At 40.1% G+C, this 144179-nt stretch overlaps 2 protein-coding genes across 2 annotated transcripts; one reads left to right on the top strand and one right to left on the bottom strand.

Moving 5' to 3' along the window:
• The first annotated feature begins 1664 nt into the window (after nt 1-1664).
• On the top strand, nt 1665-4802 carry CCN2 (cellular communication network factor 2). The gene is made up of 5 exons (XM_066373213.1): nt 1665-1870; nt 2007-2226; nt 2473-2724; nt 2857-3068; nt 3456-4802. Exons 1-5 carry the CDS (start codon nt 1805-1807, stop codon nt 3750-3752), a joined length of 1047 nt encoding a protein of 348 aa, XP_066229310.1. The 5' UTR covers nt 1665-1804; the 3' UTR covers nt 3753-4802.
• A 36537-nt stretch (nt 4803-41339) lies between these two features.
• On the bottom strand, nt 41340-109055 carry ENPP1 (ectonucleotide pyrophosphatase/phosphodiesterase 1). The gene is made up of 25 exons (XM_066373214.1): nt 108812-109055; nt 84315-84387; nt 79861-79977; nt 79007-79132; nt 77131-77191; nt 74581-74678; nt 71741-71820; nt 70711-70830; nt 69145-69254; nt 67641-67706; nt 67283-67355; nt 64565-64673; nt 62114-62245; nt 60392-60423; nt 59510-59637; nt 57916-57985; nt 56963-57050; nt 55630-55799; nt 54404-54455; nt 52916-53070; nt 51491-51620; nt 50327-50407; nt 48515-48647; nt 46508-46670; nt 41340-45332 (listed from the first exon to the last, which is right to left on the bottom strand). Exons 1-25 carry the CDS (start codon nt 109046-109048, stop codon nt 45162-45164), a joined length of 2775 nt encoding a protein of 924 aa, XP_066229311.1. The 5' UTR covers nt 109049-109055; the 3' UTR covers nt 41340-45161.
• Between the last annotated feature and the right edge of the window lie 35124 nt (nt 109056-144179).

Here is a 144179-nt window from a genome sequence, read left to right on the forward strand (position 1 = left end):
TGTTTTCAACTTAGAAACCTACAGTGTTGTTTCTGAAAGCTTGTCTTCACATCAGAAACAGATATGGCTACCTTTAATCAATAAAATGAAGCATCAACAACTCATTGGTAACATCACTGTCAAATGATGTGGCATTTACAATAGAAAAAAACAACTGGCATGGCCCTAGAATCACTCTCCTTATATAAAATGGTAACTGGAGCTATTAACAAAAAAGCAAGAAAACTATAGATTCTAAATGAAAGCACAGTTCATTAACTGAGTTCTTAGTGAAGCAAACTAGTCATGTTACGAAATGGAGCTAGGCTTTGACTTTAACGGCCATATTTTACATCTGTACACAAGCAGAGGGAATAAAACCTGTTCTTTCCTTGACCTGATCTCATCCCGTGAGGCTGTATACTCCTTGGGTAATAAGAAGTCACAATCACTATTCATAGATGTGTGGAGTCACTAAAATATATTATTCACTGACACTCTTAATTCATAACCAGATATAATGGAGTGCACTGTTCTTGCTATATAAAGAGATTTTTTACTGCAAGACAAACCAAGTACAATCCACATTTGAAGATTATAGGTTTGAGTGTAAGAAAAATCACTCATCTCTCAAAGACCCACCAATGGTTTTCAACACCCCAGGTAAACCCCAACCTTCTCCTTGGCCCCTTGCTGCCTAATTCCCCTCCCTTCCCACTCCTGTGTTCTCACCCCAACATCCAGAACCTCTACCTACCTAACACACAATCATCTGTTCTGACGTAACAAGACTGTTTTTCTGGAAATATTGATGCCCACACCTCTCTTCTCCCTCCCTATACCCCAACAATAAAACTGCTACTTTTTTTTTTTTTAGAGAAAACAGCACAAAAATGCTGGAAATCTCCCCCAGAAAACTGCACACATATTCAGACCTCTGGCTTTGTTCTCTGTCTTGTTTGGCACTAGGCATCCAAACCGTTACCCCAAGATACTCAAGGTCGAATTCCTACCCCTCCAGTATGGAATTCAGGGGTTTGCAGGTAGGCTCCAGTGGGGATTTCAGCCTAAAAGCAACGAACTCCTCTTCTGCTCTCTGGTGAGTTTCAAAAGCAGACAGCCTCTAAAATTAACATCATGACAAAAATATAATAAATAAGACACACTTTCAAATTTTTAAGGAATCCATGCTGTTAGCCTCTTTAGTTACCTACATCCTAAGAAGGATTTGTTAGTGGGTAGAACAAGCACAGTTATTAGAAACGTAAGTGAGTGGTATAAATAATAATTGCCGATATGTTTTTAAATGATATAAATCAGGAGCGGTGCGAAGAGACAAGGGAGAAAAATATCCTATTTGGTGCTGGAACTACTGAGCCTTTTTTTTTTTTTTTTTTTTTTTGTGAGCTGGAGTGTGCCAGCTTTTTCAGACGGGAGGAATGCTGAGTGTCAAGGGGTCAGGATCAATCCGGTGTGAGTTGATGAGGCAGGAAGGTGGGGAGGAATGCGAGGAATGTCCCTGTTTGTGTGGGACTCCATTCAGCTCATTGGCGAGCCGGAGCCGCCCGGAGCGTATAAAAGGCTCGGCCGCCCGCCCCAGCTTCACACAACAACTCTTCCCCGCCGAGAGGAGGCAGCCAGCGCAACTGCAACCACAGGCGACCGACCGCCTCCAGCCCGACGGCAGCCGCCCCGGCCGACAGCTCCCGACCCGACAGCCCCCGGCGCGTCCAGGTCCCCACCTCCGGCCGAGCCCGCCGAGCGCGCCGCGCCCACCCTGTTGCACACTCCGACCCTCCGATCCTCCGAACGCCGCGCTCCGACCATGCCCGCCGCCGGCCTGGGTCCCGTCCGTTTTGCCTTCGTGCTCCTGCTCGCCCTCTGCAGCCGGGTAAGCGCGTGGAGACCCCCGCGGCGGTCGGGGCCGCTGGGGAGGGACGCGGCGGAGAGGGGAGGGCCCGGCGGGCGGAGGGAGGGCCCGCGGCGCGAGGGGCGTGCGCCGGCTGACCGCCCTCTCCTCCCCGCAGCCCGCCTCCGGCCAGGACTGCGGCGGCCAGTGCCAGTGCGCGGCCCCGGCGCCGCGCTGCCCCGCCGGCGTCAGCCTGGTGCTGGACGGCTGCGGCTGCTGCCGCGTGTGCGCCAAGCAACTGGGCGAGCTGTGCACTGAGCGCGACCCCTGCGACCCGCACAAGGGCCTCTTCTGCGACTTTGGCTCCCCGGCCAACCGCAAGATCGGCGTGTGCACCGGTAAGACCTGCAGCCCCCGCCTGGGCCCCCTTGCCCTCGCTACCGCCACCGCCGGTCGAGGTGCCAGGGACACTTAGTGACCCGCCACCTCCTCCCTCACGCCCACCTTCCCGCCAGAAAAATAAGTCAATAAGCCTCTCGAGGTTTGCGTCCCTTCCCCTGGCTGTTTCCAGCCCGCCCCCTGCAGCCCTGCTCCAGAGCCGCTACTGACCCCGCATCCCCTCTTTTCTCCTTTCTCTCCTTCAGCCAAAGATGGTGCCCCTTGCGTTTTCGGAGGGACGGTGTACCGGAGTGGCGAGTCTTTCCAGAGCAGCTGCAAATACCAGTGCACTTGCTTGGACGGGGCGGTGGGCTGCGTGCCCCTGTGCAGCATGGACGTTCGCCTGCCCAGTCCTGACTGCCCCTTCCCGCGGAGGGTCAAGCTGCCCGGGAAATGCTGCGAGGAGTGGGTGTGCGATGAGCCCAAGGACCACACCATGGTTGGCCCTGCCCTTGCTGGTGAGTTGAATCTTTCTCTAAATCTGTTGCAATTCTCCTCCAGGGACTGAGTCCTAACTTTGCCAAGGGAAGGGGGAAATGTCTTATCCTGGCATCTTTATTACCTTGTGTTTGTGTGCTCTTCTCCCCCAGCTTACCGACTGGAAGACACGTTTGGCCCAGACCCAACTATGATTCGAGCCAACTGCCTGGTCCAGACCACAGAGTGGAGTGCCTGTTCCAAGACTTGTGGGATGGGCATCTCCACCCGGGTTACCAACGACAACGCCTTCTGCAGGCTGGAGAAGCAGAGTCGCCTCTGCTTGGTCAGGCCTTGTGAAGCTGACCTAGAAGAGAACATTAAGGTACATGCTCTGCTCCTAATAACTAATTTTCATGAAATGATAGTGGATAGGACCAAAGTTAGGTCTCCTACTCCCTCCCCCTTGTTTTTAGAGGTTTATTATCTCCAAAAATATCTGTCTAACCATCGTGCTGTTCTGCTGGAATGAGATGTTGTGTAATAGAAACCACCAGTTTCCACTACAAAATCCTCCACAGTGTTAGTTCATTCAAGACATCCCAAAAGAGGCTATGCCTATTTTTGGAAAACTGGCAATTGAGACGCAAACTTCCTCTCCTTAAAATATAAACACAAGTCAGACAACATAAGCCTAGAACACACAGAGGTTGGAGAAGGCCACTCCCCTTGTAGAGTCATTGACTTTTCTCTTTTCCTTTCTCTTCCTTAGAAGGGCAAAAAGTGCATCCGTACCCCCAAAATCTCCAAGCCTGTCAAGTTTGAGCTTTCCGGCTGCACCAGCGTGAAGTCATACCGGGCTAAGTTCTGCGGAGTCTGCACAGACGGCCGATGCTGCACCCCGCACAGAACCACCACTCTTCCCGTGGAGTTCAAGTGCCCTGACGGTGAGGTTATGAAAAGGAGCATGATGTTCATCAAGACCTGTGCCTGCCATTACAACTGTCCCGGAGACAATGACATCTTTGAGTCACTCTACTACAGGAAGATGTACGGAGACATGGCATAAAGCCAGAGGGAGTGAGAGACATTAACTCATTTGACTGTAACTTGAACTGATTCACATCTCATTTTTGTGTAAACATGATTTTAGTAGCACAAGTTATTTAAATCAGTTTTTCTAACTGAGGAGAAGAAAAATCCCCTCCACATTCAAAATATTGTGCCATGTGACATTCAAACGAATAATCTTATCAACCCCAGACACTGGTTTGAAGAAAGTAACACTTGACAGTGGTACTACATTAGCACCAGAATGTATAGCTAAGGTGTGGCTTTAGGAGCGGTGGGAGGGCTTGAAATCTTAAAAGTAGTATTTTGCCTGCTATTTGGGGTGTTGTTGAGAAGGGAAACTCTAGCATGCTCACTGACCTGCCTGTAGCTCCAGCCTGTAGCTGACAGCTCAGATGTGTGTTCTGCCATCATGAGGCTGAGTGAAGTTCTTTAAGTCAGAACAGCAGATTCAGCTCTGACATTCTGATTCGAATGACAATATTCAGGAATCGGAATCCTGTCTATTAGACTGGACAGCTTGTGGCAAGCTAAATTGCCTGTTAACAAGCCAGATTTTTTTATTGATATTGTAAATATTGTGTATATATAATATATATATATTTGTACAGTTATCTAAGTTAATTTAAAGTTGTCTGTGCCTTTTGGTTTATGTTTTTAATGCTTTGATATTTCACATGTTAGCCTCAGTTCTGAACACCATAGGTGAGACGTAAAGCTTGTCTGATAATTCAAAGCATGAAATGGATACTCAAATGGAAATTCTGCTCAGTTAGAGTGACAGTCCATCAAAACAGACTGTTTGCAGAAGGTGAGCCAGAGGTGACCTTGGCTAATTTGGAGGTTGAAAATGGGATAGCCTCACTTTTAATGAACAAATGGCTTTTATGAAAATATGAGTGGCTCTGTATAGTTGATCAGTTTTTCCACCTGGAAGCATTTGTTTCTACTTTGACTATGACTGTTTTTTGGACAGTTTATTTGTTGAGAGTGTGACCAAAAGTTACATGTTTGCACCTTTCTAGTTGAAAATAAAGTATATATATTTTTTATAAATAGCTTCGTTATTGAATTATTCTCTATGCATTTCTCAGTTTTCTTGCATATAAATGGGAAGTTTATCTTAAAACAATTCACCTATAATTTTCTAAATATATATAATACATTGCTTAATCACTTCAACAGAATTTTTACATAAATGTATTTCACAGTGAGTCAAATATAAACTTGGAGGAATATACACTATATTGAGCAAACAGGCATTTTTTAATCTTTACAGTACTTTATAGAGACAAATTCAATTCTCCTAGGTTACTTGTCTCCATAAACCCCATTTACCCTTTGTACTGTTTACATTTAGTGCCTCTTGGCCATTGTAGGTCTTTAATTTCCAACCTTTCACATCACAAACTGCCTTGCACATAGAAAATGTACAACTATTTTTTGAATGCATACTCTACTGTAGATCTATTTCTGACTTTCATATCTTACTGTTAAATCTGAAAAGTATAATATTAAATCTGCATTAAGATGAAGCAATTTAATCTTATTTTGTATAATTCTGTTTGCAGTTGTCATGAAAACAAATCACAAATGAATAATGGCATAATTAGAAAAGGGAAGATAAGCAAAGCTTTGATTCTTTAACATTGTAGAAATTTGTCTCAAAAGCAAATCTTTCATTTGCCTAAGTTTTTAAGGAAACTTAGAACATTGTAGAAATTTTTCTTAAAAGCAAATCTTTCATTTCCCTAAGTTTTTGGCTTTTTCAGATCTCAACATCAATAGCTTACCAAGTGGTTTGTAGATAACAAAATGAAATTGTTTAGGAGGCCTGGTATAAAAATGATGGTGGGGCCTGACCTGTGGTGGCGCAGTGGATAAAACGTCAACCTGGAAATGCTGAGGCTGCTGGTTCGAAACCCTGGGCTTGCCTGGTCAAGGCACATATGGGAGTTGATGCTTCCAGCTCCTCCCCCCTTCTCTCTCTCTGTTTCTCTCTCTTCCTCTCTCTCTCCTCTCTAAAAATGAATAAATAAAATTTAAAAAAAAAAGCAATATGTAAAAAAAAAAAAAAAAATGATGGTGGACCCATCCAGGCCTCTACTGAAAAATAAAGTAAAGTAAGTGGCAAACAGAAATACTCCAAGCATAACTGGAAGCCCAATTCTTTCCAGATCAAAATAGCTGTAGATGCTAGTGACAAAAAAATAGTTACAGACAGACTAACCCATCACAGGGAAATTGGCAATGTTGTAGTGCCAGTGTCATTTCAAGAGACAAATATACATCTAAAAAGAAAGACTAGTCCTACAAAAAATGCTCAGGACACACATACCAAAGGGAAAACGTGTGTTTAAAATGTGAAAATTATTCTTGGTCAAAACATTGAACTTTTAGGATATACCCACATATACATATAGCAGTGCTGTAAGCGGCTACTTCCCATCCCCCAGATAAATCCTCATGCACATGTGCATGTACACACACACACACACACACACACACACACACACACACAGTACATTGTGTTTAGTTCACTTTTCCTTGCCGTCAATTGACGCCTAGTGGCAAAGGCAAAGGACCATGAGAAATGAGCTGATTGTTTTCCAAGGAATTTAAGAATTCTAGGAAGATAGAAGTAGAAATAAAAGCATAGAATTTAGATTTTTCCAAATCTCCACATTAAAAAAACAACAACAACAACAGAGGAATTAGATAGCAAAATGATAACCCCATAAACAATATTTATTTAAAAATTAGGTGGCAAGGCATCTTTTAAACCCTAAAACCCGAGTGGGGTAAAATCATCAACCCCTGCAAGTCCTGCACTATGTCAGCCTACGTGTAGGGGAAAAGGAAAAGGATGCCCGAGGGTCTCTGATACTTCTGAGAACAGGAACTCCCCAAAATAGCCAACAGTGAAACGAAGGAGACCAATCTGAGAGCAGCTACTGACACTGGTATGGTTTTGACCACTCCAGCAGATATACAGACCAAGGTTCTTCCCCCAGAAAGAACTACACACGCTTGAGAGCAGAATCGAAATTTAACAGGTCAGAGACAACAAAGATATTGAGAAAAAAAAAAAGGTCCAGATAAAAATTTGAAAAGAAGTCAAGTTTCAAAAACTCAGCAGTAAAGCTGTCCTATTTTTAATATTGCATAAACACAATAAAAGAGGGAAATCTGCGAAGTTAGGAAAGTTATCTAAACCAAGCCACCTTCCTGAACAATGTTCAAGAGAACTAATTTCACATAAAAAATAGGAAGACAAAATTATCAAAGCCAAATCCCATATGAGGTTATTATATGAAGAAAAACAAAAACAAAGACAACTAAAGGGCAGAATAATATCCCTACAGATAATAAAAGCATGTCAGAAATATAGGCCCATAAAATATGTCAAAACTATTACTTAATAAAATAATACTAAGAAAATGATATTAGGCCCTAGCTGTTTGGCTCAGTGGTAGAGCGCCGACCTCATGTGTGGATGTCCTGGGTTTGATTCCCCATCAGGGCACGTAAGAGAGGTCCTCATCTGCTTCTCCACCCTTCCCCCTCTCACTTCTCTCTCTCTCTTTCTCTCTTTCTCTCTTCCCTTGCTGCAGCCATGGCTTGAATGAAGCAAGTTGACCCCGGGCACTTAGGATGGCTCAGGTTACTGAGGATGGCTCTATGGCCTCTGCCTCAGGTGCTAAGAAGAGCACATTTGCTGAGCAACAGAGTAATGCCCCAAATGGGCAAATCATTGTCCCCTCATGGGCTTGCCAGGTGGATCCCAGTCAGAGTGCATGTCTCAGGTCTGTCTCTCTGCCTCTCCTCCTCTCACTGAGTGAAAAAGAAAGAAAGAAAATAAAATGACAGCCTGACCAGGCAGTGGCACAGTGGATAGAGCCTCAGACTGAGATGTGGAGAACCCAGGTTCGAGACCTCAAGGTCTCCAGCTTGAGCACAGGCTCTTCTGGTTTGAGCAAGGCTCACCAGCTTGAGCCCAAGGCCGCTGGCTCGAACAAGGGGTCACTCACTCTGCCATAGCTCCCCAGTCAAGGCACATATGAGAAAGCAATCAATGAACAACTAAGGTCTGCAACAAAGAATTGATGCTTCTCATCTCTCTCCCTTCCTATCTGTCTGTCCCTATCTGTCCCTCTCTCTGACTCTCTCTGTCTCTGTCACACAAAAAAAGAAAATGGCATGAGACATAAATAATAAAAAGGAAACAACTAATAATATAAAATAGCAACATACATCAGATAATAAAACTTAGATATAGAGTAAGAAAACTCAAGAAGAAATTGGAAAGAAAAAAATATACCAAACTAGAAGAAACACAAGAGTGAATAAATACAACAGATAATTCCTTAAGAAGGATAGATGGTGAGGAGAAAATTTATAAATAAGAAAAAATAAAAATGTTTCCAGAATAAGTACTAAGTATTGTAAATAGGCAAAAAAGATACAACCTATAGATAGAAGGAGTTACTGAGAACCAAAAACAAAAACAAAAAAAAACTAAAAACTATGAATCGAGAAAATTTTATTGAAATAAAAAATGATTGGAAAGCACATATTGATAAAGCATGCCTTGTACCTAATAAAAACAGTCAACACCAAGATACATTCTAGTAAAATTACTGAAATATAAAGAAAAAGAAAATCCATCAGAACATCTAGGCAAAAAGAACATGAGCTTTATAAAGTAAAAGAAAATTAACTCATCATCAGTGTTTTGACAGCAACACTTTATATCAGGAAACTTTGAATAACATATTTGAGAAACTCAAGGACAGAAAATGTGAGCCAAATAATTTTGATCCTCCAAAAACGACATTCAAGAAAACAAATTATAAAAAAAATACAAAAAACAAACAAACAAATAAACAAAAAACCATGCAAGAGTTCAGGGCATGCTTCTCCTTTATGCAGTTCCTGAGGAACCTACTAGAGAAGAAGCTCAGGCAGCTAAATGTTTGAGATATATCAACCCAGGGATTGGTGGTAAGCATTTAATATAGTTTATTTATAGAACTGCAACTAAATAAAGGTCTGACAGTGTCCACTGCAAACATTAAAGGTGGGGGAGAGAAGAAAGATAACAATGAGTCCCCTTCTAAACATTTAACTGTTTTTCTTGGTGGTGATGGTATGATTAATACTGATGTTCTGAGACTGTCAGGTGTGTAATGTGTAATAAAGCAAATGAGTTATTATGGATATTCTCATTCTATCTCTAGCGTTGGTAAGTACTGAGATTCTTAGTGAGGAAGTCAGAAAAATACAGATGTAATATAAAAGTGGTTACGCAAAATTCTGTAGTCTGCATTTGAATTAAATACTAGCATAAACTAGGATAAACTAGATAAAATTGGCATTTTATCTTTAAAACATACACACACATTTTTTTCCTACTTCTATTCACTGAAAATGATTAGATGCAATGTCAACTCAAGAGCAATGAGTAACTCTAGGCCCAGATAGTGTTCTTGATGTATAACTTTCCATGAAAAGAAACTAGAGCTACTTGGAGAATGGCTGGTTTCAGATCTAGCAAATGTGTAAAATAAATACATTTATGCTTGGAATATCTTTTCATATTGTATAATAATGAAGTTAACAAGGACTTTTAAGACTGTATCAAAAAGATTCAGGAGGCAAATTAAAGAGACCCTTGTTGAAGATGGGACAATTTAATAAGGATAAACTTTAATAATAATAAAAATAAAAATTATGCACATTAAGTATATCAGTGATCCTTAAATTCATTAGTTCATAATGAAAGTTAAAGAAAAAAACCTAATTAGTCACCTAAAAATGGTAAAAAGCCTATTCATTATACTCAAAATGTAATCTTTCTATGATGACCTCAGTATTATATCTTTGGTAGATCTCAAAGTGAGGCGTATCTCACAGTGCCCCTGCACTAACTCCAGAAATAAACCAGAGATGACTTTTAAAGAAATAAATCTCTTAGTTAATAGTGTTCATCTTGTGATGGTTTGTTGAAAGTAATTTCATTTTCTTTTTTTTTATATAATTTTTTGTATTTTTCCAAATATTCCATGTACTATATTATAAACAGAAAAAGATATTTAAAATAATTTCTTTTTATCTCCTCATTTAAAAAAAGCCATGAATATGCAGAAAAATGTTAGTGTTTTTTATGATTTCAATTTGGATAAATAGTTCACAATACATAAATCAATGTGGCTTAGCTATTTAAGCCCCATTCCTTAATTAGCCATGTGCTTAGAAGCATGTGCAGCACACATATAACTTCTAGAGCATTTCCATATTAATGTATGTTCAGTATATTCTCTTACCTAATTTTCCCATGCCATAAATAAAATCCTGGAAGATTTTCCTACATGAGTTAATAATAGCTATTCTTTACCTCATGAATCATACTGATTATATATAGACTGTTGCTAAGACTATGAATAAACAACATGAAATATATCCTTAAAATACTAAGTCAGATTCCAGTTCTAAATATAGGATCTAAAGCAATAAACATGGAGACTATCTCATAACTTAGATGTTAAAAAGATAGTCAAAGATGAATAAGTAAGAAATGTAGAGTATCATCAATTAATTACAATTTACATCTCAAGGATACAAAACATATTAAGACTTGCTTAGATCAACAAATACTACACAGTTTTTGTCAGCACACTTAACATGTATAATTTAAAGAAATATAATTTTAGAAAATTTGATGACAGTATCTACTAAAACTAAACCTATATCTACTTGTGTCACAGCAAAGGTATAGATCCAAGAAAAATGAACAAAATATATATACACAACTCTCAAAGTAGTTTTACCCACTCCAACACTGAAAACAACCCAAATGTATATCAATAAATGAATAGATGTAGAATAATCATGCAATGGAATAATATACATTAATGAAAAGAACTGGCCCTGGCTGGTGACTCAGTGAAAAAAGCTTCATCCTGGACCTCCAAGGTCATGAATTTGACCCCTGGTCAGGGCACAAATGAGAAGCACTCAATCAATACACAACTAAAAATAGAACAACTAAGTGGAGCAATGAGTTGATGCTTCTCTCTCTCTTCTCCCACACCCCCAACCCTCAAATAAAAAAAAAAAGAGCTACTGCCATTAGGCTGAATAAAAGAGGCCCAGGTTGTTACCTGTATTTCTGATAGACTAGCTATAAATCAGGTTCCCACAACCACGGGTTTTGGAGCTCTATCCTAGAAACAGGAACAAAGACTAAATATACATTTCTTATTATAAATCTTAAAACCACAAAATAGAAGCTCAAAGCTAGAAGTACCTATAAAAAGAAAGTCTCGCAAAATGCACCCGTATCTTAGAGAGGCATTGGCCTTCCCTTTTCAACGTCAAGTGGACTCGTGCCAATTTTTATTTAAATCTCAGAAGACAGGTTGACCTTTTCCAACATTCATGTTTTATTAGCTTATCAGCAGGCACAGTCATTAAGACATACTTCCAAAATGAAAGCAATGAATAGAAACTATAAACTATATATTTGATGTATATTTCATGGGACTCAATAAACATCATGTAATTATAGAGCACAACAAGATTCGACGGTGTCTGGAGTCCCGTGTGGAAAATAACGGCTTACTATGTAAAGTTCCACTTCAGCAATGAGAGTTATCAACACATTACATTATGTTTGTGTGCATTTCAACAGGATATGGGCAGGCAAATAGTAAAAGAAACAAAAAAAAAAAAACCCAACAAACCCCCCCCCCCTGCTTTTACGAAAAACAAAAAACTGTTCTGAGCTATATTGCTCTTACCTAATTAAAACAAACAAAACCAGCCCTGGCCGGTTGGCTCAGCAGTAGAGCATCGGCCTGGCGTGCAGGAGTCCTGAGTTCGATTCCCGGCCAGGGCACACAGGAGAGGCACCCATTTGCTTCTCCACCCCTCCCTTTCTCCTTCCTCTCTGTCTCTCTCTTCTCCTCCCGCAGCCAAGGCTCCACTGGAGCAAAGATGGCACGGGGGCTGGGGATGGCTCTGTGGCCTCTGCCTCAGGCGCTAGAATGGCTCTGGACGCAACAGAGCCTAGCCCCAGAGGGGCAAAGCATTGCCCCCCTGGTGGGAATGCCGGGTGGATCCTGGTTGGGCGCATGCGGGAGTCTATCTGACTGCCTCCCCGTTTCCAGCTTCAGAAAAATATGAAAAAAAAAACCCAAAAAACTAGAGACCCCAGTTAATGAAGCAACCTGGGATAAGGTAGAAGGAAGGAAAGAAGGGAAGAGAAGGTGATGGTTTCAATCAATTTTACTTATATGTGAATAAATAAAAATTTCAAACCAATCCAAGCTGTCTGTTTTAAAAAATAATAATAATAATTACTCTGCATATACTCACTTTCATACAAGAAACCATGATTCATGAATGAATGTCACTTAAAACATTTGGGTCCTTTCCCTAAAAAGTGTGGTCTATAAACACTATAGTGATTATATTTTTTGTCCAAGATGTAATAAAGACAAAGGGAATAATAATAAGTTCTATGAATCTAATTGGATGAGGAACATCTTGTTCTCATTATCCTGAATTTTCAAATGACCTTCAGTCTATTATCATTTTTATAAAAATAATATAGAAAACACATAAAACACCCAAATTTAACTGCTGATGTGATGCATGCTATAAAAAGAATCTAGAACTTAGGAAATACAGATTTATCACAAACTGTGTGTAATTCAATATTCAATATAGTAATTTGAATTGGAAAATTGTGATAAAAGTTTTGAATTCATACATCATCATTCACTGCTAACTATGTTGACTGTTTATTCATTTTTCAACCCAGTTCATATGGAATTCTTCTATGTTTGGGACTAAAGTCTTTAAAAATCGAAACCCTTACCATTGGAAAAAAGATACACTATTATTTTTTTAATTGTTTTTCAAATATTCTCTTATGTCATTCCAGAGGAATTCTTAAAAAATGAGAGTAGATCTAACTCCTTATTTATCTCTCCAGACTGAATTCCTCTCTAGCTAAATGTTTTCTGATCTGTGTTCAGTATTTGTAATACTTTCTCTAGTGCGCTATTATGAAGTATTGAAAATGGCATTAAATCTAAGGGCTTAAGAAATATTTTCTACATGACTGCCTTTTTTTTCAATGCTACTTAGTTATTTGTTTTAAAATTTTGCCCATAATTTGAGCAGATGAATTCCAGTGTAAAGATGATTTCCTGCCTCTCATAATTTTAAACTCAAGGTTATTAGGTTAAGTTTGCATATTTTTGTTAAGAAACTCTGAGAAGTCTAGAGCAATTCCCAGAACTCCATTGGCATAGATGCCTTGATATAGAGATATGATGAGAGAAAGGACGCATATAGGGTGTGAATAAAGCACTATACTTCCTTAGATTTGGGGAGAAGGATATTGACCTCATAGTATTACCTTTGAGAGATAACTTCTAGGGAATACAGGAGCTCTACCAAAGTTGGGAAAGCCAGTTTATGTATTCTACCTTGGTAAACATCATATGATAGATGATAGATAGATAGATAGATAGATAAAAATAGAAAAAGCAACAGGAGGCCCTGGCCGGTTGGCTCAGCGGTAGAGCGTCAGCCTGGTGTGCGGGGGACCCAGGTTCGATTCCCGGCCAGGGCACATAGGAGAAGCGCCCATTTGCTTCTCCACCCCCCCCCCCTTTCCTCTCTATCTCTCTCTTCCCCTCCTGCAGCCGAGGCTCCATTGGAGCAAGGATGGCCCGGGTGCTGGGGATGGCTCCTTGGCCTCTGCCCGGGGCGCTGGAGTGGCTCTGGTCGCGGCAGAGCGATGCCCCGGAGGGGCAGAGCATCACCCCTTGGTGGGCAGAGCGTTGCCCCTGGTGGGCGTGCCGGGTGGATCCCGGTCGGGCGCATGCGGGAGTCTGTCTGACTGTCTATCCCCGTTTCCAGCTTCAGAAATCAAAAAAAAAAAAAGAAAGAAAGAAAGAAAGAAAAAGCAACAGGAGCAACAGGAATGAAGTCCTGAGTAATATCATATCTATTCTTAGTTCAGTCATACAATATTTAGTGGCTTTAAATCTTTTAGGTCTAAGTCTTTGTAAATTTCCTGCTTAATTATGGTAGTCTTTCTGTCACACAGTTTCAAACATGGGTGTTTAGTGGTCTCCCCTACACACAGATTGCTCAGCTAATTGGAGTACATAGAGGACCCCTCAATGAAGAAAAAACATTCATCAGTCTTTTCAGCCAGAAGCTCAGCGTCTCTGTTTACACAGGACTCTCCTCCAGAGGTATATAGAGTAGTCAGTGCAGATATGAAGGACTTTGAAAACCAGTGAGGCATTGTAACTGCCCCCAAAGGGCTTAATAAGGAGCCTGTTGAGGGCTGGCGTAGAGCAGCGGTGCTGGAAGTCTAATGCTCTGAGGAGAATCAGATGCTTTTCTGAGAAGATTTGGAGACTGAGGTCCTTTAAAATTGAACCTTTTAGAATTTCAAGGGAGTCCACAGAAATAAAAGTCAGGAGCTGCTGGCAGTCACTTGGAGCAGTGTTTGGCGGCAGGAGGGTCTGCTGGGGAGTGCTGTTGCTGGTTAGGATCAATGACAATGTGAGTGGCCACTGGAAGCTGCCGCTATGGAAACTCACGCTAACACTCTTGGGAGTAGTGACCAATAGAAGCCGTTACTGCCAAGAGCGACAGCCAAGAGACTCTACTGGGAGATGTTAACTGGAAACGCCATTGGGTGTATCGGATAGAGAGCCAGGTCTGGACCATCTAATTGAAGTTTTTGGGGGGAATCAGCTTGTTTAAACATGTTTCAGTGAAGTATCCTCTATATTGGAAAAAAAAAAAGAGACATACTATTGGGTTTATTATGGTCCACACTAAAACAATGTCTTAATATCCCTCAAAACCAGCTTCTCCTTATGATCTTGTATTTCTAGTAATAACACTATCAATCTACGTGTCACCCAGGCAGAAACACTCCACTTCTCTTCACCCACATTCAAATATTTTAACTTCAATTTAGAAATTTATTTATGAGAAAGTAGTCCTTGACCCCATTATGAGGAGAAGGGGCACATATATTTATGAGTTTTACCTCCAGGAGCTCTGTGAATATTGGAGGAAAATTCCCTTTTGCTGTGTGCAGAGGGAAAGGCAAAGTGACTATTTTATTTGTGTATTCTTTCTCCCTTTGCAGTTCTTTTGTTTGTTTGTTTACTACTACAATATTTTCATTTTCATTTTTCAATTACAGTTGACACTCAATATTATATTAGTTTTGGATATACAGCATAGTGGTTAGACATTTATATAACTTACAAAAGGAGCCCCCTGATAATTTTGGTACCCACCTGAAAAGTAACCATTTTTAAATATACCAGAGCACTTTGTTCTTCTTAATAAGGCCAATCTTCAGGGAAAATTATTTTACCAGACCCTAACTTATTGGGGTTTTGTCAGAGTTTAACCTCTATAGAAGAAAAGAAATACCTAACTCGGCTTCCTTTACCTATGTGCTCACACTTAAGAGGGGGAAAACCCCACGATGTGCTGGTGAAGGGAGACGGGTTCAGCCCTGGACCAATCACTCACCGTGATTGACAGTCTGAGGAATGAATAGGCTGGTTGAGCCCAGGAGAACCATGGAATCTGTGAGTAGAGTCAGTTTTACCCAAAGCACATGGACTGACAGCTGAGGGATGATGGTGACACCAGTGAACTGGCAAACTTGTCCTGTAAAAGGCTGGACAGTAAATATTTTAGCCTTTGAGGGCCACACAGTCTCTACTTATTTACCTCTGCTGTTGTCACTCAAAATCAGCCATGGACATTTTATCGGGGAATGGGCATGGTTTTATACAAACAACACTTTGTTTGCAAAATCAGGAGACAGGCCAAATTTTGCCCATAGGCCATAGTTTGCCAACCCCTGAACTAAGGAGAAATTGAGTACAATTATCAAGATGCCAGCCAGACAACCAGAACAAAAACAAACAGACGTGCACTCTATGCATAATACGATACAGATCCACCTGCTCCATTGGGTCTTTAGCCCCTTTCCCTTTTTATAATGAGAATCGTAACAGATTACTTTTAGGAGACTGTTTTTCTTCCAAGTTCACCTGACTTCCAATTAAAATGGCCTACCTGAGTGTCCAGGTGGCTCTTGTGAACCCTTGAAACCCAGAAAGAAATATGGCAGCCTTCAGGATAACAAGTTTATGGGCAGTAGTTCCAGCAACAGATAATTTGCCCATACATACAACACTTTCTTTCATGTGCTAAAGTATATAATCATTCCCTGAACCTTGTCCCCCCAAATAATCTGCTTCTTCCCCAGTCTTTCTCATGCCTGGCAATGCCACTGCTTTTATTTAATCATTCATGCCAAAAGCTGAGGTTTTGTTGGTTTTTTTCTCACACCCCACAGACAACTAGTCAGCAAATTCTGCATTTAAAATACATACTGAACCTAGCCACTTCTTCCTACCACCATTGCCACAAACTCCAGTCATTGTCACACTGTCCCTTCTCCAATAGCCTTCCCATAGGTCTCCTGTCTTCTGCTCGCTCTTCTCCTGTCCTTTCTCTACTCCGCAGCCACAGTGACCTTTCTCAAAGATGAATCTTTCCATGGATTCCCATTATGGTTAGAATAAAATTTCAACTCCTTAGTGTGGTTCACAAGAGTCCCATGATCTAGGTGTTCCCAATCATCCCAGCCTCATCTCTTGACACTCTCTTACTTTCTAGCTTCATTCATCAGGACTGCCTTTTGGCCATTCCTTCTGTGCTTTCATTTCTACCCTGCCTTGTGGTGTTAGGACTTTCTATCCTTCTATCTAGGCAGATCTTTTTCTAAGAACTTTTAAATCCAAAAGAACAGGGTGTTGTTTCTCTTCTCCTCTGCTATAGCTGTAGGGTATAGAACAGTACATGACATGTAGTCAATAAATATACTGCTCACAAAAATTAAGGGATATTTCAAAATAAATATGAAGCGATAAAAAAAAGAAACATTTGATTTTTTTATTAAACAAGAACATCAGAAAAGCAAACAAGTCAAAGAAAGTTGTTTGATTATGCAAATGAGATGCAAAACCAACTTTTATTTCCTTGGTGAAAATGCACTATACAAAAGGCTGAAAGTATTGGAGTATCTGCACATTCCCTGATCCCCTAATTTTTGTGAGCAATGTATTTGCTAAATGAATGAGTGAGGCAAGTGTGAAAAGACAAACAAGGACAGGTTTGCGGGCAATGGGAGAATGCAAAAACGTTCTGATTACTGCAATAGTTCCAAGGTTCCAAGAAAGAGACATTCTTTCTGTTAAATTTTCACTACCAGACCAGATGCTGCACCAAGAAAATTTTAAAGTAGCATTCACTCAGTTAATGAAAATAAAACAGAAACAACAAGAACAATAAAATCTTAGTAGTTGTTATTTTGCTATCATTGATGAAAGGTCATGTTCATCTGAGTCAAGAACTTTATTTTTCTAGAGCTCAGCGGGAAAAAAAAAATGGAGTCACACTGTGGAGAAATAAGTAGTGTGCTAAATTAAGCCATTGGGAAATGAGTTGATTTAATTAATGCTGATGTTCTATGAAATGTAGAAAGAACCTTGCAACGAATTCCTAACACTCCAAAATTGGCAACAAAGAATATTTCACACTTGTAACTGAAAAATGCAAAATGCCAACACCATTAAATCCCAAAAGATGTCATTAGAGGACAAATAAGTAACTTTACTAGCTGTTCAAATATCTCCATGACTTCACTGCCAGCATTCTGACATGGAGCCTTGTGGCTGTGTGAAATGTGTGGGACAGGGATTGCCTTTAATATCAATTTTCTAATTCTGTTAAAGTGCTAATTACCATAAAGCATGCACAACATGATTCTGGGGAGAGAGTAACATGCTGATTAATGCAAAAAAAATTATCTTTTTCAAATTAGATCAATAAAAGAACAATGAGAAATCTCACTTGGGGGAGGTTTTCTCCTGAATACGTGTATTAATCAACCTTCCTGTCATAATAAATCAGTCCCAAATCTCAGTAAAACAACAAGCATTTAATTTTTGCACAGTTCCATGTTAGCAGCTGTACCTCACTTCTGTGGCTTAGCTCCATGTCCCTTCTCATTCCAGGAACCAGACGGATAAAGCAGCTTTATTTGGGACATAACACCATTTCTGAGGTGGAGGGGAAAAGACAAGAGGCAAAGCCAAATCACACAACTGTCCTTAAATCTGTGGCTTAGATGTGGCATGAGCACTTCCATTGGCTGAAGCAAGTCACGTGGCCAAGTTGACATGGTTGCAGTAAGTATATTTTGCCCATAGGGTGGCTCTGCAAGTCATAATTATGGAGAATACATCATTATTCAACAAGGAAAGGAATGAGTCAGTGGGAACAATAATGCAATTCACCACAAGACCCAATTAGCAAAATCATCTAAAGTGTATTGTCCATGAATATATTACATTGAAAATTTTTTTGTGTGTGTGACAGCGACAGAGAGAGAGAAAGAGAGAGGGACAGATAGGAACAGACAGACAGGAAGGGAGAGAGATGAGAAGCATCAATTTTTTATTGCAGCACCTTAGTTTCTCATTTGATTGCTTTCTCATATGTGCCTGGGCTGGGGAGCTACAGCAGACCGAGTGACCCCTTGCTCAAACCAGCGACCTTGGGCTCAAGCTGGCAAGCCTTGCTCAAACCAGATGAGGCCACACTTAGGCTGCCAATCTCAGGGATTCAAACCTGGGTCCTCCACGCCCCAGTCCGATGCCCTATCCACTGTGTCACTGCCTGGTTAGGCTTACATTGAATGTTTTAAGATTTGAAATTCTGAGGGCTCCTGCAGTTTTTCACTTCTTAGTTTAGTCCTTGATCTTAAGCTCAAGTCTGTTCCTCTGTTCAAGTCTGTTCGCCCATGGAGGACAAAGATTTAACCCACCTTCCCTCTAATCTACACCATACCATTATCCTACTAGGTATCACATCCTTTTGCCGACTTAGGTAATTCTCCCAGGAATCTCTACGTACTCGAATGAAAGTTCTGAGAGGCTAATCAAGTTGCCAAACTTCTCACTGCTAGAAATTATTACATCCAGCAAAAAAGAGAGAGAGAGAGAGAGAGAGAGAAACTCACAGACATGGACAGCAGTATGGTGACTGCCAGAGGGGGAAGGGAGAGGTGGAGGAGGCTATAGAGAGATAAAGAGTGAGGGACAGAGACTTGACCTGGAGGAGCTGAACACACAACACGGTGTACAGAAGACCTATTGTAGAATTGTACACCTGAAACCTGTGTAATTTTACTAGCCAGTGGCACAGCGATAAATTCAATTTTTAAAAAAAGAAATGAATACTTCCAGGTTGTGAATTCCATTGATTTCTGACCAGCCTCGCTACCTACTACGTGGACTTGCCTTATCCAGGAATGGGAACGGCCAGGGATGTGCTGGGCAGAGGGTGGTTTTCAGGGTCATTTTAAGACCTTGCTAGGCCCTAAGTTCTTTTTTTCACAATGGAGGTTACAGTCTGCATCATCTAAAAGATATCAAAACAAACCCATACTATCTATAAAATTCCGCTGTAAATTTTTTGAAAAGATGCTTATAATTTCACTTTTGAAGTTATTTGGTTCTAGGTAAAATTTGATTTATGGCTGGCTATCATTTATCAGCTATTACCATATGTACTTATTATGATGTGTTTCAAAGTAAGAAATTCTAATTTTTAAAATTATATTCAAGTGCAATGAAAGGTACATAAATACTAAATTTGACAATGAAAAAGACTGACATAGGGTTGTATTTGTAGATTTTAATTAAATATCTATTACTTCTAATGTTTAAGGGTTTTCTTAATATTATTTCAAGCCCATACATACTTTCTTTTCAGGACTCAAACATTTTTGTGGGCCTCTGTAAAGCTCATGAACTGCAGGATTTGTGCCTATGCTGCTCAGTGAATTAAATAACCCCAAAGATGCCCAAAACTGTCTGTTCCAGGCAAGGAAAAACCCATCCTCAAAACATAGGGCCCAGAGACAGAGCCTTGAGAAGAGATAGGTATTGTCCTAAGGTCAAAGAGTAGAATCTATATGTGATATCCCAGGACAAGTGAGACATTTGAGATTAAGCCTGAAAATAAGAGTTAATGAAAAGAAGGGTGGGAAGGACTGCTTAAGCAGCAAGATCACTGCAGTCATTGGTGTCTCTGTGGCCCCCGTGGAGGTCAGAGCTGCTGAAAAGATGACCTTTAAGTATAGCACATTTCTTTATGGTTGGTCTTGGGGGGGAAAAAGTGCGTTTCACTTTCTGGCTCCAAATGACTACTCCTAGAGACTCTAGAACGCCAGACTGACATCATTCTTGCCCTCTCGTTTTCTGAGCGACCCCTGTAGCTACCTACCCTTCCAGACTCCTTGCAGGAGGCATTCTTTCCCTGAGTGGCCCCAGGGTTCTTCCTTTGGACATTTGGCTGTCCTGAACTTTCAATGAAATGTTGCTGACTTTGATCCCAGGAAAGCCTATATCCTTTCTGATGTGATTCTATCTCGATTTGACTTGTCTGATGGAAACTGGTCAGTTGTTGAGGCGTATCCTGCTACAGGTGAACTGCACTTCTGCTCTCAAGATCCAAGGTGATTTTCATGTCCTGCTTTCACTGCCTTATCTTACTCTAACGCTGTTACTTTTAGAGTCACGTGGCCTCAATGATTAAAGGATTGGTTTGACTGTGATGAAGCCTCACATCCCTCTGCCTTTTTCCATTTCTCATTGAATTCAGGTTTCCAGTCTGAAGAGGACCACTAGATTTCTGTTTGATTTTGAGCAGAGATGGTTGCTATACCATCAGGAAAACTGTTTCCATAGCTTTTCTTTAATAATAAAATCAGGTGTCTCTTCACTTAATCTCAGCAAAAGACCTTCTAGACTCTAATTACTGTTTCATATTTTTAATAGAAATATTTTTCAAATTTAGTCACGATGCCCTGATCAAGACCAGGATGATGAGTCGGACCCCAGGCTTAATCTCATCTCTTATTCATCATGAGATGGGAGGACAGGACATTTTCTCAAGTGGTGTCTTATCATGGAGCTATTATTGAGATGTCTGTTCATGGTAAACGGCTCTTCTGGAAAGAAGTAATATCAAAAGAGGCACAACTGCCTCTCCCAATCCCAGGCAGATTTGGAAGGAGGTTAATGAGATGCAGGAGAGCACATCCTGATCAAGGCTGATGGTGGGAGGAGCTGGGGCTAAGGGTGTTCTGGATGTCTTGACCCTTCAGGCCAGGCTTTGGGTCAGGCAGCCATCTGAAGACCTCTGGTGGTCATCTGAGTGATGTCCCCTGGAATCAGACAGTTTGTCATCACTGTAATTGTACACTGTAAGCCTAACACAGGGGACTGAGCCTATAGAAAAGAAATGGTGTTAAGAGCAGGACAAGCTAGCAGAGAAAGGACAGAGCCTCAGCTCTCTTGGATTTCAGAACAGCAACAGCCATCCTCTGAGGTCTAGAAGTGATCACTCAGTTTGAGAATTCATGGAAATAACTTTACTGCTATACTGTCCAGAATATAACCACTAGCCACATGTCATTTTTGAGCACTAGAATGTGTCTAGCATCACTGAGAAACTAATTTTAAAACTTTATCTAATTTTAATTAATTTAACTTTAAAATTGATGCTCAATTCATTTAATGGAAAATTTTCACATGCAATCAGACTAACGGGTATATAAATATATTTTTCAACTATAAATTTTATGAAATCTAAGCACATCAAATATTTCTCACAAAAATTAGTTTCCAGATTGAAATGGGCCTTTAAGTGTAAAATACACACTTAAGTATGAAAAAATGTAAAATATGTCAATAATTTTATATTGATTTCATGTTGGTATAATAAATTTGTATTAGGTTAAATAAAATATATCAATATATTTTATTATGGATTAATATAGTGTTTATATCTATCTATCTATCTATCTATCTATATTTTTAAGTGAAAGGAGGGGAGATAGTAAGACAAAAAACTTCCTCATGCACCCCAACTATGATCCACCTGGCAACCTTGTCTGGGGCCAATGCTCAAATCAACCAAGCTATCTTCAGCGCTTTGGGCCGATGTTCAAATCAACTGAGCCACTGCCTGCAGGAGGGGAAGAGGGAGAGAAGGGAGGAGAGGGAGAGGAGAGAAGCAGATGGTTGCTTCTGTTGAGTGTTTCGACCTGGAATCAAAGCCGGGATGCCCATACACTGGGCCAAAACACTCTATCCACTGAGCCACAAGCCAGAGCCTGTGTTAATATATTAATAAATTGATTTAACATATACTTAATTATAAATATGTTAAATATTTATATATTTTATGTAAAATATATAATTATATAAATTTAAAATAAATATATTTTAGAATATATTAATATATCATAATTAATTTTACATGTTTCTTTTTATTTTTAAAATATGACACAGAAAATTTTAAATTACATATTTAAAATTTAATGACCTATATTTTCATTAAATAGTGTTACTTTATGATATATTCATGTAAATCCTCTAGATTGTTTAATAATGTAACTTTTAATGGTCAAATGCTGTACAAATGATTTAATAACCTGTTTCTACTTCTCAACATGTCAAGAACATTATATGAATAAATATTCATACAGTTTCATAAGGATTAAAATAAATGAGAGATCTTGTTTGCTGTGATGAGCTTCTTATTGAGCCAGTTATATAAGTTGATCTTCATTTCTTCATTAAACTCATTCCTAATATACTGAGGGCAGAAAACTAGCAGGTGAGGAAGCGCTGGACCATTTCATGTATTTCCAGGTAGCTGAGTAGAGACTTGGGTGAAAGGAATGTTTATGAGCTGAACCTTTCATATTACATTTGCCCTTGTTGCAGCCACAATAACAGACTATTAACTGTCAATGGTATCTATGGGCTCTTCACTCATACAGGTTTATGATCAAACAATAACACTGTTTTTAGGAGGTGACTCTGTATTGTTGACAAATCAGGCAGTGGCTACTCACTGCCTCTAAGCAACCAGTACAAAACAGATGGAAGGAACTTGCTGCATTTAAAGTCTTATAAGAGGCAATGGGGTAATGATGACTCAAAATAGATTTTTTTTATAAGACACTTTTCTTTTAAATATCAACTTTTGAAGTTCAATTCAAATATAACACATCTGGATTTCTCATACATAAAGGATAATTAGTTTGTACGTATGCCTACATATACTGGCATAGAAATGTTAAGTTACTTCACCGATTCCCAGGCCCCAAAGCAATAGTTAATGGCATCAATATTTCTTGCACAGTAAAATTTGTCCAGAGACAATATTCACTATTAATATTACTTCTCAGAGCAGTATTATGGTACTGTGGAAAAATCATGAGTGGCTAGTGCTTCAAAGACTGGCATTAAAACCTGGATTTACACTTACTGATTATGTGACCATCGAATGTAATTTAATCGTCCTAAACCTCAGTTTTCCTATCTGTAAAAGAAAGCAATAGTGTATGCCTTGTACGTCAACATGAGTATCAAATTTAGTATTGCATTCAATGGATCCTTTTAAGCACTTATTATGTGTTAGTACATAATAGCTGATATATGATAAGCCATCAGTAAATAGTCTTTTTCTTTCCTTTGTACCTTAAGTTACATAAACATCTAACCTGGATTCATTAGAAAAAAGGTAAATAAGTAGAAAATAGACCTGACTTTTGGGAGCGCAGTGGATAGAGCATTGACCTGGAACTGTTGAAACCGTGGTTTGCCTAAGGTTCCAGCTTGAGCCATGGTCACCTGCTCAGCTTAAGCCCAAGGTCGCCAGTCCAATTCCCAGTCAAGTCATATACGAGAAGCAATCAATACATAACTAAGTAGAACAATAAGTTGATGCTTCTCTCTCTCTCTCTCTCTCTCTCTCTCTCTTTCTCTGCCAAAAAAGAAAAGGAGAGAGAGGAAGGAAGGAAGGAAGGAAGGAAGGAAGGAAGGAAGGAAGGAAGGGAGGGAGGGAGGGAGGGAGGGAGGGAGGGAGGGAGGGAGGGAGGGAGGGAGGGGAAAGAGAGAAAGAGAAAGAAAGAAAGAAAGAAAGAAAGAAAGAAAGAAAGAAAGAAAGAAAGAAAGAAAGAAAGAAAGAAAGAAAGAAAGAAAGAAAGAAAGAAAAGAAAGAACACTATGCTACCACAACAGGCTAATAAAACTATATAGCGTTTTGTTTTTTATTCTTATTTCACTTGCTTGCTTGTAATAATTTATTTTTAAGAGACACTTAGAGGGAGTTTACTGCAATATATTATTTAACTGTTCCTTTAATTACACTGACATTCATGGTCATTTGAACATACTGGAAATAAATGATTATTATTCCCACATTTTTAACCTTCATCAGCAGAATTGCTATATGAAGAGCATCCACATTCAAGAATTAAATAAAAAAATAAGATCAAAGTATATACTTTGGAAACTTTATTACACATATCAAACGTTAAAATGCACCCACATTCCCAATTAAACACGTAAGAACTGAGATTAGCTGACTAGATGACATCGTTTTGTGTTGTATAGTTACTGAACTATTAATTTTGATTTACAGTTGGTACTTCCTTTTTGTGGCTTAGAAATAAAACATTGGGTTTTTTTTGTTCTTTTTTTTTAATTTTTAAATTTATTTAGAAAATCAACTTTAACAGGGTGACATTGATCAATAAGAATAGTAGGTTTTAAGGAAACATTTCTATAGCATTTGAACTGTGGATTAAAAATATTGTTCTTCAAATTACAAACTTTTTTTTTAAGGCTTTCAAAATCTTATGTCCCTGGGTAAGCTCTCTATCTCTCTATCTAGATTAGTTAACCAATTAAAGGCTGTATGTGTTGTAAGGTAGAGCTTCTCAAACTTCAGGGATCATCAGAATTCCTGCAAGGTTTGTTATAATAAAAACTGCTGGTCCCAGCCTTAGCATCTTTCACTCAGTAGGTTAGGGTGGGACCCGAGAACTTGCATTTATAACACGCTCTCTGGTGATTCTGATACTTAAGGTCCGGGGACCATACTTTGGGAACCGCAAATGTGTTTGCAACTACTAGAATCCAGAGGATCAAAAACACACCATTAATGAGGGGAGCTCCACTTAAATAAGTCCGGGTTCATGTAAATAGAAGATATTTGGCTTTTACCTCACACTGCTGTCTGTGTGGCAAGAGTTAATGTCTGAAAGATGCGGTGTGGGTGCAGAGAACAGCAGTGTCCCAGTTTTCCATGAACGTGTGGAATTCCCTTGGGAAAGTCCCCTCCCCTCTCTGGGCTTCCGTGCCGCCGGCATGGAATAGGTTTGGCTATCAATGAATTATGAAATGGTAAGGCACTATATCACTGAAAGTTACTATTTTTACTAAGTGAGAAGTGAAATAAACAGGGAGCTTAAGACCCTTGGAAGAAATACATGCAGTCTAAACACTAATGGAAAAGAAGAGGGGCAGGGGAATCTGGGTGAGAAAGAGCTGGTTTGGCACAGTAGTTGACTGAGGCTAAAAGCCCCTCAGTACCATCTACTCTGTCACAGTTTTAGAAAACAGTTGCTGAGAATCTGGGAGTGAACTAGAAAGAGCTGCAACCTAGCTATCTAAATCAGGGTTTCAGCCAATTGTAGCAATAAACAACCACCCCTGGACTCTGCAGGACCCATGCTCAACAGCGACCCCAGGTGACAATGTCTGATCATAGCGGTCTGGGGCTTGAAAGAGGCCTGATCCCCTTTGTGTCAATATGCCTAAAGGTTAATGAATGATTCGCTGGAGAGGGCGAGGCTTCAATAGAGAGGTTCTAGACATTTCAATAAAGGCAGTTAGACTTAAAGTGATGTCACAGAGAAATAAAGAAAACTACCTTTATTTGTACACTGAAATTGGTGATTTGTGTCATGCCTGATATAGTGTTTCTGCCATGGGAGGAATTAGCTGGGTCTCAGTCTTTCATACTTAGACCTGTAGAGATACAGATAATCCAATAAGCAGGAGCTGTCACAGGTCTCACCCTGTTGTGTGTGTCTATGGATGCTAAGGACCGCCTGAGGGATGTTAGGTATGGGAGATTTGCTCGATGGATTTCTGTTTCTGGGCAGTAGATAACATTCTCCCAGTAAAAATTTAGAAATTTTGGGTAAATATAGCCAACATTCTTTAAAATCCAGTGTTGAACTCTCAAGAGAAAGAAAGGCTGTTCCACAGGACCTTCAAATCAAAAGAAATGTAAAACTATAGCTATAAATGCATATACCACTGAAGCTGCTTGGGAGAGAAGAGGGTTTTCAGTCTTAGTAACCAACAGTCTGGGGTCCTAACACCCACATGAACTCAGTATCTGAAGCCCTGATGCCAGAAGATAGAGACACCCCTGCCCCATGAAAGCCAGTACGCTTGCTGTACCAAACTCTCACTGAAAGGGTAAGCCAGAAAAAATCCACTCACTGATGCAGAAGAAACAGTTTGGTCTGTGTGGATAGTAAGAAAATCTCCTCCAGCGTATATAGCCATGGGCTTTCCCATAAGTAATTTGAAGTTTAAAATAGCACTACTTGCCTGAACAGGCGGTGGCGCAGTGGATAGAGCATTGGACTGGGATGCAGAGGACCCAGGTTCGAGACCCCGAGGTCACCAGATTGAGCGCGGGCTCATCTGGTTTCAGCAAAAAGCCCACCAGCTTGAACCCAAGGTTGCTGGCTCCAGAAAGGGGTTACTCAGTCTGCTGAAGGCCCGCGGTCAAGGCACATATGAGAAAGCAATCAATGAACAACTAAGGTGTTGCAACGCGCAATGAAAAACTAATGATTGATGCTTCTCATCTCTCTCCGTTCCTGTCTGTCTGTCCCTGTCTATCCCTCTCTCTCTCTGAAAAAAAAAAATAGCACTACTATGGCATCTGGGGATCCCCAAAGCTGGGACATTAATGTAAAAGTTAGTTCCAAGATGCTCATATCTCCAGGGTGCCTAACTAAAGTGAATTGGACACATTTTTCCAAGGCATATTCCCAAACCAGGCTGTAGAGGATTTCCAGAGATAAAGATGAGCTCACAATTCAAAATTACAAAACAAATGTTAAAATAATCTTTTACAAGGGAACATGGGGGCACAAGAAACAAGAATTTTAGACCCCAGAGAATCAACAGAAAGGAGAAACAGAACACCAATTAGGGACGGAGGTGTGGCTGAGAAATAGTCTCTGCTCTAGGCACAGAGCATGGTTATGATGCATGGTGGCTCCACCAAGCTCTGGGTTGAGAGGATCTGAGGCCATATCTAGGCTTGGGGGAAGCATAATTATTATGTATAGTGTTCCTTTCCCATTGGGAAAGTTTGTTTATCCTTGATCAGGGATTCCAGGAGTTATCAGTTAGTGATGAAAAAGTTTGTGAATAAAGGAAAGACGTAGCTAGAAGGAAGAAGACTGATGTTTCATTCAAGTGTGCATCCCTAGGGCCTATCAAAGCACTCAGCACATAGCATGGGTTTAATAAAAGTGTGTACAACTGAACTAAAGAAGAGTAGGTGAGGGGAGTTTAAAGTCAGAAGATGGTAGCATTTCTAACGTAAGCAAGCACTTTATTCTTTATGTTGTCTTCTCAGACAAATGAAAACCATTCACCTTTATCCAAAGCATGCACACACACACACACACACACACACACACGCACACACCACCTATTCATTTTTGTGTCCCTCCTCCCCCAGCATCTGTCACTGTTTTTGGCACATGGCAGGTGCTCAACAAATTCTTGATAAGTGATTGATAGGTAAGTTTTCCCTGAAACAAAGCTGCTTTAGCTCTTTGCTAAGGGACCTGTCCTCCTGGAATCCTAAATCCCAGGGCCTGAGTAGTGACACCAGCTGGCTAGAAGCACGAAAGGCAGCAGTTGACCCCCAGACGACAGTCCCAGTGGGGCACAAGAAGAGAACTAATGAAAGGGTGAGCAGCACAACTCTCATACGCCGCCTAAAAGAGCCACTATGTTTACGCTTCACAAGACATTTCTCCACTTCAAAATTGTTGCCCTTTTCGTTTTGATCTATCTTTTACTTCTCCGTTAAGTTTCAGGCTTTCTTTCTTCCAGTTTCAGACCAAAATTCCCTCCCTAGAGATATCTCCCCAAACATGGTTTTGGGGAAGGCTAGCCGACTTGGTCTGCAGAGTGCTGCCGGCTGCTTTGATACGGATGCGGCACAAACAGCCCTCTCACCTCCGGAGCTAGCAGCCAGGCAGGCAACCACTTTAAATAGACAGAACTCGAGTCCTCCTCCCCTTCATTACACCCCACATCCGAAATCTCTATCCATCATTCACACTCCTGTTTGGTCTGGACAAGGGAGTGACTTTTGGCAAGGTTCTCAGAATATTCTTCGTGAACTCTGGCATTCCATGCTGCGGTCCAGTCAACCACAGTGGATTATTTCAGTTTCCCCTTTTAATGGAATTTCAGGAGTTAGTGGACACATTTAAAGAGTCACGCTGTTGAGAGATCAGCTTACTTGGAGTATAGCGGAATCGAAAGAATGAGGAGAAAAAAAAAAGTCCCGAGAAAAAATGGCATTTGAGCGAAACCTTGAGGAAAAAGGGGAAAGACACTCCAGAGGGCCAGGATGGGACACACACAGAGTTGGAGAAGAAGATGGGAGGTGCCCATGGGCACCAGAGTCATGGTTTGAGTAAGATGTAATAAATAGAACGGGATGAATGAAGAGGAGACATACAAAGTGATGTTAATAAGTTGGTTGGGGTCAGATGGTGAGTGTCAAAGAACGCCAAGTCCTTCTGTGGCAATAACCAAAACCACAACCATTTGAGCATCCAGTATGTGCCAGGTTCTACCAGAGCTACTGAGGTTACTACATCGTCTCAGACATGGGCCTCAAAGTCCCCTCTAGGAACTCACAGGCTAGTACCTCGGCACTAGACTCTTGAGAAACACACACTATAAAATAAGGGTATTTTACCTTGTGACTCAGGGGAGGAAGTGGCAGGGCAGGCGAGCAAGTTCAGTGTCACTACATGAGGAAGTGAATTTGTTTTGTTTTTACCTTTTGACCTCTTTCAACTACTTCCCCCCACTCTCTGTTTCTATGAATTCAGCTTTCATTAGATTCCACATTAAGAGTGAGAACTTACAGTATTTGTCTTCTTCTGGCTGACTTACTTCACTTAGCATAATACCCTCAAGGACTAATAGTTGCACATGGAAAATTTTCCTTCTTTTTATGGTTAAATAATGGACAGTTAGACAGTTTTCATGTCCTGGCTATTGTAAGTAATGCTGCAGCAAACATGGGAGTGCAGATAACTTTCTGAGAGAGTGATTTCATTTTCTTTGGATATATATCCAGAAGTGGGATTGGTGGATCATATATTGGTTCTTTTTAAAAAAAAATTTGAGAAGCTTCCATACTGTTTCCACAATGGCTGCACCAATTTACATTCGCACCAACAGTGCAGATGTTCCCTTTTCTCCACATCCCACCAATACTTACTTGCTAAGGCTTGTCTTTTTAAAGATAGTTGTGCTGCTAGGTGTAAGGTGTTAACGCTCACTGTGGCTTTGATTGACATTTCCCTGATGACCAGGCATGTTGAGCACCTTTTCAAGTACCTGTTAGCCATTTGGATGTCTTTTTTGGGAAAATGTCTATTCAGGTCCTTTGCCCATTTTTAAATTGGATTATTATTATTATTATTATTATTATTTTGATAGTGAGTCATATGAGTTTCTTGTTTATTTTAGATATTAACCGTTTATCAGATATGAGGTTTACAAATATTTTCTGTCATTCTATAGGTTGCTTTTTCATTTTGTTGATCTTCTCTTGCTGTGCAGAACATTTTCAGTGTGATGTAGTCCCACTTGCTTATTTTTGCTATTGTTTTCTTTTGTTTTGTTTAATGAGAGAGGGGGGAACAGACAGAAACAGACAGGAAGAAAGAGAGATGAGAAGCATCAACTCATAATTGTGGCACCTCATTTGTTCATTGATTGCTTTCTCATATGTGCCTTGACCAGGGGGCTCCAGCCAAGCCAGTGACCCCTTGCTCAAACCAGTGACCTTGGGCTTAAGCCAGTGACCTTGGGTTTCAAGTCAGCAACCATGGGGTCATGTCCATGATCCCATGCTCAAGCTGGCAACCCCGCGCTCAAGCTGGTGAGCCTGCGCTCAAGCCGGGGACCTCAGGGTTTCCAACCTGGGTCCTCAGTATCCCAGGCTGATGCTCTATCCACTGCGCCACCACCTGGTCAGGCCTATTTTTGCTATTGTTGCTTTGTGCTTTAGATGTCATATCCAAAAAATTATTATCAAGACCAATGGTAAGAAGTTTTTTCCTTATGCTTTCTTCTAGGAGTTTTATGACTTCAGATCTTACATTTAAGTCTTTAACCAATTTTGAGTTAATTTTTGTGAGTGATGTAAGATAGGAATCCAGTTTCATTCTTTTGAATGTGAATATTCAATTTCCCCAGCACCATTTATTAAAGAGACTGTCTTTTCTGTATTGAGTATTCTTGGCTCCATTGTCAAATACTGGTTAACCATGGGAGGAGGTGAATTTGAACTGGGCTGTGGAGAGTGAGATAATCTGAGGTTTGGGAATGGGTAGGATGTATAAGCAGAAAAGGGTATTGTTAAAAGCCAAAGCAAGTGTATTTGGATCAGAGGAATATTGGTCAATATTTAACAACCAGCAGGAGTTGATGGAAGGTCCTGGTTTGTAGCAATAGAGGATTTCTATTATAAACACTTCTGTGAAAGCCAAGTTCAAACCACCAATGCAAAGTCAACCAGCTTGCAAAATCTCTGGCAAATTATCAATTGGCTCTTATGAACCCATAAAGGCTGCTGTATCCAGCACACCACTGCTTGGTTGGAACATGTCAAATTTGAGATGACTGTCAGACATCTAGATGACTAGAAATAATTACAGGTGGGCTCTTCCCATGAGAACCTGAGCCAAAGCCAGGTCTTCAAAGTCCCAAAGGTCTGATTTGTTTGGGTAGGGTCACACTGAGAAGTGGGCTCCGGGTCCCTGTTTAACTAAAGCAGCCCTGCTGGCAATCTGCTTTGTGCTTGAACAGTAGGTACCATTTCACCCGTTTGAAGGCATCAAATAAGACAGTATCTCAGATGATACTCAAATTAAAAACTAACTTCAGATTAGTATGATGACCAATGATGCTCTTGGAATTACCCTTTCCAAACAGCCCTAAGGAAACGCTAAGGTTTTACACCGCTGCCCACTAGAGTATTTCCCATAATCATTTACTGCCATCTGGTGGCTGAAGGGTTGCCGCACTCAAGGACCAGCTGATCTCTAAATAGCTCCGTCTTTCCCGATTTTTGTCAAAAGTCTAAAAGTAACGCAACACAGGAAGGATAACCTATTCAATATATGGTGCTGGAGCAACTGAATATTCACAGACAAAAATATGAACCCTGTCTTAACCCTCACATTTTATGCAAAAAATTAATTCAAATTTTTAGACCATAGATTTAAATGGAAAATGTAAATCTATAAAATTTTTAGAAGAAATAACCAAAGAAAATACTCAGTATCTAAGGATTAGTGAACATTTCTTCAACCTGACACCAAAAGCATAATTTATAAAATATTTTTAAAAGAATAAATTAGACTTCATCAAATTAAAACATTTGTTCTTCACAAGACCCTGTTGAGAATGTAACACAAGCTACAGACTAGGAGAAAATACTCGCAAGCCACATATCTGATAAAAAATAAAAACAAACACAAAAAACTCATACCTTGAGTTTGTAAGGAATTCTCAAAATGGAATAATAAACACACACACACACACACACACACACACACACACAAAACCAACTGTCTGATTAGAAAATAAGCAAAAGATATTAAAAGGTATTTCACAAAAGAGGATATGGATGGCAGATAGGCACAAAAATGAACATTATTATCAAACAGGGAAATGCAATAAGATCATTATAAGGTATCACACACTTATCAAAAAAATATGTAATAACAACCTAGAATGCTGGCAAAAAATGAGGAAATACTGGATATTTTATACATTATAGACGGTGATGTAAAATAACACAGCCATACTGAAAAAATTGGCAGTCTCTCAAAAACACTAAACATACACTTACTAGACAACCCTGCAACCATCCTCCCGGGCATTTATCCCAGAGCATTGTAAACTTAGGTCCACACAAAAACTTGCATGAAATCGTTTATAGCAGTTTTATAAGTAAGAGCTAAAAACTGGAAAGAAGCAAAGCGTCCTATAGTAGGTGAATATTTAAACAAACTATGTACATCTATAACAAGAATACTGTTCAGCAATTGAAAATGAACAAACTAGTCATACACAGGAGTGGTCAAAAGTGATACACAGGTATGAGTATGTGAAACACAGAGTTTATATTTGTATTATTATTTATTAATTACTGTATTATAACTGTAAACTTACATATGCAAAAACTTGGAATGATTTCAAGGATGCTGTACTGTGGGGGGAAAAATAAAGCCAATTATCAACAGCTCACATATTGTACAATTCTATATATTTATAACATCCTTGAAATGACGATATACCTAAATATATATAATTTCAGCATTTCATTTACAAGATTTTTATATCTATGTCTCGCTATTATATGTTATCTCTAGGGGCCAATATTCACTTTTAACAGATTAACAGTTGTCAGAGGTTAGGGATGGAGAGGGAGGAGGTGGGTGTGACTAACCAAGGGTAGAACTGGAGGCTTTTGTGGTAACGATATACTTTCTTTTATACCCTTGTCAATGTTCTGTTTTGAAGATGGAATCACTAGGAAAATGGAGTGAAGAATACAAGGACAATCTGTACTATCTCTGCAACTTTCTGTGAATCTGTGATTATTTCAAAATTAAAAGCTCTTTTAAAAAATCCAACTAGAAAAAAAAGAATGCTTTTTGACAATTAATATATTTGTGTGCCCATATATAATCAAATTAACTCTTCTTAATAAATTTTAAAGGCAGGAATACATTACATTTTCTAATTATACTTTTTTAAATTGAATTTATTGGCATGATGATTAATAAAATTATATAGGTTTCAGGTGTACTATTCTATAATACAACATCTGCACATTACCTGTCAGTTTACCATCCCAAGTCTCCCTCCATCACCATTTTTTCTTCCTTCACCCTCTTCTACCTCCCGCATCTCCCTTTTTCTCTGCCAATCACAATACTGTTGTCTGTGCCCATGAGTTTTGTTTTCTTTTGTTTCTTTTGCTTCAGTCCTTCACCTTTTTCACCCAGCTACCTGCCTTATGTGTCAATTATTCTATTCTCTTCCATGAATGACTTCTATCACCCTTACAATTCTTTGTTGCATTTGCTTTAATAACTTACACATCTAAGTCACTCCATGGGATGTGACACACATGTGTTCTTACATATTTCACTTAATAATAGTGTGTCTGACTTACTTCACTTAACATAGATAGGGTCCTCAAGATTTATTCATGTTATAGTATGTGACAGTTCTTTCCTTACTTTTTAAGGTTGAATAATATTTTATTGTGTGTATTTACCACATTTTTTTATACATTCATTAATGTTCAAATACAGATCCACATCAATGATGTTCTAGCAACCTGTCCGGTAGCACAGCGCCTGGCACATCTTAGGGCTTAAACAAAGGTTGGTGAATGAGTGAGCTATATACAAATTAACTGTATGTTTATTTCAAGAAATAGAAGAATGAATGAGTTAATAATTTCAAAAAATAGCTATGAAATTTTTGTGTGTTTAAAGGAAATATTTTAGAGAAGAAAAGAACTTAATCCTACTGAGACAGTCTGTCCTCATTTCCTAAAGTTGAACAATTCCAAGACAAGCCAGCAGGGGGAGAACTACTCCTTAGTTGATAGTTGGAATCTAACGTTCTGTGGTTGCAGGAGTTTCCAATGTTTAATTTCAGTGCTTTACATTTATAGAACTATGTTTCAAAAATGACAATTGTTTTTTTTTAATTATTTTTAATGCTGTTATTTTTATTATTGCTGTGATGCATATTCATAAACTTGCAAATCCCCATCTACCTTCAGGACTTAATATCAATCCTGTCAAAATGACTTCATCCCACCTCCTTATTTTTTAAGTTGTGGTAAAAAAAAAACAACTACAACAACAACAGCAAGAAAACACATAACAAAATTTACCATCTTAACCATTTTTAAGGGTACAGATTAGTGGTGCTGAGTATATTCCCATTGTTATGTAATAGATCTCCAGAACTTTTCATCTTAAAAAGCATACACCCCATACCCATTAAACAACTCTTCACTTTTCTTCTCCTCCAGCCACTACTATCCACCATTCTACTTTCTGTTTTTATTAATTTTGACTCCTTATAGATACCTCATACTAGTGGAATAATATAATATGGTCCTTTTGTGTCTGACTTATTTCCCGTAATATAGGGTCCTCAAGATTTATTCATGTACTGATCTGTGGTGGCGTAGTGGGATAAAGCATAGATTTGGAACACTGAGGTCGCAGGTTCGAGACCTCAGGCTTACCTGGTCAAGGCACATATGGGAGTTGATGCTTCCTGCTCCTCCCCCTTCTCTCTCTCTCTCCCTCTTTCCCTCTCTCTCCTCTCTGAAAATTGAATAAAATCTTTAAAAAAAAACAAAAACAAAGGTGTAAAGATTTATTCATGTTATAGTATGGGACAGTTCTTTCCTTACATTTTAAGATTGAATAATATTTTATTGTGTGTATTTACCACATTTTTTTATACATTCGTCAATCAATGGACATTTGGGTTGCTTTTACCCCTTGACTATTGTGAATATTGCTGCAAAGAACATAGTTATGCATCAACAAGTCCTTTTAAATATGAAATCAATAGGCACATGCAAACAACTTGTTGTCTTAATTTTAAACTCAGCCTTGTCACCATTAGAGTGTTTCACAAGCAACTGAAGACAGATTTCAAAAAATTGTAAGCTTACATAACACAGGTAGTCCTTTATTCTGCCTTCAACAGTCTCCTCACCATTTTCTAGTCTTTTCCCACTGTCTGGACCCATTGTTTTAAGCTATTCTTACGCACTACTGCTTTCAGATACCAATTATATATTGCTGCATAGAAACAACATTCTAAGACATAACAGCTTCAAAGAATGATCTCTCTCAATTCTGTGGCTGTGCTCAGCTGGGTGGTTCTTCTGAGTGTCTCATCTGAGGCCACTCATACAGCTGTAGTCTCATGGTAGGCCCATGAGGGTTGGAGGGCAATATAAGATAGCCCGACCCTCTGATATGGGGCCTTGACTCAAGCTCTGAGTTGAGCCTCTCTTCTTCAAAGTCTCTCATCATTTAATAGTTTAGCCTGGGCTTCCTTATGTGGTGGCAGGAGCGTTTATAGAATTGAAAGTAGAAGCTGCAAGGTGACCTCATCAATAAAGAGATCACTTCTGCTATATTCTGTCTGGTCAAAGTAAGTTACAAGGCTATCCCACATTTCAGGGATGGAGCAGCAAAGTCACAATGCAAAGGGGCACACAGGATGGAAAAAGAAAACAATCTACTACTGTGGTGAAAGGGGAAACACAATGGGAACTACTCTGGTAAAAGAGGAGAAGAGAAAATAAGGTTGACAGAGATGTGAAATCTCCAAGGCATGCACTAAATTGAGGACATGAGCCAAAGCCCAAGACTGTCCAACACAAGAATTGTTTATACCTCAGATGAAATGAACCTTTTGTGAGCCACAATTTCTGAAGAGGGAAAGAGCCCAAATATCTTAGAAACCCTAAGACAAACTCAATTCATCTTTTCTTCCATCCCTATCTACCCTTGGGTTTTTAAAAAGTCAGTAGGACACAAAATGTTCCTCCCTGACACTATAGTTTAAAGGACAAAACAAATGACTCTCAAACAATATTGGAAGATGGTCACCCACTCCATCTCAGAATAAAAATGAATGTCAATCATGAGTAAGATAAAAAGAAATGTCATTAAACTCAGCAAATATACTACAGTATAAAAGAGGAGAAAGGAAGAAAAGAAGGGAGGAAGGGAAGAGGGAGGAAAGAAGGAAGGAATGGTTGGTTCATTCCACCTATTCCACCTAGAAGGAAAACATAAATCAAGAACGAAAAGAAATACTCCCCAAAAATGTTTCGCATTATAAAACAGGTAAATTGGAACATGAATCCAATAAGTAAATATAAACTCAAAGAAGATATGATAAAACAATAGGAGGAGCTTTAAAAAGAAAGGATGGCAGGCCCAAAGAAATAATAATAATACAGACGTACATTACAAATAGCAAAGAAGAAAATAAACATTGCTGGAAAATGGAATCAAAGGCATATAGAAATGCTTGTGATAATCACCGTGATCAAAAATGTGAAAGGAAAAGATGAATGGAATAAGCAAGAAGCTCATAAAGTAAACAGGATGATAACTGTAGAAGATATAAAATGATTATGATTCTCCTTTACAGTATATATTTTAAACTTCCAAAATAAAGATTAAATCTGTCAATTAAGAAATCTTGGTTAGTTTTTAAAAGAGAGGTTATGGGAGGTAGGGAGGTTTGGGGAGGTTGTCAGAAACCAACAGATTGGAGTTTCAAAGAGGGGGAGAGTTTGGTAAGGAAATAAAGCCAGGAAGTGAAAACCAGTCCCTTATTGGTCCTGTCCCAAATGAGAGGAGAAGGCTGTGAGAGCCTGTGTGTGTGTGTGTGTGTGTGTGGGGGGGGGGGGTGCAGCTACAACTGAGTAAATACTGTAGGCCAATGGAAAGATGGGGACATAGGCAAAGCAGAGAGACAGAGCAGTGCAGAGCTAGGAATCTCAGGCGCGTGTGTGTGAGAGAGAAAAGGATTAATAACTAAGAAAACAAAGCCCTGGAGAAAGTGAGGAGTCAGGCCGGAAGAAAAATGAAAGAATCATAATTCCTCTGCGAGGGACCAGAAGGCAGGTGAGCAGGTGCGGAAACAAACAGTTCAAAGTGGAAAGAAAGGTGACAAAAAGAACATTGTGTAGCATGGCAGAATTCAAGTCAGCGTGGGCCTTTTGGAATTGTATTAGCAGCGCCATAGTGAATAGCAAAGCAATGAGGAAATACCTCTTATTCCCTACTTTCTGCTGTTTGGACACTGATTACCACATGTGTAGATATGGTATATGTGGCCATCAGTGCCCAAATTGATGATTCATAAAATTAAAAATATTTTTTTGCCTAAATAAATTTTCTGAATTTATTTTTTCCAGATTATAAAATTAATGCATTATAGAGAAACAGGACAGTAAGGATCACCCCAAATCCCACCGTGCAGGTATAATCATTGTTAATATTTTAGTGAAATAACTTCCGGAGAGAAGAAAGCCTGTGGGGAAACTGAAGAGAGAGGGATAAGAAGAGAAGTAGAAAGAGGAGGAAAGAGGGCTTCTATTTTTCTTTTCACCAAATGGATAAATGATCATACCCTATTTTAGAAGCCATAATTTTTTCTAATTCCTGTATTGTGTAGCTTTTAACTTTAGTAAATTTAGATAAACATCAAAATTTGAAAGAGATTTCTATTATATGCATATACTATATTACTATTTCTCTAATAAGAGTCAACCATTTAGATCAAGCATCTAAGATACTTTGTATCTTCCTACATTGTAAAGTGGCTTCTTCAGAATAAATGTGAAGAAGTGAAATATGAGCCATGGTTTATGAACAATTTTTAGATCTTCAGAGCACAATTATCAAATTGCCTTCAGATACATCGTAGCAGCTTGTGCCACCAACCTCAAGGCATGACTGCCCATTAACTTCTCAATTCTGAAGATCTGTACCTTTTAATCATTTCCCATATGGTAAACTCAAAAATATGTTATTGGCATATCTGTGATTTAATTAATGAGCTAAAACTTTTTTTTTTTTGAAAGATAGAAAAGGAGAGAGATGAGTAGCATCAATTTGTAGTTGTGGCACTTTAGTTGTTCATTGATTGCTTCTCATATGTGCCTGGGTGGTGGGGAGCACAAGACGGGTCAGTGACCCGTTGCTCAGGCTACCCTGGGCTTCAAGTCAGCGACCTTTGGCTCAAACCAGCGACCTTGGGATCTTGTTGATGAGCCCGCGCTCAAGCTGACGACCTTGAGGTTTTGAATCTGGGACCTCAGTGTCCCAGGTTGACACTCTATCCACTGAACCACGGCCAGTCAAGCAGCTAAAACATTTTTATACATTTGTTTGCTTTTTGCATTTCTTTCCTACAACCGCCTTAATCCAGACTTCTGCACATTGTTTCCATTGAGAGCTAACATTTTTTGGTTTTGTTTTTTTGTGTTCTTTTATTGATGATCTTTCAGCTATTAATATACTTATCTCAGGAGCTGCTGTAGAATTCAACTACTGATGCAGCGGAACTTGATGAACTTGAACATTCTGTGAAAATTATTTTTTTCCTTTTTATTGACTTTATTGAGGTGACAACTGGTTAACAAAATTATACAGGTTTCAGGTGCACAATTCCACAGCACATCATCTGTCCACCATCTTGTGCGTTCACCACCCGAAACAATCCGTTTTCATCACCGTTTATGCCCCCTGCACCCTCTTCCTCCGCCCCCGTGACCTCCCTTCCCTCGGCCGTCACCACACTGTCGTCTGTGCGCATGCGTTTTTCTTTTTCTTTTTTTTTTCTTCTCCATATTTTATTCATATGTGGAATCTAATGAATAAAGTGAACTAACAAGCAAAATGGAGAACTTAAACATTTTTAATACGCTTATTAAAAAAGCAATATGATATACTTTTATGAGCTTTGCCACGACCTGGGTTCAAATCCCTACAAAAAATAGCCCACTAACCAGGATTAGGATTAGGATTTTCACATTACAGAATTGTTGTTGAGAAAATATATACGAATCACTTAACACAATGTCTGGAAGAAAAATAAGCAGCCAGGAAAAAGTCGCTATTAGTATAATGATAACATTTGATCTAGTTTCAGAGATTTTTTGTTATCACAATCATAGTACTGATTCAAATTCGAGTTTATTCACTGTCAACCTTCCATCACACACCTGATGCTTCTTTGTTCAGTACATCCCCAATGCTAAATTCCATGGCCCTGAATTTCTGAGAGAGGAAGAAAGGGGTGGGAAAATTTCTCTTCTTTGGTAAAGCAAAGTTGCCTGAAATCTGCTTGTTTCAGATACTCCGATATGGTTGCTATCCCACTTGCTCATTTTCTTCTGGGCTGGTGTGCCTGTCCTCACAGCAGAACATGTTATCTGAGTTGATGAACATGAGAACTGAGCGGTGCTCCTGGATGTCTCCACCATTGCTGGTGAATGTTTACAGCAGCAGCTTGTTGCTGGAGAAACACTATGTGCTTTGTAGAAAGGTTTTCCTTCGAGATGTCAAAACTTTCAATACTTCATTCTTTCCTGTTCGGTGGTGCATCAGGCATCACACTTTCCACAGGATGCAGTCAATGTAACAACTGTGCATGGCCCCTCAATGGCATTGCTTGATATTTATTTATTTATTTATTTATTTATTCTGGCCTTGTGCACTAGGAAGATATCTATAAATGAATGAACTCTTTTTTTAAAAAAAATATCCCATTGAAAATACCATCTGGCACTTAAAAACTAGGAATGCAAAGAATAATTCATTTCTGTGTGGCTGCTCTAGTTGCATTTCCATGACCTGTGATTCCTTTGCTATTTCAAAAGGTGTTTTGGTAGGACTATCTCATTGGTTTTTATTTTATCTAAATATTTTTTTAATTGAGCAATTAGCATATGCCTGGCACTGCACTTTCTGTTATTACTAAAAGATGACTTTGGATAAAAGACAATAAATACATGAAAAGAAATCTATCAATTTAGGAAATATATGCTAAATACCAAATGAGAGTTACAACCACTTGGGGTGAAAAATCCCACAGTACTGAACTTCTGTCTTTGTAAAACAGCACAGTCTTGATATCTCATCCAAGTTACAGTTTGGGGGAATAAAGTCAAAGAATACAGTCTTAACAAATTTAACAAAACACAGGTTGAAAAATGTTTAGATAGTGTAGCTTCTTGGAACTTCTCAATTTCCTAATGAGTTTTGTGGTAACGTGTTCTCCTTAGGATACTTGCCAGGTCCTTGGAAGCCCCAAGCGGAGGCTAACAATCCCTTTATGCCTATAACCGCACCATCTTGAAATTCTTTTCTTTTGTTTTATGGTTTCAGAGGGCCTTTGGCAAGCACTGTTTGGATCTAGCATCAAGGGTCTGAGTACTATTGATATTAGAAATAACCAAACCTGTAGATAATTTTATAAGCATTTGATGACGTATGTCAGGGAGCAAGATCTCCAATGCTGTGGAGAGGAACAGGTCTGCAGCTTTTCTTATACATTTGAAATTCAGGAGAGAGCAGAGGATTACCTGAAGATGGGAGGAAGCAGTGTGGGGGACTGGATTACAGGATAGTTAACAAGATTATGTGCTCTCTTGAGCGTTAGTACTCCCTTTGAGGGATGTTACATCTACAGTTTCAAAGAGGTGTTAATTTGGATACTAAGAACAATGAACAGGGTTGGCTTAAAAACTTTCACTAAAGACGTTAACAAGATTATGTGCTCCCTTGAGGGCAGATCTTCAAATGGTCTGGAGAAGAGGATTGCTTCTGCCCCTTTAAAGGTGTTAATCCATATACACAAGGAAATGGAAGGACTGGCTTAAAAACCTTTTAGTAAAGAAGTTATAGGCCTGGGATGCGACTACCCACCAGGACCTGCCCAGTTAGGAATTTATGGTGAGATCATCCTGTGAGGTTACTTTGGGTCACCAAACTTGGACATACCCCCCTTTTCACCCACAGTGGGCAAATTTGAAGTTAAATTTAAAACAATAGCTTCTGGTGGGATGAAACGAACTTCTTTTACGATATTCTTTTTAGCATCCCATAGATGACCTGTTCCAGAAATCCATTCATTTTTAGTAGGCTAACCCATACATTATGCATCTATGGCTTCTGGTATGGATATGACTTCTAGTAAACATCTTTAGTTGTCCTTCACTCACTGTTTATGTACAATGCAGAGAATAGATGCAAAAATTTCACGTTGAAAAAAATCTATGGAAGTTACAGGTTGGAGACTTTCTCTCTCGTTTTAAACCATTCTAAGTACTGGAAGGATATTTATATATCCCTGTTGCTTGTTTTTACCTGGAAGTATGATTAAATGTAATTAAAATACCCAAAACAAGAATATAGGTCACAGATCAGAAATGGATGTTTACTCTGTGAACCTGAAATGAACTTTGGATCTTTTTTTCTCCTTCCAACAATATAGCTGTGGTTTATTGTCCACAACCTTTGCACTCAGTATCAGTCCCTGGAGAAACACCACCACCCACCTGCTGTCCCCACCCTCCCAGCACACACACACACACACACACACACACACACACACACACACACACACACACACACATAGGAAACCAGCCAAGCTTCTGTATAAACAACTTTTATTTGTACATCTACATTTCTTAGCTTAGAGATCCTTATATTCTGTAGATTTTTTTTCTTCTATTTTACAATACTTAAGCTGGTGAAAACTCCAGGGAGAATGTCTTTGGACTGTAGCCATGATAAAAATTTTACTTGATGTTTCTGAAAGCACCCACACCACATTCCTGTGATGGGCTTCATTCAGCATGAAGTGGAATAACCATTTCTAGTTTCAAAGGTCAAGTGCCATCTCCTGTCATAGATAAGCACATACCCACAGAGCAGGGCAGACAGAGATTGTAGCAAACGACAGAGAAATGTCAAGGAGGGTAAGAGCCCCCCCTGCAGGAGTGGGTGGTTTGGCTCCATCCCCGTCTGTCCTGTCTCCTTAAACAGGACCGGGCCATTACATATCTACTTGCCCTGCTGGAACCTGAACATTTGCCTTCTTTCCCCCTAAAGTTTGACTTCTTTAATATCTGAAAGTACTTTTAAGTTCCACCTGATTGTTTGCCAGCCATATATAGATTAACTAGCTAAGCATTTTTATGTGAAGGTTACTTACCTCATTCAAGAAATGCTGACCAGAGGCATGACAGTAAAATTAGGGATAAAAGTTTTGCTTAGCATTTGAGAAGCAAAACATATTCTTTATTGAAGAAAGTAAGACCGTTTCCATACATGGTCATGTGAATTCACTATTCAAATTGGGGAGGTTGTGACTAGCCTTATGCTGTAAATTGATTAAAGAGTGAAAGAAGGGATCTCTCACAAAACAAGAGAACAGAAAAAGGAATACTGTACAAGAGCAACTGGAAAGAAGCTAAACAGAAACAGATATGAATAACACTTGCTTTAAAAAGTCAGTGCAGAATCTATAGTCTGACACATCCTTTGAGAAAGGAGATTATTATAACACAGCGAGAAAAATAAAATAGCTGTATTTTACAAATGGGTCATTGTGATACTTGTAGAAAATATCGGAAGTAAAAGTAAATGGCAAAATAAAAAATATAACCACCCAGGTGGGTCCTTTCCTCACCCACTCACCTGAAGAGCTCCAGTACACCCTTCAAGTCCCAGCTCTAATGTCACCACTTCCTGAGAAGCCACCATCGATCCTGCCTCCTCTGTGCTCCCTGGCACCTTACCCATGGCTCCATTTATAACATTTACTCTTTTTTAGGGGTCATTTGCATTTCAGCTACCTCTTTTCTCTCTCCGAGACTGTAAGGATTGTAACTTGTTTTTTAGGTTTTTTTGTTTGTTTGTTTTGCTTTTTTACTTTTTGCATTCCTGGTGTCTGACAAAGGTGACGGGTATTCTATCCATTTAATCAAGATCTGCTAAGATGCTTCATGTAGAGGCAACCATGCGTCCACATATGCTTGGAAAAAGATAAAAATCAATGAGGCACTTCATAAAGAAGTAGATATCCTTCTGCTAAGTACAGATGAAAAGCTTGGTTATTATACATAAAACATAGAAAGATTCTGAAAGGTGAAGGGAAGACAGACAAGTGACCCCAAAAAACAATAAGGTGATGAGTTCCCGAGTTTTCTTGTTAGCTCATATATCCCAGACTTGGAAGTGACAAAGTCAGCAACCTGGAAACGTCGAGTACAGACAGAAAAAAAGCCCATAAAAGTCCCACTCTCTCTCTATCTAGCCAAAAGAACAGAATAAAAATAGTCTAGCAAGAGAAAAAACAATAGCCACTCCACTTCAGCCAAACACCACAGTCAAGACCATGACCCCACCCATGTCAGCAAAGACAGAGTGGGGAGCCTAGACTTCTGCCCTCGTCAGGCTGTGATCAGGTACCCCAAGCGTCCTGCCAAGGTGGTGTTAGAGAACGCTGAGTAGGAAACTAGTAATTCCATTCACACTTGATGATGATAAAGCTTCCCCTGTCAGCCCTGTCCACAGTGTCAGTGGACACCCATGGGGGCAATACCAGGCACCCTGTACATTCCAGCCAGAAGAGCATCAATGGAGGTCAATCAGAGAGAATTCCCACCATGTCCAGTAGCAACAAGGGTCCTCTCTCACCCTAAGTGTCTATGGAGGCTGAGTAGGAAACACGTATCAATAATGAGGCAATATCCCTAATTTCTCTGCTAGGGTATTAGAGAAACTCAGCTAAAACAGAAGTTTTAAATAAGATCCAGAGTCAAATAACATAATACCTAAAATATCCAGGTTTCAGTTGAAAATCATTCAACACATTGAAAAGCAGGACAATCTTTTTGAATGAAAAAAGATGACAGATGTCAATATAAAGATGACACAGATGTCAGGATTATCCTACAAGGATTTCATAGCAGCCACCATAAAAATGCTTCAATGAGCAATTATACACATTCTTAAAACAAATAAAAAATATATATAAAGTCTCAGCAAAGAGATATAAATTCTCAGTAAAGCACTAAATGATATAAAGAACAACCAAATGGAAATCTTAGAAATAATAATACAGTAACTGAAATATAAAAAAAGGATGAACTCAACAGCATAATGAAATAGAGAAAAGATCAGTGAACTTGAAGATAAAACAATAGTAATTAGCCAATCTGAACAACTGATAGAAAATAAAACAAAAAAAATAATGTATATTGCTTCAGAGAACTGTGGAATGAAAACAAAAACCAGTGGAACTTTCTATATTATTAAATAATTTTGGATGCAAATTGTATTATGTAAAGGCCTTTGTGACCCCGAGGCTGTTGAAGAATAAGTATAATCAGAAGGACAAATACAAATCTTTGGTGTACTAATAGAACACCTAAATTAGACCCAGGGTAGACTAAAAGTGAATGTAGCCTTTGAAGGTTCACAGGTTGGCACTAAAGAATACAGTCTATGCAGTAGTGAAATCAGGTTTATTTACCATGATCACCAAGTAGATAGGAGGTGATGTTAACATGTTGTCTTCAAATCTATGGAGCTTCAGAATGAGCAGCTCAGCTCAGTACAGCTCTGCTGCTGGTGGGGTCACTTTTGTGCATATTTTCTACCATCTCGACAAAAAATGCCAACTTGTGTGTGTTGACAAGTTTTCTGAAATTTTACCCAGGTAAGACACTTAACAGTCTAAAAGAACCACATTTAGACCTGTTTTCAACCTATGTGAATTACCAGTGAGCAGGATGGGAATATTTTTCTTTTTCGGTACGAAATGTGGAGTAAAAATTTTATAACAGATCAATATACTCAATTCACAGATCTTTGCTCAAGATTTAACTTGTTAAAGCCATTAAATTTGAAGAAACCCAATCATAATAAAAGAACACAGGATTATATATTTTGGCTTTTGAGAACCTCAGAAATATTTTGTTTCCTAACGTTTTAATTAAAATGAAAATAAATGAAATTTCAAAATCACTTTCAAATTCTTGTGATGATACTAACATAACATGAGTTATTCCAATCCTATTCACAAGTCTGGTGTTGCCAGCTCCATAAAGTTTATTGATGATAGTAAGGTTTGAATATCTGGTGTCCAGACAAAGTTCACAGGCTCCTTCTGCCTTTAAGAGAAGTAGAAGAGCAGTTTTAGGTTTGGTCTGTCTTTATTTCCAAATCTGAACAATTCTTACACATTCAAACACGTGCCAGACTCGACAGGAACACTTTCCTCCTGCTATGCTGAGGCCACAAGTTTCCCTGAGAAGGTCGTCTCGCAGAGGATTCCCAGTTCTAATGCTGGTCAACAGTTTCCAAACAATGTAACAGTGTGAATAGAGGACTGTACAAAATAGAAGGTTCTTTCAAAAAGATGTTGGGTATGTTTTTGTAATAAAAAAAATAGATATATATACATCAGTCTTCTTCGTTAAAGATTGGCAAGTGTGTTTTCAACTTTAAAATGTCTGAAATTGGCTCTTTTCTTTCTTGATAGAAGCTAAGTCCAGTGATGTGTTCAACATCTGTGATCCGAGCTCTGTGTAATTTCAACAACTCTTCAACCCATAAGGATTCATGCTTCCCATGCTATGAGGGTGGGAAATAAAAAAGAAAAGTCACTGGGAAACAGTCAGTTCACTTTCCTTACAAGTTCTCCACGTCCCCAATTTTAATCAGCTCTGACACTTGTAGCAGATGCCACAAGATTTGTTAGTTAGGCATAATCCCTGCTCTTGAGCAACTCACCACCTAATATATATTATGCATGTTTGTTTAATTAGATGTATCAAATTTGGGGAAAGAAAAGTATACCTGGATCAGATGCTCATTTATTGCTTTGGTGCAAGAAATTGGTGCGAGAAATTTGAATGATGTGGGGTCAAAAATTGTTGGAAAAGTTAAGCAACATGGGATGGTAGAAGGCATATGGGAAACAGCATAAAGAAACTTGGATTCAAATTCTGATTCTACCATCACCCTACCAGGTAAACTGAGCAAATTATTTAACATCTGAACCTTGATTCTCTTACCCTCACCCTCCTTATAGGGTTGTTTTGAGGATCCAAGGTAATGATGTGTGCAAATGCATGATACAAACACTACATCTTATCAGAATCAGTCATGTACACAGGTGTACTGAAGAAGGGGTTGAGAGAAGTGGTAAAACATAGAGATTTCTGGTGAGGAAGAGAAGTCTTAGCTAATATGAGAGCAGTAAAGAATTAAAGGCATGTGCTCTGGCACATGGAAGAAGAGTCTTGATGTTTAAAGACGACAATTTAGATTTTCAAAATTCTGAACAAATAAGATAACATAAAACAATTATTTCCAAACATTCAAATGACAAAAGAATAAAAATGATAACTACAGACAAACATGATTTTTATAATAAAGCGATATATAAAAAATTAATTTGAAATGTTGTCTAACGACTACTTTAAAACTAATTTTTAACAGTGCTGTCACTTTTGGAATTATAAATCCAGTTTTAAAACAAAAATAATGTCATACTTGAAATAAACCTAGAACTTAGCGTCCAAGCCATACGAAATCACTAAGTTTTTACATTGTGACCTGACTTTTAGTGTTTTTAATAAACAAGGGAGGTCTCTCTGAAGACATATCATCAAATTTAAAATCATCCTTTAATTTCAAAGTATATGTACATTCAATTTATGTTTTCCCCCACAGTAATGTTAGATGTCAGACACACACAAATATATTTATATTTTCTATAAAGTAAATTAACAGAGGTTACTTACCACACAGCTCTCACTGTTATCAGTCCTGTGAGGCAAAATGAAAGCTAAGGTATCTAAATTTTCACACTGTGAGGGAGTCTGGGATGCATTTTTACAACTTGTTAGCACGATGAAGAAGTGGGTTGGAATTAGGATTTCTTGATTGCGGATGAGTCTGCCGTTTCTGTAAAATATGACAATATTCACTATAAGAAAGAAATGACTATTTTCCTTTTTGTATTTCAATAAAGCATTTTTTCATTCAACAAACCTAAAAATAAAATTCAGTCAAATAATTAAGTGAATTATAAGAAGTCAGTAATCATAACACCTCAAACTATTCTGTCAGATTAAGAATGAGAAGATAGTCAATTAACTCAATTCAAATGATTTTTATTTTCCATAGAAATCTATTGAATTTGCTTACTCACTAGAATAGAGCCACAAATATTTTTGAATATCTACAACTACGATACTAAAGCATTCTGATAGTCTTCTAAACTGTGCGGTTGTGGAGAGATGGCGGACAGAGAGAGAACTGGTTGGAGGAGTTTTTTATTCTGGCTCCTTCAGAGAGCCCACCATGCTGTGAATTCTTTAACTGGATTTTCTTCCCTATACCAAGAACTTCATCTGTTTTAATTGCAGCATATTCCCAGGTATCCCAAATAACACTTTTGCCTCATCTTAATTCTATTTCCCTTAGTCTCAAAATTAGGTTTTTCTTTCAGCATCTTTGAAAATGTAAGGTAGTGGAATTCTTATTTTCAAATACAATCTTGTGTAAAACCATAGTATATAAGACAGATAAAAACAGAGAACGCTGTTTGAAGCTGTGAATGGGAAAGATATGCAGCTTTTCTTTACAGATTGTACTGCTGTGACCTATAAGGCAGTTCCGGGGGACCCTTGTGTCTCAAGGGATATTAGTAAAAAATTGTGATTTCATAAACTAATGTGGTTGGTGATATACGTGTGTAAATAGTAACCTGTAAGTAGGCCTGTGAGAGACATTCTCGGAAAGGGGCTCAAGCACAGTGGAGGTTTGGTCTTCTATTCTCATAGCCTTAAGAGTAGAATTGCTCCAACGATCTTCTAATTACTGACTTAATAAAAATCAAGCCTTTTCTAAAACGTTTACTTTTCCTTTATAAAAACAGCACCACTGATGGTTTTCTCAAGATGATCACTCCATCATTCCCCTCCAGCCAGAGTTGAGTCAAAGCTGTGACATTCAACCAAGGCCTATAGCTGTATCACCGGGTTGATTCCTTGACTCAGATGCCTCTATCTACTCCATGTGGTTCTTCATCTTCTAGTTGGAAGTATGTTAATTAAGATAGTATCTTAGCCCCACAGAGAGGTTTTAAACACCGATGGTTACCTTAACAATGGCAGAGTTCAGTATTTTATCTGAGCTCAAGAGTTACTCATCTAAGTGGTGGAGGAACATTACTTCTTCCATATAGAAAATATTTTAGTGAACACTGAGCACAACATTAAAATTAATAGAAATTTAGGCCCTGGCTGGTTGGCTCAGTGGTAGAGCATCGGCCTGGCATGTGGAAGTCTCAGGTTCAATTCCCGGTCAGGGAACATAAGAGAGGTGCCCATCTGCTTCTCTACCCCTCCTCCTCTCCTTTTACTCTATCTCTCTCTTCCCCTCCTGCAGGTCCTTTGAAGCAAAGTTGGCCTGGGCACTGAGGATGGTTCCATGCCTCCACCTCAGGCACTAGAATGGCTCCGGTTGCAATGGAACAATGCCCCAGACAGGCAGAGCATTGCCCCCTAGTGGGCTTGCCAGGTGGATCTCGGTCAAGCGCAGGCAGGAGTCTGTCTCTCTGCCTCCTTGCTTCTTACTTCAGAAAAATACAAAAAAAATTAATAGAAATTTCAAGGGGTTTCCAGCATAATCAGTAATGTTGCATCCATAAATCTGAATAGTATCAGATAGAAAGGTTCTGATGACTCATTTGGACAGTAATCCCCGCTTGAGAGTTGTGAAGAGTAAATGAAATACGATCTTACTGCTTCAGAGTCTCTGAGGAATCGTAGCGTCCATCATAATCAAAGTCAAACACCGGACCACTGACAACATTGACGCCGTTCCTTTCCTCAGCATACCTGGGCAGGCGGGTGCCGTGAAAGTAGCGCCATATAACTGAAACAAGAAGGAAGCCGTGTAGTTCCAACAGAACAAGGAGCATGCCCTCATGTGACATAAATCAGCACCGGGACTCAAAATTAGCGTTTGCAGTAATTAGAGATAAATGTCAAGTTTGGCTTCGGTCTTTGGTGTGAGGCCAAAAATTCATTGTTCAGCTGTGGCGTGTGGAGGGACTAAGACACGGATGTTGAGCTCAGCTCCACCTTAGCCATCCCTGACCCTGGGCATTGTCGTGATCTTTGTGGTCACAGATCATCATTAGGCAATAAAAGGAAATCACAAATGGAAACAAAGCAGGTCATTCAGATTTATTGTTAATATCTGAATGTTCCCTTTGAAATATCCACAAGTATTCTAGATGTAAATTAGAATAAATATCTCCTTATATGCTCTATATTTTAAAATTCCCTATGTAACTTGAAGTATAAACATACATTTATTATTTTAAGAGCCAAATGAGGCAATAATTAATAATGATAAAAATTTATTCATTTTAAGGTTAAAAACAATGATCAAAAACTTCCAAATAGTTATGTAGGGAAACAGCCTGAAAGTTCATGCATGTAGACTGTATTAGCTTGGTAACTTAGAAAGGCCAGAGAAAGACAAGGACCGTATGATTTCACTTAGATGTGGAACATGGCCCTGGTCAGTTGGCTCAGTAGAGACTCAGCCCTGAGTGTGGATGTCCTGGGTTCAATCCCCGGTCAGGGCACACAGGAGAAGTGCCCATCTGCTTCTCCACCTGTCCCCCTCTCACTTTCTCTCACTTTCTCTCTCTCTCTCTCTCTCTCTCTCTCTCTTCTCCCCTCCCGTAGCCATTGCTTGACTGGAACAAGTTGTCTCCCAGGCACTGAGGATGGCTGCATGGCCTCTGCCTCAGGTACTAAAAAAAATGTCTCCCGTTGCAACACAGCAAGGGTCCCAGATGGGCAGAACAACACCTCCTAGTGGGCTTGCCGGGTGGGTCCCGGTTGGGGTACATGCAGGAGTCTGTCTCTGCCTCTTCTCCTCTCAATAAAAAAATTTAAAAAAAGATGTGGAACCTAATGAACAAAATAAACTAACAAAGTGGAGACAGACTTATGCATACAGAGAACACACACTGACAGCTGTCTGAGGGGACGTGGAGGGGGTGGGTGAAAAGGGTGAAGGGAAAAAGAAAAAGACTGATGGACACAGACAACAGCTAGGTAACTGCCAGAAGGAAGGGGGTTGGGGGTGGTGAAAGAGGAGAAAGGGGGATAAACGGTGATGAAAGAAGTCTTTGATTTGGTGTGGTGAACACACAATATAATATACAGATGATGTATTATAGAATTGTATACCTGAAACTTATATAATTTTATTAACCAATGTCACTCCAATAAATTAAATAAAAATCAATTTAAATAATAAATAAAAATAATATCACATATACTTTTACACAAAAAGGGTTTATAAACATTTAAGGAAAGAGCAGAATAATAGATATTGGAATACAGCATAGCATAATACTAAGACTTGTAGAATATTTTGTATACTGAATACTCAGTCAAATACACTAATAGGTATATATTTGATATTTAGTCATTTAATTTAGAGCAGGTCTTATTACATATAATTTATAGCTATTATACATATATACAGAAGCTTACTGAAATGACGAGATTTATAGAGTTAAAAATTTTTACCTTGAAAACTCTGGTACATTGGCACTATATTAGTAGTAAGCAATGCTTCAGTATATATTTTACTTGAACCTTTATTTAGTTCTATAAAGAAAATAAAAAAGACAACTTATTTCATTCTTCACAAAATAACATTAGAAATTATATTTTTTCATGCAATTATATTTTAAAAAATAAGCTGAGTACTATCCTAAACCCATAAAGCTTTCTCAGGTACTGGTTCAAGGGAGAAATGCAAGGTGTTTGGTCAAGTCCCTTAAAAAAATATTTGGATGTTTTCTTCTTCAAGATGAATTTACCAAAAAACAAACACTTTAACGAGAAGAGCCTTAAATGAAACACTTTTGAATTTTACCGTATTTGTTTTTATTTCAGTTAAGCCACACTGTGTTGACAAGTTAAGGCATACTGTGTTGACAATCTTCTGTCCTTAAACTCTTTTCACAGTGAAAAGAAAAAAACAATACCTGGCTTCAGAACAACACCTACTACCCAGAAAAAACATCTCAGGATGTCTGCCTGGAAATGCTGTACAAGGCATCTTTGTATGGGTTTTCGGCCCGAACCTGGTCTATTTTTATAATGCAATAGCCAGGTTCTGACTTCCGACACTTAATCCAGGGATGAGACTTGGTATTGAGGGTATTTGAACATCGGGAGCCTTCTGAGTTTTGCTTTTATAGGGAGAACTCAAAATGTGTTTCATTTCCATACTAATCTGCCATTTAAAAAACAGCACATTTAACTCAAAAAAAAAAAAAAAAAAAAGAGATAGAGAAAAAAGCCATTCCTTAGGGCTGTGTATTGGTGAGAGAAAGCAAGCAAATTTAGGCTCTACTGTTACCTAATGCTTTAAGAAATTACTTCTTTTGTTTTTAAACCACAAAATGATATTTCCTTCTGAAGAACCCGGATGCATTTTCCTGACCTCACATAGTTTTCTTAAATTCTGGTTAAAAGACATGCAGACAAGCAAACACTGTCTTATCTACAGTGTCTGCACTAACTCTCAAGTTTTAGACTTAGTTTTAAAATTTTACCTAATAGCTATACTTCTCATTCACAATTTCCATCAATCAATAAATAAGAGGATATACATTGCCCCATAAGAGAGAAAAGGGAGAAAGATTATAACAGAAAGGGAAGGTCAGAGAGGAAGAAACTTACGTGGTGGGTAGAGGAACCCATAACTTGTTTTAGCATTATTTTTATAAAATGAGCATTTATGGACAGGGCTAAGAGAAATTCGAAGATCCTGGTAAAGGCAGTTGGAAAAGTCTTCTGTAGAGAAACTGTCCTGAAGAACAAAATGAAAAGCACCATCAGGTATCAGGAATATAGAAGAAAAGGAGATTCTTTTGTAAATATTAAAGGTGAACTACATCATAAAATTATGGAGCTTTATCTGTCTGTTCATGTCCTTCATCATTTTTCCATTCTCTACTATTGTAGTCATCTTTTTTTCTACCTGAAGTGCAAAATTCTACAATACTAAGGATTTTACTCATTTGTCATATATGTGCAAATATTTTCCTACTATGTTGTGCTAATTTTGTTTATAATTTTTTTTTACTTAATTTTTAAACTTTCAAAAAGGGAACTGCTGATTTTTAGAAATCTAAACAATCTTCCATACTCAACTATACAACCAAAAGCTTAGGTATAGGCTGGTGTAAAAAGCCACTGAACGGCAGTGTAATGTTAAAACCTCAGAAGTCATGATGACGCTGAATTTTGGCAGCTTTGATAAGAAAACTGAAAACCAATCAGATATATACATACCATTATCATTTTATTTTGCAATCTCGGTGATACTAACAATAGTCCTATTTTTTTTTTTTTAAATCCAACTCATCTAAGTGATCTCAAATCCCCTTTCTATCTTTTAAGGGCATCTACTGCTTGCCAGACACTTTCAGTTTCTGAAAATCTGGTCAGTCTAGTTTTAAATTTCCATTCCCAGTGAGATCTAAATCTCACCTGCTCTCTTTATTCTTTCCAGGCCTATTTCTCATCATGTCTTTCCCCCACAGCACCAGGAGTAAGGGAGGGATGACGGTCTGATTCTGGAACCTTTTCCCTCACTTCTCTGAAAGCCTCAATCCTCTTGTCTGGGGGGTGAACAGGATAGCTAGCCTCTCCTTGGTTGGGTGTGGGGTCTCCCAGGGATGGATGGGGTAGGCAGTGAAGTTACTGAGCCTTCTCCCGCAGTGAGGATCTCCTGAGAGTTGAGCAGTTGAGGGAAATCCTGGTGCTCAGGCGTTTAGAGATAAATAATTACGATTGATCGTAAAAATGATTTTATTAAATTATAAATTAACATCATAAAATAGGTAAATCAAAGGCAAGGGAGAAGCCTGTACTGTACAACCCTCCTTTCACAGGAAAAAAAAAAATGTGCTCTGAGGCTCAAAAGTCACATGCTAGGGAGTGACAGAGCTGGACCCGAATTTTTCTGACTCCCAGTTCAGTGATCTGATTTGGGAGCTGATTGTAGAGCCAAGATCACCAGTGAGAAACAATATTCTCAATGTTTTGCTTAATGATAATTTGCAATAACCACATATAGTTGAAGAGGTGACAAATACTTGCATTTCTGTCCACGATGTAGGATGTCCAAAGGGGCATTTGGATGTCATGACTATACCCACTCACAAACTGGTGCTGGTAGAGAAGACAGGCAGTGCTATTCTTCTGCAGAATTCTGGGTCTCCCGTAAGGTAAAGTGCCACGCCTAATAACCTTCTCTTGGGTCCCAGGAGGAAAATGAAACCACCGTTTAAATGTACTTAGAGTGCATTATATGACAGTATATATGGTACTCTCATCTAACTCTTTCCTCTACTTAACCCTATCGAAAACTTATTTTTAAACTCTTAATAAAACTAATTACAAAGAGCAGAACCATAAACAATTAAGAAAACAAAAGGGATTCATTGCACTTGTTGCCCATGCAAATTCTGAAAAAGCAATGTAATATGAAGATACCACAAGATACATGAAACTGCTAAAAATCTCAGCAATTAGGACTTAAATTATATTACTAAAATTCTTTAACATTATTGCAAATTACTTATTCTTCAGGATGTACTCCAGAAAGAAAATCTTCTGGATGATATGTGCACTTGGGAAGCAAAAGTTTGGAACTGGAATTATGAGACTAAACTGAATGAATCAGTAATGGTCTACGCTGTTTACTGCCCTGCTCCCAAGTGTCAGGTTCTTTATAGGGTTCTTTGCAGACACCATCTAATTTAATTCTCAAACAACCCTATGAATTAAAGTCATACACCCATTTTACAGATAAGAGAATGGCAGGTTATAGGAAGTAAATACTTTTTTCCATGGACATATAGTTCTTAAGCTCATATTCAAACCTATATCTACCCAATTCCCAAAGTGTCAATCTTTACAATACTTGAACACCTTGGAATCATCAAAGATTTCTCTGACGGGAATGTTTACAGAATTTTATACAGACAAGTTCAAGTAAACAATAATGCAGAATTCACCTTTTTATTCCAGCAGAAAAAAACTGTGAGACAAATAATTTAATCTGTCAGACTCTGCCACAGTGTATCAGAGACTATTGAACTGACACTGAACCTCCAAGCTACAACTGACTAATTTTGTCAGGTGTCTGCATAGTCCTAATTTTCATTCAGAAGTTATGAAGAAATAACTTTAGATAAATAAGTCAATTTATAGTCTCTTGCAATTAACTAAGAACCCAGTAAGACAGTCATTTAACAGGTATTTTAAATGGAAATTGGAAGATTTCTTACAAACCTATAAATATAATCTTCAGACTCTCAAAACACCTGAACTATATTCATAAACAATGATTCAGCTTCCACTAAATATACTGCAGTTGTTTCCACTGTAAATATCCCTCTTTTCCTATGACTAACAGTCTAGACTGTCAAGCAAAGAAATCTCTGTTTCATCAGGTGGTCCTCCACTACTCCATTAATTTTACTGGTTATTCTCAAATATGCCCCCAAACCAATTCTCTGTGGTTCACACTGTTGAGAAAGAGTATGTTTCCACGTTTCAAATTCAAGAGTAAACACGCCTTACCTTCTGCCATGGTCAGATTCAACTGTGTCTGAAAATCCACGACTGAAAAAATCTAAAAATTTAATAATATTATTTTTAAGAAATGACAGACATGTTTTAATTTTGTAACAAAAAGCTTCTATGGCTTAATTATTCCATTACAGAACAAAGATAAAATTTAAAACCATCTTGCACACATCAAAATTATTTTTTTGATGAAGAGGGTAAAAGGATAGAGATAACAGTTGCAAAAAAAGACAAAACTGGGCCCTGGCCGGTTGGCTCAGTGGTAGAGCGTCGGCCTGGTGTGCAGAAGTCCCAGGTTCAATTCCCGGCCAGGGCACACAGGAGAAGCGCCCATCTGCTTCTCCACCCCTCCCCCTCTCCTTCCTCTCTGTCTCTCTCTTCCCCTCCCGCAGCCGAGGCTCCAATGGAGCAAAGATGGCCCAGGCGCTGGGGATGGCTCCTTGGCCTCTGCCCCCCCAGGTGCTAGAGTGGCTCTGGTCGCAACAGAGCGACGTCCCCTGGTGGGCCTGCCGGGTGGATCCCGGCCGGGTGCATGCGGGAGTCTGTCTGACTGTCTCTCCCCGTTTCCAGCTTCAGAAAAATACAAAAAAAAAAAAAAAAAGACAAAACTGTTAGCACACTAGTAATTGAAAAGTAAAAATACTGCTGCTCTTAAGAGTCTTATCTCTACTCTTAAAGTCTTTCTAAAAACCTAAAAGAAAACAAAAAGTATAAACTCAACTACTCCCCAAATTTCTATCTTCAGGGATTCTATCAATTTTGTTCATAACTTGTCACATACTTTCATTCTTCTACAACAACTATATATTAACTTTAGAGAAAAATGGAGCAATGCCATATATCCATTTTGGACAAAAAAAAAAAAAAAAGGCATTTTGTCCTTAAATTTAAAATGGGTGAGGATGTACCTTACAGAAGAAACATTGTGACAGGTTTAAAATAAAGACCTCACTGCTGAGATAATGGGATTCAGCTAAAGTTCTCCCATCCTGCAGGTCAGGTCACAAGACCCAGGGATAAAAAACAGGTGAAACTGCAAAAACAAGGTAGAGGAAAACTCAACAGTAGAAGGGCTGCCTGTGTCACTAGAATTAAACATAAATATTAATTTCACTCTCACTCATAAATTTTAATTTGATCATTAAGTGTGTCTACGGCACATGCTGTGCAGAAGCTGCTATGAAAACATACACACTGACAAACTGCTCAGCAATGCTTACCGCGGGATCACACGAACAGCCAAGGCTATCTCGGGGGACCCTTGTGATGGGGCACTGTACAAGGGGGTGGACTTCTTTGGGATGCTTCGGAGTGTAAATGGGATTCTTCAGAAGGTGGTTAAGGCTTCCATGAGTTCCATTATTAGGAGCAGGCCTCAAATTCAGTAAATCTGTATAATTCCAAGAATGGTAAATGATTTACTTAAAAGTTTCAACATCAAATAAATAGTAGACTTGTGCTACGATTTTTTTTAAAACCAAATCTAGATGAGTCCTTAACTCTTTACCTAAAATAAACCTATAAAAGTCTCTTGGGTTTTAGATTATGTTTAACTTTGCTACTCTTAATGGAAATACTGAGATACCTGCTGTACTTCCCTATAAAAATTTCTGAATTTTAATGTGTATAATAACTATAGTTAGCATATGCTGAATGCTTATGATATGCCCATCACTGTGATAATATATTTTTCTTATTTAATCCTCCTAACAATTTAATAAGTTATTGCCCATGTTTGGTAGATGAGTATTCAGAGCACTTTGCTCAAGGTCTTAAAGCTACAAACATAATAGGTCTAGGATTCAAAACTAGCTTTGTCCAAGTCTAAGACTTATGCTCTTATAACAGCAAACACTTATAAAGCAAAACACTTACTACATGTCAGGCACTGTTTTAAGTGCATTAGTATCTATTAACTCATTTATGTATATCAGCTCCCATTAAAAAGAATTATACTTAGCACATATTTAAGGTTGTGTAAATGCTCAATATCATTATTAGAAAAAGGAAGTAATACTTAAAGATGTATTACTCCTCCCACATCATTGTTGGGATAAAAAGATTCAGCTAAACTTCTCTCAATCTGTACTAATTAAGTACAAACTAAGAAGGTGGAGAATAAAGCAAGAATACATCCAATGGGTCCATCATCATCTGTACAACCCTTGACATTGCCATCCATTCAACTATTACTGCTATTGGAGGTTCCGTTGGTTTTGTCTACCTTTCACGCCCCCAAACTCTTTCCTCTAGCTTCCCCTGCTGATCTGATTCAGTGGTCATAAAATTAAGCCTCAGTCTTGTCAAAGTACTAGGCACTGGGGATGTACAGACCTCCCCACTCTGGGTGTTGTACTTGACTGCTGTTCAGCCTTGTGGAGACGGCAAGTTTGGCCTTTTCTCAATGACTGGATCAGAAAGAAAATGTGAAGTGTGAGTGCTGACCTTGCCTCATCATCACTTCCACAAAGGGGCCCATCAAGTGACCTCTTTTTGATCATCCTATTCCAGCTTTGTTTTCAGAAGGGATAAAAGCTACCTGTTCATACCTACCACACATTAAGTTATAGACTTCAATATTTTCAAAGGAATCCACTTCAATGCCATGCTTGAGTCCAGGTCCATAGCCAATAAAGAGGGCCTAGATTGACCAGAAAAGTAGTAGTTTATGAACTGCAGTTCTGTATGTAGCTGGTCAAATGTAAAGTACAGCACAGGGAATCCAGTCACTAATACTGTAATCAACTATGTATGGTGCCAGGCAGGTACCAGACCTATTGGGGAATCACTTCATAAATTATATACATGTCTAAGTGCTCTGCTGTACACCTGAAACTAATAGAATATTGAATGTCAACTGTAATTAAAAAACACAAAAATTTAAAATTCTTAAAAAATTATTTTTACTATCTGCAATGCACATATGTAAACTGGTTATGTTAAAAGGACAAATACTATACCCGATAGACTTCACGGAATTTTTGTAACCCCTGTTGCTCAAATAATCTATAAGGACATCTAGGATATTTCTCTTAGCTTTACTGCAATTCCTGACTTAACATTCAGAGCAGAATTATAATAAAATCTATTTTCATTTATAAAATAGAATATAAATCTCACTCTGCCACCTCACAAAGTGTTGCAGAGATTAAATTAGATAATTGTGAGTATATTTTTAAAAATTTTAAAGTGTGAGTTAAATTTAAGGTATTATCTTTACTTAGAACATAGGTATAATTATCATTTATGTGGAGCATAACATATACAAAATAATTATTGCAATTTAGTAGGAGGTATAGGACACATACATGAAATATAAATATTTTAACAAAATTCTATTAATTTAATAAATGTCCAAGGGAAAACAGCTCTATGAAAGTATATCTTTCATTACTTCTTCTTCAAGACACATAATGTCTGTGTTTCTAAGTCTAAAACTTTACATACCAGTTTTTCTTCAGATACAACTAGTATTATTTTAAAAAAAATACAATGGTTTTACTCACTTGCATATTTGAAAATAGGTTGTCAGAGCCATGGAATCCACCTCCACAATATTTCCTTTCTGAAGGGTTTCTAAATGTTACATAATATGAATTAATAAGTGAATATTTTGTTAGACAAACCGAGGAAAAGTAAATAAAATCACCTGGCTTTATAGAGCATTAAGAAACCATCTTTCCCCTTTATTCTGTAGAAAAATCAACTAAAAGCAATATGTTATAGAGGGAAAAATACCACTATCATTGAGATGGAACTGATTGTGATAGTTAGCTGTGACTTTGGAAATTATCTTCTCTTAGTTTCAATTTTGTCATGTTGGGTTGTTTGTAAAAATTAAATGGTTTCACCTAAGGAAATGATTGAAATATAGTAGATGTTCACTAAATATTAGTTCTACCATGAGGATGAGAACTATTCTCTCTTTAGTATTTCCAAACATTGAAAGCTCAGCTCTTGAATAAAGTGGAGACCGTGCAATTCTGTTGATTTAAGTTCTGGTTCACTGTTTAGGTTTTGCTTGACAGGGCTATTCATCATCCCTGGCTTCCTGGCAACCATATAGAGTTAATGATAAAGTGTTGAGATGTTAACCATATTAATTATCCAAATAATTTGCTGAATGCACCAATTAACTGAGGTTTATTGATGAATTAGTATAACAAGAATGAGAAAACAACTGTGTCTAATGATGAAGGTAACTGGTTATTATAAGGTAAACAGCTTTTGCCAAATATTTACCTGGATTTTGAAGATATCATGAGCATAACTGTAATATGCAGAAGAGATACAATGGTATGTGGTAAAATGAATCTGGAGCATATGAAATATTCACTATGCCTGACCAGGCAATGGTGCAGTGGACAGAGCATTGACCTGGGACACAGAGGACACAGGTTCAAAACCCCAAGGCCGCCGGCTTGAGCACCAGCTCATCCGGCTTCAATGGAGGCTCACTAGCTTGAGCACGGGGTTGCTGACTTGAGCCCAAACATCACATTGGCTTGAAGCCCAAGGTTGCTGGCTTGAGTCCAAGGTCACTGGCTTGAGCAAGGGGTCACTTGTTCTGTTGAAGCCCCCAGGTCATGGCACATATGAGAAAGCAATCAATGAACAACTAAGGTGCCGCAATGAAGAACTGATGCTTCTCATTTCTCTCCCTTCCTGTCTGCCTGTCCCTACCTGTCACTTTCTCTGTCTCTGTCTCTCTCGCTAAAAGAAAAAAAGGAAAAGAAAAGAAAAAAAAATTCACTCTGATGTGAGTGGACAGAGCAGGGGGATTTCTGCCAATTTCTGGTGACTTCTGACAATTTCTGGTGACACTTGTGGTTGTTACAATTATATAAAGAGTACTTTCTGTTTTTTGAGTTGAAGCCAGGAATGCTTTCAAAGATCCCATCATACACAGAACAGCTCCCCACAACAAGAATGAACTGATCCAAAATATCATGAAGCCAAAGTTGAAAAACCCCGGAGTAGAGTATAGAGAATTACATCTGTGCAGTTTTCATACAACAGCAATGTTGGAAAGGGCCCAGCGGTTACCCTGAATTACTAAAAGATCAGGTTAAGTTTATGAGGGAGGCTGTCAAAACTTACAATGCAAGTTGCCACTGGGGGTCCAAATAGAACGTCAAAGGCTCAATCCTGTCACTTTTGGCAAAGTGCAATCGCTTGGGGAAGAACTGTTTCAGGTAAGGTTTGAAGTGCTGGTTTGGCTCTCGACACTGAAATTGTGGAAGGCAAAAGATTATTTGCATATTTTCTTAAGTGTAAACTTCTTTTATAAGTGCTTTCTAACTTCATATGAATTGTTTCCTCACAAACACTTTACCAGCATGCCTAGTAGGTCACACATGGAAAAACAGCCGAGTTCTCACTATCTGTATGATGTACAAGTTGAATACTCCCAGCTACTGAATAGTCTTACTTTTACATAAAGTCATAATCACTGCACAGATGTCCCAGGGTGATAAGAGTGTGTCACAAGATTATATTTGAGTTACTACTGGTGATTCTATTTTTAAACACACTTGTAATTATAATTGTAAGAATTTTCTCCAAAAGTGAACATTTTCTATCAAGTAAAAAATATATATATATTGTATCAATAACTCAGCACCAAAACAAAAATTTATTTAAAAGATAGGCATTAAAAATGACTGACAGAAAATATATGGTAAGGTTAACAGTATTTACATGGTACAGTTACAGATTTTTTTCCATTTTATTGTTTTTAATTATGTATTTCTTACACCGTCACATAAATTTAAAAATGTCAATAAACAAATTCTTAAAAGTTTTCAAACCTGGATTATTGGGACAGGTTGTTAAATATCTTTCAAAACTACAGAGCATTTAAATGTTGGCCCAGATACTCAAAAATCCTAGTCTTATAATCCCAATAATAAATACTGAATCTTTTCTAAATATAATACAAAGTTAACAGTAATTAGATAATAGAAAAATAAAGATACTCACAGAAAGATTTCTGGCAATGCTTTCATAATTAACTGAAGGGGGACAAAGATAAAAAATAATGGGTGATGGTATGCTATAAGTTGAAATATAAATAACACAAAAATATAGATGGGAAGATTCAAACCCTATATTTAAAATACCAAATTTTGTTTCAGAGAGCTCATTCAAATAATTACTTATCAGCCATTGACAGGAATAAGACAGATGTTTAAGAACTCCCACTCCAAGCCTGTGAAATTCTATCATATTGTTAAACGGAAAGGCAAGTTACAGAATATCCACCTACCTATCTATCTGTCCATCCATTTGTCTGTCCATTTACCTATCTGACCATCTATCCAACTGCCTGTCCATCGTCTACCCATTTATTCATCCATCCATCTATCCGTTCGTACATCCAAATATTCATGCATCCATCTATCTAGATTTAATATGGTTTCACTATGTAAAAACGAATGTATTTTATATATGCATAGAAAATATCTGAAAAGACACATTTCAAATTTAACTTCTAAAGAGAGAGACTGAGATGTAAATTAGGGAAATTAGGGTGGGAAACTGTCACTTTTTACTTTATGAACCTTGATATTTACTGATAATTTCAGAATTTTGAAATAAAAGGGACAAAGAAGAACTCAGAAGAGAAGATAAATAAAATAGTTTTGGAAATTCATTTGCATAGCAAGCCCACAGTTACCTACTGTACATACCTTATGCTACAAATCAATAGCAGTTTATTTCTAAGATCCTTTTAGCTAGACTTTACATAAGTTCGAGAAAATTATCCAGATAAAAAAATTTTTACTATATATATTTTATGTATGTAGGTATATAAATAGATATATAGCTTTTGTTTTAATTTGGGAAACTTGGGAGCCCAATTGAATACTGCCATTTCCTATATAGTTATTGAAAGAGGTTTTATAACCATTGTGTATTACTTTTATACATTTAAAAAATACTAAAAATGGACATAGAAACCATGGAAACAAAGCAGTAAGGACTGAAGAACAACATCTGAAATTAAGAATACAAAAGGAGTAAACAGTAGGTTGCATGAAACAGAGAATTGAATCAGCAATTTGGAAGGCAAGGTAGAAGAAAACACCCAATCAGAGCAGCTGAAAACAAAGAATTAAAAAAAAAAGTGAAGATAGTTTAAGGTACCTTTTGAATGACAGAAAGCATAATAACATTTGCATCAAAGGGGTACTATAAGCAGAAGAGAGATGATAAGAAATCAAGAATCTAGTTGAAGAAATAATGACTGAAAATTTCTCTAACTTGGTGAAGGAAAAAGATACAGCTCAAGGAAGCACAGAGTCCCAAACAAGCTGGACCCAAAGAGGTGCCACACCAAGGCACGTCATAATTAAAATACCAAAGGTTAAAGACAAAGAGAGAATTTTAAAAGCCACAGAAGAAAAAACAATTACCTACAAGGGAGCTCCCATAAGGCTGTCAACTGATTTCTCCACAGAAACATTTCAGACCAAAAAGGATTGGCATGAAATACTCAAAGTGATGAAAACCAAGGATCTATAACCAAGACTACTTTACCCAGCAAGGTTCCTTCAGGGGCAGAAGATAAGCCCTGGAGATAATTTAATGATGAAAAGGAAATTAAGTTTAATTGATTTCACTTAGTTTAGACATGCAGTAATTTAGAGAAATCTATTCTAAATATAGTGATATTCAAAGTTAGCACAGAGCTATACTTACATGAATAGTATTTATCTGGGACATCAGAGGGTCTCAATCGAGCTGCAGGTCCATATACAACTTTAATATTTTTAACATCCCCCAGATATTTATTCAGATACACATACTTCTTACAACTGCCTTGTTCCATGCCTAGGTTAAAAAAAAAAATTCTAAAAGATGTTGCAACTTTAAAAAATTTAACATGTGGAACAAAATTTCATTTTCAGAATTTAATAAACATGTGCTCAGCTATATCTACCACTTCACATTTAAAAAAAAACTTTTCCCTTTTTTTATCCAAAATTAGTTTGTTTCCTCTTATTTATATAATATCTTTATAGTTTTACGCAAGTAAGGAAGAATATCACATTTTTTGACTTAGTATATAAAAACCTAGTTATTTTCCCAAAATCACTTAGGATATTAACTGGAAGTATAAAATTTTTTTTTTTTTTTTTTTTCATTTTTCTGAAGCTGGAAACTGGGAGAGACAGTCAGACAGACTCCCGCATGCGCCCGACCGGGATCCACCCGGCACGCCCACCATGGGGCGACGCTCTGCCCACCAGGGGGCAATGCTCTGCCCATCCTGGGCGTCGCCATATTGCGACCAGAGCCACTCTAGCGCCTGGGGCAGAAGCCACAGAGCCATCCCCAGCGCCCGGGCTATCTTTGCTCCAATGGAGCCTTGGCTGCGGGAGGGGAAGAGAGAGACAGAGAGGAAAGTGCGGCAGAGGGGTGGGGAAGCAAATGGGCGCTTCTCCTGTGTGCCCTGGCCGGGAATCGAACCCGGGTCCTCCGCACGCTAGGCCGACGCTCTACCGCTGAGCCAACCGGCCAGGGCCTGGAAGTATAAAATTTTTCTCATTCCAGGACTGGGGTTTCTTTAGGCTATGACTTTTTAGGACTGTGTCTAGAAATTGTTTTCAATAATTATTTCAGAAGCAAACAACAAGAAGTAAAAAAACAATGAAAAGAACTTGTTGGTCCCTGGCTGGTTGGCTCAGTGGTACAGCAACAGTGTATTGATGTCCCAGGTTTAATTCCCAGTCAGGGCACACAGGAGAAGAGCCCATCTGCTTCTCTACCCCTCCCCCTCCCCCTCTCGCTTCTCTCTTACTTCTCTCTCTCTCTCTCCCTGTTTCTCTCTCTTCCCCTCCTTCAGCCATGGCTTGATTGGAGGGAGTTGGCCCTGGGTGCTGAGGATGGCTCCATGGCCTCTGCCTTAGGCCTAAGAAGAGTTTGGTTGCTGAGCAACAGAGCAATGCTCCGGATGGGCAGAGCATTGCCCCCTAGTGGGCTTGCTGGGTGGATCCCAATCAGAGCACACTGTGGGAGTCTGTCTCTGCCTCCTTTCCTCTCACTGAATAAAAAAGAACTTGTTTTCTGTTTTCTCTACTACATATCACTTCTATAGACCCAAGGCCATATAGAAGCATGTGTTATAAAGACCAGTGGTGGCTTGGTGGCTAAAGCATTGACCTGGAATACAGAGGTCACCAGTTCAAAAGCCTGGGCATGTCTGGTTAGGGCACATACAAGAAGCAACTACTAGGAGTTGATGCCTCTTGCTCCCCTTCCCCTTTCTCTCTCTCTCAAATCAATCAATAAAATCTTAAAAAGATACATAGTATAGTAACAGTGAAATTAAAATAGTGCCAACATTAATATATACTGCCTTCAGAGCCATTTTTTTTTTTTTGTATTTTTCTGAAGCCGTAAACGGGGAGGCAGTCAGACAGACTCCCGCATGCGCCCAACCGGGATCCACCCGGCATGCCCACCAGGGGGCGATGCTCTGCCCATCTGGGGTGTCACTCTGTCGTAACCAGAGCCATTCTAGTGCCTGAGGCAGAGGCCATAGAGCCATCCTCAGCACCCGGGCCAACTTTGCTCCAATGGAGCCTTGGCTGTGGGAGGGGAAGAGATAGACAGAGAGGAAGGAGAGGGGGAAGGGTGGAGAAGTAGATAGGGGCTTCTCCTGTGTGCCCTGGCCAGGAATCGAACCTGGGACTCCTGCACGCCAGGCTGATGCTCTACCACTGAGCCAACCGGCCAGGGCCTCAGAGTCATTTTTATCATACTAAAAACAAACAAAAAAAAAAACCAGAAAAGGTGCATCATCATCAGTTCAAAATAAATATAAAGTTGTTAGAATAGATTTACCAAAGTTTAATATTGAAAAAAGATTTTTTTTTTAACTATCCAAATGACTGTTGTAAGCCTTTCCCAAATCAGGAGGTGAGTGTATTTTGATAGACAGGCTCTTAGATTTCTATGAATTTTGTGTTTCATTTGTACTTTATATTTAATAATATATTTTCCTAAAGACTTTCCACAATAAACTATGTTTTTTTAAAAAATTAACTATAACAATCAAAGAAAATAATGAAACAATAATCAACCAAGTAAGTTTGGGTAGGGGGGCACCATTTAACTTGAAGGGTAAACGATGCAAATTCAGATTACCATGATCTGCAATGAGGATGAGGTTCAGGCATCGATGCAAATTCAGCTCTTTCAGACCATCCATCAGCATGCCAATCATGTTGTCAACCCTCTGCAATGCTTTGATGACCTAAGAAAGAGAATCAGCCTTATGTGATGCATTCCACACTAATGGCTATTCCTATATAAAGCTATCTCTGTTAAAAAAAAAATAAAAGAAAATAAAGAAAAAGTTCCGTGGATGCAAACACTATGATAGACTAATTCACATTAGTCTAAGACAAGTCAGGGAACACAGAAAGGGCATCAAATAACTGCTGACCATACACAGCAGAAGGACCTAAATCCTATAGAGGCTCAATCATAAGTCTTGGAAATGGTATTAGCTGAACAGATCACCTTTTCCTCTCTGAGTTCGGAATGCCACTCCCTAGACCAGACCCAATTTAGGCCAAAGCAATACAAATTCATTTGGCCAGAAACAAATGTATTCTTAATTATCACTTCATTTTCTAAAATCAACTTCCCTTTGTTTTTCTCTGATTATTTGTGTAAATGTAATGTTTCCTCGTTTTCAAAAATGTTAAAATTATTCATTAAATGCTTCTATGTACTTATTTTTTTTAAATAAGAACTCCTAGAATTACAACCCATTATTTCCTTATAAACTTTATATTTGGCACATGAATATCACAAGAACACAGAGTGGCGAATGGTTTTGGCAAATTGCTTTTAGCATTTCTCTTTTCCTCTCCCCTTACAAACTCTCATGAGGAAAACTCTTAGTATATTTTGCGTGTGTTTTCTATAATGTATCAAAATCAGTCTAATCTTTATTTAGAGTCAGTGTATTTTACTGTTATGTGAAACAAGCTCCTTCAATATGATCTTTGATTCACTCAAAGATATCAAAGCAACATGAATTGGAATTTTCAAATATTAAGATAAAATGCGTTTTGATGTGTCAGTAATAGTAAAGGTAAAGAGAATTTACAAGTTGGTGAATATAATTCAAAAGCAATGGGTTTACCCTTGAGTAATGATGAATCAAAAAAGCTGGTAATTTGCAAACTTTTTAGTGAATTAGAAAAAGGCAGCACTGATTTTTAAACTCATATGATCTGATAACCATGCAATTACAAAATAATCCTTAGATTTGCCAGCAGCCAAACTGACAGAGACAAGTGTCTCAGGTGTCAGGGACTAGGGAAAGCATGAGAATTATACTAGCATCTGGCCAATTGCTCACACCCAGATAACAGCTACATGAAACTTTTGACTGATGATAATATCGCCACATTGTTGCCTACACATCTTCCTTATCCCATCTCTCAGAAGAAACATTTCTGCTTAATTAAAGAAAAGAATCAAAGCACAGGGCACATGGAATTACTAAATTGGAGCTGCTAGAGACGGATTCTGCTGGAAAGAGTAGAAAGGGTAAACACAGAACCAGATAAGAGTCAACTTTCTTCTCTTCTGAGGAGATGGCACAGAAGAGGACCCTCGTCTCTTAAGTAAGGCAAATCCAGTGGAGCCCCAGGGAAAGATGGCTTAGGCAACTGTTTTACATTCAAGTGAGAAAAATGAGCATGCTTTTTCTCTTCCGTCTGCTGTTGCTGAAGTGAGCATGTAGAGCATGTAGCACACTTAAACACAGGACCCACAACAGCCATGGCAGGCCAGACCTTATGAACTCGATGCTAGAGTCCTGGAGGCATACACATTCTCCAGCCGGGACTGCCTGGGCAGGAGGACTGAGGAGAATTGGAAGTGACACTCTGGTTATTAAGAAAGAGTGTGTTTTCCTAGTCTTTTGCCTTTTGGCAAATCCTATGGGGAAAAAGATAATTAGACAAGAATTCTAAGATTAGGATCCTAACAAGGAAGCTCTCTTTCAGCATGACCAACAATGCTACAGACCTTTACTTATTGCTTCTTTTCATACTGTAGGCCACAGATAAAATATACATCATAAGGAAAGTCAGCTGAGAGGCACAAGGAAAGTTTGCATCATTTTCTGTTCAAATGTTTCCTTTGCTCCATGGTACAAAATGATATGGCCACACAGAAAATGAAAACAATATTTAAGGTTTGAAAGCACTGTACCAATTAAAAACATAGCCAGGAGTGGGCTAAATGCCTAAAAGGGTGTCAGGTCAAATAAGATGTTACATTGAGAGCCTCAGTCCATGAGCCTTTTCCCTCTCTCGCTTCCTGGTAGACACTCAATGAAACAATGATGATTTGCAGTTCTCTATACTTTTGAAAAAATCACTAATCCTTTGATGCCTGAGCTCTGTTGGAAGCATGATCCCAAATGGTCAGATATATTTCCTAAAGTGGAGAGTTCATAAGCAGCCTTTTCTGCTATTTGACATATTATCCTAACTTTTCCTAGAAGTGGAGTCTCATTCATTTACAAAATATTTAAAAATCACCTAGTTTTTAGGCCAATGTAGGGAATATGGAGTGGATAAAAGCTTTGGAATTAAAAATATTGAATATAATTCATCATCAGTTCAAGTTAGCACTGTGAAAATATAAACAGAACAATTCTCCCAGCTCCTATTTTGATTAAAGTGCATTCTTTGGTTTTAGTAAAATTGTGCTTAATATTCACTCTTCCCAGAAATCTGGAGTCTTACAGAATAGTCTAGAAACCTGCTTCAAATCAAGATTCAGTTAGCTGTCACCAAGCCACGTTTAATGAAGTAATCACTGATAAAATGTACTTACTTCACTGCTGACTGGTCCATAGGCATGACCTGAAGAATCTGGTTCTTCTAAATACAGAGTGTAAAAGTGTGGTCTAAATCAAACAGTATCAAAATGTAATATTTTATGAACACATTATGAAACAGAATGGAAAGAATAATTCAACAATCGCTAGTGAACACAAAGTATACAACCCTGGGGTAACGTGTCTAAACTTGCTGAGAAATAACTTACAGGTTTCAAATTCTTCAAAATGTGACTATAATAAATAGCTCACTAAAGAGTTTATTTGGACATACAACCTCATAGCCAATGCCAAGGTTTTCTTTTAGTCTATTGTGTAATTTCTATAAAACAAAGGAGTATTTACAATACATACCTTTCATCTTTAGGAAGCTGTAGCCATTCAAGAACAGCTAAAATTCTTTCTTCAAATGGTACTGAACTAGAATTAAGAAAAATCAAAATGAAACAAATCTGTGACAATTATTTAGGTTTAAAATATAGACATTTTTCTTAACAAAACTGCATTAAAGGAAAGTTTACAACAATCTAATGCATCAATGTGAAGTCATGTAAGAGTTTTATTTGGAAAATTTTATTTGTCTTCCCAACAAAGGAACAAAAGTTAAGTTTTACACATATGGAAGTTGTCATTGGGCTTAAAAATTTGCTTCCTGTCCTCTACTTGAGGGTATTTTTCCTACACCTGAGAAGAACAGTTGCTAGGATATGAAAACCCATGTCAATACACTCTTCAAAGGGTACCTTATGAAGAACTCACTTGTTGACTCAGTAAAAGTGAGAAATAGGCACCTGATGAGAAAGTTCCCCAGACAACATTTCCTCAGTATAATTAATTACACCTTCCTCGGGATACAGGATTTTGTTCACAAAACTTCACCAGAATGCGTGCTTACCCACCCCCAGGCACAATTAGTTGTGTCCTCTATTAGACTTTGAGAAACCAGAGAATATATATCACTAGTATTTGAATCCCCTATGCCTACCGCATGACAATAAAGTCTCAGTTACCATCCATGGAATGAAAATATAGGCAAATAATAAGGTGGGAAGAGGTACTGCCCTATGCTCAAGTGAACCATAAAGAATTACAATAGCATAAGATCACAAAAAAAAAATCACTATGCATTTCTCATCTAGAATTTATGATCTTTTCTGTTCACCCCCCAAATATACTGTTGTATTGCTTTTGCAATAGAAATAGCCTAAATGTAAAATAAGTAAAATTATTGTGGTAGTCTCACTAAAAATTACCTGAATAGAGTCTTCCCAATATATATATATATTTTTTTTTCTTTGTTCTTTTTTTCTCAATACATCATGAATTTTTACTATCAGCTGGAGGCTATTCTAATCAGCTTCTTACATAAGATGGCATATTTATTGAAGTAATTTGGAAATAGAAATCCAGAGATGCTGTCAATATCTTCTTTTAAATAATGTGTTTCCAGACACCAGAGTCATTGCCACCCGTGTCCTGTTTAATACTTCCATCGTCTTCTCCTAGTTCTTTTCTGTCCTACAGTTAAACTGAGCTGTGACTCAGCTCTGAGCCCTCTGCTCTCGCCATGACTCCGCTCCTTATTCCCACCCAAAGATCAGAGTGCACACCCCACACGATCTCAAAGGGTACCTCTGTGAGATCTCAATGCTTTCTGGAAAACCTCTAGAAAACAACTTGTTTTACTCTGCCATTCATCTAAAACTCTTTGAGATAAGAGTCCTTATTCGGAGGGCTCCCATTTTTCAGCCCACTTATACTCAAATGCTAGAGCTTAGGACTTGATCAAAAGAAGATGCTGAGATAAAAATAAGCTGTTTTATGTTACAGATCTCAGACAGAGTACATCTACACATACCCATTATACACTTTATAGAAGTCTGGGAGAATTCCATTAATTTTTACATCTGAGCCTGGCCAAAAATATGTGCCACTCTTCAGGCCTTGATACTTAGCTGTGAGCCAAATCTGGAAAAGATAACAGAGGAAAGTTACGAAATTATGCAAATCTCATCTCTTAGGAAAGTATGTGTTTATGCAACACCAATGCATTCTTCTCAAGTGCTGGGATGTTTTTAAGGTTAATAAGTTCCAATAATTAGATTTTAAAATAATTATGTAATATAACTCTGAACAGCAGAAAAATTAAATTAAATAAAGATTAAATTAACTTTAAAAATATGAACATAAGTCAGTTGGTAACTACTGCAACTTCTAGAGTCATACCCTTGCTTAATAGGTTCCCCTTGAAAAAAGAAAATTTCACAAATATACCCGCCCAATTTATTGGCATTTTAACTTATATAACTAACATTTATTAAGTATTTATTATTGCTTGTTACAGTTCTAAACAGTACTCTTCCTATAAGCAAGCTTAGACTAGTAATTTAAATAATCCTCAAATAACCCAATGAGGTATTTAATAGTGTTACCCACAGCATAGATATCAGAAAACTAAGGCACAGAAAAAAATAATTTGCCCATAGTCACAGAGCTTTAACTATCAGAGCTAAAATTTAAATTTATAACCTGTAAATTAAACATCATGCTTTTTCCTTCTAATAGGATTATTGAAACAATACAATAGACCCTACAGTCTTATTTTAACAATTTTAAAAAATAAAAAGATACATCTAAATCACAACCAGAAAGAATCTTTTAAATTAGCATATACAAAAGAAGTCAAAATTTACCTTCTTCAGAAACAAATAGCTTTGTGTAAATTAAAATATTACTTCCAGCCTTGGCCAGTGAGCTCAGCAATAGAGTGTCGGCCAGGCGTGTGGATGTTCCGAGTTCGATTCCCGACCGGGGCACACAGGAGAAGCGCCCATCTGCTTCTCCACCCTCCCCCCCCCCTCCTTTTTTTCTATCTCTCTCTTCCCCTCCCGCAGCCAGGGCTCCACTGGAGCAAAGTTGGCCCCCAGCACTGAGGACAGCTCCATGGCCTCCACCTCAATCACTAGAGTTGCTCCTGCCACAGTGGAGCAATGCCCCAGATGGGCAGAGCATCACCCCCTGGTGGGCATATGGGTGGATCCCAGTCAGGTACATGCAGGAGTCTGTCTGGCTGCCTCCTTGCTTTTAGTTTTGGAAAAATACAAAAAAAAAAATTTACCTCCATTCACCCACTGCCATATCCTACTATCAATATATATAGTACAAGAAGGTAGGATAAAGCAGAAAGAAAAATGGCTCAGAATAACCCAAGAGTCCAGTTCTGAAATCAACTACTACTCTTGTCATACAATGACACAGACTGCAGTTAGGATTATCAGAATGTATCTCCATTTACAAAAGGAGGCCCACAGACATAGTCAGTGAAGTAGTATTAAGAGTGCCAGGGAATCTGGTATTTTCCTGTAACAGAAACAGATGAGAGCAATAAAAGAAACTGTTTTTGCAGCTAAAACAAACAACTTACTGGTTCTCCTTTGTACCACTCAGGATTAAATTTCTCTTTACTTCTAAGCGCAAAGGAAGCATTCATTTTTGGATCGTACATTTTATTGTCAATTATGCCATGGGATTCTGGATATAGACCCTAAAAAACATAAAATACAGGTTTTATGCAAGTTATGAATGTTTGAATGTTTAAGGCACCGAACAATTTCATCAGAGAGAAACAGGTTACTGAAGGTATAAGAAACAAAACAATGGAAAAACAAAACAAAACAATGGGTATTGTCAAAACACAACCACCCACTCAAAGTTTATATAGCATGTGTTTTACATTATATAATAGGAAATAATAACTTAGCACTGTTATAAAGGTCTATATAAATGGGCAGCCACCCAAATTTTGAAAAAAGGTGCTCTGCTGTCTTTTCGCATTGCTGAATAAAGCATTTGTGCAACACAAACTTGTTTTGGTTTGGTACAAGAATGGCTTTTATCAGTGAATGCAAGCTAAAGTATTAATTTTCTGGCTTCAAGGCCAAAAGAATTCTACTTTTTTTTTTCTTTTTAATGGATTCAAATTAAATCTGGAAACTGACTGAAACAAAAACAGGGCTGTAATCCTATCCAGAGTCACACAGAGTGACTTGCTCAAACTCATACATCAAGATGATTGGAAAAACAGGTTGAGAACACTTGAGTGTGAGATAGTTTGGGGACTCAAATAAAAGACGGTACAAAACTAGTAAGAAAAAACAGGCTATAAGAATCAAGAGATCTTAAAACTAAAAGGAGACCCAGAAATCAGTTATTGAGGTCTTTATTCACCTCTTTTCACAGGTGAGAAAACTGAGACTTAGAAGGTAAAGTGACCTTTCCAAGGCCACACCTAGTGAGTAGCAGAGCCAAGACCAGAATATAGGTTTTCTGGTTTAACTATACATTGGAAGAGAAGTTATTTTTTTTTCTTATCTGACATCTAATTAATCTCTCAAAAAAGGCTACATGTGCATCTCACATCTGTGAATATATAAAAGGTGGAATGCAGAGCTTACTGTGACAATGCTGTAGTGATTGGGGAAAGTTTTTGTCGGATAGACTGGTCTCAGGTTTTTGGCATATGTTCCACAATTTTCTATAAAAAATAAAATTAAAGATTGTTATTAAATACAACTTAAAATCTGTTTACCTCATTTAGCTCTGGTACCACAAGTCTATATTGTATTAAAAAAATTAACCTAGGTAGGAGGCATTTATATTCATATACAAATTCAGGGTGAATTATAAAGCACCCAGGTATAAAATTGTGAACTCAAATTCAATGTTAAAATTAGAGTTAACTTTTCTCTTAGTCAGAAAACATTAAATAAAATAATTAAGCCAATAAAATAATTATCCCATTCCAATCAATAACATTAAGTTCCAGATGGAGCATTTGTAATAATGATGCTTGCTAGATCTTTGTTACTTTTTTGTGGTCACATACCTAAATTGCACTAGGTAGTATAAAAAAACAAAACAACAACAACAACAAGAATAAACTCACTAGTGGCTAAATCTGTATAATTAAAACTAGGGTGAAGCAGTAGCTGAGGTAACAGCATCCCAACCCATAGATTCAGAACTAGCTGAAAAAGATTCTGAAAAAGACTGATTTGAGGATTTTAATACCTCATTGCCTGAAAATGTTCCTTGGTGTCTATCTTACTGCCTTCCAAACAATTCATAATTACAGACAATATTCCCCAATTAGCTAAAGTTAGGACTTAGGCTAATTGTGTATTGATTTCTTTTAAACTTCACATATAGGTACCTATAGCTACTTAATTTACAACTCAGGACGCCATGTTTGGTGCTGCTGAGATGAACCTTGCTCCTATTGGTAACAATGGGCCAGATTCAAGCTTCAAAGCCCATTGGCCTGACTGATAGAGCCTTTCCTTCCTATGCAAGCTCTTTACTAAAGAGCTTTTATGTCAAAGAATTATTTACAAAAACTATTTTCTTCCAGTTAGAAATTTAAAACATTTTTTAGAAGTTTTCCAAATTATTTTGGCTTGTCACAAGAGAAGTAGAATAAATGTACATATGTATTTACTGAGAGTGACTTTAATATTTCAACCATTTTCAGATGTTCAAGTCTAGTAAATAATATTTTAGAATTCCAGAACACTAAAATAGTTGTATTTATTTACCTCTAGTTCAGACCAGTTTAAACTGTAGCTATTTAGATATTGATCACTGATAAATGAGCAAAGTCCTATACTTTTTACCCCCATGTACAAGTTTGTTTCTTTTTCAGTAACAATGAAGATACAAGTGATTCCCATATTACTGGTGGGTAATGTGAATTAAAATGTTGGCATTAATACTGAGAAAAAACCATTCTCTTGCATCACTAACTTACAGAATAATCATTCAATTAAGGCCTTGATTGAGACAAAGAGATTGGAAGAATGCTACAAGATATTATAGGATAACTAGAAGGTAAATATTCTATATCCACACTACTAGTACCATATCAGAAATACCTTAAGTTTCTTTTATGTTTATTTTATTATTATTAAATGTTTTAATTTATTTTATTAACATGGATTCAGGCCCTGGCCGGTTGTCTGAGTAGTAGAGCGTCAGCCTGGAGTGCGGGAGCCCCGGGTTTGATTCCTGGCCAGGGCACACAGGAGAGGCGCCCATCTGCTTCTCCACCCCTCCCCCTCTCCTTCCTCTCTGTCTCTCTCTTCCCCTCCCGCAGCCAGGGCTCCATTGGAGCAAAGTTGGCCCGGGCGCTGAGGATGGCTCTGTGGCCTCTGCCTCAGGTGCTAGAATGGCTCTGGTTGCGGCAGAGCGACGCCCCAGATGGGCAGAGCATCGCCCCGTGGTGGGCGTGCCGGGTGGATCCCGGTTGGGCTCATGCGGGAGTCTGTCTGACTGCCTCCCTGTTTCCAACTTCAGAAAAAAACAAAACAAAAAAACAGCAACATGGATTCAAGCGTCCCACTCTAAATAACACCCTTAGCCTCCAACAACATGCCCCATATAACCCTTTGTCCCCTCCCTCTACTTCCCTCCCCCTCTCCCCTCTGGGACTTGCTATCTTGTTTTCTGTATCTATGTGTTTATATATATATATAAAATTTGGCTAATCCCTTCACCTTCTCTGATCCCATCCCCTCATCCCCCTTCCCTCTGACAGCTGTCCCATGACCCAAATACCTTCAGTTTATTAAATTCTATTTTAAGATGTAATACATAAACAAATTATTTTTCAATGAAAAAATACAAAATTATATGAAAAAGTTTATATATATATATGTATGTGTGTGTGTGTGTGTGTGTGTGTGTATATATATATATATATATATATATATATATATATCAGCCAAGAGATAAAAATCCTAAAATACTGCTATAATCTTAGAAGTATTTAAAAGGCAGCTTTATGGCCTGACCTGTGGTGGCGCAGTGGATAAAGTGTCGACCTGGAAATGCTGAGGTCGCCGGTTCGAAACCCTGGGCTTGCCTGGTCAAGGCACATATGGGAGTTGATGCTTCCAGCTCCTCCCCCCTTCTCTCTGTCTCTCCCTCCTCTCGCTACCTCTCTGTCTCTCTCTCTCTCCCTCTGTCTCTCCTCTCTAAAAATGAATAAATAAATAAATAAATAAAATTAAAAAGAAAAATGTAAAAATTAAAAATAAATAAATAAATAAAAGGCAGCTTTAGAGTAATTACAATATTAAAGATTAGTTCTTTATCATCAGGTCCAACCACCACTCTGTATTAGAGAAATTTAATAAAACAGTCAAGTTCAGCCAGTACTTTTCCAAAAAAAGACTGAGTCCCTAGTCTATCTGACTGAAATTGTGATACTCCAATAGTAAACTTTGACGTTACTCACTTAGTTTGCTAATAACAGGAAGAAGTCCACCCCAGGTGTGTAAATATTCTGCCCTGAAACCATCCAAAGAAAATAAGAGGGTAGGAGGTGTTTCAAACCTGGGCAATAAGGGAAAAAAAAAAAGGTTTAAAGAAGGAAGACACAGATCCAGTGAAGATTTTCCACTGAGGTCGGTTTGTAATCTAGAGTAAACTAACCAGCTCAGCAAGCACTCTCACAAAGGATATTTCCCCAGCATTTATACTCATTTACATGCTTTTGCATTTTATCATATATCTATTTATTAAGCACCCATACCACTGAGTCACCATACAGAGAATATCATTCATGGTTTCTTCTATTCCATAAGCCAACCAAATGTTACTAAAGTGTATTATTTTCCCGATATGCAGGAGAATAAATGTTAACACACAGTATTTTCTATATTATGCTTTTGTTTCTATTTTTTTCCCTGAACAACCACTTTCTCATATTGTGTCTCCTTGAATCTAATAGATGGTATCTATTATCATATAAATTACATACAATAGTTTTTAAATTTTATATATTTAAACTATATTAATATTTAACATAGAAGTTTAAGAGGTATTTACTGCATTTAAATATATAAACAACAAAGAAATGACCCAAAGCTAGGAACGAAGAAACAATGACAGCGTGTGCGTGCACACACAAATACACACACACACACAGTTAATGTGTGTGGTGCAGACATCTAAACAGGGAGGCAAAAAAGATATACTCAGCAAAGAGGATAACTATGGGAAACTGTCACATGAATGCACCAAAACAGGCATGGTTCAGAAATTTTGTAGCTTCTAATGATATCCAGTAGATGACAGGAGAGTTGTATATCATTGGATACCATGAAAAACCTGTCACTGAACATTTACTCAGTAATTCAAAATTTGAGAGCCAGTGTTTACCTCACCTTGCTTTTTTCAACTCTACTTCTTCCCTAGCTTACTCACAAACACAAACAGAAAAAGAGAAAATGTGTATATAATTGATTGAACTGCCACTAGTGTTTGTCCCATGGCTCCGTTGGTTGACTCTGCAGAATCAGCCGCATACAGTCTCAATAGTCCGTATCTGTATAAATTTATTTATACCCAGTCAACAGAAAACATAAAAACAGTTTACTGGACCACCAATAAACTGGCATAATCATTTCCAGTATAATAAAATGTGTTTTAAATTATGGTCTTTTTGTAAAAAAATGAGGTACATTTTTCCACTAAGAGTCTACATTATAATTGAAAAATAATCTATGTTTACAATAAAAAGAAAAATTCAAAATTCACTAAGTCTAAAATTACCAATATACCTAGGATTTAAAAGGCAGCTTAGGGTATATAAGAAGTTTCCTTTGAAAAAAATTCTCTTTTAGAACTTTTCAGTTTGAGTTTAGTTTTCCAATTGCTGCTACTATTGTTTTACACAACAAAATATATTCTCCCAAAAGAAAATATATATATATTTCATAGAGCAAAAATAAATGCCCTGGCCGGTGGGCTCAGTGGTAGAGCATCGGCCTAGCGTGCGGAGGACCCAGGTTCGATTCCCGGCCAGGGCACACAGGAGAAGCGCCCATTTGCTCCTCCACCCCTCCGCCGCGCTTTCCTCTCTGTCTCTCTCTTCCCCTCCCGCAGCTAAGGCTCCATTGGAGCAAAGATGGCCCGGGCGCTGGGGATGGCTCTGTGGCCTCTGCCCCAGGCACTAGAGTGGCTCTGGTCGCAACATGGCGACACCCCGGAGGGGCAGAGCATCGCCCCCTGGTGGGCAGAGCGTCGCCCCATGGTAGGCGTGCCGGGTGGATTCTGGTGCGGCGCATGCGGGAGTCTGTCTGACTGTCTCTCCCTGTTTCCAGCTTCAGAAAAATGAAAAAAAAAATAAAATAAAATAAATAAATTATGCATGTAAACAAAAGCTAAAATACAGATAACATTTTAATAGTTTAGAAGAATCACATTTTAAAGAAGTAAGAATATGATTCTTAAGATGAATAACTAAAATTATATAAGGCAGATCTCAAGTGGAACAAAGCTAAATATATCTAATATCTTTTATAAAATTTCTACAAAACTTTTTTGATGGCCTAGTATATACAAAGTACTGTGAAAACTAAGGACAAAAAGAACAAATATAAATTGTAAAAATTATGTAACATCCTCTCTCAGACAGGTTGTTTGTCCCTCAAATTTGTAAGTGAACCAAAAGGCAAAAAGAAAAGAAGCTATAATTTGCTCAAGTTTAACTCTCAAACTCCAAATGAAAGTATAGGGTCTTCCTTCCTAACAAGGAAAATATAAATATTTCCACCCGACACTGCTGAACACTACATATTCAAGACCTCTCCTTTTCCCCTTTCAGAGCGGGAGGTCACACTACTCTGTTACCATGTTTACATCCCCAGTACCAAATATAAGGCCCGACTAAAAATCATGCTCAATGAACAAATAAGAAATTATTATTTTTATCTTTTCAATTGAAAAAAAAGTTGGTATTTCTAATAAAATAAAATAAATATATCTCAGAATATCATCTTACCCTGCTGGACACTGTGGCTCATTAATGCTCTCACACGTTTCTTCTACCCAACTTTTCTCACCTAAATGTGTTAAAGAAATAAATCGAGATGAACACACTTAACAGCAACAACAAATACAATGCTTGTGAGACACATCACATCACAGATTCCAAAATCAAAATGTATTAACATTTACATAGATAATAACATGGGGCATGATTTCTAGGATAATATAACGAAAAGAGGGAGGCAATCTATTTCAAAATAAAAGTTTGTTTTCAAAGAGTTGATATCAGGAAGAAAAAGTATATGCATAATTACAGGACTAAGACATAACAAATATATATGTGAGATCTTAAGGGTATTTTTTTTCATTTTTAAACTGTTCATATTTTCAGCCAAAATTTATAACTCTCCATCTATCCAACCAAAAAAATCTTCTGGCATTAAATCCACGATGTCTTATTTCCTCTCAAATAGAGCCAAATAACGTCAAGGAATTTCAAGGAATCTTGTAACATCTAAATGAGAGGATCCTAGTAACAACAGTTTACATACTACTCTATTATCTTTTGCAGTAATTTCATATGCACTCGCTCAGTGCATGGCAGATTTTTTTTTTAAATATAAAAAGTATGAGATGGTGTCTATTTGCTAAGAACTCATCATCTAACTGTGGAGAGAAAGTAAACACAGGAGACAACAGTAACTGACAAGAGAGAATATGCGATTAAGTTTGAAATGAGTGACAAAGTGGGTCAGAAGTGAAGTAGACAGAACGGATATTCTTCTGCCAGTGTCCTAATAAAAGCTTCCTCTTAATGACCTAAAATACCAGCTACTAAAATCTAAGAACTTATTTTTTAAAAGAAAACGTAATCTTATTAATATGCTTCAGGAAATTGAATTTTCAATATTTTCCCACTTATACTTCATAAAATGAACATATTCTCCTAAATGTCTACATCATTTTTGTTAAGAATTTAGGCAATGTGTAGTTATTTCTTCCCCAGACATGATGTCACATTTCATGCACTGCTATATTTTTGCAGCATTTTTTTTTAATTTGAGGAAGTGGTCACTTCCCTTCCCGAGACCCTCTGACCCAGATCTATGCTATGGATTCCCAGACAACCTGCAACAGTTACTTAACCACACTTATAGGAATTAAGAGAAAGGGCAGTGGAAAAGTTACAGTCCCGTGTTCATTTGAAACAAGACTCGTGGTTCCTAAGACAGGAAGAGGCCATCATAAAGGACAAATTTACTTCTATGTAGTGAGGAGTATGGAGACAGTGTTCATTATGCAAGCACAGTCCCTGAAATTCATGAGCCAGCTCTCTCACCTGTGTTTCTGAATCTTGTGGCCATGCTCATATTTACAGTTACGGCAAGCTATAGTGCGCCCAACAGTCAACCTATAATTAAGCTTCTCCTATTACTCATGTCATAAATTCAGCATCTAAGTTGTTGCTATTTTTTTAAAATTGAATTTATGGGGGTGGCATGGCAGAGTTTATTTTCATTTTTTACAAGAGAACCTGGGACATAAGACTCAGCCAGGATGATCTTTCCATAATACAGCACTAAATATACAGCTAATGTCAAAATAACATGAAGGGGTGGTAGCAGAATGAGTGACTATAGATTAAACAAGACTGGCCATGTGCAGATAGCAATTGTTAAGGTGGATGTGGATGCACTGTTTGTTACATACTCTCTTTTTACTCATGTATATGCTTGAATTTTCTTAAATATTTTTTCAGCTAATATAGTTGGCCAATAAGTATGACTCTTCATGTAAAAAATAAATAAATTAAACCTATGCAAAACCCAGCTAAGACCTAGGAAGACGTCAGGCTGCTGTAGAGCCTATGGGGCACGTGGAGACCTGACCTCGACACACAGGGCTGTAGTTGATGCAGCAGTTCCCCTGGTCCCTGCAGTCATCCGAACAGGAGCAGAGGCTTCTGGACAACCTCTTCTCACCACACCTGAATTTGCTGCAAGTCCATATGCGCTCTAGAAATAAACATCAACAGAAACGTGACGGTCCAAATTTAACACACGCCAAGTCAATAGAGAGTTGCTGTCTTCTGGTACAGGACCCGTAAAAGACAGCACACGAGTTCATAACTCTTCGTCACCCGCAGAATCTGCCATCACCAGGTCAATCAGAACTCACGGAAAACATGCAGGCGGCACTTGTTATTATTTCACTAAAACCCCAGAATCTCATCATTTTGCAAGGTGAACAAACAGCAAATTAGCATCCAATTCATATGAAGATCTTGGCTTTTTCCACCAGCCATTTTCACAGTTCTCAAACTTAATCCAAATTTGGTTCACTCCCATATAAATGTTATTCCATGTCATATGTAGAGAAGTCCACATCAAACGGAGAAAAATTTCCATGTTCTGAGTTTTTATTTTAAAGTTTAAGTGGACATCTAAGAACTCTGACTTTAAAGTGCCCCTAATAAAAATATTCTTATATTTTCGTTTGGACTTCATTTAAATGCAAATCAGACGGTATAGGCTTTCTGCATGCATTAAAATAGGCACAGTTTTGCCACCAGTACAATTTTTCATGGCAAAATACGTGCATTTTTTTTCTCTGAGAAAATATAAAAGCCAAATTTTTAAAAATCTCAAGTGAGTTAAGTAAATCATATACCGAAAAGATACAGAGCCATCTTGTGATCTCTTACTAATGCCATGGCTGCATGTTTTTCCCTGCACGTTTTTACCTGGTTCTATACATGTCTCCTGGTAATCCAGACAGCAGTTTCCAAGCTCAACACAAGCAACATCACAGCGGCAGTTCCCAAATGTTCTTTCAAAACAGCGACCTTTGCAACTTTTAACTGAAAATATTGAATAATGAGTTAGATGTTTCAAATCATTATAGAATCACAAAGCAAACATCAACCAATACACCTAAGTTTGGTATAGCGTAGCTCCAAATACCCCTTAAGAAAACAAGGATGGTATAATCCAGGGGTAGTCAACCTTTTTATACCTACCGCCCACTTTTGTATCTCTGTTAGTAGTAAAATTTTCTAACTGCCCACCGGTTCCACAGTAATGGTGATTTATAAAGTAGGGAAGTAACTTTACTTTATAAAATTTATAAAGCAGAGTTACAGCAAGTTAAAGCATATAATAATTACTTACCAAGTACTTTATGTCGGATTTTCACTAAGTTTGACAGAATAAATCTTTATAAAACAACTTACTATAGTTAAATCTATCTTTTTATTTATATTTTGGTTGCTCCACTACCGCCCACCATGAAAGCTGGAATGCCTACTAGTGAGTGGTAGGGACCAGGTTGATTACCACTGGTATAATCAAAGTTACCTCAGAATCTTTTCACAAATTCATGTGGAAACTGATACATACTAACAGAAGGTTACCTTAGGTACAAAGTTTATGATTTTTCTTTCTTGCCATAGGAAAAAAGAGAAATTTTTCTTTCACTTATTACAAAACCTACTGGGTCTGATAAGACTTAAATACTTTATGGTATGGTTAAAGAAAGGTCGGAATAAGGACTGCCTTAAACAGCCATGGAGTTCTCTCAAATTTCAAATGTGAGAAAAAACTTATCAAGTGATTATCTATGAATGTTTCAGAAAGAGAAAGAATTCCCGACATAGTTTCAGTCTTTTTTTTTATTTTTATTTTTATTTTTTATTTTTGTATTTTTCTGAAGCTGGAAACAGGGAGAGACAGACAGACTCCCGCATGCGCCCGACCGGGATCCACCCGGCACGCCCACCAGGGGCGACGCTCTGCCCACCAGGGGGCGATGCTCTGCCCCTCTGGGGCATCGCTCTGCCGCGACCAGAGCCACTCTAGCGCCTGGGGCAGAGGCCAAGGAGCCATCCCCAGCGCCCGGAACATCTTTGCTCCAATGGAGCCTTGGCTGCGGGAGGGGAAGAGAGAGACAGAGAGGAAGGAGGGGGCAGGGGTGGAGAAGCAAATGGGCGCTTCTCCTATGTGCCCTGGCCGGGAATCGAACCCAGGTCCCCCGCACTCCAGGCCGACGCTCTACCGTTGAGCCAACCGGCCAGGACCAGTTTCGGTCTTAATGTAAAGATGTAATGTGATTGTCTGAAACACATTCTACAGGCCGCACCTCCCCTATCACCTGGAACACCTGTTCACCTGCAGGTACAGCCCAGCTCTCCCCCATCACCTGGAACACCTGTTCACCTGCAGGTACAGCCCAGCTCTCCCCCATCACCTGGAACACCTGTTCACCTGCAGGTACAGCCCAGCCCTCCCCCATCACCTGGAACACCTGTTCACCTGCAGGTACAGCCCAGCCCTCCCCCATCACCTGGAACACCTGTTCACCTGCAGGTACAGCCCAGCTCTCCCCCCATCACCTGGAACACCTGTTCACCTGCAGGTACAGCCCAGCTCTCCCCCATCACCTGGAACACCTGTTCACCTGCAGGTACAGCCCAGCCCTCCCCCATCACCTGGAACACCTGTTCACCTGCAGGTACAGCCCAGCCCTCCCCCATCACCTGGAACACCTGTTCACCTGCAGGTACAGCCCAGCCCTCCCCCATCACCTGGAACACCTGTTCACCTGCAGGTACAGCCCAGCCCTCCCCCATCACCTGGAACACCTGTTCACCTGCAGGTACAGCCCAGCTCTCCCCCCATCACCTGGAACACCTGTTCACCTGCAGGTACAGCCCAGCTCCCTCTGAGAAGCTTTCTGAACTCCCCAGCCTGGGTCCACTTCCTTTTAAGTTTTTATAAAATCTTATCCTTCCCCTTAGTCACTTAATTTCATTTATAACTAGATTATCTGATTAGTATCCCAGTCTCACACTAGACCATAAACTTTTTAAGAACAAAGACCATACCTAAATTGTTCCCAGCAGGATGTATCTTCTGTGCCCATAAGCCACGTGATTATAATTGGTGCTAATAAGTTTTCATTAAATGAATAAATGGTGGATATGGAAAAAATACTTTTTTTAAAAAACAATTTTATGCTGCAACACTTGATATCTAGAATAACTTAGGACTTTATTGGCTTTCTAAAAAGCAGGAGAAAAAAATACACATAGAAAATAATGGAATCTAACAGGAAAAAAGGAATTTGACTTTAATAGCTTCCTGACCCGACAAGACAGACACTGCCACAGGATTTAATTTTCACAACACTGAGAAATTAGGCAATGTTAAGGACATGAAATGACAATAATTTTTAGATTTAGTAGATTAAGTGAGATTTCCCCAACCCAGGATGGGGAAAAGCTATTAGAATAATAGCTAGTACTTTAAGCTCATTAATATGCACCTAGTAATTTTTAAAAATACTAGACACACTATGTTGGGTTTAGATAAAAACTGCTATTTTTATGTGTCAAATTGAACTCAAGGTAAATTAGGTCATGCAAAGAAAAACTACCCAGGTGAACACTAGGCTGTAGCTTCTTAATTTGCTCTGAATGAAGGCAGACCTTGTTTCATTGTGTTTCACTTTCTTGTGATTCACAGATGCATTTTTTTACAAATTGAAGGCAAGACCTTCAACCAGCAAAAAAAATTACACTTGTTTTATTGCCATACTGGCTCTACTGTAGTGGTCTGGAACCAAACCTGCAATACTTCTGAGCTATGCCTGTAGGTTATTAACGAAATACATAAAATTACTATCATTCATGGCCCTGGCCGGTTGGCTCAGTAGTAGAGAGTCAGCCTGGCATGTGGATGTCCAGGGTTTAATTCCCAGTCAGGGCACACAGGAGAAGTGATCATCTGCTTCTCACCCCCTCATGTTCCTCCTCCTCCTCCACCTCCCCCTCCTCCTCCTCTCCCTCCCCCTCCCCCTCCCCCTCATCTTCCTCTTCCTCCTCCTCCTCCTCTTCCTCCTCCTCCTCCTCCTCCTCCTCCTCCTCCTCCTCTTCTTCTTCTTCTTCTTCTTCTCTCTCTCTCTCTCTCTCTTTCTCCCTCTCTCTCTCTCTCTCTCTCTTTCTCTTCCCCACCCACAGCCATGGCTAGATTGGTTTGAGCACATTGGCCCCAGGGAACTAAAGATGGCTCCATGGAGCCTCTGCCTCAGGTGATAAAAATAGCTCAGTTGTGAGCATGGCCCCAGATGGGCAGAGTATCAGCCCCAGAAGGTGGTTGCTGTGTGGATCCTGATCTGGACACATATGGGAGTCTGTCTCTCTATCTCCTTCTTCCCTTCCTGCAGCCAAGGCTCCATGGCCTAGCCTCAAGTGCAAGAATGGCTCTGGCTGCAACAGAGCAACGGCCCAGATGGGCAGAGCATCGCCCCCTGGTGGGAATGCCAGGTAGATCCTGGTCAAGCGCATGCAGGAGTCTGTCTCTCTGCCTCCCTGCTTCTCACTTAAGAAAAATACAAAAAAAAATTACTATCATCCATTTCAACAATAAATGATAGCTTAATAATCACTCAATTTATTAAATGACTAATGTTCAAATTACAGAATAGTTGAGCAGGAAAAGAATTTTCAAAATTGGATTCTTGGAGAATCATCAATGATTTTTACAAGGAGGGGAAAAAAAACCTACCACAGAGGCAAAATACTATGATGCACTGTGATTCAGTTCTATTATTTATAGTGATCTTATCAATGATGGATAATTCTACACTCAATAAAAAGAAAAAAACACATGAAGCAGCTTAGGAGTACCACTACTGCTTTGAAACTAACAATGTCTATGATTTTAAAAGGCTTAAGAGCAAGTAAAGATAAGTTTCTGGTTGCCGAGGGATGCTGACTGGTTACCTAGTAACCACTAGGCTGCTTCAGCAATAGCTGCTTGGGGAGAAAGAGGGTCCCAGCAGTGCCTGGGGGAGTCAGGGAGAAGGCCCCAGGGCCGCGCCCCAGAACCTGTTGGCCATGTCTGCTCATTTGCTTCTTTGTTCTTAATTTATTTTCTGTTGTTTTTTGTTTTTCTGTTTGATTGGTTGGTTTTTCAATCATAGCCCTTCTTTGTTGTTTTGGGATGCAGTTTTGCAAGTAAATAAAATATTACATAGCTAGAATAATAAAAGAGTTTTAAGATGGCTTAAACCAGATTCAAGTATGCAATATCTATGGAGTACCCATAAAACTAGGACATCATGCTTATCTCAACACATTCTGAATTCTGAAGAAGGCTAAATTTCAACACACACACAAACACACACTGTACTAATTACCTTCTTTGGCACAGCTTGGTTTCAACCCAAATATACAGCCAAGGATTGTTGTTAACACACAGACTGATAAAACCTGTAGAGAGACAAAAGAAAATTACATACCTTCAAAACCCTTCTATTTCTTCAAATGTTTTGTTTCTTCAAATGTTTCCAAACATGCTGATGCTAGTCTGTTTCCTGATCAGGGTGCTGGTTACACAATTATGTTTACTTTGTGAAAATTCAAACCACACAGTTATGCTTTATAAATATTTCTGCATGGCCTGACCAGGTGGCACAGTGGATAGAGCGTCAGACTGGGATGCGGAAGACCCAGGTTCGAGACTCCAAGGTCACCAGCTTGAGTGCGGGCTCATTTGGTTTGAACAAAAGCTCACCAGCTTGGACCCAAGGTCGCTGGCTCGAACAACGGGTTACTTGGTCTGCTGAAGGCCCGTGGTCAAGGTACATATGAGAAAGCAATCAGTGAACAACTAAAGTGTCACAACGAAAAACTAATGATTGATGCTTCTCATCTCTCTCCATTCCTGTCTGTCCCTATCTATCCCTCTCTCTGTCTCTGTAAAAAAAATAAAAATCTGCTTGTATATTATACTTCAACAAAATTCTACCTAAATATTAGCAATAAATCTATGCTATCCAAGGTTAATGTTGCCAGAAAATTTCCAGATGATGCATATTAATCCTATTAGAGAACTTGTAATAATTAAGAGAAATAGGAAAATCTATGTAGACTCAATTGCCTAATTGCTCATCCATAAAAGGCAACAAGAATATCAGATGCCTCCTTTAACAGTTTAACTACACCAACCTAAACAATACCCTCAAATGCACTGTGGCAGCTTGTAGAAATGACCACTAGACAGGATTAGGTGACTATCGTCTTTTTCACTCCATAAGACACACATCTTTCCCCAAAAGAGGAGGGGGAAATTCCCATGCGTCTTATGGAGCGAATGTTCATTTTTTTTTAGCTGCTGCAGGTTCCCAGACAACTACAGTGTAAAGTCATGGTGCACTTTTGACCAGTCACAGGAAAGCAATAAAAGACGATAGAAATGTGAAATCTGCACCAAATAAAAGGAAAATCCTCCCAGTTTCTGTAGGATGATGTGGCAGCATGTGCACATGCGCAGATGATGATGTAACACCGTGTATACAGCGGAGCAGCCCACGGCCATGCTAATCAAGATGTGGACGGTACAGAGGAAAGTTCAGTGTGTTCTGTGGCTCACTAAATTCGAATCCGTGACCAAAGTGCAACGTGAATATCGGCATGTTTATAACAAAGCATCACCACATAGGAATAACATTACTCGGTGGGATAAGTAGTTGAAGGAAACCGGCAGTTTGGAGGAGAAACCCCGTTCTGGTAGGCCACCAGTCAGTGACGAGTCTGTAGAGGCTTACGGGATAGCTACCTAAGGAGCCCTAAAAAATCTGTGTGTGAGCCCACATCGTACTGCACTGAATAGGTATGAAACTGGGAGAGTTTTCCTTTTATTTGGTGCAGATTTCACATTTCTATCATCTTTTGTTGCTTTCTTATGACCAGTCAAAAGTGCACCATGACTTTACGGACACACTGTAGAAGAATATTTGAACATTAAAGTCTCTTCTCATTTGTTAATAACAGTGCTAATGGTTGGGAATACTGCTGTTGAGTTTACATTGTTGAAGTATTATTGTGGTATATTTTATTAAGCATTTTAACACACCATTTGGTTCAGAATATTTTTTTTCTTATTTTCCTCCTTAAAACCTTAGGTGTGTCTTAGGGTCAGGTGTGTCTTATGGAGCGAAAAATATGGTACATCTCTGGTCCACATGTTACACAAGTTGTTTGTATGATTTAGGACAAGTCACTTACCCATTCTGGACAGCAGTTTATTCTGTCTAGAATAAACTGTCTATTAACACAACTCTAAAGAAGTATAATTTTAAAGTATCTGTCACAAACAGTAAAAACTCTCTTAGTGCCAATCATAAATCTATCGGGAAGTAAAGAAAACAGTAAAATTAAAAGGCTGGACTACATGGATCTCTAAAAATATGTCTGGCTCTAACGTTTTGGTATTTTCTCATTCTATATTCTTCTGACCTTTGACACTTTAAAATAAGTGGATACACTATACAACTCCAAAGAATAATAACAGAACTTGTATTTGTGAGTCAGAAGAAAAAGAAGAAGAATCCATATACAAATCCTCAATATTTTTAGTGGGATGGAGTTTCCCTGACAGTTCACTTTGAGGACAATTGGAACAAAATATTCATTAAATACCAACTATGTGTAAGAATTACGTTATGCATTGAAAGGGAGAATAAGAGGTACCTCAGGGAGCTTCTGCTTTGTGGAGGTGGTAAATAGAATAAATGGCTCATATCTGGTTGCCTCTCACAGCCACTGCAGAGTCTACAGCGTGCGATGGAGAAAGTCTGGGGTGGTTGGGGAGAGGGAAATCAGAAAGCGCATCATAGAGAAAGCCGCTGGGCTGAGCTCTGAAGAGGGGCAATGACGGTCTGATACTGCAGGCAGAGCTACGGGGACAAGGAGAGGACAGAACAGAACAGACGTCTAGGAGGAAGGCCAGCGTAAGGAAAAGTTCAGAGAAAGGAAGGCACGTGGAAGGCGGCAGGTGAATATTGAACAGTCTACTTAGGCTGGAATAAAGAAAATGCAGAGGGGAATGGACTTGGACACTGGGTAGAGGAACAGGAAGGTGGAGTGGTATTTCCCAAAAGTCAGGATGAGGAGAGAGTTGAGATGGGAGGAACGAGTAAATGGGGCAGGGTGAAGGGTGGGTAGTGACTTTTATGAGCACATTTCTTCAAATAAAACATTGAGTAATGACTATATACCAGCCTCTAGGCTAGGCATGGGCTACTCAGTAATAAAACAGACATGCCCTCTGTCCTCAAGGGGCCTACTCTCAGGTGACTGCAAGCACTAAAGAGGACGTGAATGGTTAAGTAAACTGAAGAAACAGATCTAACTTAATTTTTAAAAATGGGGGTGAAGGAAAGAAGAGCAACAGTATCATGGGTCTAAAATACAACAACATCTAGGCCAAACCCTCCCTTAGGAAATAAAAAACCTAAGTGAATTTATATCTATTAAAATAGGGAACCATTAGAAGAAGAGCCTGGACAAGTCCCTAAAAAGGGCAGAGACAGAACGAGGCATCAGAAGAGAGTACTAATGGGTTCTCCTAAACCTCTGATGGCGGTGTAAACTGACACAACCATACAGAAGCAATAATTTTAAAATATCTGTCAAAAATACTAAGAATCAATTATAAATCTATATAATTGAAGGAAATGAAGAAAATAGTAAAACTAACCAGTATTTAATATACTACAGTTTAAAACATGGAGAATTGAAGTTTTATTTTGTAATAAACTTCTCAAGAACAGTTTAAACAGTGCTCTATCTTATCTTATACCTTTAAATACAGAGTGAGAATCTTGTCTATGTCTTTGTGAATTGTCACGTTACTTTCTAAGTTTAGATCAGTTTCCAGTGCTTCAACTTTTCCCTCTCAATATTACAAAATTTCTCCAAGAGTTCCTTTAATATAAATTTTGGGGTCAGTGTCACTTCCTCTGAGACATCTTCATCGTTTTCATCACAACCAAGTCATTTATATCAGTAAATTTGCTACCAGTAAGTTTCCCTGGCTACCTTTTCTAGAGTCTATTAAACTGAGGCAGTGTTAACACTCCAGTTAGCTATTTCTTGTATCACCCCATTTACATTCAATTTGTAATTCACTTCCAGGATTATCACTTTTATTTTCCTAACCATTGGCTTAAAACACACATGGAAGATGCAGACCTTTACCTTCTTTTTTTTTTTTTTTTGTATTTTTCTGAAGCTAGAAACGGGGAGAGACAATTAAGACAGACTCCCGCATGCCCCGACCAGGATCCACCCGGCACACCCACCAGGGGCGATGCTCTGCCCACCAGGGGGTGATGCTCTGCCCCTCTGGGGCCTCGCTCTGCCATGACCAGAGCCACTCTAGCGCCTGGGGCAGAGGCCAAAGAGCCATCCCCAGCACCCGGGCCATCTTTGCTCCAATGGAACCTCAGCTGCAGGAGGGGAAGAGAGAGACAGAGAGGAAGGAGAGGGGGAGGGGTGGAGAAGCAGATGGGCGCTTCTCCTGTGTGCCTTGGCCAGGAATCGAACCAGGGACTTCTGCACACCAGGCCGACGCTCTACCACTGAGCCAACCGGCCAGGGCCAACCTTCTTCTTAAGCTGCAGAATAGGTACACTGGTTTTTTTGAATCACCTCTTCTTTGCTAAATGATGTTACTTAGATTTACCTTTTATAAGATAATGCACAGCATGTAACTGAGACAAAAGTACAACGCAAGCAATCATTTCTTATCTATAATCCCATCCACAATACATGAAATTTAGATGACCTGCTACTCCATTACACAACACCCAATCAGAAGAGTTTTCATAGGGCATTTCTCATCAACAATGTTGAGAGCTGTGAAATCTAATTCAATTTGAATTTTCTTCCTCAAGTAGTTTAATTCTACAAAACAATACCACAATTTCTTTACAGAGTAAAATTATGACTTCAAAACTTTATCTCCATTTCTAATTTATGATAGGTTTCAAAGTATATCTTTTATATCTCTGTCTTTCCAACCATGTTCAACCTCATCAAATTAGATTTAAGAAATATTAATGTGCCAGTACAGTATCTAATATAACTGTCTTACACAGAATGTCCTTTATCTTTACAATTATGTCAGCTTTGGAAAATATGGGAATAGTGATAGTGTTTATTATTTCATTAACAGGTCTCAATCAAGAGTCAAATAAGCCATTATTGCAATATCTAGCAACTTAAAGACTAGCATAGATTGAGGTCTATGATGACAGTAAAAATGGTGCTAAAATACAAGGAATGTCAGAGTCATTTTATAAAGTTTTAAATAATTATTAACAATTTTATTAAACCACACATACACACACAATGACAACAAACCCCCAAATATCTAGGGTGTTGGGGGACAAAGCCATTTGTTACCAAACTACTGCTTGTAAGAGAAACTAAAGGGTCATTCAGAAGGCCAATGATATCAGAGGGAAACTCAATGACAAATTCCTTTGGTTCTGCACAGATTCAAACATGTGAGACAGAACTTGTCACAACATGATGAAACCCAGTTGCTAACGCACTCCCAGGACCTTCTATTACAAACAAGCTAAAATGGCAAGCCATACAACTTTCCTTCATTCCTGTTCCTGTAGATAAAAAGAATTTTGCCCTAAAAAAATAAAATAAATCTCTGTTCTGTGGATAGCAGTATAGTACTTTCCACAAACATAAAAGGAAAAAAGTGAGAGGTAGTAAGTCCACACAAACAAGCTTCAAAGACATATCACAGAAATTTTGTTTGACTTTCCAAGAATCCATCATCAACACAATTTTTACAGTAATGATTAATAGAATTGACAAACAGTCCATTTCAAACAGTACTGGCTTCTAATTTATGTCAGAAATAGTGCCATGAATCTGCATTTTTTAAAATGCCAACTACTTCTCATATTTAGTGAGTGGTAAAATCAGTGGCAAGCTGACTTTAAAAGACTTTACCAAAATGGATTCTAGTTGTGAGTATAGAGAACTATATACACATTAAAAAACCACACACTCTTCTTTGGGATCTTTATGTTCTTTTTCTCATATCTTTTAAAAAAAAAGAACAGAAGAAAAATAAAGTCAGAAGGAGGTAGGCACAAAATAGAAGTCCTTAAATTATTAGTATCCTAAATTCTGGCTCTCTAAAATGTTCCCCAGTGCCAATCAGGGGCTCTGAACTTCTTAATCCTTTCCTAAGTGCAAAGGAAAGATAACAGCTGATATGTATTTTTTTTAAATTCAGGTATGACATTATGTATATGAGAGATAGAGAGGACAATGTCCCCAATCTATATAATATAAATCTGTTAGGAGTCACTAATAACAGAAAGTGCCATTCAAAACAATTATTTTGAATAAGCACAGTATACATTTGGTTCAACTAGTCTCTTGGGGAGATAAAACTGTGAGATTCTTCTCTAAACTAAAATTAATAGTCCAAAAAAAGCTTTTTGGCACTTTTGTTTAATTAAGCAAATAGTCATTTCATCATTTCCCAGATTTTCAACAAATTATTCTGGTAAACAAGCATTTAAAAAAAAAAATCTCAAAGAAAGCTCTTATCAGTTAGTGCATGGGAGCTGGTAATGATCATTGAAAAATATTATCTTTTTACAAGAACAGATTAAAATAAAATGTCAATTTGTAAGGCTGGCATAAGAAAATAAATAATGCCAGTACTTTACCATAAACAATAAGAAAATTGTTAAAATTCTTGCCATTTTTTAAATTTAAAATATAAGGATGGCAGAGTTGTGACCCTAATCACAAAAAGACCAACAACCCTCATTAAGATGTGCACGACATGTGGGGCTTTGTGGTATTGAGAAAATCACATCACCCGTCGTCCCTTCATTGGACTGAACTGAAGAGTCTCACAGTCCCTAATAAAACTAAGATACGTATGAATCTGCTTCTCCCTGACAACTGCTCCGACTTTTATCTGGATCCCTCCTGAACCCACGTCCTGAGCCATCTCCTTCATATTAGAAATTTTCCTGGGGCCCTGCAGGACCTCCACAGAGCTGATTTATCTAGGGCAGTGGGATTCTCCCTTCCCATCCTGCTGACACATTCTTGTTTCGAAAAGTACCAAGCATTTTCAAAGAAAAGAAGATCTGGTACTTACACTTCTGCCTGAGTGAACAAACCACTTCTCCCAGATCTCACCAAGTACTTTCACAGACCATTTCTCTTTGAAGTTAAAGGTCAAAGAATAAAACATCCATTGATAATATAAAGTAATGGTTTCAGTAGAGACTTGGCTTGGATGGCATCCTGCACCCCATGACTTGTGTGCCCTCACTAAATCTTGAGACACACGCGCCTAGTCAACACGGTCAGTCACGGAAAACACCCCAACATAAAACAGATCACTCAGGGAGGCTAGAGGAGCTCCTCACACACAGCCTCGCGCTTCTCACGAGGGCTTCTCTGTACTCCTGCAAATGGGTAATGTCACAAGTGATCACGGAATTATTAACTACCAGTGCTCTGTTTTTGGTCTGATGGCTTATGTACCTGTCTTCTGTCTTCAATAGGACTGTTAGTGTAGCAAAATACCCTTCTGTGGCCTTTATATAATCTTCTGATTTATTGTACATAAGCTTCTTAAGGAAAATAATCTATCGAGAAAAAAGATCTTGAGTAAAGTGTATAGTGAACTGCACTGCTATCTCTCACCTCCTAACAAAATAAAATGACAACTGCAGTTAATATGTAAAGGTTTACCATGAACACATGCGAAGAAAATATGGGTGAATATTCTTTATTGAGTTAATGGGGTGACACTGGTTAAAAAAGTTAATATACGTTTTAGGTGTACAATTCTACAATATTTGTATTTGGTATTCACCATCCCAAGTCGCCTCCTTCTATCACCATTTACGCTCCCTACTGTCTCCTACTCTCCCCTTACTCTTTCCCACTCCCCTCTTTCCTTCTGGCAAATATTTTTATAATTTGGGGGTGGTAAACAACTTTTCAAGCATTGCGCCAAATTCAAAAATTCAATGAAAAAATTTGATACATTTGAATCCATAAAAATCCACAGAAATTTCTGTAAAGCCAAACAAAACAAAACAAAACATCTACTACAAGCAAAATTGGAGTGGAGGAAACTAGAATAATCATTTTCAACATATGACAATGATTATGTCCATGATCGATAATAAATGTATAAAAATCAAGTAGGAAAATATAACCCACAGTTTTATAATACCAAAAATAATAAACAAGATGTCTAAAGAAATAAAACAGCTAAAAATATATTTACCTTCATTTTAAAATCAAAGAACTATAAATTAAAGAGTTATTCCATTTAAATCCAATAAAATTGAAATAATTTTTTTTATATATATACAGAGAAAGAGAGAGAGTTCTTAAAGCCTTCAGTCCACCCTACCCCCCATCAGCAGTCTACTCCAAGGATATCATGCTGTGAGTACACCCAAACTACCCCATGCTAGAGACCAGGTGGGAAGTCCTAAAGCAAGGGTCCCCAAACTTTTACACAGGGGGCCAGTTCACTGTCCCTCAGACCATTGGAGGGCCGGACTATAAAAAAAAAACTATGAACAAATCCCTATGCACACTGCACATATCTTATTTTAAAGTAAAAAAACAAAATGGGAACAAATACAATATTTAAAATAAAGAACAAGTAAATTTAAATCAACAAACTGACCAGTATTTCAATGGGAACTATGCTCCTCTCACTGACCACCAATGAAAGAGGTGCCCCTTCCAGAAGTGCAGTGGGGGAGGATAAATGGCCTCAGGGGGCCGCATGCGGCCTGGGGGCCATAGTTTGGGGACCCCTGTCCTAAAGGTACAGGAAGGGAGAGAGTGATACCTGGCCGGCAACTAGATGCTCTATTCCCTGCGGCTGCAACTCCAGCCACCATCTAGCTGACTATACTTGCAAGACAGTCTCTGAACCACACTGCCCAGACACACCTTTCCCAATTGTTTAACCCATCAAAAACTGAGAGGTTCTGGAGTCTACAGAGCTGATGACCAGATGCATAACAGAGATGAATTTATCAAGTCGGTAGACCTAACCAACATGGCTCCCTGACCACATGAGAGAACACATTTGTTTTTTCTCCTTCTCCCAGATTATATGCCTGAATCATCCTCACGGTAAAATGGTCAATGAAGGAATAAAAGGACTGGCTGCTGAAAGTGCACAATGGGCCGGCTTCACTCGAAGGTCACAGCCTAGTTCATCATTCCAGTGAAGAAAAGGAAATAATTACGGTTGCCTCATTGCCACGCCATCTCTGGTTTGGCTTTCAGCTCTTCCAACACTTTTGTAACTTGTTTCTTATATTAAACTCTCCTGATTAAATGCCCAATTATGGCTTCTGTTTCTTTGATTAAATACTGTGGCCAGTAGAGCAAATTATCATATGACAGAAACATACACACACACCAGGGCACACTCTAAGCTAAATTTAATAAAAGCAAAGAACTTTCCATGTTGAGGATTCACTTTTAAATTCTAAATCTCTTAAATGCAAAAAAAATTTCAATTACATCTTGTTTCAGTTGAGTTTCAAGGAAGAAAAACAGCACGCAAAAATAATCCTGAAAACTGTGTTTCTTAAAGCTATGATTTAAAAAGATATGACTCAGTAAGTGAAAGTATTTAATAATTTAGAAAAAATATTTTTAGTTAAGCTCCTGAGCTTAACTAAAAGTAAGCTCAGGAAAAGTAGTTTGCTTCTGACACAGGACAGCCCTTCCTACCCTCAGGCAGAGGATAAAACAGACGGACTAAAAGGTAAAGCACCAGGGTTTTATCTAAGACATTGCTTTTCGTGCCTAGGCAGGTTTCTTGCCTATTCAGGTAGTAGGTCAGAGGTGAAACATAAAAGGTGGAAAAAAATACATTGCCCTCAGTTAAGTTTCTGTGATTTCTTTCTTTTTATTCTAAAATAATTTTTGGACCATAATGACTATATCTAAAAATGAAAACAAATGGGAGGGGGGATAAAAAGCTTCAGTAATTTCCTATTGCTCTGAAAACAAAAAACAAAATTCCTAAAATGGTCTGCAAGACCCTGCCTGGCCCCTGACTGCCCTTCCCATCCTGTCACCCAACACATACCTCTCTGTGCACCAACCCTGCTGGCTTTCTCCCTTTCTGAGATGGCTATGCTCCCTGATACCCCAGGGCCTTTGCACAGGCTGCTGCCTCCTCTCAGAATCCTCTTCTGCCTGCCTGTCACTTCCTCAGACCACTATGACTACACCCTGTGCAGAGTTTCTAGGCACCACTTATCACAGCTGCAACGTGATACAATCTTTTGGAATTCTTTGATAAACACCTGGCCCTGGGAATATACCCAATAATATCATAACAACTTTGTACAGTGATGGATGATTACTAGACTTATTGAAGTGATCACATTCTAAAGGCATATGAATTTTGAGTCACTATGTTGCACACCTGAAACTAATATGATATTGTATGTCAAATATACTTTCATGTAAACATATAAATAAATAAATGTCTGGTCCTGTGGGGATGGACCATGAGAAGAGGAAATAAGTCTTTCCTCTCCCCTTGTCACTATTTAGCCCTACCTCTTCCAAAGAACTGCTCACACAGTAGAAACTAAATGCTTGTTGAATAAGTCACTAACTATAACAATAAACCCTAATCTAGCATCTACTGTCTCTCAGGCACTTTTATGATTCATTTACATATAATAATTCATTTAACCCTCAACATAAACTTAGGAGGCAGCCACTGTTATTATCCTCGTTTTATGGGTGAGGAAACTAAGACACAGTGATGTGACGGGACCCGCCCAAGGACGAACAGCAGTTATTGGCAGAGACAGAACGCACACGCCAGCAGTCTGGCTCTGGAACCAGCTCCTTAACCACTAAGTTCTGTGGCCTGGATATGCCTAAGTGACAATTGATTAGCTCAGGGACAAGGAGAGCAGACCAAAGAGCAGCTAAAGAATGTCTCTCGTGGGAGGATAAATTGAGTTGGATCCCAGTGTGTTGCATAATAAAAAGGGAAGTGAAAAGGTCACTCCTGGGGTAGAGACCAGAAATAATCCACACAAGTCTGAGCCGAGGGTAATGAAAGATATGTTTCAGCAGAGACAGAGCATTTCTGAGAGCGAAGCATCAAGATCACGTGCAGAAATAGGTACCTGGAGCCCGACTCTCTAAACTGGCAAAGTGCAATGAGAGCAGAAGTTGACAGAAAAATACCTGAGCCCTTTGAGTTCTTAACTCCAAGTTATGCATGTAATACACGTCCTTTATAAGAGAAAAGACAGAGTCCCACAGAGGTGTGGGTCCCAGACCAGTACTTCCCAGCCAACAGGCTTGCTCCCTGCTCTCTCACATACTTGTGTCAATTAAAGCAGTGGTCCCCAACCTTTTTTGGTCCACGGACCGGTTTAATGTCAGAAAATATTTTTACGGACCGGCCTTTAGGGTGGGACAGATAAATGTATCATGTGACCGAGACAAGTATCAAGAGTGAGTCTTAGATGGATGTAACAGAGGGAATCTGGTCATTTTTTTAAAATAAAACATCGTTCAGACTTAAATATAAATAAAACGGAAATAATGTAAGTTATTTATTCTTTCTCTGCGGATCAGTACCAAAAGGCCCATGGACCGGTACTGGTCCGCGGCCCGGGGGTTGGGGACCACTGAATTAAAGGAGATAAAGTGTTTAACACAGGGTCTGACAAAGAGTAAATTCAATGAAGGCATGTATAAAATCAACAAATATTTACATAACACTATGTGCAAGGCTCTGCTCTAAGCGCTTGACAAATACTGATGAATAAATGACTACACATATATGTTATATAGAGACCATCAGGAGCACTGTGAACACATGAAACTGCTCGTGCTAAGCTCGAGTGTTATTCAAGTGATGAGAAATAAGGCTAGAAAGAATATTGAGTGTAGGAATACACATTTCCTCACACACGTTGTAGCAGACCCTGGGAAACTCTGAGCGGAATCATAACAAAGGGAAGTCATGATTTTAGGAAAATTGATGATCAAACCGTAGAAAAGAGACATAAGCAATGGCAATGGAGTAGAGAAATAAATAAAACCAAAAATCTGTACTAAAGAAATAATACATTATTGAGGACTGATTATGTCTGAGGTACTCGTAGAGATGATTTCAAAGATTACCCCATGAACTAATGTTAATAAAGTCTCAAATCTTATTCCTGAAAGACATGTTGAAAAGCTTTCTAGCAATAGTAAATTCACAACTGAACATAATTGGAAAAAAAAGGAAATGGTACAGTATGGGCAATATGATCCCATTTTTGTACAAATAAAAGAAAATAAGTGACCCATACACAGAATAAAGCTCCTCCGGTAATAAGCCAAAATATAAATAGCATATAATAAGATAACAATTTTTAGATTCTTTGTACTTTTTTGCATTTTCTCAACTTTCTGCAATATGTAATATTGTTATAACAAAGGAAAATATCGTAAGCTTTCTCTACAAAGATTTTAGACCTAGAAGGACCCACCTAATCTAAATCGCTCTTATTATGATAAAGGAAACCAAAAGTCAGAAAAGCGAAGCAATTGTTCAAAGGTCACATAGTAAATAATTCCTGTGACTCCAAGTTTAGGACTCTTTACCCAATCCCTATCTCTCAAAACCTTTTGTCTGAATCATCCCAGAAAAATCAATGTTGTTTTTCTTCGAAAGTTTCTAAGAGATAACAGATGTAAAACATTTTTATATATCAACATGCTTTGCATTTACTTCCTTTGAGCTGATTGGTAAAATATTTATTTTTATTTTATTTTATTTATTTATTTATTTATTTTTAAACACTATTTAAATTTTTTTTTTTTTTTTTTTTGTGGCAGAGACAGAGTCAGAGAGAGGGACAGATAGGGACAGGCAGACAGGAAGGGAAGGGAGAGAGATGAGAAACATCAATTCTTTGTTGCGGCTCCTTAGTTGTTCATTGATTGATTTCTCACATGTGCCTTGACCAAGGGGTTTCAGCAGAGCGAGTGACCCCTTGCTTGAGCCAGCAACCTTGGGCTCAAGCTGGTGAGCCCTGCTCAAACCAGATGAGCCTGCGCTCAAGCTAGCGACCTCGAGATCTTGAACTTGGGTCCTCCACATCCCAGTCCGACACCCTATCCACTGCGCCACTGCCTGGTCGGGCGGTAAAGTATTTAAGTAGTGTACAAGTATAGAGTTGTTTTGTATTTATTTCCCTGGTTAACCCAAAAACAGGAAGGACAACACAGTCTATTCATAATGTCCCTGACCCACATACTTTCCCACCTGAATATGCTTCATTCACCTGCTCCGAACTCTCCAGAAGTTTCTAAGGTAAATGATGCTGGATGGCACTTTACAGGAAGCCAGTGTGTTTGGCCATGTAAGTTATTATGGAACAAACTTTGTGCCAAGGACATTTAACCGGATCCAACACCACCTGAAAAAGCTCAGGCATAAGATTCCTTTGTCTCGGTTTGCATCAAGTGTATTGTTGATTGTGGAGAAGGTACTGCTATGGAAACTTTGAAGAGCTCTATTGGTGGTAAGCTGCAAAGTGAAATCCACTCCATATTCTGATGAATGGTTGAACTGGAAAGAACATACAAATGTTACCCGGATCACAGCAATGGCCAGAGATTGACATGGCTGGGAGTTTATAAAGAGCAATTACAGGACAAGCCAGGGCAGAGTCAGGAAAAGGCAACTCCAGGACAAGAAAGCAAATGAGAGCACAGGTAGGCTCCTGAGAGATGGAAACTGCACAGTGAAGGGAGTAAGAGACTGTGTATCCGGGGCGCCTGTACGCACGACAAGAGCACTGGGCTCCTTTCATCAGTGCACCTCTGAGGTCCATGGAAGAAAAGGGGCAAAATGCCATCAGCAGCAGCAGCCTTGTAACCCCACACCAACACAGTCGAAGACATGAAGGACATTTAGTACTGTTCTTATTTTTTATTGTAGCATCGTGTATGAAGTCGTGGCTGGACAAGCGTTGATTAGAAGAAGACCCAGATGAAGAAATTGCAGTTGTTGTGTCTTCTATGCCTTCCCAGCCTAGAGAATGCTGCTCCTCCCACTTTAGTTTGCAAATCCCTGAGATCGAGGGGAATGCAGACTCGGGTTTAGTAGGTCTGGGATGAGGCCCAGGATCTGGCATTACTTACACCTTTCAAGGTCTATTTTGCACTTTGAGTGGCACTTACACCCCTGCATAGTTTTATAAATCATCCATTGGAAATGGTCCTTTGAAAACTTGGTTCACTGAGTTATACAGTTCTTCCAAATGTTGACACGTCACTTTATGCCATATAAAAAAATCACATTCTTATCTCCATCATTTCACCAGATTGGGAAGCTGCTGAGCATACACTGACATGCAAGTCTGCAGACCACACTTTGGGTAGCAAGAATTAAAGGGGCTTCTGACTAAGGAAAAATAAACCAAATGCAGTAACTGAAGCTTAGCAATGAGAACAAGAAAAACAACGAATTATTCAGGGAACACTATGTGCTACTTTGTATACACATCTATTTAATCTCCTAAAAATACCTAACCTGGTTTTATCATCTCTTTTTTATGGTTATGGAAGCTGATAGTCAGGAAACTTAAGTTATTTGCCTACATTTAAAAAGCTAATAACAGTACCAGGATTTAAACCCAATTCTGTCTGACTTCAAAACCATTCATCAATAAGCTCAAGTGATGCGATTAAAAAGTTTATTAGTTTTGTGATTGTGGAAAGCCCTCCAAATTTCTCTGAGCCGTGGTATTTTCATCTCTAGCATTGGTAATAATGGCAGAGCTATAATTCCAAAGGAGGTACTAGATGTAGAAATATTTTGAAATATATAAAGCATCTTACTTATAAAGATACAATTGTTGTAAGTAGCTGATTCTTTTTATGCCTTCATCTCCTCCCCCTCCCTTCCATAGTTCTTAAACTAGTATTGGATGCTGCACGCCTTCTTTTAAAGCAGATATTTCCACAATTTTTGGTCTCCGGATCCCTTTACATTCTTAAAAAATACTGAGGACCCTAAGAAGCCTTTCAGGTAATTGTGGACATTCTTCTTTAAAGCTACACCAAAATTCTACAAGTGGCCACTTCTTAAAGGCACCATGCAACGCAAAAGTTGAAACAATATTAATGAACTTCCCATACTGTAACATTAAAATCCATCAGTCTATTTTGCATGTTAGGTGGCACTTACACCCCTCATAGTTTTATAAATCATCCATTGGAAATGGTCCTTTGAAAACGTGATTCACTGAGTTATACAGTTCTTCCAAATGTTGACACGTCACATTATGCCATATAAAAAAATCACATTCCTATCTCCATCATTTCACCAGATTGGGAAGCTGTTGAGCATACACTGACAGATACAAGTTCTTCAAAATTCTAGTTTCTGCTTGAAAGCTCAGGTTTTATCATAGGCAACAGTTATATACATTTGTTTTCCTTGAAGTGACATGTTAACATCATTCATTTTTGAGAAAATATGTACCAAATACCCAAGTCTGAATAATCACAGTTTGTCAGTTGTTCTTTCTACTAAAAATGATGATCCAAGAAAAAAAACAGCCAGTTCAGCTTACAACATCAACAATTGCACGACTGCTTTTCCTCCGGCAAACAAGGGCCTCTCAGAATGCACAGCAGCTCTATGCATTGTTCCAACTTTGTCATACAGAATATTAAAGATGGGTAATTTAGGGTTGAAATTCAATCAAGGCTGCTTCATTGGGGACATTTTTACTGCTTCATCTAGATATTTTTTAATTATAAGTGGATGACTACTTGTACCATTGGTGCCATGCCTTGATTTCCCCTAAGGTGCCAGCACTTTTACTGGCACCGATGTTTTAATGCCATTGGTGTAAACATCAACATGGTGAAAAGGGCAAACATCTTACCACTGCTGTTACAGTCCTGTGGATTTCACGGTTCCCCTGAAGGACCTCCAGGGGATACACACACCAGGCTTTGAGAACTGCCACCTGAAACAGTTTGGCTGAAACTCGACTCTACCTGTGTTATCTTATTTATAAACATAGTTATCCAAAATCACATAAAGGTACTCTGGAGAATGAGGCTCTGTTTGAAAAACAATCTCACGGTGGTTGTATTTATTTGGCCACACAATAGCATCATAAAAACCCACCTGAGTTTCCTTTCAGTTCTCTCCATGAGAGAACACAAGCTCCAGATGTCTGCTAATGTAAAAAGCTTTTCAAGGGAAAAAAACCAGCTTTAGAGCAAGCTACACGCTCAGGATTATTCTCCTGAAAGCCAGTATAAAATGATCGTAAAGGGTCCCAAATCATACTTGGAATAAAATGTTTTCCACCTAAATATGTGCAAAGTCCTAAGATATGATGAGAACATGAGCAATCCACAAACAAGAAACACTTGGAAAACTCACTCTCTCCAAAACAACTTTCTATCCTACCTATTTCCCTATTCTATTACATTTTAAACATAGCAAGAACGAAACTCAAAAAAAGAAGAAAGCCACTTTCCCAGAAGATGTGTACCCTGGAAAGTCACAGTAGCTCCGGGCTACCGACTTCGCACAGTGCAAATGACAAACAGAAGAGGTTTGTCATTACAAATGCCAAACAGAAGAGGCAATAGCCATTAGTCCAGAATAAAATCTGAGTTAAAATTCCTTTTGTTTATCATCTGCTACTTACTAATACTATGACTTTTGCCTATCAATTTAACCCATGATTTCTAGAAGTAAATAAAACACTCACATCTGAATACCCAGAGGCACTTGTTAAAAATGCAAGTTCCTTGGGTCCATTGCTGTCTCTGTCTGCTCAGTTGCTATAACAAAATACCAGAGACTGGGTGGCTTAAAGAACAGAAATGTATTTTCTCACAGTCCTGGAGACTGGGAAGTCCAAGATCAAGATGCTGACCAATTTGCTTCCTAGTGAGAGCTCTCTTCCCTGGCTTGCAGATGGCCACCTTCGCGTGTCCTCATGAGCTCAGTGAGCGCAGGGGGAGAGAAAAAGATTCCCTTCTCTTCCTCTTCTGAGAAGGCCACTAATCCAACTCTCACGACCTTATACAAACCTAATTGTACTTCCCAAAGGCCCTACCTCCAAATAACATCACACTAGGGGTAGGGTTTCAACCTAAGAATTGGGGTGGGGGCTGGACACAAACATTTATTCCATTATAATTCCAGATATTCCAAATCACAACCTCTGGGACTGGAACCCCAAAATCCATGTCGTTAAGTTCCCAAGTGGTTCCCATGCACACTAATGTTTGAGAATCCTGATAATACCACGGTGAGCCAGGTACTTGCTTATCTGTGAAGAAGGTTTGTCACCATACTCTCCTGTTTCAAAGTGATTGAGGTGTTGAGGATCAATTAAGAGTATAGAGGGCCCTGGCCAGTTGGCTCAGTGGTCGAGTTTCAGCCTGGCATGTAGATGTCCCAGGTTTGATTTCCTGTCAGGGCACACAGGAGAAGCGACCATCTGCTTCTCATCCCCTCCCACTTCTTCTTCTTCTCTCTCTCTCTTTCTCTTCCCCTCCCACAGCCATGATTAGACTGGTTCAAGCACATTGGCCCTGGGGAACTGTGGATGGCTCCATGGAGCCTCCGCCTCAGGTGCTAAAAATAGCTCGGTTGTGGGGTTGCTGGTTGGATCCCAGTCAGGGTTCATGTGGGAGTCTGTCTCTCTATTTCCCCTCCTCTCACTTGGGGAAAAAAAAAAGAAAAAGAAGAAAAACAAACCCGACTATGTGGGAAAATACTTTCTAAAACTGCTAAGAGTTATGGGGATGATTATAATCACCTAAGTTTTTACTACCTACATCTGCACCAAATCTTATTATAAAAACTATGAGTGAAGAAGAAAATGATGAAAAATATTATAGCTGTTACCATAGTTCTTATAATTCAATCTCAGATAAATAAAATACTCAGAAAATAATGTGATCTAGTTAATATTTAGCTGAACCGTCTGGAATTTTTTTTTTAAATCCCTCTTAAAATGTATTACTATACTTTCTTTCCTGGTAAATAAATAACTTAGCTCTTATTTGATGCCAAAGGGTTTTCATGTTAGGTCAACATTCTGATAAACAATTTTTGTATCTGTTCTGCTAAATGTATTTTTGTTTACTTTTTTGCTGTTTGGAGACTATTTTATGGTTGATAGAGGCATGATCATTTTCATCAAAGGCAGATCTCTAATTACAAGGTGTATTCCAAAAACTTATTTGTTCCTAAACTGTTTGGAACTTGACATGCCCTTACCCTGGCTCCCCACCCAAAAAACAATTATGAATCACAATTATGTTCCCTGGCTTGTCCAATAAGCCCATAATGTAGATAAAATTCATTTTCTATGCCTTAAAAGTCATAAAAATTTTCTACTGGAATCATCACAAACAAAATTTGGACATCATGAGGCAAGGGACAGCAAAACTGAGTGTCCAGGGTTCACTGAAAAAGTGGAATAGAAGGGAGAAAGAAAGACACTGAAAGAGGGGCTGAGTATCCGTGAGAAAGAGACTGCATGGAGGGAAAACATCTGAGCTGTAATGCTGAGGGAGAAAGACTAGAATGTGACTCAGGGCAGAAGAGAGGAAGCCTCAGAAAACAAGGCTGGAGAAAACAGTCCCCGACCAGAGTCACAGACTGAATGTGGGGTGTGACAGCAAAGTCATCAAGACGGAAGAGGCCCTGGTGTAAGTGAAAGAGGCTCACTAAGTTTCCACCTGCAGGATGGCCTTATCTATACTTGTCAGATGTCATACGTGGGTTGTCTGTACCTGAGCAAATGCCCAGGGGCTAGATGCAAACTCTGAATACTAGTTACCATTATCAGAGTCCCTGCTTGGCCTCTTAAGTGCAAGGGCCTTATTTGTAGCTTTTGTTTATAGTTCATTAGCTGCCTTTACCATCTCCCTTTTTTTGTTGTTGTCAAGCCAGTAGCCACGGCCACCATCACAGCCGCCTGGCCCGTGTAGGTTCACATTTGATTCGGACAGAAGGTAATGAAACAACGGAGCCAAGAACTGGTGGGACATTAGCTTTAATCCTAGCTTGCACCCGGCAGGCAAGAAATACACACACTGGGAAAACACTTCCCTTTCCATTCAGGGCCCCCAAAGCCACAGACTTATCCGAGTTTCCTAGAATCAAAGGTTTCTAGCTCACCAGCCTTATTCACCTCTGTTCCCCATCTCCTTCTCTCTGCACAAACTCTGCACAAACTGGCCTCTCCCTCAGCACTCCACCATCTTGGCTGCTTCTCCTATCCTCCACATGGCCTTTCTCTGCTCTCCTCCAGCATGGGCTCGTCCTAGAACATAATCACTCTTCCCCAGAACAACGTGATCTCTATTTCTTTTAAAACCTTTTGGTGCAAAAGCCCTCCCCCAACACGTATTAACATAATCACACCCATCCCAAGCAAGAAGGGCATAACTAATATTATCACCTGGGCAACGGGCTTCCACGTGGGCAGCGCCATCTTTAACAAAGTGAGCAGAACATATTTTATCTGCCCAACATTGTTGTTGTTGATTTTTAGAGAGAGAAAGAGAGAGGAGAAATGGGAAGCATCAACTCGTAGTAGTTGCTTCTTATATGTGCCTTGACCAGGCAAGCCCAGTGTTTTGAACCGGCGACCTCAATGTTTCAGGTCAATGCTTTATCCACTGCGCCACAACAGGTCAGGTTACCATCTCCGTTTTATAGTGATTGTATATATTATATTTATTACTATACATAATAGTGATAATTATCATTGTATGCTAATAAAATGTTTGATCCCAGTTTGATCACCTCCCTGAATTTATACCCAAGTGTCATCTCTCTTAGTGCACTTATATTTGGGTTCCTGACCTTCAGTTGGCCATATCAGTAAGTGGTTGCACATTTAGCCTTTCCAGCTTGCCCTTTTCCAAGCCAAAGTGTCACCAAGTCTAAGTGGAAATGCAGTTCATTCATTCGTTCATTCATTCAACCAAAAGCTGACACTGAGTGTAAGGCACTGTGTTAGTCCCAGTAGTAAACACAAGTCTTGATCGGTTCCTGGAAATCTTTGACTCATTTTATTAGAACATAAAACAAGAACCATAAATAGGATACTCTCGTCATCTTGAAATAAAATATGAAACTATAGCTGGATTGATGTTAAATTTTATAAAGGCCAATGTCAATTTCAAGTAAAAATAAGAGCAAAGAACTATCTTTTTCTTTTTTAATAATTTGAGAGAGACAGGAAGGGAAAGAGTGCGAAGCATCAACTCAAAGTTACACCTCAGTTGTCCATTGACTACTTCTCATCTGTGCCTTGACCAGGGAGCTCAAGCGGAGCCAGCGACCTTTGGGCTCTAGCCAGCAACCTTGGGATCATGTCGATGATCCTGCATTCAAGCCAGCAACCCTGCGCTCAAGCTGAAGAGTCTGTTCAAGCTGGCGACCTCAGGGTTTCAAACCTGGGAACTCAGCATTCCAGGTTCACTGTGCTACCACCATTCAGGTGCAAAAAAGTAATCTTGAATATTCTCCAGGCGTACTCCACAGATAACATATGTATTGCAAGAGGAAATACAGAGAAACTAACAGAATTAACAAACTCACACCCAAATTTCTGATAAACAAGGTCAACTTCAGTCACTTCCAAAGTTCCTCTGGTCATTTTGAAATAAAATGCTAAACTATGGCTGATCAGATGTTAAATTTTATAAACCAAAGGGCAATATCAATTCTAAATCAGATTAAAAGCAGATACCTATCTCAAATATTCTCCATGCTGTACTCTAGAAATAAGATAATGTGTTGCAAGGGGAAGCAGAGAGAAACTAACAGAATTAATAACATTCATATCCAAATTTCTGATAAACAGATGTTGGTCACATATGTTTGTAAATATGATATATAGGTTTGCTCACTTATAGTCTGCAATGGGTGTGGGAAACAGACTGTAAGCAAGCAGGGTTGTTATACCCTAAGGCAGAGGTCAGGAACCTATGGCTTGCGAGCCAGATGTGGCTCTTTTTATGGCTGCATCTGGCTCGCAGACAAATCTTTAATAAAAAAAAAATAACGTTAAAAATATAAAACATTCTCATGTATTACAATCCATTCATTTCCTACCACTCATGTTCATGGTTGCCAGTGGCTAGAGCCAATCACAGCTGTCCTCTGGAACAACACCAAATTTTTATTGAATAATGCGTAATGTACACAGGTCATTGTATGGCTCTCACGGAATTACATTTTAAAATATGTGGCGTTCATGGCTCTTTCAGCCAAAAAGGTTCCCAACCCCTGGCCTAAGGCTTAGTTTTAAGTCTAAAGCTTTCCCACCCTAAATGACTTTGTATCAGAGACTTCCTTGTTTGTATATTAGATTAAAGGTTTTGATTTCTACACTATAAAATGGGGCAGACTGGGAGCTTGTTCTCTCTCAGTTCCTGAGATTAGCATTAGAGAGGAGAGCAGAGAAAGGCCATGTGGAGGAGAGGAGAAGCAGCCAAGATGGCGGAGTGCTGAAGGAGAAGCCAGTTTGTGCAGAGAGAAGGAGATGGGGAACAGAGGTGAATAGGCTGCTGAGGTAGAAAACTTTGATTCTAGGAAACTCGGATAAGTCAGTGGCTTTGGGAGCCCTGAATGGAAAGGGAAGTATTTTCCCACTGTGTGTATTTCTTGCCTGCTGGGTGCAAGCTAGGATAAAGATGATGGCCTACCAGTTCTTAGCTCTGTTGTTTCATTACCGTCTGTCCGAATCAAATGGGAACCTGCATGTGAATGGCCACGATGGCGGCTCCCGGCCATACACAAGGCTACATCTGCCTCTTAGAAAGAACTCTTTCATTGAAACGTGAAAGTAGTCTTCCCTCACCACCACTGACACACAAGGCCCTGTCCACATACAGAGGTCCGTGCATTCATACGTATAGCAGAAGGTCACAACCAAAAATAAAGTTGTAGAACAGCTCCTGGAGAACAGAGAAATTTACTACCATATGGTTGAAAGTTACGTGACCCTTTAAAATGAGGCCAGGGAACAACAGCATTTCAAATAAGTCTTCAAGTCCAACCTCAGTGCAAGCGGACATTTCAGTTCCAAAGTTAATTTGGAACCAAGAAAAGGCGTCTAGTGTTTAACATGACTACTGAATCATATAGAGAACATTACTTCCTATAGAAGTAGAAAACTTGGAGGTTTCCGCAATCTGACTTGGTGCCTGGGGACAAGCACTTCCAGGCCCCAAGATCAAAGGCCCCCAGAGCAGAGCCAGGGAGCATCTCCTGGGATCAAACAAGACACTGGGAGAAGCAAGGGAAGGGAAGCACTGTCCACCTCTGCATCCACTCTGACATACCTATTTCATTTAAGTTTAGCTGAAATACCTTCCGAAAAATGCCAAAGTTATGTCGTCACTGATTATCTCCTGAAGGCAACTCTTGTGTTTATCGTGCTGATAAAACCTTTGATGATGACCTCCTTGGTGGCTGTCCTCTCATAACCTCAACCCCAGGTGCAATGAGTCAACCCATTTCTCCAGCATTATGAGAAGTAGGCTCATGCTGAATCCGAAAAAGGAACTCCATAACTGCAGCTCTTTTCTAGATAAAAGCCATGTCCCCAAGCTCTTTGATGACAGCTGTCACATTCCTTTTGGAGATCTTTCCCTTCGGAAGTGCATTATTTGGAAAAGGTCTGGAGGGAAGAAGGGTACTGAAGTAGGGCAGGGAAAGAAGAATGGGCAAATTAAGTTTAAAAAACACAGCAACAAGTTAGGGTGGATATTAACGTCCCACAGTATTTTATCGAAAGGCATCAGCAAAAAGTCTTTCTAATTCAATTTGTGTTAGAACGGAAGACCCTACCTAATGAGATAAAAAATATTCAGGATTGTTCTACCTGTGAAAGTCAGTCCTAGAACACTTCCATGTCAAATACTCAAGAGTTGCATTATCAACAGAATGCTGTTTCACCAACAGATTGCAGAGGTCAAAGGTTGGAATGCATGCTCCAAAGGTAGACTTTTATTGACATTGACAGTGGATCTCTAAGTAAATGAGTCGCAAAGATCTAAAAACTAAATTTAGCAACTGGAAATTTAGCAACCATTCAAGAGTAGGGGCATTTAGATATGATTTCACATTGGAGTTCACAAACAGATTCCATGTATAATTACTGAATACTTCACAGTGTGCTAAATACCCAAAAGTATTGATACTGAATAATTTAAGTGACTGAGATATAAAAGGTTTCCTATTAACAAAAACCAAAAAGACGACTCTAGACGAAAACTAAGTTCTCATTAATAACATGTATTCTAAACTTAAACAGTGATACTGATGCAAAAATATATCTTGAGATAAAAGTACTTACTTAAATCTTAGGCTTATTTTTAAATACTAGTAATATGACACCATGTCTCATTTTTTTAAATATAATGTCCTAATTAAATTGCTTTTTCTTAAGTTTATTGATTTTAGAGAGACGAGAAAGAAAGAGAGAAAGGAAGAGAGAGAGAAAGGCAGAGAAGGATTCATTTGTTGTTTCACTTAGTTGTGCATTCATTGGTTGCTTCCCGTATGTGCCCTGACCAGGGATGGGAACCCTCTCAACCTTGATGTTTCCAGACAACACTCTAACCCGCCAGGGAGTGACACCATCTCTTTAGTCTAGGAATGTTGGTTCCTCAAAGTACTTTAACATTTTCATGATACCCAAAACATAGTGAAAATGAAAATTCTTATGAAAAGATTTCAAAATTAAAAAATATATTCCCTACATAGCATTTTTTCAATCATACAATGTAAGTATTTTAGGGTACAGTATACATAGAAATCTTTCAAAATAACCCAAGTTTTCAGTTTACTTCCGTACATACATTGTCTCATTTGATTCTCAATAAAATCCTATGTGATGTGCAATGGGGTTGAGGTTGTCCTCATTTTAACACAGAAGAAACCGAGATTTGTGAGATGTTATACAAGGCAATTAATAACAGCCATGGAACCAAGAACACATGCTTCTGACTCTCAGCCCAGCACTGCTCACCATAGATCTCGACTGGAAAACAACCCCCACACTTCATCAAGTTGACTGTGGATCCTGCAACTTGTCATAACAAAATAGCAGAAGAATAATGACGACCCTTGTTAGCAACAAAAATCGTGTAGCCTGTGGTTAAAAGAGTGGACAGAGAATCGTAAAAGTTTTTTACACTCATATGACATGCATATTGATGGAATTTCTGAACAGCTGCGAGGAAATTCCTAAACTAAACAGAGCCCATGAAAAAAGTACTTTTTCTAAAGTTCCCGGTAAAACTTGAGCTCTGTTCAATCTATTCAAGTGGAATCAGTTAATGGAATCAGAAAAGTCATCATCAACGCTGTCCCCAGAGCCATCCAAAGGTCACCCAGCAGGGGTAAAACATTATTGGTGGTTGGTTCCTAAGACCAACATCTTGCTGGCTGGTCATTTTCCCCTTCTAAACACCTTGTACTTTCGGAGGGTTAGAGGTGATATTGCTAAAGATCGCAGCCTGCTTTCGTCAACAGGCTCTTTTACAAGCATCAGTTAATACAAGTGAGAGTGAACTGTGCCCTGGGGTCAAGTGAAGGAACAGGAGTGATGAGCACGCTTTGCAGCCCGCAGAGCGGAGCGTGAAGGCGACGGGCTGCACACCGGCTGCCTCTCTCCGGGGCCCGGGTGCTGACGGCGCCCGGAGCGCAGGAGCCGAGCGCCGCCCTCCCCGCCCCGGGCGCCGCGCGGGGCCGCGGACCTACCAGCGAGAGCACTTTATAGGTGTTGGGGTCCTTGGCCGGACGGGCGCGCGCCGCCTTCTCCGGCGGCTCCTCCCCCAGGTCCATGGGGGCCAGCAAGGACGCGGCCGTCTGCGGGTCCCCGGGCGCCTCGGCGCCGTGGCCGCGGCTCGGCTCGCGGCCGTTCCCCGCCGGGCCCTCCCGGCGGCCGCGCCCGCCCTCGCCGCGGCTCCCGCCCCCCGCATGGCCGTCGCGCTCCATCGTGGCGCGGGCGCTCCCGCCCCGCCGCCCGAGCCGCCTTTAATAGGCTCCGCGACAGCCCCGCCCCGCCGGCCGCGCCCGCCCCTCGCGCCAGACCCTTGGCTCCCGGCCCGCCGCCCAGCGCTGGGAGCGAGGGGAAAGCAACTCAACGCCCCGGATTATTTGGCTTCCTGTCTGATTTCGGGCACTCTGTGTGTCGGTTATTTTGGGTCCTTTACGTGGGCGCGTCTTTAACTTCCCCCAGAGCCTTCCCCTCCCCGCGCCCCGGGCACCTTCCGAATACTTGCAGGAATCGCCCTGCGTGGCCTCACGGCGCGGGCTGGACTGGAATTGCAGTGTGGTCTGCAAAGGGCATGAGATCATGGGGGCCCCAAAAATAGAGCGGGAGAAGCAGGAGGGGAAGGATGCAGCGGACGCGCTGCAAGGTGGGAAGCACGGGGTCGGGACGGAATCGTGTTTCTAAGGGTGAATATGCAAATAGACTATAGGGACAAGCAGGGGGGACTGCAGCCTTTCCCCCCTACTACGTAGAAATGAACAATAATTCCTTCAAAGCTCCGTTACTACCTACACTACTCTGAGAGAGAAACATCCAACCTTAAAGATCTGGTTTTACAAAACATGAGGAAGTTTTCCAGTGTGTGTGTGTGTGTGTGTGTGTTAGAGAGAGAGAGAGAGAGAGAGAGAGAGAGAGAGAGAGAGAGAGATTGATTTCTGGGTATGCTCTTGTTTTAAAATATTTATGTATTAGTTCTTTTACACATTCTATATTCAAGGCTTCAGAGTATCATGTTGCCCTATCCTGAGGTTGATGCTGATAGTTGGCTACTAATATCAAACATTTCATGACATCTGAAATACTTTGATAGTTTATTTTTGAACCAGGACACGAACAGTAAGTAGGCCATAATTTTTAGCAGGTGTTGATTCACCTTTGATTCTACAGCTTTTATATTTCGTTGGTCATCAGAAAAACCACAAATGTGCAGTGAAGGGAGTCTTGCCTGTCAGACGGAAACTAGTGACTTTAATGGGACTGCCTTCCCTGATCAAGGAGTTATACAATCCAGAACAACTCATTTTCAATTAACTTTAACTACACGAATATATTCAATTGTTTTTAAAAATGAGAACAGGTGTTTAACAGATATAAAATGTGTTTTGTCGCCTTTAAAGTACTCAGCTTGGGATGTTTTCCATTTATGTTGACTCATTCATTCATTCATTCATTCATTCAATAATGAATCCTTCGATTCAAATTATTGGCCTCCAACTTTGCATACCAAATCAAAGATGAATAAAAGTACATCTTTCCCAAGTAGATCTCAGTCTGGTCCAAGGGGGTGAAGGCAATAAACAAAAAATTAAAACCCAGGTCACGTGTGCATTAGAGTCGCAAGTTGGGTGTTTCAATAGTTAGTGGAAAGGGTTACTGACATCTGGAAGAACTAAAGGCGATCTGTCAAAACATTATTGAGTCAGCTTACAAACCACCCAAGAGAAACAACTTTTCACCATTTCATAGTCACACATATTTTTTTTTACCTCAAACTTGGCTCCAAATTTTCCCTAAACTCTTTCCAAAAATCAGATTCAAGGACGAAGATTTGCTCAAAGGAGACTGGTCAGATGAGTGTCAAAAATTCTAAAAGCAACTCAACAGAGACATTTCAAAGTGGCTTTGAACCTGACAAAACAAATGGAATAAGTGTATTGTCTGCATCCCAAGGTAATAAATCACTTTAGACTTCAAGCATTAGAAAAGTCATCGTTGAGTCTGCAGGGTCACAAACTCAAATATCTAGGCTTCTGCAGGAACCAAAAATAAGCTAGGCAGCCTCCTCTAAGTGAACAATGTGTCCTCTTAAAGGGAGCATCATTTACTCATCAGTAAATGGATTGTGTGCCCATTGTGGCCAGATAGATTTCTCAAGGGAAACAGGAAATTTAGATGTTTGTGTGACTTCTCCAGATTGCAAAATGTTGTCTACAAAATTCAGAAAAACAATTTCTTTAAACACTTTAAAGGCCAAACAAAATGTAACACATCTGCAAGGTGGCCTGGCACACAGGCCACCAGGATGTGGCCTCTGTCTTATGCTCATGCCTTGCCTTTGCCACTTGGGACTTTTATGGGTAACTATAAAAATCCAACTGCAATTCTAAAATCAGAGGAATAAAAATGAATAAAGTGTGTTACTCACATTGTTTAGCTGTAGACATTGCAATGCCTGTCATTAAGCCTTGCCTTGGTCTTATTTAGATTCTAAATAGTCTGAGACACAGCTTTACACTCCAAAGTACAATGAGGTCATGAGACAAAACAGCAACACAACGTGGTCCTCTGGTGAGTGCAAAGGTGAACAATGAATGTTTCTGAGTCCTGAGACACTCTGCTTTAATGATTGTGGGCTCCAATCTAGTGCAGCAGTGAAGATGATAGTCTAAGATTTTGTAGGATTTCTTAAGTTTTACTATTACAGCAGTACTTAAACATTTCTCACTTGGTGCTGATGAAGATCAGATCAAAACACCAAACAAACCCCATTCATCTATGTTTGAACTATAACTTCTCGAAGCTGAGAAACAACTATTCTCAGCTTTTAGGAACTGAAATATGCTGTAGAGTAATTACTTTTTTTTAAATTTGTGTTTATCGATTTTAGTGAGAGGGGAAGGGGGAGAGAGAGAAAGAGAGAGAGAGAGAGAGATGGGAACATAGATCTGATCCTGTATGTACCCTTGACTGAGGATCGAACCAGCGAGCTCTGTGCTTCAGGGTGATGCTCTACCAACCAAGCTCTCTAGCCAGGGCTGTGGAATAATTATTTTTGCAGCTGCTCCAGAGCTTCCCCAGCTTTCTCCAATTCTCCAGTGAAACACTCAAAAACATCTAGCCCAGTCTAAAAATGAAAAAAAAAAAAAAGCCACAGGGCTCTTTAATCTTTATGAGATTTAGGGGGAAAGAATTCTGTGACATGAATTTATTTTAATATTTTTTGTATGTCACCTTAATTTCTCTTTCCTTTATGTAAGCACAAAAATATGTATTCTGGAAGAAGCTTGAGTACTCTGTGACCTGATACAGATTACAAGAACTCCCAACTTTACACAAAGATTTAAATGCATCCTTTTTGCATTTAAATCACCTAATTCCTACCCCTAATAGAGAGTATACCCCTATTTTATCTTTATATAAATTAAGCATGATTTATACAGTAGTAGGATTCAAATAATTTAACAGCCAGTTCTCTGCCCTAATAACCATTTTAAATATAAAAATATATATACCAAAAGGTAGTTTATTATTTCATGCATTTAATACTTAAGAACCATAAAAGAGGAACACAAAACTGGATTATGTTATAGGAAAGTTTTTAAATATTAATGAAAAAATATTAATACCTGACAAAAAACAATAAAACTTATTTAAGATATTTCCAATGACAGCTTGTCACCCCCTGGTTGTTTGGCACTTTTTTTCTTTACATTATATGTTTGTTTATTGAAGTAACAAACACGAGGGAATTAAAATATAGTATTTCATCAAGGTATAAAGAGTTTTATGAAATGAATAATTAAATATTACAAGCATAGTTCCATTAAATTTTTTTCACCTATGGACAGAATGAACATTAATACGGGTGCTTAGAATACTCTGTTGTGCAGGTGAATATTAAAAAAGAGTGAGGAATGTAAATTTGTGATTTCCACATTGGGCGGCTGCCCAGGTGCCCACCTTACAGAGAACCCTGATTACAAGTGCCATTTTAACAACTAGTTCACCAAACGCAACAAAAAATGAGTATCAGTTCTGCCGAAGCGGTGTGAACCGGCTGAACCCCACCTCTGGATTTACACATCACTTTGGGGACTGACACCACTGTTGGATGTGCATTTGCAGAGGCAGAGCCTGAGGTCTGGGATGGCAGACAGACACCTTGTTGTCAGTCAGGTGCAAAATAAGTGATATGAACCCAAAAGTGTAGGATGAAGTTGAGAATAAGAGAAATTGGGAAAGTGGAAAGTGCACACTGCATCCAAAAACAGCTACAGCTGGTTCTTCACGTCTCGGTTGTCCATGGTCTCTGCCCCTCCCCATTGTCTCTCACACCTCGTTTTGCACAAAACCTAGAGTCCCTAACAATCTGCATTGATGCCTGTCACTTTGCTATTGTTTTCTATATGCTTCACGTCTTTTAATTTTTTAATTTGTCCTCTGATCATCCTTCACTTCTTCAAATGTCTTAAAACTATTTTTTATTATACCATGTTAATTCTTCTGTTGAATTTAAACTTTTTATAAAAGCGATTTTCTTAGTAGTTGCTCTGGAGGTTATAATATTCATCTTTAATTTACCATCTACTTTAGAGTAATACTGACTTAATTCTGGTAAAATAAAACACTTTTCTGGTAATATATCTTCAATTTCTGTGGAGAAGATAAAACAGAGCCTTGGACTCTAGAACTCTCAGAACTGAGGTGCAAGATATTACCATATTCTAACTGACATAAAATAAACTGTGCATATTTAAAGGTGAAAAGAAAATAAATTACCATATTAATATTTAATTAGTTACCATATAATCACCAACATTATTTAGTATTTAGTATGAAGATAGATCAAAAATGTTTATAGTGAATGCTAATACACCAGCTCACTGGACATACATTCATTGATTATCTATTGATTGTATATATACAGTATATTATAGTGCACTAGAGACATGGTGTTAAAGAAGAAAAACAAGAATAATCCATCCTCACAAGAAGCTCCTAGCCCAGTGGGAGGGACAGAAATATTAACATTTAATTGCAATACAGTATGTTGAGAGCAATGAAAGGGTAGCCCAAAGTGTTGGTAACCCCTAGAAAGGTACTGATCCTAAAGTGTAGGGCCATAATCCATATGACCATCATTGCTTACATTTCTTATAGACCACTTTAGAAAACCTATTTCTCTGCCCCACATACCCTGGGACATGGCCCTGCTCCTGTAATCACAGCTAATTTCATCAGATGCCTCATAGGAATCCAGCTTATCTGTCGGCTCTGCTGTGACTGAGGTTTACTCTGGTTTGAACTATGAAGCTTGCTATCACTTGAGAATTTTGCATCAGATATAGTTGAAAGGTCATTATGTAGCTTTAAAGAGAGAGAGAAGCGACCATGTTGGACTTGTGCAATCTGAATCAACAGAGGAGTCTGCTGTAGACATTAAGGGAAGCATGGAGCATGCACTTGGAGAGAAGCAGATTTGGGAGTGAGCATGAAATGACATTCTGATTTTTGGCATACCAACCCAGAACTGGTGTGGCTCATGTATAGTTTCTTTACTATCCTTGAATTTTACCTGTTATATTCTTAAAAGAATTCCCCTCTTGGCTCTGGATGTGGCTCAATGGTCAGGGTGTTGGCCCAAAGTGTGGAAGTCTGGGGTCTGATTCCTGGTCAGGGCATTATGGGAGAAGCAGTCATCTGCTTCTCCACCCCGATCCCTCCCCTTTTTCTCTCTTTCTCTCTTTTTCTGCCCCTCCTGCAACCATGGCTCAAATGGTTCAAGCAAGTTGGCGCCAGGCACTGAGGATAGCTTAGCTCCATGGCATCGCCACAGGAGCTAAAATAGTTCAGTTGTCCAAGCAATGGAACAGTGGCCCCATAGAACAGTGGACCCCAACCCCCGGGCCACAGACCAGTACTGGTCTGTGGGCCATTTGGTACCGGTCCGCGGAGAAAGAATAAATAACTTACATTATTTCCGTTTTATTTATATTTAAGTCTGAATGATGTTTTATTTTTTTAAATGACCAGATTTCTTCTGTTACATCCAAGACTCACTCTTGACGCTTGTCTTGGTCACGTGGTACATTTATCTGTCCCACCCTAAAGGCCGGTCCGTGAAAATACTTTCTGACATTAAACTGGTCCGTGGACCAAAAAAGGTTGGGGACCACTGCCATTGAGGGCTTGTCGGCTAAATCTCGGTCAGGGCACATGGAGAAGTCTGTCTGTCTGCTTCCCTGTCTATCACTTAATAAAAATAAATTAATAGCCTGACTAGTCAGTGGCGCAGTGGATAGAGCGTTGGATTGGGATGCGGAGGGCCCAGGTTCAAGACCCTGAGGTCACCAGCTTGAGCGCGGGTTCATCTGATTTGAGCGAAGCTCACCAGCTTGGACCCAAGGTCAATGGCTTGAGCAAGGGGTTACCTGGTCTGCTATAGCCCCCTGGTCAAGGCACATATAAGAAAGCAATCAATGAACAACTAAAGTGCCACAACAAAAAATTGATGCTTCTCATCTCTCTCTGTTACTGTCTGTCTGTCCCTATCTATTCCTCTCTCTGACTCTCTCTCTGTCTCTGTCAAATAATAATAATAATAATAAATTAATAAATAAAATAAAAAAGATAGGATAAATTGTGCTATTCTAATCCAAGAAAACAATTTACAGAAGTACTGCTTCTGTAAATGTTTAGAAAATGATTTCAGAAGAGGAAAATGCTTTAAAAAAATTTGATTGTCTATGAGCTCTAAGTAAACTCAAAGAAATTAAATGTAAGATGAATGGAATAATACTTAGTAAGAAATCTCAAACTTTCCATGTGGATCTAAAATAAAATAATTCTAAGTTCTTGCTGTTAAAATATTGAAAATTAAAATTAACTTTATTATAGTCAAAATTAATTATTTAAATATTCCATTATTATTGGGATTATCATACTTTTTCTAAAGAAAAATTAAAGTCTTGAACTTGTAAATTTTATTGAAGTGTTCAAATAAAAATGAAGAAAATCAAAGAAAATAAAAACCTGGAATGCTGAGGTTACTGCTTTGAAACGCCAGGCTTGCCCAGTCAAGACACATACAAGAAGCAACTAAAAGTTCATGCTCCTCACTCCTCCCTCCTCTTTGTTTTGCTCTCTCTTTAAAAATGAATAAACAAAATCTTTTTTTAAAACAATCTAGTGAAGGGAAGTCAATATTAATCAATTAAGTGCTGAGAATTATAATAACAAACTATAATAAACACTATGGTAAAAAAAAAAAAAAGCATAGGAGGCTGGAATTTATAACTGGAACCCATCTGTGGTAGGGTGAGGATGTGGTCAGAGAATTCTTTGAAGAAGTGATGCCTAAGCCAAGATTTGAGAGATAAGTAGGGCGTAACTGGAGGAAGTGGAAATAGGACCACAGACCCAGATGATTTTGAAACATGGCTTTTGTTGGTTGAATAAGGCATGCATATAGGAAGAAATAAAGTAGATTGACCGTGACTCATAAACTAGAGACTATGACTTCTTAATCCACCAATTTTGTGGGTTTTCTTTCATACATGAGAACAAGTCAAGATCCCCCCCCTCCTCTCCCCCCCCCCCCCCCCCCCACACACACACAACCCACATTGCCAGAAATAGTTTTGGGATTCAGAGAGCAGGGAACACTTAAATTGACAAGTTAAATTTTTTTTTTCAAAGGGATTATAACAATAATATACATTTGCAATGTAATTCAAGCCCAACTAGGCAGTGGCACAGTGGATGGAGTGTCAGCCTGGGACACAGAGGACCCAGGTTCGAAACCCTGAGGTTGCTGGCTTGAGCATGGGTTCACCAGCTTGAGTTCAGGGTTGCCGGCTTGAGTGTGAGATCATAGACTTGACCTCATGGTTGCTGGCTTGAGCCCAAGGTCACTGGCTTGAGCAAGGGGTCACTCATTAGGCTGGAGCCCCCTGGTTAAGGCATATATGAGAAAACAGTCAATAAACAACTAAGGTGCTTCCCATCTCTTTCCCTTCCTGTCTGTGCCTGTCTTTCTCTCTCCCTCTTTCTCTCTCTCTCTCTTGCTTTCTCTAAAAAGAAAAAAAAAGGAAATATAATTCAGGTATATACATTTTGAAAATGGGAAGAGAGATTCTAAATTAGGTAAAATTTGAACATAGTTCTAAATTCATATTTTGAAAATGAGGAGAGTCACACTAAATACAAAAGGAGATTCTGAAAGAAAGCAAGTCAGAGAATGAGGCTGAAGAAAGAAATCAGTAAAATATTTTTGTTTTGATTTAACTTGAGTTGTGAGACACCGTAACAAGTGACTATAGAAGGTTACAATAAGAAATTGAATGTCTTCTGCTTTTTCTCCTCAGTCATGGAGAGTCAAACTTACAAAGACATTTCATTGGAATGTGTGTTTGGCACACTGGAAAAATGCAACATAAAGATTCATTTTTGTTATCTTTACACTTTGTTCAGAATAGACATATTTGAACCTTATAAACACAGTGTCACAAGTTGTAAAATGTATCAAAACATCATTTTAGCAAATTAATGTATTATGTGTTTTCCCAAGCAAGGTATTGTGGACCCTGTGGGTCACAGTGTTTGAGGCTTTGTCTGTCTGCCCATAAAGACACAATTGGCTTTGCAGCGTGGAGCAGAGGCTGCCACATAAACAGTGTGCAGCCCTGGTGGCTAGCAGCTGCTGTATTGTAAACACCAGTGAAGTAACCCCCGGTGCAGACAAGAAGGACTTTAGGGATTTACTCAAGCATTCTCCCTTACTCTCGGGCAGTCAGCCATGTCTGGGCCTGGCTGAGATACAGCTGCTGCTGACAGACCCATCTGGCCAGCAGCTGAGACATAGAGCTGCTTGTTTTGAGCACAGGCTTAAAGCCAACGGTATCTCTAACAGGCACTGATACAAACAATCATACGCACCTCACAGATACCTGCCGTGTTGTTATTCTATTATATGAAGAAAAGAAATGATGAAAAACAGTAAAATAATACTAGGTACCACTTTGAGGACATTTATGCTAGGCTCTAAGCTCTGCAATTCACAGATGCTCTGTGATCATTTTACTTCTCTTGACTGTTTACAAACCAGCAACCACAAGAATTCTGTGCCACCACCATCCATGTACAAGAGGCAGGTCTCATCAACTCTATGTAGTGGTGAGGAGACTAAAAGCTTTCAGTAGTTTCACAACATTCTGTTGTACCAAGGAACCACATTTTAAAACCGATTCCTAATGGGTAAAGTGGGATATTAGGTTGTTTCTAATCTTCTTATTACAATGTTACAATGAATAATACCTTTGCATGTACCATATTTGTCACATGTGTCATTACATTTGTAAGGTGTATCCTTATATGTGGAAATGCTCACTTTGTTAAAGATGGTGCTGCCCACGTGAAAGCTCATTGCCCAGGTGATAATGTTAGTTGTCCTTCTTGCTTGGAATGGGAGTGTTTATGTTAATATGTGTTGGGGGAGGGCTTTCTCACCAAAAGGTTTTAAAAGGAAGAGAGATCACATTGTTCCAGGGAAGAGAGATTACGTTCTAGAAGGACAGCAGATAAAGGCCACATGGAGGAGAGGAGAAGCAGCCAAGATGGCGGAATGCTGAAGGAGAAGCCAGTTTATGCAGAGTTTGTGCCGAGAGAAGGGAACAGAGATGAAAAATGCTAGTGAGCTAGAAACCTTTGATTCTAGGAAACTCAGATAAGTCAGTAGCTTTGTGAGCACTGAATGAGTGGGTTTCGGAGCCCAGTGTGTGTTTTTACTTGCCCTCCAGGTGCGAGCTAGGATTAAAGGTAATGTCCCACCAGTTTTGGGGTCCATTGTTTCAATACCATCTGTCCGAATCTAATGCAAACCTGCACGGGCCCGGTGGCTGTGGTGTTGGCTGTGCCTAATGGCTTTACATATAACCTCTCCCTTTCCTTCAAGACCATTCTTGCCAGTCCTCCTGTTCACTCTCCATCATTTACAAACATCACTGGTATCTTGCTCACAGAATTTCTTCCCATGATCTTGCCATGATCAAGGGCAATGTCAATGTCCACAGGAATAATGGTCCTTTACCTCTTCATTCTGACCATCTTTATTCTTAATCTTCAGTGGTCCAGACTCCTGGCTCTACTCTGGATCTAATATACACGTAAATTAACTACCTTCTTGTAAAGCCAGCAGGCAGGGCCAGGGCCACTATCACAGCAGCCCAGCCCATGCAGGTTCGCATTGGATTCGGACAGTCGGTAAAGAAACAGCGGAGCCAAAAACTGATGGGCCATAGCCTTTAATCCTACCTTGCACCCGGCGGGCAAGTAAAAATACACACTGGGCTCCAAAACCCAGTCACACTCAGTGCTCACAAAGCCACTGACTTATCCGAGTTTCCTAGAATCAAAGGTTTCTAGCTCACCAGCCTTATTCTCCTCAGTTCCCCATCTCCTTCCTTATCCCAGATACAAACTCTACACAAACTGGCATCTCACTCAGCACTCCGCCATCGTGGCTGCTTCTCCTGGCCTCCTCCACGTGGCCTCCTTTAGCTGCTGGCTCCACTCTCTCCGCTCTCTCATGCTAACCTCAGGAACCAAGAGCCCAAACTCTCATTCCGTCCCCATTTTATAGTGTAGAAATCCAAACCCTTAATCCAATATACAAAACAGGGAAGTCTCTGATACAAAGTCACTCTCTGAGTCATGATTGGATTGTACCGCCCTACATCAAAAAGGGTAGGAAAGGCTTAATCCCAAAACCAAGCCTCAGGCTACAAGGATTATACCTGCCTTTAGCCCACCCCAACACACATTAATATCACCTGGGCGACGGCCTCCTCGTGTTATCTTTAACAAAGTGAGCATAATACATTTTATCTGCCCAACACTTCTGGAAATGCAAACTTCAATATTCTAGTTATTGACTAGAACTGATAAGGGAAACACAAGACTTAAAATTTTAGCTTGAATAATGATGGCTTTGGTATGGTCAGTGGGCTTAATGGTGAATGCAAGTATAAGCTTTGTTCTAGGAACTGGGATACCTGAGCAGGCTTACAGCACATAACAAGATCTGCAAGTAAGGAAATGCTGAGGTCGCCGGTTCGAAACCCTGGGCTTGCCTGGTTAAGGCACATATGGGAGTTGATGCTTCCAGCTCCTCCCCCCTGTCTCTCTTCCTCTCTCTCCTCTCTAAAATGAATAAATAAAATAAAAAAATAAAAAAAATAAAAAAAGATCTGCAAGTAATACACATCTTTGCCCCATGAGATCTGCAAATGATCCACCTTTGTGCCCCAGGGGACTGTAAGCAAAGCCTTCCTGCTCCACTGACTATGATCCAATTATCTTTGACTATAATCTGATTAACTCTCCCTTGAAATTCCAAAACTCTTAGTTACCTTTTCCTTCCCTTTATAAAAAGGATGGCCAGGGATAGGGGGTTGAGATGATTTGGGAATATAATGCCCATCTCCTCAGATTGCTGGCCAACTAAATAAAATGCCCATAAAAGATTTAATCCCTGTCTACTTATTTGGCTGAATTGGTGATAGGCAACACCAACTCTAATATTTCTTGTTTCAGAGCCACTTACTACTTCAACCCACATTCGTTTTCATTATCTTTGTTCTTTGACTTTATTATAACCATTTTTCCTAGTCTATCATATTCCTCATGTCTTGACTTCATGACCTATACAATAATCATGAGTTGAAAGAAAGATATGTTGAATGTTGGTCAAATAAGTTTGTAAATATGATATATATGTTTGCTCGAATATAGTTTGCATTGGGTGTAGGGGACAGGCTATAAGCCCGCAAAGTCGTTACAGCCTAAGGCTTAGTTTTAAGACTAAGCTTTTCCCCACACCCTTGACTGTTGCATGAAAGAGGGTGGTGCACTCTTGTGAGGAATCCCATTATGCCTCAGATAAGTGACTTTGTAACAGAGACTTCCTTGTTTATATATTGGATTAAAGGTTTTGATTTCTATTCTATAAAATGGGGCAGACCAGGAGCTTGTTCTCTCTCAGTTCCTGAAATTAGCATTAGAGAGGAGAGCAGAGAAAGGCCACGTGGAAGAGGAGAAGCAGCCAAGATGGTAGAGTGCTGAAGGAGAAGCCAGTTAGTGCAGAGTTTGTGCAGAGAGAAGGAGATGGGGAACAGAGGTGAATAAGGCTGGTGAGATCCAAACCTTTGATCCTAGGAAACTCGGATAAGTCAGTGGCTTTGGGAGCCCTGAATGGAAAGGGAAGTGTTTTTCCACTGTATTTCTTGCCTGCCGGGTGCAAGCTAGGATTAAAGCTAAGGGCCCACCAGTTCCTGGCTCCGTTGTTTCATTACCATCTGTCCGACTCTAATGAGAACCTGCATGGGCCAGGCAGCTGTGATGGTGGCTGAGGCTACTAGCCATATATTGAAGTTCTGATCTCAGGTGCCTATGGATATAACCTTATTTAAAAAGTGAGTCTTTGTAAATATGATTAGTTAAGTTACTGAGGTCATAATGAAAGGGTGAGCTCAAACACAATGACTGGTGTCTGTAAAGCCAGTAGCCACGGCCACCATCACAGCCGCCTGGCCCGTGCAGGTTCGCATTAGATTTGGACAGATGGTAATTGTTGGGCAGATAAAATATATTATGCTCACTTTGTTAAGAATGGCGCTGCCCACGTAGAGGCTGTCGCCCAGGTGATATTAATGTGTGTTGGGGTGGGCTAAAGGCAGGCAGAATCCTTGTAGCCTGGGGCTTGGTTTTGGGATTAAGCCTTTCCTACCCTTTTTGATGTGGGGTGGTACAATCCAATCATGCCTTAGAGAAGTGACTTTGTATAGAGACTTCCCTATTTTGTATATTGGATTAGAGGTTGTGAAGCTACAATATAAAATGGGGGAAGAACGAGAGTTTGCTCTCTTGGTTCCTGGAATGATTAGCATGAGAGAGCAGAGGGAGCAGAGCAGAGAGCAGAAAGAGGCCATGTGGCCAGAAGAAGCAGCCAAGATGGCGGAGTGCTGAGTGAGATGCCAGTTTGTGCAGAGTTTGTATCTGGGATAAGGAAGGAGATGGGGAACTGAGGAGAATAAGGCTGGTGAGCTAGAAACCTTTGATTCTAGGAAACTCGGATAAGTCAGTGGCTTTGTGAGCACTGAATGTGAGTGGGTTTTGGAGCCCAGCGTGTGTTTTTACTTGCCCGCCAGGTGCAAGCTAGAATTAAAAATGATGGTGTAAAGCCAGAAGCCAGGGCCACTATCACAGCAGCCTTCTGGCCTATGCAGGTTCGCATTGGATTTGGACAGTCGGTAAAGAAACAACGGAGCCAAAAGCTGATGTGCAGTCATCTTTAATTCTAGCTTGCACCCGGTGGGCAAGTAAAAATACACACTGGGCTCCAAAACCCACTCACATTCAGTGCTCACAAAGCCACTGACTTATCCGAGTTTCCTAGAACCAAAGGTTTCTAGCTCACCAGCCTTATTCTCCTCAGTTCCCCATCTCCTTCCTTGTCCCAGATACAAACTCTGCACTCAGTACTCCGCCATCTTGGCTGCTTCTCCTGACCTCCTCCACGTGGCCTCCTTCAGCTCTCTGCTCTCTCCTCTAATCATCCCAGGAACCAAGAGCACAAACTCCCGCTCCGTCCCCATTTTATAGTGTAGAAATCCAAACCCTTAATCCAATATACAAAATAGGGAAGTCTCTAATACAAAGTCACTTTCTGAGGCATGATTGGATTGTACCACCCCACAACAAAAAGGGTAGGAAAGGCTTAATCTCAAAACCAAGCCCCAGGCTACAAGGATTCTGCCTGCCTTTAGCCCACCCCAACACACATTAATATCACCTGGGCGACAGCCTCCTCGTGTTATCTTTAACAAAGTGAGCATAATGCATTTTATCTGCCCAACAGATGGCCCACCAACTTTTGGCTCCATTGTTTCTTTACCGACTGTCCGAATCCAATGCGAACCTGCATAGGCCAGAAGGCTGCTGTGATAGTGGCCCTGGCCATGGCTGCTGGCTTTACAGTAATGAAACAACAGAGCCAAGAACTGGTGGGCCCTTAGCTTTAATCCTAGCTTGCACCCGGCAGGCAAGAAATACACACAGTGAGAAAACACTTCCCTTTCCATTCAGGGCTCCCAAAGCCACTGATTTATCCAAGTTTCCTAGAATCAAAGTTTTCTACCTCAGCAGCCTTATTCACCTCTGTTCCCCATCTCCTTCTCTCTGCACAAACTCTGTACAAACTGGCTTCTCCTTCAGCATTCTGCCATCTTGGCTGCTTCTCCTCTCCTCCACGTGGCTTTTTTCTGCTCTCCTCCTAGAACATAATCCCTCTTCCCCAGAACAATGTGATCTCTCTTCCCTTTAAAACCTTTTGATATGCCTGACCTGTGGTGGCGCAGTGGATGGAGCCTCGACCTGGAACACTGAGGTCGCCGGTTCAAAACCCTGGGCTTGCCTGGTCAAGGCACATATGAGAGTTGATGCTTCCTGCTCCTCCCTCCCCTCCTCCTCTCTCTCTCACTCTCTCTCCTCTCTAAAAAAAAAAAAAAATTAAAAAAAAAAACAAAAAACCTTTTGATGTGAAAGCCCTCCCCCAACACATATTAACATAATCTTGCCCATCCCAAGCAAGAAGTGCAACTAATATTATCACCTGGGTGACGGGCTTCCACGTGGGCAACGCCACCTTTAACAAAGCGAGCATAATATATTTTATCTGCCCAACAGTGTCCTTTAAAAGAAGGGAAATTTTGCCTGACCTGTGGTGGCACAGGTGATAAAGCATCACCCTGGAATGCTGAGGTCCCAGGTTTGAAACCCTGGGCTTGCTCAAACAAGGCACATACTAGAAAGATGATGCTTCCTGCTCCTCCCCCCACCCCCTCTCTCTACTTTCTCTAAAAAATCGATAAATAAAATACATTTTAAAAAGGAAATAAAATTTTGACACAAAAGACCAAAACAAGACATGCTGCAAAATAATAAAAAAATACATACTTTAGTCTCTGCCTTTGGTTCCCAGCACAGAACTCCTAAAACCCTGATAATCTTAAGCGATAACACTAGAAGAGTCTTTAGTCTAGTATTTGTTCTTTGACCCTGTTTCCTGACACCAAGTTCCTAAATCCTTTGTAATTTCCTGGGTGATAGAACTGTCTTTTGTTTTAACGAGGTGACTCTTGGTGACTCCAGAATGGGAGCTGGTCACCAGAAAGACCAAGCAATGATTAGAGGCTTGGAATTCTCAGCCTGTGAGATAATAATAGTTCATATGATTTGTGGTCTCTGCTCGGGTTCCTGTCAAAAGTCTCCTAAATCCCTTGTAAATTCCTAAGAGACAAGAGCACTTGAATTATTTCTTATTTTAATGAGGTGACTCTAGGTGAGCTACTGGATGACTCCTGAGTGGGTCTGGTCACCAGAAAAACCAAGCCGTTATTAGAAGCTTGGAGTTTCCTGCCCTGCCTTCCCTACTTCTCCAGAGAAAGGAGAGAGGCTGCAAATGGAGTTAAAATTGATCATGCTGACACGTGGAAGCCTCCATAAAAAGCTCCTGCTAGCAGGGGGTCTGAGGGGCTTCCAGGTGGGTGAACACACCCCAGCACTGGGAGAGTAATGCACCACAACTACCCAGGACAGAAGCTCCTTCACTCAAGACCCTCCCAGCCCTCACCCTAAGCATCTGTAAAGCCAGCAGGCAGGGCTACCATCACTACAGCAGCCTGGCTCATGCAGGTTCGCATTGGATTCGGACAGTCGGTAAAGAAACAATGGAACCAAAAACTGATAGCCCATTTTCTTTAATCGTAGCTTGCACCCGGCGGGCAAGTAAAAACACACACTGGGCTCCAAAACCCACTCACATTCAGTGCTCACAAAGCCACTGACTTATCCGAGTTTCCTAGAATCAAAGGTTTCTAGCTCACCAGCCTTATTCTCCTCAGTTCCCCATCTCCTTCCTTATCCCAGATATAAACTCTACACAAACTGGCATCTCACTCAGCACTCTGCCATCTTGGCTGCTTCTCCTGGCCTCCTCCATGTGTCCTCCTTCTGCTCTCTGCTCTGCTCTCTCCTCTAATGATAATTTCAGGAACCAAGAGCGTAAGCTCCCGTTCTGCCCCCATTTTATAGTGTAGATTCAAAACCTTTAATCCAATATACAAAATAGGGAAGTCTCTAATACAAAGTCACTTCTCTGAGGCATGATTGGATTGTACCACCCCACATCAAAAAGGGTGGGAAAGGCTTAATCCCAAAACCAAGCCCCAGGCTACAACAATCCTGCCTGCCCCCAACACACATTAATATCACCTGGGCAACGGCCTCCACGTGGGCAGCGGGCAGCGTTATCTTTTACAAAGTGAGCATAATACATTTTATCTGCCCAACAGCATCTCTTTATCTGGCTGTTTATCTGTATCCTTTAGCACAACTTTCGATAAACTGGTAAACTAAGTAAGTGCTTTTCTGAGCTCTGTGAGCCACTCTGGCAAGTTAATCAAACTAAGAAGGGGTCATGGGAACCTCTGATTTGTCACCAAGTTAGAAGTTATGGTTACTGTGGGTACCTACGACTTACTGTTGGCACCTGAAGTGGAGTGGAAGCAATCTTGTGGGATTGAGCCCCTTACCTGTAGGATCTGATACTACCTCCAAGCACATAACGTCAGAATTGAGTAAAATTGTAGGACACCCTGCTTGTGTCACAAAATTACCCCACTCCACTGAAGAGGCCAGGATGAGACTTCAGGTCCTTGACTGTCAATATCAAGTCAGTTCTTAGGTTCAACAGTTCTCATAATGTCTGGATACAATCTTTTTTTCCAGAGCCTAGTTACCCAGTAAATGGCTATAGATTCCTTTGGGGAACGAACTGGAAAGACTCATTAAGGTATCTATTTGTTGTGGTGTTACAGTGGCTCATCATCATGGGGCCCCAGCCTCTCCTTGAGTCAATATTTTTGTGGGTCTGAAAACTATTGCAGTTCTGGAAACTAGGCTAGGGATTTATTGGGCTCTGTGCCCTTACCCTCCTAATTAATCATTCTTGATTTCTTTTGTAGTTTACATTGAACAGAACCCTTGTTGTCTGCCCAGCTACCTTGCCCTAGGGACATCATGCTCCATTAACCATCTTCATAGCTCTTGGAGGTCCAGGCTCTTCTTTTTGCCACTCCTACGAAGCTATTCATTAAGGTAATTGCACTCACCTTGCTTCTGAAGGTTAAATGCCATCATCTGACTTCCATTTTCCTTGTGGCTTTCAGGGAGCCGGGTTCTCAGAAAAGAATGTCCCTGGGCTCTATACAGCACTGCTGTACCCTCGGCAGTGCATCCTTATGGTTTTACTGAACTCTGTTCTTCTGGACCGTCCCACAGTGGGTGCACCTTCTGGCCTTCCATACTCTAGTCGCTCCAGCATGCTCACTTCTATGGAGCCTTTTGATTCCTTGTTCAACCTTTTATCATGGACTACTGGAATGTCTACATAAGTGAGTGTGAGCCATTATTTCCCCGAATGTTCCAAAGCCAGTCTGAGGCTAGCAAGGTATTAGCACCATCTCCAGTGGACCCTGCAAGTTCAGATCCTGTGTCAAAAGGGGTTCCTGTATCGCCCTGGCCGGTTGGCTCAGTGGTAGAGCGTCGGCCTGGCGTGCAGAAGTCTCGGGTTCAATTCCTGGCCAGGGCACACAGGAGAAGCGCCCATTTGCTTCTCCACCCCTCCCCCTCTCCTTCCTCTCTGTCTCTCTCTTCCCCTCCCACAGCCAAGGCTCCATTGGAGCAAAGATGGCCCGGGCGCTGGGGATGGCTCCTTGGCCTCTGCCCCAGGCGCTAGAGTGGCTCTGGTCTCAACAGAGCAATGCCCCAGAGGGGCAGAGCATCGCCCCCTGGTCGGCAGAGCGTCGCCCCTGGTGGGCGTGCTGGGTGGATCCTGGTCGGGCGCATGCGGGAGTCTGTCTGACTGTCTCTCCCCGTTTCCAGCTTCAGAAAAATACAAAAAAAAAAAGGGGGGGGGTGGGTTCCTGTATCAATAAACTCTTATTTTACTATAGTAAACATTGTATACTCCACCCTACTTGATTTGGCACACTCCTGAAAGTTCTCTCAGAAACTGCCGATGTCTGTTAGCTAGAGTCTACATCGGATCTGGTGTGGTGTCCTCTTTCTCCCCTCGCAGGCCCAGCAGTTCCCCAGCTAGAGATCATGTCCCCAAGTTGTGATTGACCCTCGTTATTGGTCTGGCTGGCAGGTGTGGGGATTGGAGGAGTTCCATCCTGAGGTGGGCATGCGTTTTCTTGCAAGGCCTCAGCCTCACCTTCAAGGTGGGAATACTAGTCTTTAAATAGGAACAGGGAGCCCATTCTGCTTATCTGGAGTCCTGATTTCCATCAGAGAACTGGTAGCTTCTGAAGGACAGTAAGATAAACTCTTCTGAGAGGAGAGGCTTGGACCCAAAGTGGAATGCAGACACATCACATTAAGAGTTGTTGCGGCCCTGGCCAGTTGGCTCAGCGGTAGAGCGTCGGCCTGGCGTGCGGGGGGACCCGGGTTCGATTCCCGGCCAGGGCACACAGGAGAAGCGCCCATTTGCTTCTCCGCCCCCACCCCTCCTTCCTCTCTGTCTCTCTCTTCCCCTCCCGCAGCCAAGGCTCCATTGGAGCAAAGATGGCCTGGGCGCTGGGGATGGCTCCTTGGCCTCTGCCCCAGGCGCTAGAGTGGCTCTGGTCGCAGCAGAGCATCGCCCCCTGGTGGGCAGAGCATCGCCCCTGGTGGGCGTGCCGGGTGGATCCCGGTCGGGCGCATGCGGGAGTCTGTCTGACTGTCTCTCCCCGTTTCCTGCTTCAGAGAAATACAAAAAAAAAGAGTTGTTGCTTAATTCTTCTGGTCATCCTTGGGAAGAATGTGAAGTCATACTTTTATTCATTAATTTTGAGGAAGAGAGAGAGAAAGGGATGTGCAAGAAGCGGGAAGCATCAACTCTCCCATATATGCCTTGACAGGTCAGACCCGGGGCCTCGAACTGGGACCTCAGCATTCCAGGTCTACACTTTATTCGCTGCGCCACCACAGGTCAATGAAGTCATATTTTTGAATTTTGCAACAAGTAAAGTTATTGCTGACTCAGGATGCTTGTATTTTACATAACTTTTTTATTGTTTTGTTTTCTTTATATCATCCCTATGATGCACTAAAGACATCCCGAGTATTTACGTGTCTGTTTATATGAAATCTCAGAGTGATTACAAGACCTGTTAACAAATAGACGTTTCTCAGACTTCAGCATTTGGAATATGTGCTTCTTAAAATATAATTGAGTAATTATATTTTACTCAACTTCCTCCTTTGGGTGCAGATATTTATTGGGAGACTTGTTTGAGGAGTGGGTGAAGAGAAGGGGCAGAGGTGGAGGAAGGAAGTGTGTGATTAGGTTGTGCCCAGTATCCGTAAGTCTCAACCAGACTGTACCCAAATATAATTTATTTGAGGGTTGGGGGAAGGCGTCTGCAGCTGTTCGTAAATAAAAGTAATTGAAGAAATGGTCTGTGGTCAGAAAAATCAGTATACCTCTGTTAAAGCCTAGTTTCTCTATTTAAATAGTTGGATCACCCTAGTCAAGTCATGTAACTTCTTTCCAGTTTAGTTTTCACGTTTTAAAAGTAGGGATAATAATACTATCAGCTCTGCTCATCTCAAAAACGGCTGTTTGAAATGCTAGAAATATTCATGTTCTGGACATGAAAGCCTTTGTAAGTTTTTAAGGGCCTCTTTGGGTTGGTGATTATGTTCCTCTTGTAATTAATATGAAATATACATAGTTTTAAACTGAAGGCAAACTATGTATTCTTCAAGGATAAATTTGCCACTATGGGATGATGTTATTTCTTCTAAAATTCCTAGTATTTTTATTTTTTAATGTTTCAAACTAAATAAGTATTGGCAAACATAACTTGCAAATGTTATATGTTTTAAATGAATTTTTATTTGTAATGTCCTACCTCAATGACTATTGACAAAACATTATTTTTACCCTGGAAAAAAAAAATCTACGAGTCATAACCACAGAGAAGGCAAATGGGTTTTTTCATTGCTCCTTTCATTATCAAGGACATTCTTGATATAAATTTGTAGACATTTCTGAGGATCCAAAGTAAATTTCTAAACATGCAGAAGTCTATGTAAGAAAATGACCCTTTTTCTCCAAAGTAAAATTTGAGTTTAAAAAGAAGTCAGTGTTGTTTTCTTTATGTGCTGAAATAAACAGGTAAGTCCTTCCTTTCTTTCCCCCAGCCGTAATGATCTTCATTCTTAGAGAAATTAAGATTTGTTTGCTGCTTAACATTACTACTTTTTTTTTTTTTTTCTTTCATTTTTCTGAAGCTGGAAACAGGGAGAGACAGTCAGACAGACTCCCGCATGCGCCCGACCGGGATCCACCCGGCACGCCCACCATGGGGCGACGCTCTGCCCACCAGGGGGCGATGCTCTGCCCATCCTGGGCGTCGCCATGTTGCGACCAGAGCCACTCTAGCGCCTGAGGCAGAGGCCACAGAGACATCCCCAGTGCCCGGGCCATCTTTGCTCCAATGTAGCCTTGGCTGCGGGAGGGGAAGAGAGAGACAGAGAGGAAAGCGCGGTGGAGGGGTGGAGAAGCAAATGGGCGCTTCTCCTGTGTGCCCTGGCCGGGAATCGAACCCGGGTCCTCCGCACGCTAGGCCGACGCTCTACCGCTGAGCCAACCAGCCAGGGCCAACATTACTACTTTTTGACCACATCCTGACCTCATGTCACTTCTTTTGAGTGTGTTATTCCAAGATGACATCAGCATTCAGATAATAAGCAACATTCAAGAATCCTTTCATACGGAAGATTTTGGATAGTGCTTATCGTTTTTCCCCACTCTCAATATCTCTTGTTTCTTTCTTTCCAAAGATGTGTTACTATATATGATGTGCATAATATAATTAGACATAATAATACAAAATGGTATTATTATTGTCATGAATAAGTGAAGGTTTGGCTGATTTTAGATTACTCTTTGAGTAATGATAGAAAAAAGTTCTTGAAAGATCATCCTGTTTAAAAAAAAAACAGCCCTTTAAAATGATTCTCAAGCTTACAATGAGAAACAATTAAGCTAGTAAATTATAATGATGTGGCTTGCATAGCATCTTATGTTTCTAAATTTTCCACCAGTCTTAGGACCAACTTGTGCACAAGTTTTAAATTTGGGAACCACCTACTTTATTTCAAAAACATCAGGTAAACTGGAAAGGAAGGAAAAAATTATGTTTATCAAGTTGCATTATTCCAGTTGGCCGTTCCCCTTAATCAAATCACTGGGATAGCTGCCAACCATGCTCCCCTGGTGGCATGACACACACTCCTAGTGGAACCAACCTGCCAGGGGCGTTTATAAAGGTGAGCCCTCTATAAACCCTGGGCAGGGAGCTGGGTGATGCCAGCAATTCTCCAAACCTCATGCCCAAGTCCCAGGGAGACTAGGACTCCTGATGAGACTGCCTGTACTTCAGCTCAAAGATCTTCTGTGTGGTATATATTATGCTTTCAGGGAGACATGTGTGTTTTAAAGAAAAAAAAATCAGTATTATGATACAATTTTATATTTAGAAAATCAAATTAAAATGCTTATTTTGAAATTTTAAATTATTTATTATTCATTTGGTTTTCTAAGGGGGGCAGGGATTTTAAAACATTGAAATTGGTGTTCATACTTTTTCGTCCTTTCTGCTCCTTGTGAGAATTTGCCTGAGTTTCATGCCAGAGCCAGGGTCTGTACTGAGTGCACCAGCTTCTCAGGGCACAGGAGAGAGAAATGTAGCCTCCATCTGCTTGCTGGCCCGGCGAAAAGGTGCCTCATGTTTGTCCCACCCTTCTTTTCCTTGGCCAGCTTTCCTGTAGAAATGGTGAACCCAATGCCCTGAGGTCACACGTAGAGCTCAAGCCCCGTGCCTGGACAGTGGGCTCATGGAGCACTGGATGACAGTTTAGATACAAAAAGGGTGAGCAGTTTTCTTCCTTACTAGTCTCTTGAGAGAAAAGTAGGAGGGAAGAGGGGGAGGCAAACCCAGTTCATATTTATCAATTGGGCTTACTTAAGTGTTTTGCTAAGTAACCATAGAAAAATACATTGAATCCAGACTTCATTACTGCAACTGGAAAGAATTTTTCGATTGTGTCTGAGTCTCCAACTCCTGGAATACAACGCAGTTACTGAGACTGCAATAATGCTTCTCAAAAAACCCATAAACAACATTAAAATCACATATGCTGGAAATATTAATGCATAGTTGTAATCATGTAATCTGATTACTCCTTACAGAGAATAAAAATGAAAATCATTTTGCCACACAGTGTAACCAACAGGAATTGACAAAAGGGATGACGAATTGGCTAGACTTTTATACCTAAGATTTACTGAATATCTACATTTCTTCTTAATCAATGGTGATTTCCAAGGAGTGACGTCTAAAGATTGTGTAGTCTCTATATTCTCCAATCAGAAACAGAGCATCTCTCATATAGAGATCAGTGTTTGAGAGTCCTGGGGACCCCCAGCCTAGGGAAGCACAGGTCAGAAGGAGTCAGGCAAGAATGGTTGCTTCTCTTCTGTGCACTCACTGTCTTCTCCACCCCTCCCCATATCACTCCTCTCTCTTTCTCTCTCTCTCTGTCTCTCTGTCTCTCTCTCTCTCATACTTTCCTGCAGCCATGGCTCAACTGGAGTGAGTTGGCTTTGGGTTCTGAGGATGGTTCCATGACCTCCACCTTAGTCGCTAAGAAGAGCTTGGTTGCTGAGCAATGGAGCAATGCCCCAGATGGCCAAAACATTGCCCTCTAGGTGGCTTGCCAGGTGGATCCCAGTTGCGACACATGTGGGAGTCTGTCTCTGCCTCCCCTTCTCTCACTGAATAAAAAAAATTAAAAATAAATTAATTAATAATTTATTGATTGATTTTTAGAGACAGAGTGTAAAGCCAGTATCCACGGCTACCATCACAGCCGCCGCCTGGCCCATGCAGGTTCGCATTTGATTCGGACAGTCGGTAAAGAAACAACGGAGCCAAAAACTGGTGGGCCATAGTCTTTAATTCTAGCTTGCATCCGGCGGGCAAGTAAAAAGACACACTGGGCTCCAAAACCCAGTCACATTCAGTGCTCACAAAGCTACTGACTTATCCGAGTTTCCTAGAATCAAAGGTTTCTAGCTCACCAGACTTATTCACCTCTGTTCCCCATCTCCTTCCTTCTCCCCACACAAACTCTGTATAAACTGGCTTCTCACTCAACACTCCACCATCTTGGCTGCTTCTCCTGGCCTCCTCCACGTGGCCTTCCTCTGCTCTCTGCTCTGCTCTCTCCTCTAATGATAATCTCAGGAACCAAGAGAGCAAGCTCCCGTTCTGCCCCCATTTTATAGTGTAGAAATCCAAACCTTTAATCCAATATACAAAATAGGGAAGTCTCTAATACAAAGTCACTTCTCTGAGGCATGATTGGATTGTACCGCCCCACATCAAAAAGGGTGGGAAAAGCTTAATCCCAAAACCAAGCCCCAGGCTACAAGGATTCTGCCTGCCTTTAGCCCACCCCCAACACACATTAATATCACCTGGACGCCGGCCTTCTCGTGGACAGCGCCATCTTTAACAAAGTGAGCATAATACATTTTATCCGCCCAACACAGAGGAAGAGAGAAAGAGACAGAAACATCAATCTGTTCCTGTGTTCCCATATGTGCCCTGACTAGGGATCAAACTGGCAATCTTTGGTGTCTCGGGATGACATTCTAACCAACCAAGCTGTCCAGCCAGGCCAATGCAAATATTCTTGAGAGGGATAACAGAATATGTTTAATCTAGCATTTAAATTTTTATAGCATTTACGTTTTAATGGAGAATTGTTTATGACAACTCAGGAGCTGGTTCTGACAGGGAAAGAAGAGAGAGAGAGAGGATGAGGGCACTGAGCAACTGAAATGGCGGTGACAAATGGGGGTGCACACACAGGGCTGCAGGGGCTCTGAAATCAGTTTGCTCATTCATTTGTTTTCCAGCCTTGTTTTATTGAACCTTGCCTCTGACCGCATCCCCCCCTTCAGGACAGCACACGTTTTCTAGATAAAAGAAAGAAGCAGAAACTGGTGGACAAGGTAAACCCGGATGCTGCATCCAATGAGGCAAGTGGAATAAAGAGGAACATCCTTTGGTCACTAGGGGATGAAAAAATCCACAGTAAGGGCCTAAGTAGGTAACACAGGAGGTCCAGACCTAGAAAAGGGATCTGACGTTGTTGCAGGATCCCAAAGAAACCACAAGGAGGACCAGATGGAGCGGTCGGTGAAGGTTGATGGAGCAGGGCGAAGTTGCGGTTTAGATAGCTAAGCACTGGGAAGTTGCTCAAGTGAAACTCTTGGCTATGTGCAAGCAAGCAGGTGAGCAGGGCGCTGGGAAAGGGGTGCGTGCTTGTTCTGTATTGTCCCTCCTTGATACATATCTGGTGACTCAGCTCCATTGTTCTTAGTAAAACCTTAGTTTCAGTTTGACTATACTTTATCTCATGGCCCGAGGTCAGGATCCATGAGCACAGTGCCATGGGGCTGGGAGGGGCAAGGGCCATGTCCAGCATCGACCTTAGAAGGTATATCTGGGCCCTGGCCGGTTGGCTCAGTGGTAGAGCGACGGCCTGGCGTGCGGGGGACCCGGGTTCGATTCCCGGCCAGGGCACATAGGAGAAGCGCCCATTTGCTTCTCCACCTCCCCCCCTCCTTCCTCTCTGTCTCTCTCTTCCCCTCCCGCAGCCAAGGCTCCATTGGAGCAAAAGATGGCCCGGGCGCTGGGGATGGCTCCTTGGCCTCTGCCCCAGGTGCTAGAGTGGCTCTGGTCTCGGCAGAGCGACACCCCCTGGTGGGCAGAGCGTCGCCCCTGCTGGGCGTGCTGGGTGGATCCCAGTCGGGCGCATGCGGGAGTCTGTCTGACTGTCTCTCCCCGTTTCCAGCTTCAGAAAAATACAAAAGAAAAAAAAAAAAGAAGGTATATCTGGACAAGGGTGATACAGAAAGTACATGTGGAGAAGCTCTGAAAACATAGTGCCTTGGCAAGAAATGATGCTTCACATTCCCAAAGTATTCAGGTTGCCCTGCTTTCTGCTGCATCTCAGGGCTTCTCTGCTCCCGGACCCTCCTATGGCGTTCACATTCATGCTTTAACAGCCTATGGTGTCCTCTATCCCAGGGACCCTTGGGCTCCTGGGTTATATTCCTCAAGTTGTCTTTCTCTGCGTTTTATTTAATACAGTGACACAGTTGCCCAGAAGTGCAGAACAGAGGTCTAAATCTACTTACAATGTAGAGCGAACAGGTCAGAAATAGGTTAAATCTCATAAGATCCATCAGGTCCTCTCAATCCCTCAATCTTCCCACCTCATAGTCAGTCTGACCTCCTTGGTACCTTTCAACTTATTTCAATCTCCACTCCAACCATTGTTACCACCATCAAGGTCTTTACACCCCCAGCCCCCTTCATGAGCATCTGTCCATATATCAGACAGAGATATTGGTAGCTTTCTCCATGGCAACCATTGGGAAGGTAACAGTGACCAAAAGAAATACAAATCCCTGCCTTCCTGGAAGTAAAAGTACGGCTGGGGGATGCAAACAACAAGAGAAATAGATAAAATAACTAAGACATGCAGTACGTCAGCAAGTGGAAAGTTCTATGGGAGAAATTAGCTGGGAGGAGGAGAAAGTGTATTAGGGAGAAGTGGTCACAATTATAATCGTGGCGGCCAGTGAAGGCTTCAGTGAGAAGCTGATATTTAAGTAAAGACCCAAAGGAGGTGAGGGAGGGTATCTGGGGGAGAGTGTCACAGAAGGAGGGACCCAGCAGGTACAGCTCTGAGGTGGAGAGTTCCCAGTCTGTCGGATGAACGCCCAGGAGGCCAATGTGGCTGGAGTGGAGTTAGTGAAGGGTAACCAGGACAGATGAGGGGAAAGAGGTGAAGAGGCTGGGCCTGGAGGGGCAGAACAGCACTGACCATCAACTTCGTGGGGAGGCATCATATACGCCCCAGAGTCATCACAATACTTCTATATCGAATAGTTAAAAAGCATAGAATGCTGTATTTTTTCAAATAATATTCTATAATAGATAACTATATTAGTTCACTTTAACACCTCTGTACCACTCAAAGTGTTAAGGCTCATTAACAGCACAAGTTCTTCTAGATTTCTCTGTGAGTACTTTAGCATTTCATTAGTTATCAGAAGGTATCAGGAGCTGAAAGACACAATTGTCTAATACCAATGTTCCTGAAGTCAAAAACACCCCAGAACAACAAAATAGCTCCACTAATAGTATTCGAAGTTAGAAGACTAGAGGAGACAGATTTATTTCATGTGGCAAATTTTTTAATAATGACAAATGACCGAGAGAGCAGGAATAAAAATGTGTTTGATTTTGCATGTTAGGTATCTTTCAGTCCAAAAATGGTAGGACAAACCTTAATGAGAGGTGTCAGGCCAGTAGTCGCGGCCATCACGGCTAAGCACATACAGTTCCCCTTAGATTCAGACAGACGGTAAAGAAACAGTGGAGACAAAAAATGGTGGGCCATTCCTTTATTTAAGTCTCGTACTGGCCAACGAGCAAACACACACACAGGGCTCACAAAGCCACTGACACCTTCTCCATTTCCACACCCAGGAGAATCTTCTCCGGTTTCTCCTAAAATCAAAAGCCGCACCAGTGCCAAAGCCCCTCGCCTCTGTTCCCATCTGCCAGCATGGCTGCTCACTCTGCAGAACTGGCTTCCTTCTTCCTCCTCCTCTTCTCCTTTTAAAACTTTTTTGGTGTGAAAACCTCTCCTCCAGCACACATTAGCATAACAACGGCCCTTCCCAAGCAGGAAGGTAATTGGCAATTTCACAGATCACATATCTGGTGCCGCCCATTGCCATTTTTATTTATTTATTTATTTATATAAATTATTCAGAAGTGAGAAGTGGGAGGAGGCAGACAGACAGACTCCCGCATGCACCCTACCAGGATCCACCCGGCATGCCCACAAGGGTGCGATGCTCTGCCCATCTGGGTCATTGATCCACTGCAACCAGAGCCATTCTAGCGCCTGAGGCAGAGGCCACAGAGCCATCCTCAGCACCCGGGCCAACTTTGCTCCAATGGAGACGTGGCTGTGGGAGGGGAAGAGAGAGACAGAGAGGAAGGAGAGGGGGAGGGGTGGAGAAGCAGATGGGCGCTTCTCCTGTGTGCCCTGGTCAGGAATCAAACCTGGGACTTCCACACACCAGGCCAATGCTCTACTGCTGAGCCAAATGGCCAGGGCCACCAGCACCAACAATAAAAGTGAGCAAACTCAAATAACACAAACTTTGCAACCTCATTGCCCAACAAGAGGATATAGTAGCAAAGGTAGGTGAGATTATGGGACAGCAAGGGACGATATTCTGAGCTGCTTCATCTCCACAAATTAAGGTGGTATATACCCAGGGACACCACTCTTAAGATTTCTAAGTCATTTCCAATTACTTCTAAGATGCAAACTAGAATATATTTGCTAAGGAAGAGAGGATGACAGCTGAGCTGTTACAGTTAACAATTTCCTAAAGTAAATCACACAAGTCATAGCTTGCCTTTAAAGGATATACGTCTCAGAAACCAGTCTCAGAGAGTAAGAAGAGCTAATGTAATTCATGAGGTATAAATTCATTCACCTGAAAGTCTCTTACTGTCTTCTATATGCCTGTTATGTTCTAGTCAGAGCACAGCTGGATCTCTGAAAAGCACTTGACAAAGCCTTTCATGGGCTCCAAATGAAGTACATATCTTTTCAACTGAGTGAATGGCAAGTCCCTGACAAATGAATGGTGTAATCTGATATAGATCAATGGGACACTGAGTGACCCAAGAAGGTGAGTTTGGTCTGCTCTGTGAGAGAAATTATGTTCAGAGAGGACATAAAAGCCTCTCTCTCTTGTGAAGCTCACCTCACCTGGAGTATTGACTTCAGTTCCACACATCACAATTGAAGGGAAAAGGAATGTTGTTACGCTGAGGACAGTACAAAGATACTGAGGAGTTATACAGACTTTATGGTCACAGGAGCAACTGAAAAGAAACATATCGGATGTTTGCCCCGAGACAAAAAGAAGATTTAGGGGACACTTAATAGCTGCTCTGTTACAGAAAGGGCGCTGCTGGGTGGGATGAAAAAGGAGGAGAGGGCTGAACACTAAGGGCCCACCTCTGAGTCGGGCTCCTCGGGGGCACTGTCTTGTTAAATATTCACAGTTTGCTTTCCAGTGCCTGGTCTCTGAGGCACACCAACACAGGACATCTCTCCGCAGGAGCACTGAAAGACTCTGCAAGGCCAGTGTCATCTTCCCAGGCTCTGAGTTACTGCTCCCCTATTAACTGATTGTCATTGTGAAAGCTCTGGGCAGTTCAGGCCAGTGAAGATTCAGAAGAAGAAAAAAATAGAAGTATCCCGTCCTTTGGGTGAATGTTTAACTAAGAGGTGGAGGTAGTGAAACCACTCCAGTGAGCACAAGTGGCTTTGTAATCAGTCTGAAAGGACACTGAGAGAGCAGCCTGCCATGTCACCGGAGCAGCCCAATCTCACAGAAAAAAAGTGTGCGACACACTGCACGGGGCTGTGCAAACAGAGCTGTCCCCCGATTTCCTAAACGAGATGTTAGGAACATAAAACATGGGATCCACTTTGAAGATGGAAAAAAATTGGTGTGCCTGGGTAGGAAAGTCAGTTGGATTTCTCCAGTTCAATAAACATCTCTGAATCAAGTTTCTATTCCTTTAAGAACCATGCTTACCTTCAAATCCATCTTGGTTTATAGAGGCCCTCCATAACAACCATGTTCACAAAGAAAAGTATCCTTTCAGAAAGACCTCGGAAAATATATGAAAAGGTTCTTTGAAAGCTATCACATTTTGCAACTGACTTTCAATGAGCTGTTGCCAGCTGCAGTGGTCAGTTTAAGTAGATTCAATGACTTTTCTTTATTTTTGGTATTTAATAGTTCACTTTTTCCTACTATTCTGAAATAACCTGAATATTCCGAGCTTCCTGGTGTTCCCTTTACAAGGAAGCTGACAGCACAAGAAGAAGCATTCTTTTCCCCTGGTAACATTCCCAGCAGATGTCGGCACATCTGAGGTTCTGTGGTTAAAGGGCATAATTTAAGAATGATTCAAGAAAACAGACATCCAAAACTTCACCTTCATGAAACGGTAGTGCTGTGTTAAATACTATGGTTTGGGGTTTTGAAATAGAAAGAAGCACTTTTACTAAAGAAGTAACCACCTAGATGACTTGACTGGGGCGGGGGCGGGGAGGGAGAGGTGTTCACATTCCCCAATTCGGATGTCTTCTAGTCATAAACTCAGTTCAATCCGCCCTTCCACCGCCTTTCAAACCAGGATCAAATCCTTAACTCCCCCAAGTGTTCTTTGCTCATGTTGACTTTTATTACTTTTGATAGGCCAGCATTTAAGGACACAACTAAATTTAATCCTCGCAGTAACCTCTTGAAGCGGTTACTACTTTTTACTCTCATTTTACCACGGCAGAGACAGAGACTTAGAAATTCTGCCTAAATGATTGTGCAGGAGGAAGTGGCAATGCAGGCCCTGAGCTCTGGGCGTTCACTATTATACTAATGTGCCTCTCCCAGCGCGTGTCTTTCACTTAGAGGAGTCCATGGGTGCCCGAATTTAATCTGGAGCATTCTCATGGGAAGGGAAATCCCGGGTAGAAAACAAGTTTGTGTCACTAGAAGCTCTGGCCACAAAAACAAAAAGAACCATCTGGCAGAACACTTTGACAGCTGCCAGACCAGACGGCAGGGGGTTTGGAGAGATGGGTGGAAAAGGCGAAGGGATTAAGAGGTACAAATTGGTAGTTACAGAACAGTTGTGGGGACGTAAAGCACAGCCTAGGGAATCGAGTCAAAAATGTTTTAATAACTGTGTATGGGTCAGAAGGGTACTACTAGACTTACCAGGGCGATCACCTTATAAGTTGTATAAGTGTCTAATCACTGGGTGGTACATCTGACACTAATATAATACTGTAAATCTGCTGTAATTAAAAATTACCGGCCCTGGCCGGTTGGCTCAGTGGTAGAGCATTGGCCCAGCATGTGGAAGTCCCGGGTTCGATTCCTGGCCAGGGCACATAGGCGAAGCACCCATCTGTTTCTGCACCCTTCCCCCTCCCCTTTCTCTCTATCTCTCTCTTCCCCTCCTGCAGCCAACACTCCAATGGGGTAAAGTTGGCCCAGGTGCTGAGGATGGCTCTATGGCCTCTACCTCAGGGACTAGAATGGCTCTTGTGGAAACAGAGCAAGGCCCTAGATGGGCAGAGTATCACTACCTGGTGGGCGTGCTGGATGGATCCCTATTGGGCACATGCAGGAGTCTGTCTGTCTGCCTCCCTGCTTTTCACCTCAGAAAAATACCAAAAAAAAAAAAAATTACCTGGAATGCTCAGGTCACCAGTACGAAACCCTGGGCTTGCCTGGTCAAGGCACATATAGGAGTTGATGCTTCCAATCCCCCCCACTTTCTCTCTCTCTTCTCTAAAACAAATAAATAAAATCTGAAAAAAATAAATAAAAATTTTAAAACTAGGAAAGAAGAGCCCGCTGGCAGAGAAACAGGGAGGATGAAGTGTGTGATCGGCTGTTCTGGTTGGTCCACCCGCAGCCAGGGCCCCCCACTGGAGAAACACCGAGGATGAGGTGTGTGATCGGCTGTTCTGGCTGGTCCACCCGCAGCCAGGGCCCCTAGCCCGGAGAAACAGGGAGGATGAGGTGTGTGATCGGCTGTTCTGGCTGGTCCACCCGCAGCCAGGGCCCCCAGCCTGGAGAAACAGGGAGGATGAGTTGTGTGATCGGCTGTTCTGGTTGGTTCACCCGCAGCCAGGGCCCCCAGCCTGGAGAAACAGGGAGGATGAGGTGTGTGATCGGCTGTTCTGGCTGGTTCACCCGCAGCCAGGGCCCCCCACTGGAGAAACAGGGAGGATGAGGTGTGCGATCGGCTGTTCTGGCTGGTTCACCCGCAGCCAGGGCCCCCCACTGGAGAAACAGGGAGGATGAGGTGTGTGATCGGCTGTTCTGGCTGGTTCACCCGCAGCCAGGGCCCCCAGCCTGGAGGAAGGCTCCAGGGTGGTCGCAAGTCCAGTCTTTTCTGTTCTTCATTTTAATTTTTTCAGATTTCCGGGCTTTGGAAATCTGCCAGAAAAGCCGGAGAACAGCCTTAGGAGACCTGTTGGCAGCACCCCTAGGAATTGTTAGCCAAAAGCTTCAAATCCGTTCCTCATCGTGAACACTTGTCTGTTGGGAGTAACGCAAAAGATATCCTTTCAGCAAAATGAATTAGTTTAGGAAAAGGGAGCCATTGTGGTTTAGAGAGCTCACCACTGATTACTAGGTCGAGATAAGGATTGTTCACTCCTTTTTACCCCCCTCTTGAGACCTTAGATAGTGAAGTACTTTTGACCTTGTGCAATAGAGATCCTCTTTCCCACGAGAATAATGTGGGGAGGCAAGGGAGGGGGGCGGGAAGCAGTTAATGTCCATTGTACCACTTCTCAGCATTCCTGTTGACACCACAAGCCTTCACTTGATCCTCAGGAAATGACTCTCACCAGTACAGTCAGGAGAAAAACATGACATTCTTAAGGCCAGTCATGGCTCTGAAGGGGTTCGAACATACTAACCCTAAAGTTGCTGCTTTGGCATATTGATTATTTTGAGCTGAAGGCCCTAGAGAAATAAGAGATGTAAGAAGTGTTCTCAGACTTCTTCATTTATACCTAAAAACAGACCATAAAATTTCCCACGAGGAAGGTGCTTTCTTTGCACCAGGAAGAGAAGAACATTCTTTTTTTTTTTTTTTTTTTTTTTTAAAGATTTTATTTATTCACTTTAGAGAGGAGAGAGAGAGAGAAAGGGAGGAGGGGCAGGAAACATGAACTCCCATATGTGCCTTGACCAGGGAAACCAGGGCTTTGAACCAGCGACCTCAGAACTCCAGGTCGATGCTCCATCCACCGCGCCACCACAGATCAGGCGAGAAGAACATTCTTATCACCAGACACTTGTGTATAAACAACCCTACTAAATAACCCCTAACTTCCATTAGTGCCCCGTATTTATTTTCTAGTCACTGTCTCACAGTTTACTGCCCTTAGCCCAAAGTCCTTTGTCTTATCACCCCCCCCACACACACACACCTTATCATTCTTCGTTTAAAAAGATATACAACCTGTGGGACTTAGTGGCTTCCTCTGGTTGTGATTTTTCTTTTGAAGACTCCCATGTGTATGTAAAAATATTAAATAAAATTTGTATGCTTTTCTACCGTTAATCTGCCTTCTGTTGGTTTAATTCTTAGGCTCAGCCACAGAACCTCGGAGACAAGAGGAAGTTTTTCTTCTCCTACAGACCTCTTGGAATGCATGGAAACTTTTTTTCCAAATAACTGGATTTCAAAAAAACTACTTGCCAAAAAACTAGCCAAATTGATGAAATGCTTCTTTAAAATATTTTCCTCCGTTTTTACCCTTATGTACTCTATTCACCATCATTGAAGAAAATTTAGAAATATAGATAAAAAGAAAACAGGTATATTAAAACCACTCAAAATACTACTACCATCAATTATCATTAATTTTATGCCGATTCTTCCAAGATTTTTCTAATAAAATATAAACATAAAAGTTCCCTATTTTTTTTAAAAAAGGGACCAAATCCTACACATGGTTTTGTAACTTGCTTTTTAACAATATACCATTGTAGGCCCTGGCCAGTTGGCTCGGTGGTAGAGCATTGGCCTGGCGTGCAGAAGTCCCAGGTTCGATTTCCTGCCAGGGCACACAGGAGAGGCGCCCATCTGCTTCTCCACCCCTCCCCCTCTCCTTCCTCTCTGCCTCTCTCTTCCTCTCCCGCAGCCGAGGCTCCATTGGAGCAAAAGATGGCCCGGGCACTGGGGATGGCTCCTTGGCCTCTGCCCCAGGCACTGGAGTGGCTCTGGTCGCGACAGAGCGACGCCCCGGAGGGGCAGAGCATCGCCCCCTGGTGAGCGTGCCGGGTGGATCCCGGTGGGGCACATGCGGGAGTCTATCTGACTGCCTCCCCGTTTCCAGCTTCAGAAAAAATACAAATATATATATATTTATATATGTACGTATATATACACCATACCATTGTAAGGCTAGGAGCCGCCATGTAGCCATTCATATGCAGGATCGTATTAGATTCAGACAGTCAGTAATGAAACAACGGAGCCAAGAAATGGTGGGCCATTATCTTTAATCCTAGCTTGCACCTGGCAGGCAAGAAATACACACACTGGGCTCCAAAACCCACTCATTCAGTGCTCACAAAGCTATTGACTTATCTGAGTTTCCTAGAATCAAAGGTTTCTAGCTCACTAGCCTTATTCACCTCTGTTCCCCATCTCCTTCCTTCTCTCTGCACAAACTCTGCACAAACTGGCTTCTTCAGCATTCCTCCATCTTGGCTGCTTCTCCTGGCCTCCTCCACATGGCCTTTCTCTGCTCTCCTCTCTAATGCTAATCTTAGGAACTGAGATAGAACAAGCTCCTGGTCTGCCCTCATTTTATAGTGTAGAAATCAAAACCTTTAATCTAATATACAAATAAGGAAGTCTCTGATACAAAGTCACTTATCTGAGGCATAATGGGATTCCTCATGAGAGTGCACCACCCCACATCATGCAATCAGTCAAGGGTATGGGGAAAAGCTTAGTCTTAAAACTAAGCGTTAGGCCAGGGGTCCCCAAACTTTTTACACAGGGGGCCAGTTCACTGTCCCTCAGACTGTTGGAGGGCCGTACTATAAAAAAAACTATGAACAAATCCCTATGCACACTGCACATATCTTATTTTAAAGTAAAAAAACAAAACGGTAACAAATACAATATTTAAAATAAAGAACAAGTAAATTTAAATCAACAAACTGACCAGTATTTCAATGGGAACTATGCTCCTCTCACTAACCTCCAATGAAAGAGGTGCCCCTTCCAGAAGTGCAGTGGGGGCCGGATAAATGGCCGCAGGGGGCCGCATGCGGCCCGCAGGCCATAGTTTGAGGACCCCTGCATTAGGCTATAACAACCCGGCCTGCTTACAGCCTGTCCCCCACATCCAATGCAAACTATAAGCGAGCAAACATATATATCATATTTTAAAACTTATTTGACCAACAACCATGAAGAATTTTTTTATATAAAAATTTTTCTTGCTGCTCTATAGATTGAAAAGGCAAAAGATTCAAAAGATCTGAGGAAAGACCCTAGGAGAGCCCTACAGATTGAAATACGTGCACACACCACCATTTATTAATCAGTTTAATATTGTCAAACTTGTGGGTAGTTCCTTACTTTTCAGTATCACATTAAGCAGCAACACAATAGAATCATTTATAACTTTTTGAGCACCTGCCAATTTTTACCTCAAAATCAACAGTCAAGGCTGAAACCAGAAAGATTAGCCAAAAAACGATTTCACAGGCAATGTTTGAAAGGACCATAAAGCCCTTCGCATAGCAAACCAATGGGCCCCAAAATAATCCGAGGGGAGGGAAGAGATCTTTCGCTGCTTTGACAGGAGGCCCCTCCCCTGGGCTTTTTGCATCTCACTAAAATAATGTAAAGGATTGTCACTGTGTTGTCCCCGTCTCAGACTTGTAACAGGAGCCAGCAGCAGAGTTAGATTATTATCCCAGAACTAGGGAGAGTCCCAGGGCTTGCTGCAGTACTTGGCTGGTGAGGACACAACTCCGGAGTCAGCTGAAGCTGTAAAAGCGTGTGCGCAGTCATCGGTGAGCGCTTCAGAGCTGCAGAACTCATTTACTAATCTAACATTTACACAGAACTTATTAATGCCAGCCACTCCAAGTGCTCTATAAGTCTCAAAGTACTTAATTCTCATAATAACCCTATCTTAAGGCAGATATCCCCATGCCCCTCATTTTTACATGAAGAGAGTATGAACTGGGGATTAGTTCCCGGGCCCGTGTGTCTAACCACAAAGCAAGGCTGCTCAGGACGGAATGTCTCTGATTCAACTCTGAGCTGCCCTAGCTGCTCCCAAATGCACCGGACAGTAGACACCCTTTCCCAATCAAACAGGAAGCACCGTTTAACTCGTATTGCCACAGTAAAGGCAATGAGCACAAAAAGCCACTTCCTACTTAAAATAACTAAAATAATTTTAGATAATAATGTGTTCCATGTACGTGTTTTAGCCCTG

Source organism: Saccopteryx leptura, chromosome 3, assembly GCF_036850995.1.
Source record: "Saccopteryx leptura isolate mSacLep1 chromosome 3, mSacLep1_pri_phased_curated, whole genome shotgun sequence".
Classification (NCBI taxonomy): Eukaryota; Metazoa; Chordata; class Mammalia; order Chiroptera; family Emballonuridae; genus Saccopteryx; species Saccopteryx leptura.

Bases quoted from the DNA above. Each gene is read 5' to 3' on its own strand.
- CCN2 (XM_066373213.1), top strand. From the start codon at position 1,805: ATGCCCGCCGCCGGCCTGGGTCCCGTCCGTTTTGCCTTCGTGCTCCTG. The intron at 2,725-2,856 runs GTGAGTTGAATC...CTTCTCCCCCAG, and splicing joins GGTTGGCCCTGCCCTTGCTG to CTTACCGACTGGAAGACACG. The intron at 3,069-3,455 runs GTACATGCTCTG...TCTCTTCCTTAG, and splicing joins ACCTAGAAGAGAACATTAAG to AAGGGCAAAAAGTGCATCCG.
- ENPP1 (XM_066373214.1), bottom strand. From the start codon at position 109,048: ATGGAGCGCGACGGCCATGCGGGGGGCGGGAGCCGCGGCGAGGGCGGG. The intron at 74,679-77,130 runs GTAAGATGATAT...CTTATTGCCCAG, and splicing joins GAGCCACAGTGTCCAGCAGG to GTTTGAAACACCTCCTACCC. The intron at 55,800-56,962 runs GTAGGTATGAAC...GGAATTATACAG, and splicing joins AGTCTATAACTTAATGTGTG to ATTTACTGAATTTGAGGCCT.